The sequence below is a fragment of the Bos mutus genome, chromosome 17 (genome assembly GCF_027580195.1).
Source record: "Bos mutus isolate GX-2022 chromosome 17, NWIPB_WYAK_1.1, whole genome shotgun sequence".
Classification (NCBI taxonomy): domain Eukaryota; kingdom Metazoa; phylum Chordata; class Mammalia; order Artiodactyla; family Bovidae; genus Bos; species Bos mutus.
This window is the reverse complement of record NC_091633.1, coordinates 28,878,484-29,000,379: the sequence shown is the minus strand read 5'-3', so window position 1 is coordinate 29,000,379 and position 121,896 is coordinate 28,878,484. Positions and strand designations below refer to the sequence as shown.

Sequence of the window (121,896 nt, the reverse complement as noted above, 5' to 3'; positions counted from 1 at the left end):
TATTCTTTGACTTGTAAAAGCATCACTTCGATCTCTGCTTTCATACTCATATGGGTTCTCCTAGTGTCTCTGTGTCCAGATTTCTCCTTTCTCTAAGAACACCAGTCATGTTGGATTAGGGGTCTAGTCTATCTGCCCCATGTGACCTCATCACAACGAATTACACACCTACTCTGACCCTATTCCCAAATAGGGACCAGGGACTTCAACATATGGATTTTGGGGGGACACAGTTCACCCCACAGCAATGCCTTCTCGGTGGTTTCCATGCGAGTTTGTGTGGTTTCCATGAGATTTCTCAGGGCAATCTCCCTCAAAGAACCAAGCTCACTTATGGCAGCCAGGACTACTGAAAAATTTCATCGATCCCTGACTGTCATTTCTGCAAAGATCTGAGGTTCGCGTGAAAGTCTGTCAGGAGAGCTAAGCCTAAGAGTTCCCAGGAGTTGCATTCTTCCCTAACAGGCACGATGCTTCCAACGTAGCACATGCACCTCACAAGTGAACTAGCCAGTGTTTCAGTGATTCATCTGGTTTCAGCTCACAGGGCATATGGATGGTCTTCCTTTGTATTAAGTGTGAACGTCCACTTCCGCGAATGTGGTCTGAAGAGTCTGGAACCTTGCTCCAGTCCAGGACTGTTCTTAGTACTGGTTATGGTGACAATGTGGATTTGAGCTGGCAGCCTGACTGGGGAGAAAGTTCTCACCCAGAGGAGTGTTGCAACAACCAAGTCACTCTTGAGACAACTGAACTGGAACCTCCTGTCTGGTACTTGACATGAAACTCCCCATGAGCCTTCCTCACTAGCTGACAAAACAGACAAACACTTACCACTCTGTGGGACATACATCTTGGTCACCATCATTGCTCCCACATCCCATGGACTCTCCCTTCAAGTCCCATTGATCAGCCCACAAGACCCTCACCTACCCTCTTCCAGGAAGCCACACTTTCCATCAGCTTCCCATCCTCACTGCCAAACTGTCAAGACTACAAAGAGTGAGATTTTACTCTACTTGTGAGTTAACAGGTTAAATTGTCACGGTTTCATGAATTCTGGAAGAAGACACACACATTCTCTGGGTCAGGGACAGAAGACTTCGTGGCTCACAGTGATGCCAGCAGACAAAGAGAATCAGAGTGTCTTGTACTGGCTTCCTGCCCCCAACCCCATTTCCACAAGACAATGTGATCTCTGCATACAGTGGTTTCAGTTATAGGACAGAAACCCCCAGCTTAGGAACACAAACGTTTTATAATGGGTAGTAACTGTGCCTGCCTTTTGCTCTGCAGGAAGGCATTATTGCTATTTTCTAAGGGCGCTTGTGCAAACATCCTTGAAAAGATCATGTAGAACGAAGGCAGTCAGTCCTCCTATTTCTCTACAAAATGCAAAAGAGTGATGGAAAAACATCTAGCAGCATGCGACCAGGACAAACTGACCCAGAGCTGGTGCTACTAACCATTACATTGCACTCGGATAAGCTGAGCACAGTTCTAGTCTTAAATTTAAGGTTTTTCTCTTTTAAAAAAAGATTTTATTTGTGATTTGAAAAACTTGAATATGAGTTTTGTCAGAAATAGGAGTTTTACATACCTAAAGAAATATATTTCAGTCATACTAGTAGTATGGGGGTTTCCTCTGTCTGAAACGGCAAGACCCACAAGAAAACAAAATATTCAATGTTGTTTTTGCTTAAGTCAACAGTTCATTTTCTTTTTAAACAGAACTCATTTAACATTTTAAGATTTTTATTTAACACTTGTATTACAATATTTATGTGGCAGCAATATTTAACAAGCTTCTGAGACACAGGATAAATTTCTGATAGATTTTGCAACTCTGCCAGAAGTAGAACTCAAAATAAATGTGTTATTTAAAACAACTGTTAAAGTAATAATAAAAGAAGTGTTGTTAATATTAAGGAGGTTTTCAGTGCAAGGCTCAGTGGCTCTCCTATTTCACATAGAGGAACAATGAAAAGAAATACTTAAACCAGAAAAAAATTACTAGATACTTAGAGCAATGCACAGTTACCAAAAGCTTGAGAAAATACACTGAGAGATATGTTTAATATTTGCTAAAAAGAAAACTTTAGTTGCTCATATGTGAAGCCCCATGAATCATTCCACAGAACCAGGAGTGAAAGAACTTACTCCCTTTGTGCTTCAAAAATCAACTGGTCATATCTAAGCCAAAATTCACAGACTTCTGGTTCTTCATTCTCCTTTCATTCCAAATAGGACTTGCTATTTTCTCCCTTCTAGATAACAAGTTCTTGGTTTGAGGGTCTCTGCTACCCCACTGGGGTGGCCCAGGAGTAGATTCCAAGGAATCCCCAAACCTCTGGAAATTCATGTCAGTCTTGGGGTATAAGAGCATGCCCACATACTTGGGAGGGTGATGGTCTTATCTGTTATCTTTTATCCAGTTCTCAAAGTGATTTGTGACTCAATCAAAGTGGAGGCCCACCAGCCTGTTGTAACAGTTTCCAGAGTAAAATATAAAGACAATTCACTAGGGTAAGTGAAGAAAATACTATAATTTCTACTTATTTTCATGCTCTCTTAAAGATAAGCTTCTTACTATATTGTAATATATCAGATTGAGAACAGCATATTATATTAATCATAAATATTAATAATACATATATGATAACATGTATTTTTATGGATTCATAATATATTGTCAGTTTACTAAAAATTTTATTAATACTAATGGTGTGCAGAATCCAAAAGGTTGGAGAACGCTGCTTGAAATTAGTGATTATCAAGCTGTGTCATAGGATTCTGCAGGGCATCTTTAACTTACATGTGGGAGGAGGTAAAGGAACAGAACATTCTCAAATACTAATATATTTTTATCCACTTCAATTTTCTAAGATACCATTTATTTGAGGAAGCAGGCAGCTCACTGTGATTGAACAACTTCACTGGCCACCAGTGCTGCCAAAGGCACAGAATTTCTTGAGCCTCGTCTCTGTGACTTCCCAAAAGCCCTCAGCTTTACCTTCTTCTTGGGTATGTAATGTGTTGGAGTGTCCAACTTCTACAACAGCATCTTTGTTTTGCTTTGCTTTGTTTTAGTTTCCCCCGAGACTACCTCATTGCTCTTGCTTCAGTACAGATGGGTTTGGCAACATTTCAGACTAAACAAACATCTTAGCTAACAGTTTAAGATTTGGGCATTATGCAAAGTCCTTTTCTGCCAAGTGATTTTCTTCTCAATCTATAAGGTTTAGTTGCAATTTAATGTTTTGACATGAAATACTTGGAAAAACTGAAAGGCAGCAGACCTTTATTGCAAATCTTCTACCAAAATTTCTGAGATTCAGTCCTAGACCTGCAACTTATATGTCATCCCAATTTCTACCCCATCTTCCTGACACTAAATTTATTATGATGAAAAAGAATTTGCATTGATAATAAAAGAAGCCTGGCTTTTAGGATACCATTTTTTTTATCTTTTGGTTAGGTTTTTTTTTAATTCGGAATCTATGCATTTATGAAACCTATTTTTTTTTGCAGGCACTGAATGCAGGAAGAATATAATAGTTTTAGAGGTAAAAGTGTGTGGATTGTGTGAGCTGGTCAAAACAGATGCATGTGTGACAGGTCAAGGGCAAAGCTGCTTCAGGAGAAATATAGGTGGCACTAAAGTGTAGAATGTTCCAAGAGTGCACGTCACCAAGTCAGTGCACATCACCAACACCACAAAAGAAGCATTTAAAGGGAGCCACACTTCGCCTACAATCTGGAACCAAACACGCAAAGAGCAGAAGGAAACTGAAGGCAACCGGACTGCAAAGGGCTAATCACTTCCAGAAGCTCCCCGCCTCTCACACTGGGAGGGATCCTCCCCCTCAGGAGAGAACAGTTTTCCCAGGATTGGAGCCGAATTCCAACAGAGACTGTACACTGCGACACTATAAAGTCTGCTGAATAAAGCAAGCTGTCCCTGCTTTTAGCCTGTGTTTAGACCCAGGGGATTGCACTTCCCTAGCATCTCTGTGGCAGTCTCTGCAGGTTTGGTTTTGCAGATGATAAGTCCTTCTTGACAGGTTTGCAAGGCCTCTGGCCAGATTCCCCCCATCCACCGCCCTCCCCCTTCACGTGTGCTACATCTGTCATCCTTTACTCTGCAAACCCTCCTTTACCTAACTGTCCCCGAGGGAAATGCACCCAGGCCCACAATCAGGCACAGACAAGCTCCTTGTTTCATGGTTCAGGGAAGGGCAGTGCCCTATGATGCCACCCCGACAAATACCCATGAGAGAGTCCTTTCCTCTGAGGAATAATGACTTATCCAGGTAAAACCCATGCACTTATAGCCAGGATAATCCACTAACCCATTCTCTTTGGGACGACTACCTGTCACTTTAGCAGAGATGTGAGCATGTCTTTCCAGCATTACACAGCCTAGACAGCATTCGGGCTTTGCTCTAGTGCTCTCAGGGTGGGATGGGGGCGTGCGTGCCCCCCAGTCACTCCTCCCTTCACTCCCCCTTACCTTGCCCAGCAGCCTGCTGTGTCCACAACTGCTCCTCACCTCACCATAGCTGCCCTGGAAGGTCTGGCCAAGTCACGGATGGGTAATTTGGAGAAAAGGTTAGTAGTAAAAACAAACAAACAAACAAGCTACTGTAGCAACCATTCCTTCTTTCCCACCAAAGGGTGTGAAGGACAAGTGAGAGTGACATGCAATTTCCAGGCCGGGCATCCCAGCTTTGTGTTCATACTTATGGTCCTGCATCATTTTCTTCTGAGATACAGATGGATGCTCATTTAGTCATCTGCGCAGGTAAATTCCATCCTCATCCATGCTGCTCATGGCACGCTTGCACAGACTCACATCTCAGCATCACATGCCTTCCTTTTGCGCTTGAAGTGGTTTGAAAACTGTTGGGGACAGAGGCAGAAGCCAATGGTCTGCTTGTTTTGCTTCTTTCTTTCCTTTATAAGCCCTTTTGAACAAAGGGCTCCATGGACATGAATAATAACTAATAATAACAATGATTAACAATCATAGTCACTCTGACAAATGGACTTTCTGTCCTTTTTCTCCTCCCCCAACCACTGCTCATTCCAGGCACCTGAGGATGCAGAGTGCACCCTGCACCCCAAGCCTCTGTGTCCGTGTGCACACGTGCACTTGCCTGGCAGTCCTTCCCCTTGGCCTGATGAGCTACTTCCTCGAAGACTAAGACCCTTCTGCAGGCACTGAGTCTCCTCCTTTGGGTTCCATGGCATTTTGTGATTATTTTTCTTATGTGCACCTTCCAATTTTCTTTCTTGATAAAAGAGGCCTTACTTGGAATTCCAAAAACAGCATTATATGTCTCTGGCACATAGTAGTCATTCAGTAAAAGATGAACAAATACATGAAATGAGTTTCTTCAGTGCTAGGTTCAAAAACTTTGTGTTTTCTTACGAAGTCCAGATGGAAGTAGAAAGAGAAGGGAAAATGGGAACAGATCTTTGAACTCTGTATTTCACTTTGCAGATATCTCTGGGAGACTTCAAGGGAACTCTATGCTCACTTGAGAACGATATGTGACAAGCAAATTTATTCTGTGTACTGGACACAAAATTATGGGACAAGAAGTCATGGAAACAACAGAACAGAAGAACAGCTCATGGAATTCTCAGGAGGAATAGGCATCTGGGGACTCAAATTGTATTATAGAACAGTTGACTTGGCGGTAAGATTCGGCCCTCAACCCTGTCAGAGACCCTCTGTGTCCACTCTTTATCCATTCTCAACTCCACGCCAGTCTCAAGCCTCTGTCTTGGTCCTTCACTTTCCTTGTGAACTTACCCTCAAGCTCTGTCCCTAGGCACCTTCAGTGATCCGGACTTGAATGTGTCTCTGACAAGTACATCCTCTAGAATTGATAAGGCAGAGATGAGAAAGGGATTCCTCCAAGTTTTTAGCATCCAAGTTGCAGATTTTGAGTGCATTCCATCACAGAAATGTTGTGTGTCCATCTGGCTACGTAGCATCCCACAGTTAAGGAGCCTTTGCACACTGGGCTAGGTAATCCATAACAGGTGACTGAATATTTTCAAGAAAACACATTTTAGTAACTTTTTCTTTGGATAAAATATCAAACTTATGGAAAGATTGCAGGAATAGTACAAGGAATTCCCATGTAGCTTTGACTCAGATTGCTTACATTTCCCTCAGATTGTTTTCAACAGAGTCTGGTCAACAGAACATGCTGGTCATAGCAAATACCATCGTCCAACAACACAAGAGACAACTCTACACTAGACATCACCAGATGGTCAATACTGAAATCAGATTGAGTATATTCTTTGCAGCCAAAGATGGAGAAGCTCTATAACAGTCAGCAAAGACAACAAAGACCTTGGGCTGACTGTGGCTCAGATCATGAGCTCCATATTGCAAAATTCAATCTTAAACTGAAGAAAGTAGGGAAAACCACTAAGACATTCAGGTATGACCTAAATCAAATCCTTTATGATGATACAGTGGAGGTGATGAATAGATTTAAGAGATTAGACCTGGTAGACAGAGTGCCAAAAGAACTGTGGATGGAAGTTCATAACGTTGTAGAGGAGGCAGTGACCAAAATCATCCCAAAGAAAAGGAAATGCAAGTAGACAAAGTGGTTGTCTGAGGATTCTTTACAAAAATAGCTGAGGAAACAAGAGAAGCAAATAGCAAGGGAGAAAGGGAAAGATATACCCAACTGAATGCAGAGTTTCAGAGAATAGCAAGGAGAGATAAGAAGGCCTATCTAAATGAACAATGCAAAGAAATAGAGGAAAACAATAGAGTAGGAAAGACTAGAGATCTCTTCAAGAAAATTAGAGATATCAAGGAAACATTTCATGCAAGGATGGGCACAATAAAAGACAGAAACAGTAAGGACCTAACAGAAGCATAAGAGATTAAGAAGATGAGGCAAAAATACACAGGAAAACTATTAAAAAAAAAAAAAAAGATCATCTTAATGACTCAGATAACCATGATGGTGTGGTCACTCACCCAGTGTCAGACATCGTGGACTGTGAAGTCAAGTGGGACTTAGGAAGTAATAGTATGAACAAAGCTGGTAGAGGTGATGGAATTCCAGCTGAACGATTTCAAATCCTAAAAGATGATGCTGTGAAAATGCTGTGCTCAATATGTCAGTAAATTTGGAAAACTCAGCAGTAGCCACAGGACTGGAAAAGGTCAGTTCTCATTTCCAATCCCAAAGAAAGGCAATGCCAAAGAATGTTCAAAGCTATGATGCTGAAGCTGAAACTGAAGCTCCAATACTTTGGCCACCTGATACAATAAGCCAACTCATTGGAAAAGACCCTAATGCTGGGAAAGTCTGAAGGCGAAAGGAGAAGAGGGCAGCAGAGGATGAGATGATGGGAGAGCATCACTGACTCAATCAACATGAATTTGAGCAAATTCCAGGAGATAGTGGAGGACAGAGGAACGTGGCATGTTGCAGTCCATGGGGCTGTAAAGAGTTGGACATGACTTAGCGACTGAACAACAGATTGTTTATATTTTCCTTCACTGGTTCTGTGTGTGTACATGTGTTTATACACACAGAGAGAGAATATTTTTTGAATTCCAATTAACTTACAACTTTTGGAAAGTAAATTATTAGCAAATTTGTGTCTGCTTAAACAAGTGATAACACATTTTATGCTTTTTAATTTTCCTTAATTTCTAATATTTTCCTTGTAATAAGGGCTCAGTTCCAGAAAGAAAAATATATTTAAGTCTTGATTTTACTTTTAAATTCTTTTATTAACTTCATATGCTTGTAAGATTATAACTATATTTTTCCAAGGCCTGTGGTAGTCCCCAGTAATAGGATTGGCATTTAATGAGCCACATCAGTGCTTCAAGACACAGGATCATTATTGAGTAAATAATAATTATTGTAATATATATAATAATACACAGGGATGCTAAGAGACCTATCAGAAATTACTGGTATTCCTGAGGTCACCATGGACTAGCCTGGGGACCAATGGAGATAATTTTTAAATTTTTAAGCTGAATTACTTCTCAGATCCACAAATAAGAGTTTGCTGTATCTATAGCTCTGCTAATAGTGACCTAAACACTTTTATGTTCCTCTTTCTCTAGCTTTGAAGCTGTATTCATTTAAAAATCAGATCTTATCTCCAACCAAACTCTATGTTATTTAGTTCAGCAGAGATCTTAGACTAACATCACTAAAAATAAAAGTTTATGTTCCAGAAAAATGTTTTGAAAGTTCCAGAATAAAATCACAGCATCATTTTCTTCATCAACATTAACATTCCCTTTAAAAATATCATTGAGTTATTTCACTAGAATAAAATATTCACAGATGTGTACTTAAGACAAAAGCTTGATTCTGAGGACATATATACACACCAAAGTGCTCAACACAAATACTTAAAAGTAAGCTATCAGCAAAAAGAACAAGTCTTATTTCCGACTTCTGAACTTAGATTTTCCTCATGCAACTTTCTGTGGCTCAGCCTGGCAATGGAGGGTGTCTGCTGAAATAGGTCAAAATTACTTCGGTGTGTGTAAGTACTTTGCTTCTGACTTTATGGCTCGCTCCCTGAATGCTGCCTTTACTCCATGTTGCTTCAATTAAAGTAAATCATAATGATATTATTGCATTTTAATATAGGCCATAACCCTCTTTTACCCTGAAGATGACACAAAAATGAATTAATAGAAATGAAATTGCTATTATGAATTAAAATAGCCTTTACCATGTATAGACTTTTACAAATGTCAAAAAAGGAAATACTTATTTTTATGACATATTATGTTGTAGAGAATATTTTTATAAAATCATCTTGATATTTACAGGAGAACTACTTTAGATTCATATTGCATCTAACCCATAATGGCTTATTTTCTTTAAGAAAAGGAAAAAGAAAAAAGTGCAACAGGAAAAAAAAAAAACTCAGTCTATCTTATTATATATGCTAACTGTTAAATGAGGAAATGTAACAAAATGTACAGTTGAAAGGTTCAAAGAGCTTATGGTATCAAGACTATTGTTTCTATTCAACAAGCATTTTTAAGGCAACCAACACTACCACAAGCACTTTGATAACCAGGGCATTCGGCCAGGGCAGGATACGCAGACAGCTCACCAGGTGGTACAGGTCACTACATTACCTGATTTATATACAAGGTGCTGAGTTTTGAGTACAGGTAATAAGTATATTACATCCCCTCAAAGTCACTTTTTGAGGTTTCTTTGTTTTTCACTGAAAAACTGAATATTGAAGTGAATACATTTTTGTCATGTTAAGTGGAAGGAAAAGTAGATGGTGACGTGGCTCCTGAAATGTTAATACTGCTCCTCAGCTCACCACCATGCCAGTGTGCTCTCAGAGGGTCCACTCACGTTCCAAGGAGTCAAACCCCAAAGGCTAACAATCAGGTGTGTGTTTGGTTAATCTATTCCTGATGCTTTGCCTAAAAAATTGGCATTGGCTTCCTCAACATCTTTTTTCTGGAACCATGGCTTTGAAGTTGTTCCTTGTTGATACGCTTCCAGAAAATGACAGATCCCAGGAATGTCACTAGGAAAGTTTGGTGGAAGTTCTTCCCTTGATCGAGGTGTAAACACAAAACCAGGACAGTCCTTGAGTAATCTGGAAAGATTAAAAGGCAGATATTGATCATAAAACAACATTGACATAACTGTCTAGTCAAGAAAAGGCAACACAACTAAGGGAACATTCCTGAGAATGTTGATAAACCCACCATCTTCAGTGTGATTGACAGAAAAATCCTAATGATGTTTACAAACACATTGTTCTTCACAGAAGAACAATGAAGAATCAATTCACAATAACAGAAAGTTCCACCAAATAATGGATTTCACTCATATTAGGAAAAATAACTATAAAATATTTTTGTAAAGATATCATCCATAATCTATACAATAGTGCAATTCATAGTAGTGGAAAAAACCCAAATGATACAAAGTCTAATAATATAAGACAATAATAATATAGAACTGAAGGAGTTGAAAGATATAAGACACTATACCCATTCATTTTGTAAATATTACTGAGAAATAATCATGGGCAAGAACTTTTGAAAGAAAAGTTCTACATAATATATACACACACATATATATGTGAAAGTGAAAGTCACTCAGTCGTGTCCACCTCTTTGTGATCCCATGAACTATACAGTCCATGGAATTTTCTAAGCCAGAATACTGGAGCAGGTAGCTGTTCCCTTCTCCAGGGGACCTTCCCAACCCACGAATCGAACCACGATCTCCTGCACTGCAGGCAGATTCTTTACCAGCTTAGCTACCAGAGAAGCCATATATATATATATACACACAGACAGACAGACACATATAATGTGAGAATGGGGCTTTCTCAGTGACTCAGTGGTAAAGAATCTGCCTGCAATGCAGGAGATGCAGGTTCAGTCCTTGGACTGGGAAGATCCCTTGGAGGAGGGCATGGCAACCCACTCCAGTATTCCTGCCAGGAAAATCCCATGGAGAGAGGAGCCTGGTGGGCCACGGTCCACAGAGTCACAAAGAGTCAGGCACAACCAAAGCAACTGAGTGCACACACAAAATGGGGAAATAACTTTGGGATCTCTTTGGATAAAGTTTTTATGAATTCTAGGTTAGTAGGACTAAAGTGAGGTTTAGTTGTATATATGTATACTGTACTTACTATCTGATATTTGCAATATGTTTTCTTCTTAAATTCTTAAGAATTAAATTTCCTCTTAAATTCAGATGTTCTACCAGCTTTTATTATTTGCTTCATTGGTCCATGAGTATAAACTCATTTTAAATTCTAATCACACTGATTAAGTTACTGGCTCCTCTTCCCATTTGCTTCCCGAGGTCTCTGTCAAATGCAAACTTAATAAGCATCTCTCTGATCTATTATTCAGGCCATGGATGAGAACAAGCTCTAAACCAGCTTCTACAGAAAATTACTCATATTGTCCCTTCCACTCCCCTGCAATGGGACATCTAAATGATGTGATGATATTGTGCTAAAGTTCAGAACTGTGATGTTCTATATGTACTGAGGAAACTGCTATATAGACATAAGGTCTCAAGGATTACAGACCTCAGACAGAATACACAAGAGTGCTCAATTAACTAATTTTATAAGCACATCAATAAATATTTAGTCTGCAAAAGAATAAAACAAGTGAAATGATGTTTTAGTCATGGATTTGTAAATATTTCAAGTACCTATTATTTATAAGGCATCAGATCAGATCAGATCAGTCGCTCAGTCGTGTCCGACTCTTTGCGACCCCATGAATCGCAGCACGCCAGGCCTCCCTGTCCATCACCAACTCCCGGAGTTCACTCAGACTCACGTCCATCAAGTCAGTGATGCCATCCAGCCATCTCATCCTCTGTCGTCCCCTTCTCCTCTTGCCCCCAATCCCTCCCAGCATCAGAGTCCTTTCCAATGAGTCAACTCTTCGCATGAGGTGGCCAAAGTACGGGAGTTTCAGCTTTAGCATCATTCCTTCCAAAGAAATCCCAGGGCTGATCTCCTTCAGAATGGACTGGTTGGATCTCCTTGCAGTCCAAGGGACTCTCAAGAGTCTTCTCCAACACCACAGTTCAAAAGCATCAATTCTTCGGCGCTCAGCCTTCTTCACAGTCCAACTCTCACATCCATACATGACCACAGGAAAAACCATAGCCAAGGCATAGTAGTTGGTAATATATAGTGAAAAATTACAGAATTCCATAGTATTGAAAGTGTAAGCTTCAAAGTGTGGTAGATCTAAGTTTGAATAACAGCAAAGATGTCAGATTTCTAGCCTTTAAAAGGAAACTATAATACACAGGGCTTCCCTCATGGCTCAAATAGTAAAGAATTTGCCTGCAATGCAGGAGACCTGGGTTCGATCCCTGGGTTGAGAAGATCCCCTGGAGATGGAACCCCATCTCTAGCTTCCTTTCTTCCATACTTTGGAGAAGGGCATGGCAACCCACTCCAGTATTCTTGCCTGGATAATTCTATGGACAGAGGAGCCTGGCAGGCTACCATCCATGGGGTCGCAAAGAGTCAAACACGACTGAGCGACTAACACTTTCACTTTCATAATAATACAGGTCTCTTAGGACAGTTATGAAGATTAAATAAATTGTTTAAATAAGATTCATTAATCATCAATTGGATGTCACACAACACCTGCCATATTGGTAACAATAAGTTTGATAATATCAGGCATTGGGAAATAGAAACCTTCAGACACAATGGAACACAGATGGGTTTGGACAGCTGAGTGATGCTGAGTAAAGCTGAAACTGAGTAATGAAGTTCACGATCTGGGAATGTCATTCATAGGTATGTTATCTAGAGACATGTATATAAGTATATTTATCAAATCAGTTTGCATAATAATGAAAAACTGGCTATCCTGAAATTAACCATGGACAGAAGACAGAGTGGCTTACTTATATCCTAGAATACATATTACATCATAGGCACATCTGGCGACATGTTAGATTTATCTCTGACCTGCCTGGGAGAACCAACTGTTAAATACTCAGGAATCTGCAAGCCAATTAAACCATGGATAGGCTGAAACCAGCCACAGTGTAGTGTTTACACTTTAGAAATGGTAAATGCTAGAAGTCAGGGAGTATCTACTTCACTCCCCAAGCTGGTTGACCAGCTTACCACTGCATTTGGAATACTTTAACTAAATGAACTAGATTTATATGAACTGGATTTACATTTTATCAAGAAAAAAATCTCAAAAACAAAATATTGAATGGATTCAAGGCAAGCTGCAAAAGAATATGGACAGGTTGAGTGGGAGTCTATTTTTCTCTGGTTTTATTTTTGTATCTGGTGCATTTAGAAGTGGCTTTAAAGCAAATCATTAGAATGTATTAAGAGCTTTTCTTAAGATCACACAGCTGGTAAGCCCTGTACTGGGGACCCATAAGACATGTCTTCTGACTACAAATCCCATGCTTTTTAAAGAAACTTACAGATAAACACAGTGTCATGGAATTAGAAATGTTCATTAAATCTTTTTTAAAATCCAAATTTATAGGAAAAACAGGTTGGAAATATAAAACCATTTAGATGAAAGCTTGAGGAAAGAAAGATCCGAGATTAGCAGCAACAGTCCCAGGGTGGATGTTCACACACGGAAGGCGGTTTTCTTACTCCCCCGGACTGGACACCATGTCCTCCAAGCGGCTGCATCAACTCTCCTAATTCTGTCATCTGTCCTTTACGCTCCTTGTTCCCTCACAGAATCCAAGTCCTGCTTCTGTGTCACCTCAGGAGTTCCTAGGTCAACCTTCCCACCCACAGGGGTGGCTCCATTATGCTCCATTATGCCCCAGTTTTGTCTTTAATGATCTTGGGATCATCACACACCCTTCTCCTCAATCCACTGATCCAAAACTCAAACGATACCAAACCTAGTCTCTGTGAGTTCTCTGCAGTTCAGTAAAAACAAATAAAAATGCAGAAAATTGTCCCCGAGAATAAAACTCCTCATGACATTTAAAAGAAAGGAATGTATAACTGCTATTACATTGCTACTTTCTAAATTACTGATTAGAATTTGGAAACAGAAGTTTGAAGGTAGTGGATATTTTTGGGTGTGGGGATGTAGTCTGTGTCCTAAATGTACAGGTTTCATAAATATATCAAGGAAGGTAAGCTTCCTAATATTATTTTGTTGAGAAATACCATTCCAGGATTTAACGTTCTATCATTAAAGCTCTGCAAAGAAACAATCACCTTTTATATCTGCATGAATTCTCATAAAATCTACCCTTGTCCTGAACTTAACCATTTCAGGCACAGGGATGAGCTGAGATGACCACGTGAGGGTGTATCCAGGGCAGGTGAGGAATGTGTCCCTGAAGAGATGACATCTGACTTAAGGTCAGATCACAAGAAGGAGGAAAACAGGAGATGACCCAGGAGATAAAGGGAAAGCAGATTCAGGAATCAGTTTAGCAAGTCTGATGAATAAAAACGAGGCTGGGGTTGCAGGAGATCCATGAAATAAGGAGAAAGTGGAAGAAAATGAGGTGGTAAGAGCTGATGTGACTATGACCAGAGACACCACTTGAGTCTGTGGTTACAAGTCTGATTTTATTCTGGTTGCAGTGGAGGCCACCGGAGGGCTTGTAGGGCAGGGATGACAGATCTGCTTATGGTTTAGGAAGAGAACTTGGCTCTCGTGTGGAGGATGAGCCAAGGAGGAGGCACATGAGATACAAGAGTGAGGGTGATGCTGGGCTGGGCTGGTGGCATTGGAGGAGGTGAGAAGGCTATGTGCAGGACACACGTGTGGAGGCTGGGGTGGTGGCACGATGGGGAGAAGGGAGAGATCACTCTGAGGTCCCTGAGGTAGACACTGCTGCTCTTTAAAGAGACTGATGGAGTTTCGCTGGGTGGGAAGTAGATTTTATCCACGTGGGGGTGGGGAATTGGAAATCAGTTGTTCTAACATGATCACATTAGCCATCTAATAGGTCAATTAGTCACCCAAGTAGAAATACAGGACAGAATTATATGAATCTACTGAATCTATATGATCAGTAGAGAATCATGGGTCAGGCTAGAGATAAAAGTGGTAAATCATAACATTTCAGAAACATGAGAACACAGACATGGCTCTGGGCAGGACAATTTTCCAAAGTTTAGTGGTTTTGAGACAGCCTGCGACCTGGGGATCCTTTGCTGCAATGCTTGCACCTGGACAAACTTCCCCTCCAGCAACAAAATACAAAGAAACTGTGGGAGTCAAAATAACTATGTGCATATGCAGCTGCAGCAAATTTTGGACCAAAAAATACAAAAAGACCAAAAACCCAACTGCCACTTCTGAGGAGCAAAAGCAGGGGATTGGAAGCAAAAGTAGGGTACTGCACATGCCCCCTGCACTCAACACCACCAGAGGGATGGGGAATCCACCTAAGCCACCCCTTCAGCCAGACCCCTGGACACACCCTACCCTCACCCCATAAAAGCAACTAGCTTATCCTCCACTCCAGGAGCAAGCAAGGGAAACTTGTTACTTGTTCTCATTCCCTCCTGTTGCAGCTGCTGCTGCTGCTGCTAAGTCGATTCAGTCGTGTCCGACTCTGTGCGACCCCAGAGGTGGCAGCCCACCAGGCTCCCCCGTCCCTGGGATTCTCCAGGCAAGAACACTGGAGTGGGTTGCCATTTCCTTCTCCAATGCACGAAAGTGAAAAGCGAAAGTGAAGTCGCTCAGTCGTGTCCGACTCTTCTCGACCCCATGGACTGCAGCCCACCAGGCTCCTCCGTCCATGGGATTTTCCAGGCAGCAGGGGCCCCAGTAAAGCCTTGCCTAAATTTTCTATCTGGCCTCTAGTCAGTTTCTACTGATTAAGGATTGCAATAACCTGGTGGGGAACGGTTTTGTGGAGACAGCAGCAACCAAGACAAGGAGAAGGCGCAGCCACAAGGGAACCTGGTGAATCTGTTGTCACAAAAGCCTGAAGAAGAAGATATTCAAAACATCCTGAGATGGTGAGGAAGATAAGGAGAGAGAACTGACCCTGAGTTTAGCAAGGGGAGCCATTGGAGTGGCCTGTGAGGGACAAACACTGACCAGAGTGAGCTGAAGAGCAAGGGGAGGCCCTGAGCACAGACGACCTGTGTGCAGAGTTTTTCTGGAAAAGGAGCAGGAACACAAGGAGACAGCAGAGACAGTCTTGGAAACAAAACAAAGATGTTACCTTTAAAGAGGTAAGTAAACAGATATGGCTGTATTTTGATGGGAAGAATCATTTCATTGGAGGAACTGATCATAGACAAGGCTGATATTTTCAAAAGAAAATGTTTGAAAGGACAGCAAATCCGGAGCAGGGCTGTTGGTCCCCAGGACAGGAACCACACACAGTCAAGAGTGCCAGGGAGCCAGGTGCACTGGATCTAAGCATGAAGCTGGAGCGGGTCTTAGCAGGTTTCAACCTTTCTTGGGCAAAACAAAGCAAGGTTTTCAACTTAGAATCAGGGCTGGAAAGGAAAGTTGTTTGGAGTAGAAAGAAGATGCTATGAAACCATCATAGCAGTTCATTTGCTTAGATCTGGAAAATCTTTTTGTTCTTCGAGGATTTCCATTATAATTTGATTTTTCAAAGCAGATAAACTGTATATACAACTGGCACATGAATTAAGGGCATTCTTTTCAGGGACCATGCCCATCAACTTGTGTGGTCTCTGTAACTCTGGTCAGTGTTAGAATACCTCCCAAGCCTGTGAGAAGGAATACATTATTACCCTTTGCTTAAAGGGTAATAATGGGGGAAGATAGGATATACATTGAGGATGACAGCCAGGCTACAGGTATCTCAGGAGGGTCATTCCCATAGACTAACAAGTAGTTTAAAAACAGTTAAAATGAGGATGACTCAATTATGACTTTTCTCTAATATTATCTAAGCAAGAAAATGTTATGAAGAATGAGACAAATCAATGAACAAAAATGACAACTGCATATAAAAGAGTACATTGCAGGCGCTCAGTGGGGTCATACCTGTAAGTGGTTGGGCTGACGTTGATTTTCCGGGGAACACTGCACGATTCAAATTTGTTAGCCAGGGTGACATTGTTTCCAAAAAGGCAGTAACGAGGCATTTTAACTCCAACAACTCCAGCAAAAACTGACCCAGAATGCAGCCCAATGCGCATCTGAAAGCGAAAAGTCAGTCAGTGTTCTGGAAAACACTCCTGCTTGTCAGTGCTGTTTGTGGACCTGTTGAAATTATTATACTCTTCACTCTTCCCACACCTCCTCCTTCCTCCAAACCTCCAGCCAATGTTCCTCTACTCCTCCCTTCCAAGGAAGAACCACTAGCGGGGCATCAGTCACCCCTCTTCACTTCTCATGGATGCACTTGGGTTTATCACACAACATGTATTTCACTCGTCTTTCCTATCTGAATCAAAGCCCCCCACGAACCTACCACAGTCGCCATGGTGACCAGACGAAGTCTCTGCAGGCTACGTGAACATGCTCTGTCCATTGGGTGAGACAGACAGGACTTCTGGAGCCCAGAAGCTGTTTCCCAAAACACGGTCACTTCTCAGGATATAAAGTGTGGGTGTTTAGGTATTTTGCTCGCAAGAACTTTATGCCAGACACTACCTCACTATTCAAATGACCAACCCGGGGAGAAAAAGAATTGTAATATTGAAGCAGAAAATGATGGAGGAAGCAGAAAGCTGGCATTGCTGAGCCTGGATCGCAGCGACTATAAACACTTCAGTCAACATCTGGATCCATGGAAAACAAGAGTTGTGCCATATCTGGGTATAGGAGGCAGTCAGAATACACTGAGGTGAATGTTTAGGAATTCTGAAAGCAATTGATAATTTGGAGAGCAGTTAAGGCAATGTTTTGGAGAAGGCAATGGCACCCCACTCCAGTACTCCTGCCTGGAAAATCCCATGGATAGTGGAGCCTGGAAGGCTGCAGTCCATGGGGTTGCTGAGGGTCGGACACGACTGAGCGACTTCACTTTAAGGCAATGTTTTAAACTGGGATCTTTTAGACTGAAAACTGGCTGATCTTAGAGGAGGCACAGATTTTTAAATCACTGCTACAACGAAGCAAGTGAGAGTAAAGATGTTTAAGATGACAATCAGACACCACGTTTGCTATTTTCAAATTCTATGTTCAGTTGACCATTTAAAACAAGTTCCATCAGATTCCTGTATTGTACACAGAGGCTAAGGACTTAGTCACCTAGATGTAATTTAGAATACAGGAGACCCCACACTTCCCAAGTTTTATGGCTAATTTCAGACCTCTTCTAGAAACTTCTGAGAATCATTTGTTAAACCATGAATTCTGCAACATTTTTAAACAAAAGCACTACATCATGAATCAAGGGATTTGTATTAGAAACCAAAATTCTGCTAATAGCTGGCAGTCTGACTTTTTTAATCAAAGTATACTTGACTTACGATATTATTTTCAGACATACAATTGTTCAATATTTTACAGATCATGCCCTACACAAAGTTATTATAGAATATTAGCTCTTTTTCTTGCACTGTACATTACATCCTATAACTTACTTATTTCATACCTAGTGGTCTGTATCTCTGACCCCCACTCCCTGCCCTCTCCCTCTACCTGCTTCTCACTGGTGACCACTGGCTTGTTCTCTGCGTCTGATTGTCTGACTTTCTCTAAATCTCCATATTTCCCTTGTACTCTTTCCTCACCTAAAAAATTCAGGATTGGATTACTTTTAAAGCCTCTTCTTCATCAGTTTTACTTTAAGCACAAAAACATAGATTTCTATTGCATCCAGCTTTTTCTTCCTTAGGAGAATAGGGTTCTATACATAAACAATTAACAAAGAACAATTTAAACAAACCAAGAAAAGGTGACAAAAGGCTATCTTCTGCTTATAAATACCAGGCATACTTTCATAAGTTTTTATTTTCTTTGGGCATTCTTCTCATTAAACCAGTTTCTCCCTTGTACCTAGTTATTCTAGCTTTTAACAGGACAAGTTCATCATAGTGTTTTAATGTTTCTATTGCATAATTAATATAGAAATGCATCCTCCTTGTAAACATCCAAACAACACAGACAAGGCCAAGGTCCTTTGCTTTCTCCCCTCCCTCCCTCCCCCGGCCCTGAACTGCACTCTTGACTCCAAAGCTATATCAGAGATCTTTGTAAATTTACAAGCACAAAAATGGTCCAAAGTTTGAGGTGCCCATCATGCCCCAAGTGGAAATCTGTTGGGGAGTCTCCCAATCAGGGCCACTTTAGACATAGCCCTTCCACACACTGGCTGCTGGGCTGGGAGGGAGGCTCCCAGAGCATGCACTCTGCACTTCCTGACTCCCGCTGTGCTTCTCGGCCTGGTCAAAGTTTCCATCCTAAGACAGAATTCACCTGCGGTCTTCCAAGCCTCAGTGGGTGGGTGTTGGTAAGGAAATTGGTAGAATAACCAGTAGACAGTTAGTACACATGACACATTGGAGAAAGACATAGAGTTTGAAAACAAAAATATTTCCTATTCTTTCACTGTGATTCCATTTCATGGGGAAGGAGGGTAAGAATGCGTAAAAGCCTGGGTTTTGCACCCAGAAACACACAGCTTCAAATCCAGTAGAGTCTTGATTGCCCTTGTCCATCACTGAATTGTGGATTCCTCTACAATGTGGCTCAATTATATTATACATTAAATATACTACATATATACTAAGTAAAATGATGTTTAAGTCACAACTGCTCCCGTGACACACATTAGTGTTTTTTTCTCACTACTAAAAATAGTCTGCACTTTTGGTAATTCATGAGTAACCCCTAAGGCCATAAGAAATTTCCTAGGTCAGTACAAATAAAAAGGCATGTTTAAACCTGAATTTATAGGTCAGTAAAACTTGCCTGGAGAATCCCAGGGAAGTAGGAGCCTGATGGGCTACTGTCTATGGGGTCGCTCAGAGTCTGACATGACTGAAATGACTTAGCAGCAGCAGCAAAGCTAAATTATTATCACCTGGGTAACCATCTTTGAAATTAGCTATAAATAATTCTTGCAATTGCAAAACTGTAAAAGTACATTTCTACAAATGTCAAAAATCATGGCACTAACCCCCTTCCCCAAACACACACATCTTAATTATAGAATCCATTTAAGTGGAGATCACTGGGTTTATTATTAATCCGTATATTTTATGTATTCACTTTGATGCTATGAGATTCCTCATCAAAAAACAAAACAAAATATAATTATCTTCTAAAAAATTATAGAAATTAACCATCTGAAAAAGTCAGACACTGTGATGCTTTTAAAACACAGTGGAGAATTGTTTCACACTCTTCCTATTGTGACCTGGCATCTATGTCTTCTCCCTTCTGGGCAGGCTTAAGGTTGCTTTGACCAATACAATGGACGTGTCACCGTGTATCTCCTAAGGCCAAGGTGTAAAAGGCCATGCAGCAGATACCAACTTTGTTCAGTGGACACCCACCCCCAGGTAAGAAGTGTGACTATCCCAAGGCTGCCCAGCTGGAGCAGGACATGTAAGCACTGGGCTGACAGTCCCAACTGGGTCCACCCTCTGCCATGCCCAGCCACAACCAGGCAGGTGAGATAGGCGGCATCTTGAAATGGTCCTCTGGTTCAAGTGATGTAATCCCAGCTACTCTGCATGCCCTCAACCACTGAGAATTCCCAGTGGAGGTACCAGATACTGTGAGAAATGACAAGGTACTCGTGCCTCATCCAAATTCCACCGCACAGAATCAATGCATCACAAAAGCTCTGTGTGTCAGAATGGCTGCGATCCAAAAGTCTACAAATAATAAATGCTGGAGAGGGTGTGGAGAAAAGGGAACCCTCTTACACTGTTGGTGGGAATGCAAACTAGTACAGCCACTATGGAGAACAGTGTGGAGATTCCTTAAAAAACTGGAAATAGAACTGCCTTATGATCCAGAAATCCCACTGCTGGGCATACACACTGAGGAAACCAGAAGGGAAAGAGACACGTGTACCCCAATGTTCATCGCAGCACTGTTTATAATAGCCAGGACATGGAAGCAACCTAGATGTCCATCAGCAGATGAATGGATAAGAAAGCTGTGGTACATATACACAATGGAGTATTACTCAGCCATTAAAAAGAATACATTTGAATCAGTTCTAATGAGGTGGATGAAACTGGAGCCTATTATACAGAGTGAAGTAAGCCAGAAGGAAAAACATAAATACAGTATACTAACGCATATATATGGAATTTAGAAAGATGGTAACAATAACCCGATTATGCGACAGCAAAAGAGACACTGATGTATAGAACAGTCTTATGGACTCTGTGGGAGAGGGAGAGGGTGGGAAGATTTGGGAGAATGGCATTGAAACATGTAAAATATCATGTAAGAAATGAGTTGCCAGTCCAGGTTCGATGCACGATACTGGATGCTTGGGGCTAGTGCACTGGAACGACCCAGAGGGATGGTATGGGAGGGAGGAGGGAGGAGGGTTCAGGATGGGGAACACATGTATACCTGTGGCGGATTCATTTTGATATTTGGCAAAACTAATACAATTATGTAAAGTTTAAAAATAAAATAAAATTAGAAAAAAAAAAATAAAATAAAAATGCTTAAAAAAAAAAAAAAAAAGCTCTGTGGTTTTACACCACTAACTTTAGGGAAGCATGTCACACATCAGCATATAACTGGGACGACCATTCTCTTAAGAAATAGTTGTGAAGGCTTACACATACAGCTTCTATTGATAGTAACATTGGAGAGAAAAAGAAAGTGAAAGTTAATGGCTCAGTCATGTCTGACTCTTTGTGACCCCATGGACTGTAGCCTGCCAGGCTCCTCTGTCCATAGCATTCTCCAGGCACAATGCTGGAGTGGGTAGCTGTTCCCTTCTCCAGAGGATCTTCCCAACCGAGGGACTGAACCTGGGTCTCCTGAATTGCAGGCAGGTTCTTTATGGTATAAGCCAGAGCTCTGGCTAAACTTCTTTTTCCTCCTTCTCTCTGTATTTTATATCATGCCAGATAGGATTCCATATTATTTCAAAGGCTCATTTCTGAAGGTCATCAATTGAGGACTGTTCTATAAAAGTTAAGTGGCAGACTCACTTCAAGTAGGACAAATAAAGATATCTGTTCATGTGTTATCTATTAAATCTATGCCAGGCACGTTAATTTTATCATCTGCAATAAGACATTCTTATTCTGGGATCTGGCTTATTTAGAAATTTTGGAATTTTATGTGTCCTGGAAAATATTACTAGATTACCCAGTCCACATTCATTCTAGTTAAATTCCTCCCCTGCAGGGCTCAAAAAACCCAAAACTACATTTTTCAAACTCCCTCGAAGTTTCTAGATGTACTGAGGTTTTGGTGAATCAGACGCCCTTGCATAAGCTCTGGGAATCTGGATTTCTGCCTATAGCTTCCCTTGTGAGCACAGCAGAAGACTGCGTGCTCTGTCTCCCAGGCTTAGCAGGGAGCCCGGTTTCTAGTCATTCAATTTGTGAGTCATGATGCAGGATTTCCACGTTGCTGATGCAATTACAGTGGGTGCAACTCTGCTGTGCAGCCAGTAGTGGAGACAGCTACTTTCTGAGCACAATGGTTTGCTGCCTGGCTGTGGCTGTGTGGTTCTAGAACCAGCTTCCAGATCACAGAGGAAGCCATGGTTCTGAAGCATGGCTTTAGGATCCACTCTCTGAGAGCTCAAGTCATGGATGGCTTCCTTGGTCCTAGTGATCTGTAAGCCACTTACAGATTTTCTGATGCTTCAATGAGCTGGAGATCTACTCTATGCAACTAAACCCTGATGGATGCACCATTCTACTGATAACTAACTGTAGGGAAAAGGCTAATTAGCCAAGCAGGTACTGGTCAGGCTCTCTCACCCCATGGCCCCTCACTCTGGCCCCACGTGTTGTAAATACATGGTTATGTAACAGCTGAGCTAACTTATAGCACTGTGCATGCATGTCACAATGTACCCACTTGGGCACAGGCCACTTCTGTTCTGTAAACATATAGAAGATCCACCTGAAAAGCCCTTGAGGCTGCGTTATGGCCACGGTTATGGCTGTGTCCGCTGGGTCAACCATGAGAAAATACAGCTTGTCTGCTGCTATGGCTGCTGTGCCAGTCAGGAAAGAATAAACATGTCTGCAGTTCCTACAGCTCCTTGACTTTTCTTCCAGCTTCCCCGCTGGCACCTTGCCTACCCACGGTTCAGAGAACAGTGAGATACAGCAAGACTAACTACCCAGCATTTACTCTCGTGACATCTCCTGAACAACACGTGAGCAGGCTCACCTTGATGGGTTCTCCGTGGGGAGACACGACTTCATGAGAGAGTTCCATCATCTTGAGGGCCATCAGCGCGATCTGAACGGCGTGGGTGTCAGTCTCTTTGTGTAAGCCCCCAGCCACACAGTACGCATCGCCAATCGTCTCCACCTATGCACAACAGATTCTCCACATTACAAAAAAAAAAACAACAAAAATCCAGGAAGCATCACAGTGTACATCATACAGCAGAAATTACATCATGAAGCAGAAATCTCAGCTTCATGGGCCAATGGAACATCAGAGTCAATCACAGACTCTTGGAAAAGGTTTTTCTTTCCAGGAAACTCACAAGGTTTCTAAGCTGAAAGGCAGCACCCTGCTGTGAATACAGTGTCAGGAGGGGTGTCTGCTCCCAAACTTGCCACTGATTCCCCCATATCCCTGCACCTCTTTCTTCCCACACCATGTAAAATGGACTTTGTAGAAGCAAATGACTTACTTTGAATCTATTATAATATGTTTGAGATATTGGGTGATAATATCCTCTCAGCATAAAATACAGTGCTTTGAACAAAGTCACTACTGAATCAAGGTCCTATGAATATAGTTAAGGTTAAAACTGACATTGCAACTTTTCAAAGAACTTTTGGTGCTGTCATAGCAATGATAAACTGTCTACATGAATATTAATCATAAAGTACAGAGACTAAGATGTCAAACAGGAGGCAGAGACAATGGTGATTGGAAAGTTATCGGAAATCAATCTCTTCTGTGAATTTCATGTATTGATCAGTTATTATCATTGTCATGATTGCTGTTGTTACGAGTGATTTTCAGTTGTCATGCTGAATATAGAAAACTAACAGTTCATTTAAATCCACAAATTAGCTACCAAATTGTAATAGGTGCATTTTTCTCCTCCAAATTCTTATTGTAACCTAGATCATATCACTGTTCTGATCCAAAGCTGGCAATCTGGAGGGGTGAAGGTGAGAGAGAAGAGAAAGGGGGACAGCATCAGCAATTGCTTATTTCACTCAGAATAAATGCCAGAGCCCTTAAGCTGCCCCCAAAGTTCCTGTCCTGCCTTTCTACTGCCCCTGATCCTGATCCTTCTCCTTATTCTCTTTCTTGCTCACTTTGTCCCAAGCTGCTGGCCTCCTGTTTTCCCTCAAACATTGCAAATGTTTATTATTCCTTTGTCTAGATCAGTATTCCTGCAGGTGACCACTAGGCACGTCCTTGGTTTCCTCAGGCTCTGCTAAAACTCACCTTGCAAGGAAGGTGATTCCGGCCACTTCCGTGAAATCCCTGGCTCCCCTGCACCTGCTCTATTTCCTTCCAGAGAGAGCACACCAACTGGGGTGCTGTGAATTCACACCTTTGTTGTCTGTTTTCCTGGTGGAAAGCGAGCTCCCTGAGTCTGCTGTCTCATCAACTCCTCCACCACTGGGGCCCAGGATATTCACCAGTGAGCGAGCCTGGCATCCGACAGTATCACCTTGGCCACACACACGGAGATGCACTCAGCCTAGGCGCTAACCTGTCACAGGGCTCAAAGAGCTACTCAGTAGGGGGAGAGGCCCCCTCAGCCCTGCTGGAGCCCCTGCGCTGGCAAGCGTGGCATGATGTCCCCAGCGTCACAGGGAATCTATCCTGTCCTCTATCTGTGTGTCCCTCCCTGGCTCCCTCCCTGCTCTGGGGCTCTTATCACAGGGACTGGACTCTGCCCCCCACCACGCTGGCAAACTCTGGAGGACCAGTAAGGATATTCTAAACCACTAGATAAATAATCAAACAAGCAGGAAAATGACCAAAAGAATGAAAGAAAGAAAATGAAACTGAACGGAGTCCTGGTCCAATTCGGGGCTGGGATAAACAAGCCAGCCAGGCACAGGTGAGCGGTGATGGGAACACACTCTGTATCCTAAGTGTATTCTGAGGGGAGGCCCCCTCCCCATTTATTCACAGCATCTCCAGTGTTTCCACACAGCGTTGACGTGAACAGCAGGTGAAGCGAGGACACAGACTCACCGGCTGGGACAGCAGCTGGGTCCCCAGGGGACTCTGCGCCCCATCCTCACCATGAGGAGTAAGGCTCTGAACGCTAGAGAGGAGTGACAACAGTTTTAAACATTTCAGCAGGGAGCACCATGCAGCAGTGGGCGGCTTCTGTGAGCAGCTGGACAGTTTGCAGAGGAGAGCGAGACCTCCTCACAGTTCTGAGAGGAGACCTTCTCAAGACATCAGCTGTCTACAAATAAATACAGTGAATTCCACAAGAGGCCATCCAGCTTAACCTAACTGAAGCCAATTATTTTATCTGTAATTATACATGGACCTCTTTTTTCCCAAGGGAAACACAGCTCTGTCTGGAATTTCCTGTTAGAAATGTTTTAAAGAGAAAGTTTCACCGTGAGCATCTAGACTGGAACCAAGCAGGGCTTACGTTGTCCCATAAATAATTTTTGTTTCCTCTTTAATCATTTATTTTTTTCATGTTAGGTTAAGCTCTGAAATGTCAGTTTTTTATGTGGCAAATTAAAACATGATTCAAGCCACATAAATGAGAAGCACGCTTTATTCTTCAAGCCAATGCTGAGAAATATGTAAGAAACATTAAATCAGTAAGAAAATGTTTTACTTCTAAAGAAACAGTCAGAATCTCTTCATTGGTTCTCTTATTAATAATGCGTGCTAAGTCATTTCAGTCGAGTCCAACTCTGTGCGACCCCATGGACTATAGCCTGCCAGGTTCCTCTGTCTATGGGATTCTCCAGGCAAGAATACTAGAGTGTGTTGCCATTTCCTCCTCCAGAGGATCTTCCCAACCCAGGGATCAAACCCACATCTCTTATGTCTCCTGCATTGGCAAGTAGGTTCTTTACCACTAGTGCCATCTGGGAAGCCCCTTATTAACAATAGTTACATTAAAAATAGTTTATTACGTTTCCGGGACAATCTCTTTACATCCCCAGAGCCTAGAATGATGCCTGGTACCCTGCAGGCACTCAGTCAACCCTGCTGGCTGATGAATAACAGATATTTTTTTTACCGTAATCTTTATCAGAGCTCCGTTCATGAAGATTACAGGACATAAAGCATGTTATTCGTGCATATTAACTCTGTGAATGGATATTATATCCTCTGTTTCAGAAATGGGAAAGGTTGTTTAACTTTCTCTGCTTACAAAGCAAACAAGGCAGAAAACGAGATTTGAAGACAGGCCGTCTCCTGCCCTTGGTCACCAGACAAGCAGGTGATTTGAGTTTCTGTTCCCCTGGCCGTTAAAAGCATCCTGTTACTCTATGCTGAATGAATGTGTTGGAAGACAATTGATGTAATCCCCCTGCTTCTTTACTTTTGCAGATGGAAAGGCTACATCCTCCCTCTTTGAAACATCTCAGGCTTAACGGTCCGTCTTGGTATTTCCCTGGTGGTCCAGTGGCTATAACTCCAAGCTCCCAATCCAGGGGGCCCAGGTTCAATCCCTGATCAGGGAACTAGATCCCACATTCTGCAAATAAGACCCAGAGCAGCCAAAAAAAAAAAAATCAATACTTAAAAAAAAAAAAAAAACAGAAAACAAAACCAAACCAATTCATCTCAGTTTTCACAGTCCAAGTGTCAGGCTCACTGACTTTAAAACGTCACCTTTCTGAGGGTCTGGCAGCCCACTCTCTTGCTGTCACCCTGCATTCTGTGAAAAGACACAGTGGCTGTCCTTTCTGGAATAATCATCTCTGAGCAGATTCAGAGCCAGAAGACACCCATACAACGAAGGCAGGATGTCTGCTCCCAGGACAGGCTCCTGGCCCAATGCCCAACTCTCCCCGTCCAGGGCCTGGCCCCCTACCTTGTAGACATCCAGCTCTCCACACTGCCGGTCAAAGCGGGTGTAGAGTGCGTTGAGCATGGTGATGACCTGCAGCGGGGAGCACTGGGAACAGATGGCCGTGAACCCCACGATGTCCGAGAAGAGCATGGTGACATTGCCGAAGCGCTTGGCCTGCACAGCGTGGCCCTGCCACAGCTGCCGCGCCACCTCGCTGGGGAAGATGGAACACAGCAGGTCCACCGTCTTCCGCTTCTCCTCCTCCAGGGCCTGGTGGGCCTGCTCCAGCGTGGCCTTCAGCTTGCCCAGCCTCTTCTTCAGGCCATCCTGGGCCCTGGCCTGCTCCCCAATCAGCACCACATCCCGCAGCGCGTTGTGGATGGGGATGTCGGAGAGGTACAGCCCTCGGCCCGTGAAGTCTTCCAGTCTGTCCACGCAGGGTGAGCCCAGGAACAGGATGGAGCTGGACTCCACCATGTAGATCATCTGGCCTTTGAGGTCCATCACCTGTGTAAAAGGAGGACCAAGCTTTGTGGCTTATTCACGTTCCCAACAGACAAAAAGTGAGGAAACAGGAACAGTGATAATCCCTTCTTTTTTTTTTTGAATAAGTCACACACCTTGCAGGATCTTAGTCCCCCCACCCCACCTTTGTTTTTAAACTTGAGCTTTTTCTACTTGTTGACAAAAACAATAGGCTCTCTTACGGTTTCAATTTACTATGAGCTCTAAAATGCATGCATACATCTGGAGAATATACTGGAGAATTGTTGCTGTTCAGTTGCTAAGTCATGTCCAACTCTTTGTGACCCCATGAACTGCAGCACACCAGGCTTCCTTGTCCTCTACTGTCTCCTAGAGTTTGCTCAAACTCATGTCTACTGAGTTGGTGATGCCTTCCAACCATCTCATCCTCTGTTGCCCCCTTTTCCTCCTGCCCTCAATCTTTCCCAGTATCACAGATTACACAGAAAATATGATTTTTCAATCAACAATGCCCCAAATTCTTGCTTCAAGGCTTTCTCACTGCGTGCTACACTGATGCTTCTGCTCCAACATTCTCTCAGCAGCAGCCATCAGCAGAAGGGTGCACAGGACCCCTGGGGGAGGGGGCTTCACGTTTTCATTCTGGGTCACAAGCTCACATGTGTGAAGGAGACAGATGTGTACATACGTGTTAACGAAACAGAGCCACAAAAGCAGCCTGGACGTCCTTCAACAGTGAATGGTTAACCAAAGTTCAGGACGACCACACAATGGGATACGACACGGCCTATCCCATCGTGAAAGAGACCGGTGTCTAATGACATGGAAGAATACACACAGATATCATTTACTGATTAAAAAAGAACTGTAAAAAGTGGCTTTTTTGTTTTAAACAAAAATGTACATAATGTTTTTGATTTTGCAATGGACATCTTAAAAGTAGTACCTATTTTTAAACATTTAGTTGTACTGTGTTTATGACAAAAAGTAATAAAGCTGTTTCCATCTGGGAGGACAGATAGTTTGTCTTCTGGGTTAACTTGTCCAGAAGAGAGGTGCGTTGTGAGCCTTTCTATGAGCTCAGTTATACTACTGACTGTGGTTTCCAAACTTCTTTTCTAAATCACGCATGGTTCTCTACTATGAGATGAGAGCAGAACACTTTCTCCCACATTTTCTAACAGTTAATCAAACAAGTTATTGATTTTTTCCATGTCTATTAAATATTGACTTAAGAATCCATTTAGTTGCCTCCTCTAAGAAACAAGTCATTTTTGTTTCTTTGTTGTAGAATTCCTCTTATTATCCAAATTAAGTCAGCTATTTTGTGATGATCGAAGCCATATTTTTACATAAGTATTTTTGTAATTCAGCTATAAAATACTCCATAAATATTTTCCAGGTGACGCTAGTGGTAAAAAACCAACCTGCCAATACAGGAGATGTAAGAGACATGGGTTCCATCCCTGGGCCGGGAAGATCCCGTTGGAGGAGGGCACGGCAACCCACTCCAATACTCTCGCTTGGAGAATCCCATGGAGAGAGGAATCTGGCAGGCTACAGTCTATAGGGTTGCAAAGAGTCGGACACGACTGAAATGACTTAGCACAGCACAGCACACAAAGATTTTAAAAGGTAGACTGCGTTCAAAAAATATTTGTGAAGTAATGCCTTAAGTAAGCAAGCAAATGAATGCACAAAGAATCTTGTTTTAAGCCTTCAAAGTATTTTAGAATTATTTTAAACAGAAATATTTTATTAAAAATTCTGGCGACTTCCCTGGCAGTCCAGTGGTTAAGACTCTGCAAATTTGACCCCTGGTCAGGGAACTAAGATCCCACATTCCCTTCACCCAAAAAGCCAAAAAACAAAAAGTAGAAGCAACACTGTAACAAATTCAATAAAGACTTTAAAAATGGTCCACATTAAAAAATGTTTAAAATATTGTGAAGTGATACGGTATATTTTTACATTTTTCACACCCAGTCTTTAAAAGTGAAATCATTGAATCCATATCACAACAGGACAACTTTTCTTCTTACCCTGGAAGATTTCTTCACGGAGTTGTCCCACCTCCTCACTCGCACCAGGAACTGCATGTTCAGCATGGTCATAATGCCGCTGAACGTCTGGCTGATTTTGGGGGTCAGGATCTCAAAGTACTCATCAAAATGAGGCTTCCCTTGCACGTCTCTCCTGCTCATCAGCCGCCTGATGCCGTGGCCGAGCTGCAGGATGCTCATATCTCTGTCAAGCATGAAGTGGAAAGGGAAGGTCTTGCAGAAGAGCGAGGCGGGGATGACCAGCGAGGACACGGGTTTCCCAGGGGGCGGGTGCGGCCGGGCGCTCCTGATGTGGACGGAGTAGAGCTCGCAGGGCTGGTCCACGAACTCACGGCAGTCCTGGTGGAAGCGAGAAGGCGTCGAGGAAACCTCCACTTCCGTCTCATACAGTATGCGAGCAGCTGCCTTAATGATGCCGGGGAGAATCAGGGAAGTGATCCTCTTGGGGAAGAAATAGTAAACATATAAGACATCGGGATCTTTATCCAGGCATAGGATGGATGCGTCCTCAAACCTGCCCTTCTTTTCTGCTTCTTGACAGTGGCTGCTCTGTTTCAGGAGGGTGCTGAAGCTATTTAAAAAATCTTTCAGGGTTCCTCCAACCACACCTAGGATGTATTCATCTTCTTCATAACATATTTTAAAAAGCTCCTCACCAAGAGATTCTTTGATGATCTCCACTGGAACTCCTGAAAGCATAGAACACATTTTTCTGCCATATCATATGCATCATCTTGGCAGAGCTGTATTTTTACTACTATTTTTAATACCACCGTATCTGACAATTTAGCTTGCTTTATATCTGCTATAAGAGTTCCAACCAAAATTAATCATTTTTGTTAAAATTATCTGCATAAATTCATTTCTAAAATTCAAGTAACTCCAAATATACACCCGAATTGGTTAATTATGAAAGAATGATCAATTGAGTATATGACTTTTTATCACCCTGAAACTTAACTATAAAAGAGCAATTGGAATCACAGGGTTAAGTCTCTTTCAAAAGTTTTCCCACCTTGTTAACATCAGAAACAGTGGCACATGTTGTGAAGGGGTACTAGCTAGCCCCCTTGGAATATAAGCATCAGATATAGAATTAATTTATATCACTGGTGGTGAAATTCAATTTTGTCATTTTTCTTGAGATGATATAAAGTAATATAATAATAGTAGTAAATATTATTATTATTATTTTTGAGCAAAATAGCATTCTTGTTGTTTAATGTTACCTGAATGAAAATGTGTTGGGAATATATCATTTACTTTCCACAACTTTTCCTTCACTAGTCTCCTTTATTCTTTAAACTCTTTGTACCACACTCTTCTCATCTATAACGTAGGGGAAACATGGATGCCCTGTTCACAGCACTGCTGTGGTGTTTGTGGGCCATGTTAGAATTGTGCCTGACCCAGAGAGAGGGTTCAGTGCAAGTCAGTCATCATCAGCAGCAGCAGAAGCAAATTCTTCAAATCTACTTCGAAAAAAACCTCACCAGTTGGTCCACATACTCGAACTTTGAAAAGGACAGTATGACAAAGTCACTCATCTGCTTGATTCTGCCAAACTAAGTATTAATATGTAAGCACTGCTCACATATTTCTCATAATTGCTTCCAACCTTTAAAAACTTACTTATATTACTATGCTGAGTAGAACTTTTCATGCATAAATGAAGGACACTTAGTTACCAAGTTCAAGACCAAAGCATATGAATGTCTATAAATCAGCCTGCCAGGCAGCTTTATCTACTTCTCAGCAAATAAACATTGTAAGAAGAGGAAACGTTTGAGGTCAAACAAAGGTATAAGTATGAAAAAGAGTAATTCTTTACATTAACACAAAACATGATATTTAACATTTCACATTGGATGTTACCAACAAATAAACATGAGTATTTTAAAGAAAATATTAGTTCTCCAGGTAAATATTTTCTAGGAATAGAAAATTTTACTTTACAGGTGAAATAGTTCTATAAGCAAATTATTTTCTAATTTCATATATTTAATTCTATTACCTGCTGCAATTGCTTGGTCCACAATTATTTTTTCAAAGTCTTCTCTTTCCAAAGATTTCCTGAAATTATTTCAATATCTTAAATTATAAACTGACAAATGAATGCTAAAGTTTCAGATTATAACATACAGAAATGCTGACAGAAAATAATTTAAATTACCTTCTTTGTAGAGGCAAATCTTGACTGTCGAGTTTAAAGGATAGGAGCAGTGACATGTACAAACCAAATCAACGTTGGAAAACCCCCAAATATACATGACCTAGACTATTTCATCACTTTTCATAAAGCATATCTACCCTTGAGACTAACTTCATATAAGCTAATAGTACAAAGGTTTGTGCTGGCAGAAAACCCAATGGTACAAATGGCCAAGGATGATAATAAATCAGGATGGGCTTTTCTGATAAAACAACCAAGAAGAAAAATCTACCTACTGATGGATTTCACTTCTAAGTAAGTCCTTATTTATTTTTTAAAGCAAATACACAGTACGTGCTACTTTTAGGTTTTAGGTTCTATATATGTAACTATCAGGCATCATCACATTAAACTTTTATCCTTGATCTAATATAAAATTAGTAACTAAATAAATTTATTCCTTATTAAATTACTGAACTGCTTTAAGTAACACATGTTTTATAATATACTTATATATTAATAATAATCAATATAATTTAATATATATGATTAATGATATATGATAATAGCATACATTTTGACTGATAGGATTTTGTAATTTCAACTGGACAACTTGTTGATTCATGTTTGCTTAATTGTTTTTTTGATGAGTTCTGATAGTGATAACTGATTAAAATCAAATTTACAAAACTACTAAAGCATATTAAAAGATACCCAAGTTATTTTGTGGTTCAGTTTGCTATTAGACAAGCCAAGATCACAAATAGGCATAAGTTGAAAATACTATATCAAACAGATTTCAATAAAGCATGATACATGTAGAGAAACTTCAAAAGAAAAAATTCTTGACAAGGAAAATCATCCCACTGGCTACTTGATCACATAAAGGTATACTGCTTATAACATGGGACAATAGACTGTTCAAAACTGGGAAACAAGTATGTCAAGGCTGTATGTTGTCACCCTGCTTATTTAACTTATGTGTAGAGTACAACATGTGAAATGCTGGGCTGGATGAATCACAAGCTGGAATCAAGACTGCTGGGAGAAATATCAACAACCTCCAATATGCAAATGATACCACTCTATGGCAGAAAGTAAAGAGGAACTAAAGAGCCTCTTGATTAGGGTGAAAGAGGAGAGTGAAAAATCTGGCTTAAAACTCAACATTCAAAAAACTAAGATCATAGCATCTGGTTCCATCACTTCATGGCAAATAGATGGGGGAAAAGTGAAAACAATGGCAAATTTTATTTTCTTGGGCTCCAAAATCACTGCAGACAGTGACTGAAGCCATGAAATTAAAGGATGCTTGCTCCTTGAAAGAAAAGTTATGACAAACCTAGACAACATGCTAAAAAGCAGAGACATCACTCTGCGGACAAAGATCCATCTGGTCAAAGCTATGGTTTTTCCAGTAGTCGTGTTTGGATATGAGAGTTTCACCATAAAGAAGGCTGAGCACCAAAGAATTGATGCATTCAAATTGTGATGCTGGAGAAGATTCTTGAGAGTCCCTTGGACTACAAGGAGATCAAACCAGTCAATCCTAAAGGAAATCAACCTTGGACATTCATTGGAAGGACTGATGCTCAAGCTCCAATACTCTTTGCCACCTGATGCAAAGAGCCAACTCATTGGAATAAGACCCTGATGCCAGGAAAGACTGAGGGCAGGAGGAGAAGGTGGGCAACAAAGGATGAGATGGTTGCATGGCATCACTGACTCAATGGACATGAGTTTGAGCAAAGTCTGGGAGATAGGGAGAGGGAAGTGCTTCAGTCTGAAGCACTGGAGTGCTTCGGTCCATGGGGTCACAGAGAGTTGGACATGACTTAGCAACTGAACAACAACAGTCAGAAATATATTCTTATCTAAATAACTTGGGGATCAGGCTATGATATTACATCTAGTTTGAATTAGATACCCCCAACCCCTTGTTATATACTATATTAGTCAGTCTCCAGATTTGTTCCTTCTTCTCATTTAAGCAACTTCTTTTTTTTTTTTTGAAGAATTAGCCTAAAGCTGCTCAGAGGACTCTTCTGCCAATTCCCAGCAAAGCTTAGCTAAGTCAAACATCACACTGCTGCTGCTGCTGCTGCTGCTGCTGCTAAGTCACTTCAGTCGTGTCTGACTCTGTGCGACCCCATAGACGGCAACCCACCAGGCTCCTCCGTCCCTGGGATTCTCCAGGCAAGAATTCTGGAGTGGGTTGCCATTTCCTCCTCCAGTGCATGAAGGTGAAAAGTGAAAGTGAAGTCGCTCAGTCATGTCCGACTTGTAGCAACCCCATGGACATCATACAGTGCCATTCAAAATAAGTTCCTTAACTTTACCTTCAAAAAATTTAAAAATAAGGTGTATGTCTGCATGTACACCAGCAAATGTAAGTATGTTATACACACAGGCACACATACACCACATACACACACATTCACACATGATGTGATCAAAAGGTCCTAGGAAAAGATAAAAGCAAAAGCTCAAAACCAACCCAAAAGGGTATCATAATGACTGAATAAAACTCATTCACTTAAAAATGGTGGTGGGTGTGCTGTATGACTCAGGGAACTCAAATCAGGGCTCTGTAACAACTTAAAGGGGTGGGAGAGGGAGGAAGATGGGAGGGAGGTTCAAGACGGAGGGGACGTATATATACCTATGGCTGATACATAGTGATGTTTGGCAGAAACCAACACAATTCTGTAAAGCAGTTATCCTTCAATTTAAAGATAAACAAATTTAAAATTTTAAAAATGGTGGTGGGTGGGAAAGTGAAGTTCCCCTCAGCAGTCAGCACAGTGCCCTAAGTAGAAATGGCAGCCAACCTGCCAGAAAGATGGGGAAAAAGGCCCCACATAGCCAAGAACTAAAGAAACAAAGCAGAGAGAAGCCATTTGGCATTATCAGCAGGCAGTCTCATAAGAGAAAAAGTCCCTCTTCTTATTTCAACAGTGGTATAATCATTAGGACACTTTAACAGTATAATAATGCTTTAAGAAGTCAAAGAAGAGGTAAAAAGATTTTTCAAAATTTCAAATAAAATCATTTTTTTAAGTTTTGAGGTGTTTTTTTTTTTTTAAAGAGCTCCATCTCTGGGAACACATCCTAATTGAATATCAGCATCGAGCTTAGGCACATTTCAGGACACCAAGCCCTGGGAATAAATTCTGAGTCAACTGGCTGCCAAGGCCTCAGGCAGACAGACAGAGTAGCACAGCTCCAGGACTTGCTGGCTATCTTATCAGCCGGACTGAGAATTAAGGTCAGAGGCTTCTGGAATGCTGTCCATATCACTCTGCAAACACAGCTTCTGTCAGACACATAGATTCACACTCTCTTTGGATCTGTCTCTGACCCCTTCTTGGCTTGCCTGCTGCCTGAAGCCTGGGACCAGTTAGTCAGCGAGTGAAATTAAGCCCAGAAAACGCACAGAGCAGATGATCCCCTCCTGAGCAGCAGATGGATAAATGTATAAAATATTCCTGACAAAGGTACTGGTTTGCAAAAGTTGCAAATTCAATTCTGAAATTTGAATGCAAGTGTTTATTGTAGTATTTACACAGCAAATAATCCTTCAATTTCTGGGAAACCAAAACAAAGCCAAATCAAGTTTTCCACCAACAGTAAATGTGCCAAGATGTATTTGTAAAATGAACTCTAAAAATCAGGGTTTGTTTGTTTGTTTTTAATTCACCTTATATATGAAACTGCTACAGAAAGCTTTCTTAAAGAAAGTTTCAAAGACAAAGTAGAAGAAAAAGTACAAATGGAATAGGTATTTGAATATCAGTATAATCAGTATAACCAAGCTAGTTAGGAAAAGACCAAAACACCTCCCTAAGGACTGATCCAGCTGCTGCCCCACTCCTGAGTTGCCCACCTCTTACTCCCACATCCTTCCCTGCTGATGTGGGAGCTAAAAATTTAACCTGTGCAATATTGTAAAATAATCAGCCTCCAATTAAAATAAGTTAATTAATTTTAAAAAATTGTGGCTTAGGCTGGGGCAAAGGGACAGGCAGGCTGCACTGGGACCTAGCCCCAGATTCTTGGCACTGTTCTTCAAGCAGGAGTCTGCTCTGATCTATGCCTTAACTTTGTTAAATATTTCAGAAATTACACCCTAGCAGAAAAGAATAGGCCTTTTGGGAGTTTACTAAATGGAGAAGCACAGGGTAACATGGTTAAAATCACGGGCTCTGAAAAACCCAGGCTTGAAACTCCATTCTGTCATTTCCTAAACAGCTATAAAATTCTAGACATTTTATAGAAACCTGAGCTTAGTGACATAAGAACTGTGAAAAATGAACACACTTCCTTTCAGATTAGTGGCAGCTCAAATGCTTAGCCCAGTTCCTACATACCAAAGTGATTCATATATGCGAGACACCACTAAGCGCTGGTTATTAGAAGCTGTGACAGTGATTGTAACAGGAGATTCATGCAACTGAAATGATTCAATTTACCTGTTTTCCTTTATTTTGTGTTTTGCCAATGTTCTCTGAAGGGCAAGGTTCAGACGCTCAAACTGAAAATTGAAAAGAAAAGTTTTAAACACTCCCTTAAATAATCATTTTCTTGAAGACACGTATTTCACAAAAATTTCTTCTGAGAGCTTGTCAGGAAGAAGCAGAAGCATTGCTACTTTAAAGACAAGTGTAGTTGAACTACCCCTGTGGAAAAGAGGACTGATTTTCAACAGCTCTCACATTTGGGAAGAAGCCAACCACTCAGACTGACTTGAATCTGGATGTGAGCTGTGTCCCTGGTGGGTGGCTCCAACAGCCACCGAGCTGGAATCACACAAGAGACTCAGTTTGGTGAAGTCAGGCACCCCTTCCTCCAGGTCAGGAAATCCCTTGGACGTGCAGCCAGGACTTCAGTCTCAACGGGGCTCAAGCCAGGAGACCCTCTTTCCTTCCACAGACCCATAGCAGCCCCCTACCCTATGCTGAGATCCTCCACCCTCCCACAATCTCACATTCTGCTCATGTATCATTCCTGTCTCTTCCTTCTCTAGAAACTCCAAGCATCTGTCTCTTCCCTTTCTTTTATCCCTTAAATCCAATCTGTCACCGAGTTCAGTTGATTACTGACTGAAACAAATCTTGGATTTCCCCAAACTTGTACTCATTTCTTTTCCTTGAACAAACAATCTTCACAAAATACTTAACAGTGTTCTTCTCTTTTACTGATTTCTGAGTATCTCATGAATCTTCCTAGATTGCAAAATACTTGTATGTAAGCCTGCATAGTTTTAAATACTGGTTGATAATTAATATCTCTTAGCAGCTTGCTCTCCCTAACCAGTTAATAAGTGGAAAGTAAATCATTGGTAACTTCTTTACATTCCATAAAAAAAAAAAAGTTCTATGTATCTGCATGTGTATACAGCCACCTTCTGTAGTTTATCCAGAGGACAGTGGAGAATTCTCTGGCTCTGTGCCAAGTTGTGAAATTCCTTTTTCCTTAAGAACTATTTATATCCCTCTTGTAAGACAGTAAAGTCAAGCAAAATCGACCAAGATTCTGTTTTAATGAAATTATGAAAAGAACTTTTGGTTTCTAAAGAGCATATATTAGTAGAATTTAAATGTGAAATTTCTTGAAAGACAATATAAGTGCTGAAAAGAAATAAAATAGAACTTAAATTTACCCATATAACAATTTTTCTGATGGTTTAGATAAGGAGCGAGAGACAGAAGGGCTGGAGGGTGCTGGGCCAGCAGGCAGATTCTGAGCAAGGGCCCAGCACCCTGTGGCAAAGGGTGATTGCCTGGCAGGCAGAGAGCAGGTCTGGGAAAGGAAGGAAGAAGGAAACATTAGACTTGAGACCCTAAAGGAAGCAGAAGCAGACAGCCTAGGCTGCTTAAGAAGGCTTCAATATTTCAAGGGCATTTTTTTGCTGTTTTTTTCTTATTCTTATGTATTGCTTTTTATTTCTGTAGGTTATATTCTTTTAAGTGGAATCCTTAAAATCTATGGATTTCCAGTAGCTCTTTCCAGATCAATTTCATAAGAGTTTGTAGCCATTGTCACTCCATCAGTTATATATAAGACTGCCAGTGTCAGCTTCACCCCATCAAGGGTCTTTGACTTCATAGAGAGTGACTCTGGAATCACGAACACCAGCAAGTCTTTGTGGATGAAAGCCCATGAAACTCTGGGTTGCTGGGAGTTTTGCCCTTCTCTAAAACCTAATCAGACAGAAAGTGTGTGCATGCGTGCATGCTCAGTCACATCTGACTCTTTGTGACCCGACAGACTGTAGCCTGGCAGATTCCTCTATCCATGAGATTTCCCAAGAAAGAATACTGGAGTGGGTTGCCATTTCCTCCTCCAGGGGATCTTCCCCACCCAGGGACAGAAGCTGCGTCTCCCACAACTCTCATGTTGGCAGGCAGATTTTTTACAACTGAGCCATCTGGAAGAGGGGTCATCAGTGACATGATGGTCACTGCCTGCACAGAAGATCTTGGTTGTCCTTCAAGCATTTGCAACCTGACATTTTTTTTTTCTTATTTTCTGTCTTCTCCACTAGAATAGAGACTCCAAAAGGACAGGGAAGATCTGTTTAGCTCACCACCGCATGTTGGGCACCTAGAAAGTACCTGGTCACAGGAGATGCTACCTACATACTGATGGAATGAAGGAAGAAAGGAATGAATGCACATCATCTCCCCTGTCAGCCATTCCAAGTCCTGAAGGCTTAGTCTGTAACATGTGTATCAGTGAAGCAATATAACTCAGTACAGAGATGTTACCATTGCAGCTTGCTCAAAAACACAATTTATATTATTTCAAGTTAAAATAATTTTAATTACATTTGCTTATACATGATTTATGGCTCTGACCAGGAACTTGGGATGGGCAACAAGGAAAGAAAATCCATCCATTTCTGCCCCTGAAGACTTTCTCCTTCCTCACCTCAAGTACTAGTGGAAATATCACCATCCTCTCTCCTCTTGACCTTTTGGTTAAACACTAGGACACGTTTTTACCATTCTCAGTCTGTATTCTTCCTGGTCTTTCATTTCCTTCCCACTGCCACCAGAAACTTCTTTTTCTTGTCCTTTCCTCCTAACATATATGCTGTCATTGTAAGAAAGGACAAATGGTCCCTCTCTCATTGCTGGACTTCCTAGAACAGGTGTCTTCCTGACTTTCTATGCTGAATCAGAACTTAGGACCCACTGTATAGCTTAGGGCCCTCTACTCAATATTCTGTAATAGCCTATAAGAGGAAAGAACCTGAAAAAAGAATGAATATAAGTATATGTATAATTGACTCACTTTTCTGTACACCTGAAACTAGCACAACATTGTAAGTCAACTCTACTCCAATAAAACTTTTTTTAAAAAAGAATTTGCTTTTTTTAAGTAAAAAGTTCTGAAGTCCTAGCCAAGCTGTAGCCGCATACGTTAGTGATATTACAGCTTAACAGGCTTTGGTGTCTGCTTTCATCATACACCATTGCTCCTCTGGAAACTGTTATAAATTCAAGATAAGACAAAACAAAACCCACAAGTTTTTCAGACAAAACATTTATTGGTAAAGGCTGCTGGTGCCTAGAGCTTCCTACCTTGGTGCTAAGGCTTCTCGAACACATCCTGAGCCTACACCCTGAGATGATGTAGATCACAAGAATGTCAGGAGCAGGACTCAACTTCCCTGAGATCTCACGCCTTAGGATACAGAATCAACGACTGCAGGATGGCCCTGGAGGATACCAGTATATTAACACTTCAGGTACAACTGCCATTTCATCCAGTATTGCTGGGAACACTCTGAATGGAATTTCATAGGTCTGGTTTATGGATTAGTGGCTACTTCAGATGATTTTTAACTTTTCTGCATTTTTTCTTTTTGCCTAGAGACTACATTAAGAAAGCTTATTTTTATGTAAGAGCGAAGAAAAGTCATTGAAAGGTTTTGAGTATGGCAGGACCTGGGATGGAATGTTTTCTATAGTTCTTCATGTTCTTCTAGACCAAGGAAATTTTAGCTCATAAGCATAATGGAATACTACTTCTTTTTTTCTTCTTGCAACCCAATATTCCACAACACCTTCAGAGACTTCAGGAGTTCCTTCAAGCCCCCTTCATCTCACAAGGTGTGTGATTTGGGATAATATCCTTCACAGAAGCGTGTGCTGCTGTGTGCTGTGCTGTCGCTTCAGCCCCGTGTCTGACTCTTTGCGACCCTAGGAACTGTAGCCCATCAGGCTCCTCTGTCCACGGGATTCTCCAGGCAAGAACACTGGAGTGGGTTAGCCATGTTCTCCTCCAGGGGATCTTCCCAACCCAGGGACCGAACCCGCATCTCTTATGTCTCCTGCACTGGCAGGTGGGTTCTGTATAACTAGTGCCACCTGAGAAGCCCTCATATAAGCATATGTGACTCAATTTAGTTCAGGGAATGGGTTCTGATTTGCTACAACTGTGGCTAAGATCATGCTGCAGTTATTTTAAAAACACTCTGCTTGAGGAGCTTACAGGATTATCGGGGAGAATTTCCATGAAAAATCAGCTAATAATAAAATAGAAGAGCAACAGATTATGAATGAGGTGCAGAGACCTTTCCATCTCCCCTAGTTATCTTAAAGCAAGTGATCTAACTTTTACGTGTCTTAATTTCTTCAAACAAATGAAAAGTTTGCACTAGATGAGCTATAAGACCTTTGTAACCTACGATTCCATGACTCTGGAATGCCATCTCCCACTCTAAATCTTCTAAGGATAATGAACTATAATACTTGTCCCCCATAAAACATAACTGGAGTTTACATCTTATTATCAAAAACAAGAATGAGGATGCCATCAAATGCTATCTGGAGTCTCTTCTTTGGGGCTACGGATGGGACTGAAACTGAACAGTAAGCTAAGCATTAAATCTGTCCACTTAAAAAAGATCAGTTTTTTAAAAAGCCCTATTTAATCAAAGACACCTAGATGTTTGAATAGCTGATGAAGTAATCTAGTTTGGTTGCTATTCAGCATGAATGTACCCAGCCCTGGGATGTTCACTAAAATGTGAATGAAAATGGCCTCAGTTGTGGGAAAGAGTCCTGGTTCTTCAGGTCAAGGGCAGACCTCTTGCTTCCTGGAAGTCCTCAGCCTGGCTTTCTCTACTACATGACAGCACACTCAAAGCTATGAGCCCGCAAACAAACGACACACATTATCCTAAATAAAGGAAAATAAGAACGCATATATTTGATATTCTGAATGTTTTTAAAAGAGATTCCAATATGTGCATGACTTCCATTGTAGGAATTCAGAATTTATCAAACAAAATAATAAAGCCAACAGGGTAATGATAGGACCTGGGGAAAGCATGGCCGCTCTCCAGGTTCCCAACCTCACCATCTGCTCATCCCTGTGCTCTGCCCTTGGAAATGAGGGTGCCAACCGCTTCCCAGACTGACACCAACCAACTGCCTGGGAAGAGCTGCATCCCTCATCCTAGTCAATGCTGGCTGCTGGTGACTGGAGCGGGAGACTGTAATTAAATATTTCCATCTCAAAGGCCACTAGCCAGTCTACTACTGTGCTTATCTTATATTTGAAATAAGTTCCCTCAACTTCCTGCCAATTCTAATTTATCCATTCTTCAAACTTCAAGTCTCTTCTTTGCCCGTTGAGCCCATATTGCTGACAGCAGTAATTGCTATATCTTTCAAAAGCTGTGTGACTTTAGTCAAGTCACTTAGCCTCTCAGGTCCTTCTTGGGAATTAAACAAGGTTACCTCTGAAGTTCCTTCCAGTCCTAAAAGTCAGCAGCCTGTGGTCCTTCAGTGTTTCTCACAAGGCAAAGGGTTGGTGTGGAGTCAATTAAAAATCATCAATAAATTATGAGAGCCAGAATCTGATTTTTTCAATGCCCAATCTCCTAGGCTAAGTGAATGTGCATAAAACTGTGAACACTGATAGAAGGAGGAAGACACACCATGAAGACTTTCAGTGGCTCTTCTCTTTAGGCCCATGGAGTGAGGAGCTCTCCACATGCCCTGTCTATTCCAAACATATTTTACCTAATTAGGTCTATGGCCTGTCCCCAGCATTCCCTGTTTTCTCTTTTTCCCCCAGTTTTATTGAGAAATAATTGACATACATCACTGTTTAAGTTTACGCATACAGCATGACACCTTGATTTACCTATAGTGTGAAATGATGGCCCCAATAGGCTCAGCTAACATGCATCGTCTCATACAGATGCAGAACAAAGAAAAGAAAGGAAAACAAAAAACTTTCTCTCTGTGATGAGAACCCAGATAACCTTCCTACACACCACACAGGATGGCAGGGTCACCATGAGTTACACCCATGGTACTCATTTATCTTATCTTCCAGCATCTCTGGACCACCTTCCTCTAATCCCCTTCCCCTTCCCCTGCCTCTGGGGACCACATGCATCATCTCTTTTTCTATGAGTTATTGTTGTTTTTCAATATTCCACGTATGAGACCATACAGTGTCTTTCCTGAATCCCTTTAAGGGTGGTGCTCCAGATCTCAAAACAGCATTAGGCTGTGCCGCCCACAGACCTACACCAAGACATGTCCAAAGTGGTGACAGAGGTGTCATGAACAGGCCTGTGACCCTGTCCAACACAGCAGGACAAGGGTGGGTCTTCCCACCTCAGCAAGTTGGCGGGAACAGATGATGCTCTTAGGAATTAGATGAGGGAAACCCAGCAGAGAATAAGTTATTCTCCAAGGAATTTAGCTCTTAAAAAATAGCTAATGAATCCATAAAAAAAAAAAGCTTGCCATCCATAAGTAACTAATGGGTCCTGGTGGGTGGTGAAAGCTGTGGATTATTTCACCTAATGCTTGTGCAAACTCTAGGGACCCGGGATTGTGAGCATGTCTATTTTCAGATAAGGATGCTGAGGCCAAGAGGATGAAACAGCTGCTCAAAGTCATAAAGCTTGTCAGAGTGCAGGATGCTTTGGAAAAGAATGCAAGACTGTAAACATTTTAAGATTAAACACAATTTAAGAAAATGATTGCTTTTTAAAAATGTTTTTAAATGTTTTCAGAAAATTGTCAAATTGTCTACATCTACTATAGCCTTGAAAGTGAGAAAGCGAGTGTTCACATTTTCCTTAGGAAAACACCCTATTACCATTTTCAAAATGTCAGTAAGATCTTGAAAGGGCAGGCACTCACCTCTGGGAAAATCAGTTTGCAAATACTCTCTGCCAAAGTGTGAAGATAGACCCGGCTGCGGCTGGTCTTCCTCCGGGGAAGCCTTCCGGGAGGGTTCTTGTCGGGGACACCTGGACAGACGCCTGGCTGCCCTGGGGTCGATGCTGGCCCACTCCCTGTGGCTTCCCCCAAGGGCTCTCTGGGGACCTGCCCCGGGGCCAGCAGGGAGAAAGGGCAGTCCCCCGTGATCTGCAGGTCCTTCAGCTTTGCGCAGAACATGGTGATTGCTCCTGGGCCTGGTTCTTCTTACCAGGATGGACACACAGAAGCCACTAGCGGACCAGAGATGCTGATGACCAGGGAGTCCAGGGGCTGCAGAAGGTCAGAGGAGAAAGAGGAGTGACTCTGTATTCCTATGGAAAGAGAAAAATACAGGTATGAAAAAGTGAAGACCAAACAGTCCTATGTCATTTGCAAGTTAAAAAAAAAAAATCTGGTGCAAATGTCCATTATAAAATGGATGGAACATTTGGTAAAGATCTTATTTCCTATGTGTGCATTCCAGTATACTAGAAAAATACTTGCTTTTAGTATTTTAATATTTTTCAAATAGAATATAATTTTCTCCAAAATGTCTTTAGCACAAACTACTGATTCCCATTTTTGTAGCCCATTTGGTCTCATTTGATTCCACAAGGGTGAAATATTGTGGTTTTATGACAGAAGCGGGAGAAGGCAATGGCACCCCACTCCAGTGCTGTTGCCCGGAAAATCCCATGGACAGAGAGGCCTGGTAGGCTGCAGTCCATGGGGTCGCTAAGAGTCAGACACGACTGAGTGACTTCACTTTCACTTTCCACTTTCATGCATTGGAGAAGGAAATGGCAACCCACTCCAGTGTTCTTGCCTGGAGAATCCCATGGACAAAGAAGCCTGCTAGGCTGCAGTCCATGGGGTTGCACAGAGTCGGACACGACTGAAGCGACTTGGCAGCATGACAGAAGCTGGGTCTCAAACTATGTCATATCACTGCTCATACTACTAAATTCTCATTAGTCTGTATTTTCTAAAAAATCAGAATAGCATGCATAATGTCTCCTAAACATACCCAAAGAAAAAAATGTATATAATGATGCCCAAGTATATGTTGTTAGATCTGAAATATTGTCTTTTACATGAAAAAAATTAATTGAAATGATTACTGACAAAGAGACTTATCTCTATAAATAGTAAAATATTTTTAAAATATCACCAAAATGAAAAACAAATAATATTTTTTCAAAAGACTCCTGATTCCTAAGAATAGGCCATTGGATTTACAGGAGACTTTGAATCCAAATCCAGATGACACTGGAGTAATCCAAGAAGGCCTCTCTTTCTAGGAGTCCCCAAAGTCAGGAGCATGACCCTTCTGGCCAATTTTCCCCTGTACTTTTGTTTTTGTTGATGTTGTAATGGAGTCTCCACACAATTCACAACCCATGTCTCATTAACTTTTCAGTGGAACCATCTGGTTGTAAATTCAGCTTGTCAACAATACAGTGATGTTGATTAACTGAGTCCACCAGCTATTTCGATACTTGGAAAATCAAAAAATTCAAAAAAGAGGGAAAAAGAATACATGGTCTGGTACAGTGCTAAGAACCCTGTATTTACATTTAAGCTTCACAGCAACCACTTGAAATAGGTATTCTTATCACCAGTGGGTCAGAGGCTCAACGTTTGTGTCATCTTTGATTTGAAATGCTAGAAAGTGCAAGAGCTATGATTCAAACATAGGTCCATCTGATTCCACAGCCAATGGGTTTCCATTAACTCAAACTCATATATTAACAAGTTACACTTGTTTCTAAACAATCAGGCTTAGTTTATACACTGGAATTAATTTATCTTGAAGATATGGTTTATAAGTTTACATTAGAAAGCAAATAAGAACGTAATTATCCTGCTTGCTGGCTGGTGGTACTTGAATCATGAAAAGGATTATACTTCAGTCTTCGGAATTGGAGTTCAATTATTTTGTGTCTTTTCTATGCACCTCAGTGCTCTTAGTATGTTCCTAATGTATATAACATCAGCTTATAATTTTTCACAGATAAATTACTGATAGGCTTAGAACAATGTACAATTCATTTCCCAAACTGGGACAAACAAGGAAGCTGAATTCACATCTGACAGCCCCTGGGGTGTTGCTGGGTTATCAGGTTTGGGGAAGATGATGGATGCTGACAGGCCAGAAGAAACTGCTGGAACTCTCTGCTTCTTTTTATTTTTTAATTTTTATTTTATATTGGAGTATAATTGATTTACAATGTTGTGTTAGTTTCAGGTGTACAGCAAAATAGTTCAGTTTTACATATACATGTATCTTTTTCAGATTCTTTTCCCTTAGTGTGTATCTTTTTTTTTTATTTTTTTAATTGAATCATAGATGCTTTACAGAATTTTGTTGTTTTTTGTCAAATCTCAACATGATTATCAGCCATAGGTATACATTTAATCCAAACTCCTAGTTTATCCCTCCCCCTTTACCATTTGGTAACCATAAGTTTGCTTTCTATGTCTGTGAGTCTGTTTCTGTTTTGTAAATAAGTTCATTTGTATCATTTTCAAAGATTTCACCTACGTGACTCTGTTTCTTAAAGTCAAACCCCAAATCTGTGTTCACACATAATTTATGAATCTTCAGGAAGGTACAAAGGGAGATCCTTTCAGCATTAAGGAGCAGAAACCATATTCTGCCAGCAGAGAAGAGGGCATGGTCTATCTCAGAGGCTGCTGGGTGCCTAGAGGTGATCTGGTGATGGAGGACCGGTTACTGGATTCAGAAAGACCTGCAGATCTACAGCTCTCCACCAAGATCTGTTTAAGATTCAGTTCTACAAGTAGCTGTTTCTTAGTCTTTAATGTTTCTCAACAACACTATTGAGTAGTCATGCTAAGTCACTTCAGTCCTGTCCGAGTCTTTGTGACCCTATGGACTGTAGCCCGCCAGGCTTCTTTGTCTTTGGGATTCTCCAGCCAAGAATACTGGAGTCGATTGCCATTTCCTACTTGAGGGGATCTTCCGGTCCAGGGATCAAACCCACGTCTCATATTACTACTTATCAACTCCTGTCCTCCGGCATGGTGTAGATCAGGGGTCCAACCTCCCCATAAAGGCAGAGTGGGTCACTTCAGCTTGTGGTCAATGCCTCAACTCTGCCACTGCAGCAGATACACAGAGGAGAGAGCATGGACATGGTCCCATGAAAACAGGCTGCACAGACCATAGTACTGACTCGTGTTTGCAAAAAGCTAAGCAACTTAGATGAAGCGTTTTAATACAAATATAATTTTAACCATGGGGTTAGAGTTACTTCCTCATCACCTCTTCCCAGTCCCAAAATAGAGAACCTCTCTGGATTCAGTTTTGCACAACTTGAAAGTAATTAAGAAGAGTCTAGTAGATAATTCTAAATAAATATTTATTAATAAAAATCAAAATACCATTATTTTATGTGAATTTTTAGGAAGAAAAATTTTATTAATTGAATGTCATAGTTTCAGTTACATAAAAATATAATACAATAACTAGAAAAGAGGGCACTTAAAAAAAGGCCATAAAAATAGATTATATGTTGGAGCTGATGCGGGTCTGGAATTTCTTCCTAAAATCAGTTATTTTGGTACATATTATAATTTTAGTATTGGACAGAGGATTCCGACATAATGTAGTTTATGAAAATTCTTCCTTTATGCTTAATCTTCTATTTAAATTGGATTTCAACCCTTGTTCTCAAACCCAATATTTTATCCTCTTCTCTTCAATCTCATTAGAGCAGGACACAACTGACCAGTCAGACTTCCTGGAAATTCTTTTTTCTCCAATATGACACAGTGCTCTAATTTCCAGCCAATGTGCCTAACATTTTTTTTTTAATTAAAGTAAAAACAGCAACAGGAAACAAATTGTGCTTACTTCAAGATCAGTTAAGTGTTTAGTCTCATTAAATCACATATGTATCAACAAACTAATTAGCGTCCCTCGTCTGTGCAGCTGATGAAATTACACTACGAACAGATGCAGCCAATGCCAATACCTTGGAGACTCGTGTTTGTCAGTCATTTGCCAGGTTGCCAGGAAGACAGACTATGCTCTTCAAGGGAACCAGTGATGATTCTTTTGTAAAACACCAGCAGCAACTTCAGAAATGGTTGGGTCAGTTCCTGAATGCAGTACAGAGCTGGGTGTAGATGTGGTAGTGACATGGGAGGGAAAAAAACAAGTGAATTGAAGTGATAAATTTGGTGACAAGGCCTTGGCAGGCAGTGGGAGAGATATTCTCAGAAATTCAAAGAGGTATTTGCCATTCCCCAGGCTGATGATTAAACAGCCTCCAAATTGACTGAATGCTTTCTCCCTTTACTGGTAAGTTATTAATTCCTCTAGAGTGACAATAAAGACCTATTGACCTCATATCAATAACCAGGATGCAAAAACAGTATATATATGTATATGTATAACTGTTCACTGGCTGTACACCTGAAACTAACACAGCATTATAAATCAACTATACTCCAATATAATTTTTTTTAAATAACCAGGATGCATTGCTGTGTAGGTAATGAGATACTCCATCATTAACCTCTAAGGAAAGAATTAAGCACAAACCCTTGTTTTCCACATGTGAAAAACCTGGGGGGTGGGGAGTGCGGGGGGGGAAGCACCTCACACGTACTCTCTCACACAGAAAGCTTGTTTTACAATAGCAGGTCACATGCCAGGCTTAGCACCCAGCCATACCGAAATCTGTGATTCAAGAAATATGTGTTTTAAGATTAAATTCCAAAGTCCAGATATAGAACAGTAGCTGAAAGAGAGACCTTCAAAACAAACCCCCTCGGTAAGGATAAAGTGTGCATGCCCCACCCAAATTGTAACAACCATCTTCATAAACAAATGTCAAGAAGGCAGCTTAACATTCAGAACATCGAACGTTTTCATTCCTCCAAAGCTGAAAAATTGTTCAATAATATTTCAAAAATCAGGCCTTCAAAATGTGTTTCTTTTCACTTGGCAGGAAGCAATATTTACAGAACAGTCCCCTGTGACAGACCAGGGAAGCTGGACAAAGTAGTAGAAAAACTGTGCCTCCCTGACTGGAGGGAAAGGGCAGGGGAGAGCCGGCTTCCTTCATGCCGCCCCTGCTCCCAGCTCCAATGCCAGCTCTGCTGCTTTTTCCAGTCACAGCCCCGTGCAGCACTCAGCCCGTTTACACAAGATTTATTCTTCCACCGACCAGGCTCTGGCTTTGCTTTCACCGTGTCACCCAAACCTCCTTGCTAAATTCAGCCATGAGCTCCTGAAAGTTAAACCTCCAAACACACCTGACCTTCCCCTGGCATTTTGCTTTTCGTAAGCTCCATTCCCACAGATTGTCTGATGCACTGGCTTGCGTCTTGCTTCCTGCTTCATCCCTTCATTTGTTCACGTTCCAGTCTACTCAACAAGCATTTATGAGTGGCCTACTATATGTGGGACATTCTTCCAGGTGCAAGGGCAGAGCCATGGGCAAAAGGCATCATAGTCAGGGGGAGCTTACAATCTAGCAGGAAGACTAGACTATTTTTAATTTTTTACTCCTAATTTATCCCCCCTCCCATCCTTTTTCTCCTGTGGCAGCGATAAGTCTGTTCTCTATGTCTGTGAGTCTGTTTCTGCTTTGCAAATAAGTTCATTTGTATCATATTGTAGGTTCCACATATAAGTGATATCATATGGTAGTTGTCTTTCTCTGACTTACTTCACTTAGTATCATCATATCTAGGTCCATCCACGTTGCTGCAAATGAAATTATCTCATTTCTTTTTATGGCCAAGTAATATGCCATTGTATAAAAGCACCATGTTTCCTTTATCCATTCTTTGGTTGATGGACATTTAGGTTGTTTCCATGTCCTGGCTATTGTAAATAGTGCTGCTGTGAACACTGGGATGCATGATCTTTTTGAATTATGGTTTTCCCCAGATATATGCCCAGAAGTGGGGTTGCTAGATCATATGGTACTTCTATTTTTAGTTTTTAAAGGAAGCATCTCTACACTGTTCATAGTGGCTGTCCATGGTGGTGTCCCAGTTGAAATTCCTAGCAACAGTGTAAGAGGATCCCTTTAGGAAAACTAATTCTGACACTCAGCTCCAAGTGTGACGTGTGCTATCAAAGGGGGTGCACACCGCACTCCGGGAGTGACACCAGGGATCCCAATCCAGTCCCAGGAGGAAGAGACAACCAAGCTGAATGGTGACTGTGAGCCGAGAGAAGCGAGCCCCAGAGAAAACAGCGAGCATGCTTGGAGGCGAGGACAGACCAGGGCACATCCCAGGAAATGAACGGGCCCAGCCCAGCCGAAGCGTGCGGCCAGGGAGAACCTGGGGAAGGTGATGCAGATGAGCCAGTGGCGGTCAGGACATACAGATGGAGGGGGCGTGTAAACCATGCTACCTAAGCCACCAGTCTGTTCTAAAAGCTAGGTGACTAAGAAGTGAAAATATCATTGTATTTTCAAGAGATTATCTGAAATGCAGGATGAGGGACAGGTCAGAGTTGGACAGGCGGCTGATCTAGGTTGGATCAGAGTGGCCCCGCGGATAAAAAGCAGATCAATCCTGAAGCATCTCCGAGAGAGAACCCACAGGCTTCATCTCCTGGTGGGACATGGGGCTGAAGGCAAGGGAGCCCATAGGCTCCCAACTCACCTTATCAATAAGCCATAGCCCAGGGGAGACCAGGATCCAGAAAAGCTCCCTTTAAAGTTGTCCACAGCTCACTTCCCAAGACCAGGTTATTCAGTCATAACCAAGCCCAGATGTGGGGTTTGCAATATTACATGACCATTCATGGGGACTGGGCTGCTCCAATTCTCCTCTGAAGCCTTCTTTAGGGAAGCAGCTCCTCCTTATTCCAAAGCCCAGACATGGGCAAGCCAACAGCAGTTCAGATTCCAGGCCGGCTACTGACCTCCACAGTGCAAGGCAGTTCCAGCTCTCTGCACAAGCGGAAGATGCTTAGTTTAAATTTTTGTTACTAAGAGCCCATGCTTGTCACCCCCCGCAGAACAAGGAAGTTACCTCTAAAGGTCATGGCAACGTCAGTCCTGGGGACCCAAAACACAAGAACTCTCCTTTTCCTGAAAATAACTGCTTTGCCAAAGCTATAGCACGGGACACAAATGCTTAGCACACTACATTAATTCTTTCTTAAAAATAAGGTGGGCGTGATCCATACCTTTCTTAGATTCAGCAGGCAATTCAGTGACAACTTTGAAATAAGAGCAATGTTGATACTCTAGAGCTGGGAGATTTTAACTTTAAGAATTATCACTTTTTGATTCTCAATTTTTATAGCAAACTGTTACAGGATGTTTTATGGCTAATTAAAGAGCAAAACTTTGGGGACTATAAATTCTAAATATCCGCTTTTAAACCTCTCTACCAGGATTATCACTGAAATCTGAGTGCATACAGTTAGTATCTCTTCAAATTAAATATCATACCCTCTTAATGGCAGATCACAAGGAAATCAGATAAATGTTTCAATATTTTGTTCCAGAAATATGTGGAATATTTTCCAGCTCTTCCTAGAATCCACATCATACTTATACTGCTCAAATAGTTCCTTACGATGACTTCATCTTTTTATGAATATATTTATGGAAAATATGGTGATTCTTCTGCAGAGTTACAAGAGATAAGTGATTCCTTTATACCCTATATAAAGCCATTTTGTTTTCATCTACTTGCAGATAAATACTGTGTATTTCTGTGATGTGGTTTGGCTCATATTCACTAATGGGGGATAATGTCAGTGTAAAATAGGGGTCAACTAGACCCCCATTCACACCTGCAAATCCCCGCAGCTCAGCTTGAATATACACCGTGTCTTGATACAGTTTCCTTGTTTAGTTCCCTTTCTCAATAACTCATCAGGCTCTTCACTTTCCTATAATTCCTTCCCATCAAGCTACCTCTTCCCCTTAAACCAGTCCTATAATTACTGTAGTGCGGTATTCATCAGAATTCAGCTTGTCTTTTTAACTAAGCTTGTATGTTTGTTAGGACTGTTATAGCTTTAGCTAGTGCCGTAAGTGTTGATTGGTTTCACTTCAACACATTTTCTTCCCATAAGTCCATTTATTTTTAGTGCATAATTTTGCAGCATACAGAGATTTTTAGGAACACTTGTATCATGTTGTATGAGAAATGCCTGTATTTCAACAGTGTTTGATTGAAATTTACAAGTAAGGTGAAATCCTACTTAATTACTTAGGGAAAAAAACAATAAAGTCACATTCACTAAGACTATAGATTTCATTACTATTCAGGTAGTAAACACTGATGAAACTTTCAAAACGGACCAGGTGCGTGGACCCAAGTCAGATTCCAGGACCAAAGGCTGAGTTAGGTTCTGACACCAAAGGCTGTGTGTTTACTTCTTGACTCTACCCTTTATCAACTCTGATTTTAGTCAAATTCCTAAGCTGCTCCTGCTGCTGCTGAATCACTTCAGTCGTGTCTGACTCTGTGAGGCCCCATAGACGACAGCCCACCAGGATGCTCCGTCTCTGGGATTCTCCAGGCAAGAACACTGGAGTGGGTTGCCATTTCCTTCTCCAATGCATGAAAGTGAAAGTGAAGTTGCTCAGTCATGTCTGACCCTCAGTGACCCCGTGGACCGCAGCCTTCCAGGCTCCTCCATCCATGGGATTTTCCAGGCAAGACTACTGGAGTGGGGTGCCATTACCTTCTCCGAAATTCCTAGGCTAATCCACCCCAACTCTCTCCATATGGAAATAGGTAGACTAATAACTATTTCCTACATGTGCTGTACAGTCAAGCATCCCAATTACTTCTCAGCAATAGGGTGATACTGAATCATTTTCTTAACTTCACCGAGCTTCTATTACCTTGCCCAAAAAATGATGAGGAAACAGGGGTGTATGAATGATTAGGGAAAAGTTATGCAAAAGCATTCCACAGGATAGTCAGGCTCACAGAAGTAACTAAATAAATGATTGACAAATGTATTCTATCTTCTCAAAAAGACAGGTAATATGTTAAACCTATGCCACTTTTAATCATCACTTTTCAAAGCCAAGTAACCTCATTTATAACAGATGCTTGCTGCTGCTGCTGCTGCTGCTGCTGCTAAGTCGCTTCAGTCGTGTCCGACTCTGTGTGACCCCATAGACGGCAACCCACCAGGCTCCCCCGTCCCTGGGATTCTCCAAGCAAGAACACTGGAGTGGGTTGCCATTTCCTCCTCCAATGCATGAAAGTGAAAAGTGAAAGTGAAGTCGCTCAGTTGTGTCCGACTCTTAGCGACCCCATGGACCGCAGCCTACCAGGCTCCTCCAACCATGGGATTTTCCAGGCAAGAGTAGTGGAGTGGGGTGCCATTGCCTTCTCCATAGCAGGTGCTTAGTGTACCACAAATACAGAAAACATTCTCCACTTGAAGAACATTACAGCATACCAAGAAAGTCGTATCTATGTCAATAGTTAGGGTTCTGTTTATTGAATTACAAAATAATGGAGTATACAGCATAACCCAGAACATTAAGATTCTATTTTGGTTTCATCTTATGTAATTCTATTAACTAATAAGTTGCATGCCAAATTTCTTTAATAAAATATTAGAATAAACATTGAAGAACTATGCTAGATTTTAAATCTCTTTTTCCACTCATTAAACCAAACGTTATATCAGTCAAGCAAATCTTATGTCATTGCAGTGCATACTGCTTTCAATAAATCCAAATTATTTCCAATGTGGAACATTTTAAAATTAAAACCAAGCTAAAACAGGAATCCCATGGTATCTGATTTTCTTTTCCTAGAATGCTAGATTGACAAATGGTTCGTGTTTATTATACAAAGAATCTTATCTCCAGCTTTTGCTTTTATAAGTTACCTGTTCTTCTCAAAATTGATTCAGTGGTAACCCTTTTTTCTATTTACCTCTCAAAGTTGGTTTATTTTGTAGAAAGGTTTAGGTGATGAGGAGGGAGAGGTGAGACACTTAGGCAAATGTTTAAGATACTTGTGAAATCAAGATAAGTCACCCAACATCCGACTAAAATAGGTTTGTGAGAAGAGTAAAGTCAATTCTGGTATTGACTGTCACATCTGTGGAGCATCTGATTTAATATTTTGAATGAGGAGGCATCCAAGTGACTTCTCCTTGATGGGAAAGAAGGGTGACCTCATGAGCATGGACTCACTCTACAGTGGAAGAAAGTCAAATTATCTGAGGTCTAACCTATCAGATTTGGAAGGAAGATTCTGGAAGAAGATACAATAGTGAGTCTTGATTCTTCTAGTCCAGCCCTTGGAACTTTTACCAAGATCCTTGAGAAAAAAGGACCACAAACTAATAGAGTTATAAAAACCTAAGACTTGTAAGCTCTGCTGGAGACGGAACCTTCTTCAGCCTAACCAAGAGCAAATTAATCAAGACATATAGGCCTGGCCACATGGAAACCAGCAAAGAGCAAAACAAGGAGACCAGGAAGAAATGCATCACGACGGAGGCGTGGGTGGTGGAAGAGATGCTGGTCCTGGAATAGTGGGAGGGTCAGAGGAAGGTAAATCAGCCCCGAGGAAGACCCGGAAACTCAGGGGGCTGGCAGACCATGACCTGTGGGTCAAATCCAGCCTGCTGCCTGTTTTTGCCCAGCCCTTGTCCTGAGAATGGTCTTCATATGATAAAGTGAAGGAAAACCAAAAGAAAATTTCATGATAAATGAGCACAACATGAAATTCAAATTTCCATGTCCATAAATACAGTCTCACTGGAACACGGCCATGTTGTGCCATAATAAGAAATACATATCTGGTCTCTGCCCACTCTTGCTCTTTTCAGTTTCCTGGCACACAGCTCCCGAAACCCTTGGAATCTCCAGAGTGATGGTCCTTTTTTAATGCTAATGAGGTAGCTGGTGGCCAGGGCCTCTGGGTCGCCTAGGACACAGCATGCAACCTGGGGTTAGAGGGTTATAACTTTGCATCCCACCCAGATCTCTGGTGGGTAGGGGAAGGAGAGGCTGAAGTTTGAGTTAATCACTAATAGCCAATGATTTTTCTTTTTTTGCGCCTTTATTTTTTTGATTAATTTTTATTGGGGTGTAGTTGCTTTACAATGTTGTGTTAGTTTCTGCTGTACAGCAAAGTGAATCAGCCATATGTGTACATACATCCCCCCTTTTTGGATTTGCTTCCCATTTAGGTCACCACAGAGCACTGAGTAGAGTTCCCCCGCTATACAGTAGGTTCCCATTTGTTATCTATTCTATACATAGTAGTGTGTATATGTCAATCTCAATCTCCCAATTCATCCCACCCACCCCTACCCCCTTGGTATCCACACGTGTCTCTCTTTCTGCTTTGCAAAAAGGTTCATTTGCACCATTGTTCTAGATCCCATGTGTAAGTGATATTACATCATATTTGTTTTACTCTGACTTATTTCACTCTGTGTGAGTCTCTAAGTCCATCCACATCTCTGCAAATGATGACCAATGATTTAACCATCATGCCTACATAATGAAGCCTCCATAGAAAAACCCAACTGTGGTGGCAAGCTCCTGGGCTGGGGAACATGTGGAGGTGCTAGGAAGGTGGGGCGTCCAGAGCCCATGAAGTTCAGGTCCTTCCCCACACCTTCCCTGTGTGTCTATTCCATCTGACTATTCTTAAATTGTATTCTTTTATAATAAATGCGTATACAGTAAGCAAGCTATTTTCCTGAATTCTGTAAGCTCATGTGGCTATTATGGAACACAGAGAAGGGAGATGTGCGGACCTTTCATTCACGGTTAGTTGGTCAGAAGCACCAGAGGCATGAATGTGAGATTAGGATCTGAAGCCGGGGCAGTCTTGTGGGACTGTGCCCTCAACCTAAGGGATCCCGACACTAACTCTAGGGATATGGTCTCAGAACTGAATTAAACTGTAGGACACCCAGCTGGTGTCGCAATTTCTGGAGAGAGGAAACACACACATTTGGTGTTGGAAGTGAAGTACCGATAATATAGGGAAAACAGGGGTTTTCATGTTTACAAGTTCATTCATTTATACGTGGCCTAAAGCTGCAGCTTTGGAACAGTGGCAGAACCAAGTAATTGCGAGAGACCCCCAAGGCCACCAAAGCCTATACTATTTACTGTCTGATCCTTTATAGAATCAGTTTGCTGATCTTATAAAACATCATATACATTATGTCCTTGAATCATCACTACCAGCCTATGAGGGGTGTGTATTTATATCTTTTACATAAAAAGAATCTAAAACATAGATTATTTGTCCTTGATCATTGCTAGTGAGTGGCAGAAACAGGAAGTGAACCCAGGCCCATCTGATTATAAACCCAACGTGCTAGGGTGCCTTTGATAAATGGGGGACCTTTTCTATATCACAGGGATTATTCCTCAAATTCCTCCACCAGTACATACAGTCTCCACCAGTACATACCTGCCATTGGGCCTGTGGACTGAAGGAATGAAGCCGGGACATCCCAGAAATGCAGGTGTGAGATGCCCTCTCAGGACCCCGTGAACTCTCATGAGACCCCCCTGTGCAAAATTTTACTTTTATCTCTATGGTTTGGGGAAGCAAGTATTGTCAGAAGACAACTAGAAAGTCTGTGAGTGTCTCTAACACACTCAAGGGGTCTTTATAGTAAAGCAGAGGAATAAATTATGGGAAAGTATATTTTTCTGAGAAATTTTCCTTTAAAATCCCAAGGAAAAGACTAACAAAGGTGAAAAAATAGAGGTGCATTGGAGTAACGCTGACACAGAAGAGAGATTTTGAGTAAGACTCCCTCCCCTCCCCTACCATTCAACCAGGGCTCCGTCCTGGCAACACCGGAGGAGAGTCTCTCTGGTAGGTCCACGGGGCACAGGCCACCAACCGTTTAGAGGCCACTGGGCAGGAAGGGGCCTTCTCAAGTGTTCTGTTCAGCTCTTTCTTATTCTTGAGACAGAAAATAGTCTTTTGTCATTGACACTGACACACAATGCTTGAAGCTTATGCTGGAACCAGGTCAGCCAAAGAAATGCAGCAAATTCCAACTGAAATTCAATTCTTTCTGAATTTTTACATTATGATTGAAGATGTTAGACAGCTCAGCTGTGTCTGACTCTTTGAGACCCCATGGACTATAGTCCACCAGGCTCATCCGTCCATGGGATTCTCCAGGCAAGAATACTGGAGTGGCTTGCCATGCCCTCCTCCAGGAGATCTTCCTGACCCAGGGATCGAACCTGGGTCTCCTGCATTGCAGGCAGATTCTTAACCGTCTGAGCCACATTGGTTCAAAAGAAATCATTACCAGAAATGACACTTGGCTTCTGAGCATGGGTTTGCAGGTATATATCTGGATACCGCAAAGGACATGTTGAAAGAGTGAGTCCTTTCCCATTAAATCTAAAACCACAACAACATTGTTTTAAGGCCTTCACATCTCTAACTGCCTGGAAACAGGGAAAGTTCCAAGAAATCTTCCTGTTCACAGTGAACCCAAACAATGCTTCTCCTTCATTTCAGTATCGTTTACACAAAGACACAGCATTTACATAACACGAGCTCAGAGCCTGAAGAGACATTAGAGATTATTTACTGCAATCCTTCCCACTCACAGATGGCAGAACAGAAATCCAGATTCTTGTGACTTGGCCCAAATCCAAAGCTGCTGAGGGTCAGAGGTTACTCTGAAAGGGAGGCCATTTGACCTGGAGTCCAGAGTTCACTCCCATGCACTCTGATCGCCTCCTCAACTGAAAGGCTGGGAAGCCCCCGCTTTCTGTCGGCCCCCCACCAAAGCTGCAATGGCTTCAAGAACTTCACACTTGGTACTCTGAGCTCAAGTTTCACACCTGAAAGTTACTGTACATGCTACACTTCATCTTCATACCACACCAATATGAACGCACACTATAAAACTGTTTTGGCATCTACAGCTTCTAAAACATTTCCCCAGGCTCTTTTTCATGATTTTCTCATCACCTTTTGCACTTTCTCAAGAAGCTATCTTTAGTCTTTCTTTAATTCTCCAAACATATTTTCTAAATAGCCTGACTTATTCATTACCCTGTCTCTGCCACTTAATTGAAAATTAAGTATGTTTCCAGCCTTAATCTAACAAGCCAGTGCAGGTCACAATTTATCCAGCTGTAGGCTTCTAGTAAGTTATTTTATGCTGAAATTAAAAGACAAGACTATCAGCTTGGAGTCATCTGGTATAAACATGGAAAGGATATAGAGGTATTAAGTCCTTATTATATGGGTCACTCCATCTTTTCCCTTTATTTTCCCTAGGTCCTTCTGTACATGCAACACAAACACAAATATGTAACAACTAGAGAAGAAATTATTTTGAAAGTATTTTTCTATATATTTTCCTGTTCTATTTTATTGTTTTGTATGAGCTGTCCTATTCATTTTTATTATATTTATCAATTATCTTCCTTTTCCATTTTATTATTTAATGTTTACCTTTTGGGAAAGAGAAAAAAATCTCATTGCACATAGAAATGCATGAAGTTCACTAAGGTCATTTGAAAATGACGAGAGATTGGACGTGAAGTCATGAGCAGAAGGGCATGCCGTGAAAGAAGGACAGTGTGGGTGAACGGAGGGGATACAGGAAGTTGTGGGGAGTGCAGGAAAGGATGGTGCCAGAGATAGTCCAAAATTAAAGTTGGCATCAGTGGCAACTGACTAGGTCCGAGGAGCAGGATGACTCAAGTTCTGCCTGGGAGGATGATGTGCCATGAATAGAAACTGGCAGCAGAAGCCAGGTTGAGAGAAGGATGGTCCACTGTGTTTTGTACACATGGATCGTGAACTGTTAAGAGGGACATATGGATAGAGATACATCTAAAAATTCAAGTCTTTAATTAAATAGCATAAAACAGATTAGAGATATGAATCTGTGGTTCTCCACATACAGGAAGTCATTCAAATCGGGACTTTTACTCAAACTGTTCAAAGTTAAAGGGCAACAAAAGAAATAGAAAAGAGCCAAATGGAAGATTCTGGGGAATATTCATACTTAAGGATGTTATGGTTCAGATGGAGAAGCAGAAAAAAGAAAAGTGTGCTGAGAAGGAAAAAGAAGAGGGCACTATTCAAAAGGAGGTGTTTGTTGGGAGTCTGAAGACAGTCACGGTATTGTGTTCAGACAGGCTGCCATAACACAGCACCATATTGGGTAACCGGGTGGCCTGAGCAATATTAATGCATTTTCTTAGGTTCTACAGGTGGGAGACCAATGTCATGGCGTGAGCATGGATGAGTTTTGGTGAAAGCTGTCTTTTTGGTTTGCAGATGCCTACCTTCTCACAGTGCCTTCACAAGAAGGGGAGAGAAAGAGAGACAGAGAGAATGATAATTCTCGGGTGTCTCTTGTTAAAAGGGCACCAACCCCATCACAAGTTACTGTAACAGGGAAGAACACATCTGACTCCATATTGGAACTGTTTCTTTTTCTCTACCCTTTGTGTTCTATTGCTTTTGCTACAAATGAATTACTAAAGGGATGGAAGTGTACAATAGCTGGAATATCTATTCCAATAGCTGGAAGTGTACAAAATGGACTGTCTCTGGGAACAATGCTTCCCATGCCTGAATACCTTTGTTCAGCTCACAAGAAACATTCTGAGGAGGCCCACCTGTGAATGGCTGCAAGAAAGAAAAGTTAACCCATCTTCTCCAGGGTCTGGCTTGAACCACAAAATATTTGCAATAATTTATTAAGAGCCTCTTGATGAAGGTGAAAGAGGAGAGTAAAAAAGCTAGCTTAAAACTCAACATTCAAAAAACTAAGATCATGGCATCTGGTCGCATCACTTCATGGCAAATAGATGGAGAAACAATGGAAACAGTGACAGACTTTATTTTCTTGGGCTCCAAAATCACTGTGGATGGTGACTGCAGCCATGAAATTAAAAGACACTTGTTTCTTGGAAGAAAAGCTATGACAAATTCAGACAGTGTATTAAAAAGCAGAGACATTACTTTGCCAACAAAGGTCCATATAGTCAGATCTATGGTTTTTCTAGTAATCATGTATGGATGTGAGAGTTAGACCACAAAGAAGGCTGAGCACCAAAGAATTGATGCTTTCAAACTGTGGTGTTGGAGAAGACTCTTGAGAGTCCTTTGGATAGCAAGGAGATCAAACCAAACACTCCTAAAGGAAACCAACCCTGAATATTCATTGGAAGCACTGATGCTGAAGCTGAAGCTCCAATACTTTGGCCACAGACTTATTCTATTCTATTCTGTTCTATTAGAATAGACCTTGGATGCTTGGAAAGATTGAAGGCAGGAAAAGAAGGGGACGACAGAGGATGAGATGGTTGGATGGCATCACGGACTCAATGGACACGTTGGAGCAAACTCCAGGAGATGGTGAAGGATAGGGAAACCTGGCATGCTGCAATCCATGAGGTCACAAAGAGTAGGACATGATTGAGCAACTGAACAACAACAACAAAAAATCACCTTTTATACTTTACTGCCTCACCTCCCCTTCTTTGCTTTACAAAAGAAACTAGAATCCAAACCCAGGGAAGATGGTTCTTTGGAACACGAATCCACCATCTTCTTGATCTGGTTGCTTTCTGAATAAAGCCAATATTCCTTGTCCCAACAACTCATCGCTGGATTTATTGACCTGTCATGCGGCAAGCTGTATGAGCTTGTACTTGGTAACACTCCCACCCTATGATCTCACCTAAACCTAATACTAACCAATTAACATCTCTTTATGTCAATAATATTAGTCATGAGACAAAAACCCATTAGAATGTCTAAAATTTAAAAGCAACAATGTCAAGACTTTATGATGATAAGAAATAACTGGAATTTTTCATAAACTGCTGGTGGGAATGAAAAAATGAACAATCACTTTGGAAAGCAGTTTGGTTGTTTCTGGAAATGCTGACACAACCTGTCATACCACCCAGCTATTCCATTTCTAGGTAATTACTCATGAGGAAGGTAAATATATATACAAACACAGGCTTGAACACAGATATTCATGAAGCAGCTTTACTCATAATAGTCAAAAACTGGAAACAATTGAGATGTCTTGAATCACGGGAATGAATGAAAAAGATGCTGAACAGCCATATAGTGAAAATGACTACTATCCAGCAGACACATGTAACAAAGATAAATCTCAAAACCATTATGTGAGTGAATGGGACTGCACACATGAGTCCACATTGAAATATTACTTTGTATAAAATCTAAGTACTGCAAGCAAACCTATACCTACAGACAACTATTTTCTGCAAATAGAGGACAGGGTGCTGATTGGAAAAGGACACAGGAGAAATGACAGAAGTGATTTTTATCTGGATTGTGGTGGTGGTTTCATGCGTGTGTACAGCTATCAAATCTTATCTAATTATTGTCTGTTTTTTGTATTTGAGGTTGTTTGTATTAATATACGTTGTACCTTAGCCAAGTTTAAGGGAAAAAAACTCAGTGGAGGACTACAAGAAATCTAAATGAGCTAAATTCCAAAGTAAATAGACAAGAAGCCCCAGGAGACGTGAGACCTGTGCTATTTTCATCCCAGAAGAAGTGGTGGAAGATGCAAAATCTCCCACACGTCAGAGTCTTTTTATCAGACTTTTAGCAGCTGCAGGAGAGACCAGAACACCAAGAACCCCTCAGCTAAGATGCATATGTGGTATATGACACACACAACCGATACATGACATCAGGAGAGGAAGAAAAAAGTGACCCACAATCAAGAGAAAACAGTCAACAGAAAGAGACCAAGAATTGGCCCAGATGCTGTCATCAAACAGAACTTTAAAACAACCCAGAGGGATGGTATGGGGAGGGAGGAGGGAGGAGGGTTCAGGATGGGGAACACATGTATACCTGTGGTGGATTCATTTTGATATATGGCAAAACCAATACAATATTGTAAAGTTAAAAAATAAAATAAAATTTTTAAATAAATAAATAAAACAACCATGAGAAATATACATTAGAATCCAGTGGTATAGTTGAATAGCAGCCATAAGAGGGGGTTTCCATTAAGAAACAGAATGCAAAGAAAAAGAAACAATTGGAAATGCTAAAAATCACAGCAACAGAAATAAAGAATTCCATTTAACATCAGAGGAAAGGATCAGTGAACATGAAGTCAAATTAATAGAAATAACTCCAACAAAGCCACAAAGAGAACAAAGAGTGATCAAATAGATCTGAAATCTGTAGGACAACACCTAAAGGCCTAACATATATGCATTTAGAGTCCAGAAAATAAAATAGAGGAAATGGAAGTAGAAAAATATTTGAACAAATAATGGCTGGAAACATTCTCTATTTGATGATAGTATCAAACACAGATCCAAGAAGTTCATTAAAACTCATACATGATAAACACAAAGAAAACTACAGCTAGGCATAATGTTATCAGACTTCTGAAATTCAAAGATAAAAAGAAAACTTTTAAAAAAATATCCAGAGGTTAAAGAAAAAGAAACAGAGAGGAAATGATATGATCTGTACTTACTTTTCACCAAAGCAATAAAGACTAGCAGATAGTGCAACAAAGATGTATGGGCTGAAAGAAGAAAAAAACTCTCTTTACCTTAAGTTGTAAATCCAACAAAATATTCTTTAAGAATTAATATGAAAACAATTTCCTAAATATCACAGTCATAACTTTAGACTGGTGAAAATTTAATGATACTTTTATTTTAGTTAAACTATATTTCTATCATTTGTACTAAATGTATTAATTTTTCTTGTCTTATGTGTTTTATTTGGAAGTTCGTAGACCATCAAAACCTAACTCTAAAGCTCATTATGCTACAGAGTCTAATCTGACTATTTTAAAAACACTATTGATTATATGCAAACCATCAGAAACACCTATATGTAAGCGGTTAAGGTGGTAAACATAGTTTTTAGAAGATGCTTGGCTAAAAAGACTGGTTCCACCACTAATTTGATGTATGATATTTAGGCAAATTACTTTTCTGCTCTTGACTTTGCTTCCGCATCTTAAATTAAATGATGAGGGTAGAACAATTCCCAGGGGGTTCAAGAAGGGTAATTTGGTTTTCCCAGTGCTTGGAATATAGTATGTACTTAATGAACGTTGACTATTATTGCCTGAAATTAGGTTTATATCTTTCTAGCCCCTTGATGTTTCTTTGTTCGAGGCTTGGTTACCAAAGCAGTAGTTGTCAGTGTGTGCAAAGTTCTGCACACCCTGGGAGATGTCTCAAGAGTCACTCACAGGACGTGCAAGGTCAGAGCTGCCTTCATGCCAGCGCTCAGACACCCTGTGTCCTTCCCATTCTCATTCTCTCCCAAGGGCACTGTGCAGCTTCCTGGAAGTCACATGACAGCTGCAATGTCATCATTCTACAACTAATGAAATGCTGCCTGTGTAGACTTTTCTAGGGTAGGAGCTTTAGGGTATGAATGTTATAAATGTATGTATTTGGGGGAGGTAAACTCGGTTTGTTCTCAGAACTTCTACTGTGCTCCTTCTCCCTATTGTTGGTTGTACTTGCTCTGATCTCTGTTAACTTCATTATTGTCCAATAAATCATTATTCTGAAATTCCCAAGTTGTTCTTACACCTACCTGTAAACACAAGAAGTAACCACTCTTGTGGGTTTTGTTTTGCAGTGACATTAAATTATAGTAACTTTTCTTAATTTGAAATTTTCAGCTTAACAGTTATTATTTTAAAATTTAATAATATTTATTCTAATTTAAAGAATAATTTATTTATAGTTTTCTTCTATTTAAGGACAGATTTTTGGCTTGAAAGAGGGGAACTGGAAAACTTCCTCAACCCACAACTGCCCCGTGTACATCTACCATGGCAGTTGGACAGCTTCCCAATACTTCAAGTTTTCTTGATGAGATCATGGTGATGTTAATTAATGTGATTATTCTCCTATTCTATAATAAAGTGTAGTTTGTCAACATCTGGAAGATCTGCAAAACAAGGAGACCAGAATTTTCCAGTGACCATGATGTTCCAAACTCATGCAGGAACAAAGGTTCCATTCACAGAAAGATGGATTTTAATGGCTTCAGATCCTATATGGCAAGCAACCTTTATGAAATGATCACTTCTCAAATTTCAAAATTTTTATACCAAAAGAATATCTATAGCTGTATTAAGACACATGAAACCACTCCTCTCTTTTCAATTGTGCTTCAGGGTAAAGCTGGATTTTTTCATACACTTCAACTGGAACAACTTGAATGTGTTAAATATTGAAAATATATTCCTTTTTATTTCAAACAATTATATACTGATTGTGAGTTATTTTACCAAATGCATAGTTACTGCTCACAGATGAAAAACTGTAAGTCTCACTAACTGTGTGGCTATACCACCGCTTTACTCTCATCTTAACACTCACTCTCCATCAACCAAGGATGCATGCTTCTCTCCAATCCTGGACAAGACTATAACTTTCCTCTTAAAGCTCATATTCTGTCCTGGAATTCATCACAAGTGCTTTCTTTGTGTTCAGTTATTCAGTTGTGTCCAACTCTTTGCGGCCCTATGGACTGTAGCCCACCAGGCTCCTCTGTCCATAGGATTTTCCAGGCAAGAATACTGGAGTGGGTTGCCTTTTCCTACTTTAGGGGATCTTCCAGACCCAGGGAACAAACCTGTGTCTCTTGCATCTCCTGCTTTGGCAGGCAGATTCTTTACTACAGAGCCCCCTGGGGAGCCCATGCTTTCTTTAAGACCTTTCTTTATAATTATTCTACCTACGTAAAATCTTTAATCTTTCTGTCTCTCTGAACTCCTGGATTTACCCATCCATCCAACCATTCATTTATTCATACATCCTGCAAGTTATTTATTAAGCACCTATTACTGCATTTTAAAGGACGTGGTTTCAGGAATTAAAAACAAAATCAAACGAAAACAAGCCAACACTAGACGATAAAGGAGAGTCTCGTGTAGGAGTCAGTGTATGGACAGAATAAAAACACACAAATTTAGTGAAGTGTGCTCTATTATGAGGTGTTCTGTGTCATGGGGACACAGAAAAGCCTGTTTTAACCCTGACACAGTACTTTGGTAAGTGCTTCCTCAAATAAATGACTTAAGATAAGCCTTGTTGAGTAAGTAAGAACAACAAAGCATAGGAAACAAGAAAAAGGATTCCAAGGAGCAGAAAAATTTGTGCAGAGGAAAAAGGCAAAACAAGAGAGTCGGGTGACAAACTGCAGCCAAGAGAATATAGCTGTAACACAGTATTCAAGTAGGAGCATGACTGAAACACGGGACCAGAGTTAGACATAAAGTATGCTGTCAGATTATCCACTTGATGCTGTGAGCACCACGGGGTTTCTACACCACTTAAAAGGCTGTGTGACACCGAGCATGCAGCAAAAATTCTTGGTACTCACGCAATGACCAATGCTTTTTTATCAAGGACAGTTACTGCAAAAAAAAAAAAAAAAGCCAAATGCCATTTTACTGTGTGTAAAACAGATTGACACACCCCAGCTCCCAACATCCACCATGCACTGAAACAGAGCCAATATTAAGACAAGAAGAACTAAACAGATTTTACTTGGTTTGATTTAGATAGATAATCAAGGCAGGTGAGCAAAAATGTTCTAGCCACCTCCGGTTAAGACATTCCTTCGTCAGCAAAGAAGAAAACTAATAGGGAAGAAAGATACAGAACAGTTACCCCGTGTCCACTCCAAAGGAATGGATCAATCCAAAAGAGCTGACTGTGGGGCAAGACCAACGGAAGAGAAACTTTTGTAGAGAGTAACCTTAGGACACCTGTGACACCCGGTCTTCTTGTTCCTGGACAAGCCGTCAAGTGAGGTGTAGGGATAATCCAGCCTAAGTAAGATAAACTAGGACAGAGGTGGTGAGAGATAGTGACTTCAGCTAGGATGACCTGCTACCCTCAGACTCTATCCAAAACTATCACATCTTGCTCCACTGGGAAAATTCTTTAGCATAAGATGACACAGTAAGAGCTTAAGAACATTATTATAAACAGTCCCCACAAAAAAGACCCAGAAATAGAGGCTGTGGAATATGAAACTGTTATTCGCTGTGGAGATGAACAAAGAAGAATGTTAATTATCATTAGTGACTGCAAATATTATTAAGACATTGAAAAAAATGAATTTTTAACCCAGAATTTTCATGGGGAGGACTGCCTTTTGCTGATCACACTTGGAAACATACAGTGCTAATCCAGCATAAAAATCTGTTGCTTCAAATCTCGACACATCAAGTCTCAATAATGTTAGTATGTTTATCCAAGTGTCTTCCACATTATATTTGTAATCCTCTAAATTCTTCATCCATGGTGAAGAATTAACCTATGTTAAGCTTTATATTCACAAATACACAACTTAAAAGTTCATATTATACTAATGAAACAGTGAAATTGTGTCCCATATTTACTTAACTTAATCATATGAGCCACATATCATTTAACTAGTTATAATTGAGCATATCTGAAGTTGCAAAATGGTTGAGAATTGAAAATAAGGAGCTGACAATTCCAGTGCATACATATAAAATTAGACTAGTAATGCAACATATCTAATAAAAATACACAGCATTGGAACTCTGCTGGTGGTCCAGGGGTTAAGAATCCACCTTGCAGTCCCCGCCTTGCAGGGGACAGAGGTTTGATCCCTTGTTGGGAAATGAGGAGCCCCTATGCTGTGAAGCAACTAAGCCCATGCGCCACAGTTAGAGAGTCTGTGCGCTGCAACAAAAGATCCGATGCAGCCAAGTAAGTAAACAAATCTTTTTAAAAGACAGAGTATTAAAGTTCTAAGCTTTGTCAACCTCATGGATGGAAACACCTGATGCAAGGTGAGGAGCCACACAATTTCCTTGTTACGTCTAGAGGTGCACCCCAAACTCTGAAGTGTTCAAACTGATGTATGAAAGTCTAATTAAAAGTGGTGCCTAAGCCACACAGCCCTTCCCCAAAACTCAAAAAAACAAAATGGTTTCACATAACCTAATGAAGAAAGGTTCAGTGGCCATCCCAATCTTGTAACCTAACCCCATTTTACTGTAAATCTTTTTACCAATATTCTCCAACACTCACTGCTCCCAGCTGCCCATTTCACATTATACAATTTCAATCGAATGCTCATGATTTCTGGAGCACTTCTATTACATGTCTGTGAACAGAATGGGAACTAACCTGAGATGGTACCTCCTCTCATTGCAGACAATTCAGGAAGCGATTACAGCAGAGGATAAGACAGAGAAACACAAATACCATATGATATTGTTTATACATGAAATCTAAAACTGGTACAAATGAACTTGTTTACAAAACAAAAACAGACCCACACACATAGAAAACAAACTTATGGCTGGCAAAGGGAGGGAGAGAGAAATCAGGAGTTTGGGATGAACATATACACACTATTATATATAAAATAGATAAACAAGGACCTACTGTATAGTACAGGGAACTATACTCAATATTTTGTAATAATGTATAAGGGTGAAGAATCTGAAAAGAATAGATATATATGTATGTATATGTGTAACCAATTCAAATTGCTATATACCTGAAACTAACACAACATGTAAATCAACTATAGTCCAATAAATAAATTATAGCAGACAATAATAATAGGATGAGGGATGAACAGGGAGGTGCAAAGAAACATAACAAGCTCTTGCAGATGTGGAAGAGTAACTAAGGTTCTGGGAAGCAGAGCCCAGATTGAGATGTGAAGGCTGAGGAGGTACCAGCTCCCCTGAAACCCAGAGAGGGGCAGGGAATCTAGAAAGGGATGGGATGTCATCCCGTTTCCTGCAAAGGGGCACTACAGAGCTGCGGGGTGTGAAGAACTGCCCATGCAGTTCTCCGTCCATAAATGGTTTCACACATTCACATTCACAGCCTCACACACCCTCTCTCACTCACACACTCTCACCCTAACATTCTCTCACACCCTCACAGACTTTCACCCTCATATATCCTCACATACACACATACCTTCACACACTCTCGCCCACACATACCCTCACACACTCACACACACTTGCACACCTCTCACACCTACACACCCAGCTGCCTCCTGCACGGCCCCTTCCTTTCGTCTGCCTCTGACACTCTCCACTCTCCCATATATTTATACCCCACAGGTCCTGCAACATCCAGCAACCTTGTCCTGCTGTAAAACCTCCCCTAAGCACCAGACCTTCCCCAGAAAGCCTTCTTCAGCACCTCCCTCCTGTGGGATTACAGCTTCTGAGGTTCTTGAGAACTTATACAACTGCAGCACAAATATCAGTCTCTCAGTTGAGTGCTGCTGTGTAATTCTGAGACTGTTCTGGTGCTGGTATCTTTCACACACGGACTTTAACTTCAGGCAGGCAGGACTGTCATAATCTTTGCATCTTCCTCAGAGACATACATAATCCATAATACACTTCATCATGAGGTACGAAAGAGGGACTAACCTCTGAAAAGTGTGTCCTAAAACATAAAGTAAGCTGAAGCTTTCGAAAAATCATGTGTTTTGAAAAATCACAAATTCAAAAAATGTTCTTTCAATTCTCATTCTTATTGCCAGATACAGAAGTGCTAACCGTGTTCTTTAGCTGTAGGAAGAGCACACTGATTGCTGGCGGCAAAGATATTCAAACGATGCTACCTGACTGACAGGCAGAATTACCGGATGCTGGTATGGTTTCATCTCAGCTCTTCAAGAAAATATCATCATCCTGGCAAAAGCAAGGCAAAAATCAAAGTAACAAATTTAAGGTCCAAGCAAGAGTATGAAGTTAAATATTCCAAAAGAGTTTAAATCCATTAATTTGGAAAAATCTCACCACAAAGTACTGAAAGCGTGTGTGGATGTGATAAGGGAACAGTTAAAATCATCTTTTAAAACATTATGATGAAGGAAGGGTTGATAGAGAGCAAGGAATCTTGCTATGGTCTCAATTCTCAAAATACAGAAGTTAGATTCCACCAACTTTATAGCCAAGAGCACTTGACACTGATTCCAGGCTAGATTCTCAACATTATGGTCTGTACACAACCAAAATGTGAAGCATTGTTACCTACCAGCTAGGGAGACACAAGGAACCCATCATTACAGAGGAGCCTAGGGGTTATTTCCTTCTGTTTTTACAGGTTTACTTGACAGCTAGTCTGCAGAAAGTGGAAATGCACACCAGCAAGGAATCTGATCAAGTCTGTCACAGAATATACCCACTCGGGCCACACAAAGGAATGTAAACTCTGATGAATGAGTTACTTGACCATAACACAACATGAACAGCCTTCTAAAGATGGCTGATTAATTCAGGGACTCGTGAGGGGAGGCATCTGGGGCTAAATGTTCTGCCCGTTCTCCATTCTGTACAGGTATTGGAAGAAGGTATTAATTGTATCCTGATTAAATCTGCTCATGCCTCTAAATGAAGAAGAATAGCTAGCCTGTCTCATTGAATTAAAATCCGAAAATATCCTGACCCTCTGGAACAATAGGCTAACTAAAGGTAAAGATTGTATTTAGTTGCAGTAACTATTTTTTAAAGTCCCACATTTAGTGGCCAAATGTGCAAACTGAGGAAAAGAAGTATACGTGCAGAGGAGAATGCAAAAAGATGCCTAATTAAACACTGTAGTTTGGATGCAAAAAATACAGTGGAAGAGACACCAGATTTGATTTTAGGATGATTTACCATATGGTATTTAGAAGAGATTAATTATGTTAGTCCTCTCGTCTTGCTTCAGCTCTCAGGACCACATTTTCAGAAAAACAAGAATGCACCCAAAGGAGAAATTCCCTGATGATAATAAGATATTCAAACTATGCCAATTAAGGGTGAGTTGAAGAAAATGAACATTACCATAGAGATCTCATGTCCGACTCTTTGTGACCCCATGGACTATACAATCCATGGAATGCTCCAGGCCAGAATACTGTTCCCTTCTCCAGGGGATCTTCCCAACCCAGGGATCAAACCCAGGTCTCCCACATTTCAGGTGGATTCTTTTGCCATCTGAGCCATCAGGGAAGCCCAAGAATACTGGAGTGGGTAGCCTATCCCTTCTCCAGCAGATCTTCCTGGCCCATGAATAGAACCAGGGTCTTCTGCATTGCAGGTGGATTCTCTACCAACTGAGTTCCCAGGGAAGCCATACATGTCTCAAATATTATATATAAAAGCTTTCTGTATAAGTACTCTAAAAGGTAAAAATTTGGATATGAATATTATAAAGGCAAATAGTATAGCTCAATATAAGAAAAGAATTATTATGCTCAGAACAGGTCAAATAAAGGAATGCCTTCCACATTCAAGATAAATCTTGGTAAGGAGCTTGCTAAATCAATCTTAATATTCACCTTGAATTTGGAAATAAGGTCACCTGCTAAGAATGAAAAAACTAAAGATAATTTGGACTGGAAAACTCTGCCACATGTCCCATGGAGAAATTGATAGGAATTATCCAAGAAAGAATAAAATAACCGCCTAGAGCTATTAACCACCCCTGAAGCTGAAGTTGGTGGGAATCAAGAGCTAAGAGGTCTAGCAGCAAGAAAGCAGAGGAATGGAGCACAGCTGACATTTCTTGCCAAAATCATTGCACTGAGTAAAGACAGAAAAACCTGAGAAAATTGGAAATGGCTAAGGAGTAGTCACCGGAGAGGAGGGTGTAAGTGGTTTTGAGTAAAAGGGCTTATCGGAAGGACAAGGGGTTGAGGTCAGAAAAAGAATATGAAATGCTCAGCATCTTCAGCTGGGCAGAAAGGCCCAGGGAGGTGGACTGCAGTCCTGTGGATCCAATGCTTAGAAGTTGAATTAAGTTATAGGCGATTACAGTTGGTCAAAGTGTAGAAAGCAAATCCTCTGTTAGTGTAGATTCTCAAGGAAAGTGGAATGTTCAGGAAGTCAATAAGCACAGGTCATGGGGAGAGGGTAAATGGTGTAAACTTAGAAAGACAAAAGGTAGTTGGGCAGTGGTGAATGAGCAGTTACAAGCAGCTCTGAACCAGCTGCAAGCCCCATGGGAAAAAAGCACAGCAGTGTTCTTTCCTGCAGGCTCCTCACAAGACAGATGCTAATCCAGAGACAGTATTCCCAAACCAAATACCCACAGCACCAACGCATCAAAAAACTTGAATCGATAACTATGAAGAAGAAAAAAATAATTACGAAGATAACACAATTAAGCTTATTAGGCACCCACCATGTGCCAGGCATCTTGAATCCAAGGATGAACAGCCTGAGAGTGATTTGAATTTGGTAGTGATGCAGATACATAAACAGGTATTTTTTTAAATTGGAGTATAGTTTATGTGCAAAGCTGTCTCAGTTTCACGTGTACAGCACAGTGATCAGTTATACACAGACACACACACACACACACACACACATGTAGGTATATTCTTTTTCAGACTCTTTTCCCGTTATAATTTATTACAAAACATTGAGTATAATTCCCTGTGCTATACAGTAGGTCTCCATTGTTTACCTGCTTTATATATATATATATATATATATATATAAAAAGTAGTAGTAGTTTTGTATTTGTTTATATAAAGTAGTTTTTATATCAAGTAGTAGTTTTGTATTTTAATCCTAAACTCCTAATTTATCCTTTCCCTTCTCTGCTTTGGTAACCATAGGTTTGTTTTCTGTGTCTGTGGGCCTATTTCTGGTTTGTAAATCAGTTCCTCTGTATCAGCTTTTTAGATTCCACACATAAGTGACATCATATGATAAATGTCTTTCTCTGTCTGGTTACCTGTCTGAATGGGTATTTTTGATGTAAGGCAACACAGCGAAAAGGCAAATAGAATTATGTCAGACCTGGAAAAAATTCAGAATGAAGAAGCTTTCCTTGGTCTGCCCAGACCCCTTTCCCAGAGTGCTCGCTCCCAAAGCCATTGTCTTCTTTGGGCTTCTTACTAATTCCTACTGTGGTGAGGAGGAGGAGGTGGTGAGTGAATTAACTTGAGTTGCCTTTGATTTTCTGCAAGGGAGGGTTTATTTTAATAATAATAATAACAAAAGATTATTAACAGAAAGAACTCCAGGAAAGCAACTACAAGCAGTTGATAATCACAATTTTGTGGGGGGGTGCCAGGTGAGGGGGTGTGCCCATGGGGGTACATGGCCCAGAGTCCCTCCAGTTTTATAAACTACTGCTGCTGGTGGTGACTGGCCTAAAACCCCTCACTCCTAGCAAATACTTCCGTTCATACTCTATAAGCCTCAAGGCTATGGGAAGTGCAAGCCTATTGGCCTACACTCAGGGGACAGAGAAACAAACTAGGTCAGACACTTCCAAACCGTTTGAGAAAAACAGAAGAAGTATATGTAAGTCAGGAAAGCCAAAAAATTACTCTAGTGTCAAATGAGTCAACTAGTCTATGAGTGGCTAAATTTATTCATCTAAAGACCTAAAAATGGCAAAAAACTCTTCTTGTATCAAGAGGGAGAGACCTAACCAAAACTACTGCCCAGCCACCTAACAAATGCTTACTGAAAACATCTAGAAGGCTAGAGATGAAAAACCAGTGAAATCACTGATATTTTAGAAAGAAAAATATGTTTCCACAAATGTGCAAAAAAGTAATAAATAGTAACATTTAACAAAAGTTGCTTGGGTAAATATTTATAATTAAGTGGTATAAAAATCAATGACATAAAAGTTTTATTTCCTAGCAAATAAAAGGAAGCTAAGCAACTTCCTGGCAAATCTGACATTCATAACGGAAATAACAATTTGAATTCACTTACTTCTTTACTTATTAATCCAATATTGGATTAAATCCAATTTTAATTAATCCAATTCATTCCAATTAATTAATCCAATTTTAATCCGATATTTTTAATCCAATCTTGATTGATTTAAAGTTTTTCAAAATAATGTTTTAACATAAGATCACTTAATAAACCGTAGTTATAAGAGGTATGAGGACCAAGCCTTGTGAAGCTGCATCTCCTTCTATGTTCTCAAGAATGACAAAAAAGTACCTTGAACATGTTATTTTATACCCAAGTACCTTGTAGCAAACCTTTAAGGTGCTTCTTATATTCATACATTATAAAACACTGTACCATGCATAAGTACTTTCCATTACATTTGTGTTGGGTTTCAATGAGAGAAAAATAAAATTCCTTTTTTCTCTGTCATGCACTGAAAAAAAGATCTTACAGCACAAGAAGCAGCAGAAGGTAGCCATCTATTAATTACAAATTTCTATTAAATAAACTTAAGCTACTTCAGTTTCCTAACAGATACATTTTAAAATATACAAGTGTGTCTGTTTTATGTGAGATGCTTAATTACTGTAACAATATTTAATTATTCTAGAATTTTCCTACACAGGTTTTATGCAAAAAGCCTGCTGTTTTAACATGAAAAGAATAGCTTATTTAACTCTGTGGTTTTTATTTTTCTATTGGGTCGAAAATCACTTTAAATTACCTGAGAACCCTGGGTTATCTCCCTCAAAATGCAGCGACTCAAATGTTTTATGTAAAATTTCTAGACCCCGGGAAGCAATCCACAAACCAAGCTGTGTAATAACTGAACAGAGTGCAGACTACACCGGCAACCTCCCCAAATGCCTAATAAAGTTTGCATGGCTTTTTGACAAGTTAAGATTTGCTTTGAAATTTTAGACATTCATATTTTTGTTATATTGTTGCCATTATTGACTTTTACCACTCTTCATAATACAGTACCGGAAATGACAACTCCTGAAGAAACAAAACAAAAACAGCCGTTTTAGGAAAAGCAACAGATTAGTATTACACTATGAACCAAGATAAAAATCTATATCCATCACTTGAAGACTCCAACGCTTACCCATGTGTCATCAGAGGATCAAAGATGTTCCTCCTAAGAGCAGTTCTAGTGAAGAGGTAAACATTTAATAAAATCACCATCACAGAACAGACTCTGATACGTTATAAATGAAGCTCTAATTTAGAACTATGTTTTATGACCTGTTCTTCTTAAAATTCCGAAGGGGTTCAATATGTTGGAAACCAAGATGCACTGCCACAAGTAAGCGACACGTTCAACCTTCTGGTTTACTTCGGAAGATACACACTGTTCACCAAATGTAAAAGGAAGGCACAACCCTGTGAAGTGAGGGAGCAAAAGAAGACGCAGGGAATCCATAGCCTGAAACCACGTGACCACAGTGCAAAGCAGCCTCCGCACAAGTGCCCCCGCGAGGCTGCTCAGCCCATCCAAGACGGGCTCCGGGCACGGAGACGCAGACCCCTGCTCACTGCTCCCCAAATCACAGTGGGAATCACACACCCCAAGCAGCAATTAACACACGCGCCAGCGGGCACCCCAACACAGACACGCGCGCTCACAAACACACGCGAACACACACCCCGACAAACATGCACAGACACACACACGCGCACGCACATTCACTCCTCGGTGGAGCCCCGGCAGCCCCCGTGGAAGTTTGAGGGCGGCCCCGCTAAGCTATACCGGATCGCAGCCTCCCGCCCCGTAGGAGCGCGAACCGCGCACCAGCGCAGCGCGGCCTCACTCTGCGGGCTCCGATCCCCCGGCGCCCGGGCCGTGGGAGAGCAGCTCCCGGCTCCCGGCGTTCTCACGCCAGGGCCCCTGGAGCGCAGCCGCCAGTTCGGCGCGGCCGGGCGCCCACCCACAGCTGGCCTTCCGCCCTCGGCCGCCGCGGGTCCCCGGGGCCCTGAGCTGCCCCGGGCGCCGTCTTCTTTGCGCCCTCGCTCCTCCTTGGCGTGGGAACCCGGCCGGCCCCAGGGCTAGACAGCTGGGAGCTCAGGAAGTCTTCCCAAAGGGGTGGGGGATAGGCCTGGGCCGGGGGCCGCGGAGAGGGCCGCTCTCCTGGCAGCCCTGACCCGCGCGGGCACACGGCGACCACTTACTCGGCTGCGTCCCAGACCTCGGGGCTGCGTTCTGGGATCGCCGGTAGCTCCCGGGCGCACCTAGCAGATCCTCGCTGCCAACGCAGGAGAGTGGGCGGCAGGGGTGGGGGGTGAGGGGGCGGTGGGCGGGAGAGGAGACCCGGCGGCGGCACCTGCGGCTCCCTGCACCGGTTTCCCCACAGCCAGCGCTTACTCGGCTCCTGCTCAACAGGCGGGGCAGGCGCAAAGCGCTGCAGACCCGGTTCCCGCGCTGCGCCCACGCTCAGCCAGCTCCAGCCTGGGTCTCTCCCAGCGTCTCCATCTCTTTCTCTCTCTCTCTCCCCCCGCCCCAAGGATCCCTTACAGCCTCTCCCTGCTGCCTTTGACTTCTTTTTGGAACCCCTCCCTTCCCTGCAACGGAAGACTGAAAAAGAAAGTAGAGGCTGAAACGCACCATGGTGAGGTCACTCGAGGCCTCTGTCCGCTCGCGGCGCGCCCTCCTCGCAGGAGTCGGTCGGTCGCCTTGAGGGGTGGGGTGGGAGGGTTCCCCAAGGCGACTCCCTGCTTTTTGCCCGGAGTCTAGCAGCCAGAGTGGAGAAAAACTGCAGTGAAACCAGATCGTGGAAAATCAGCTCGGTACTGAGTCCCACCCACCACGACGACCCGACTAGGGCCGGGGAACTGAGTCCTCCAGCCGCCCAATAGCTTTCCCAGCAGTTCCTGTGTAGTGACAGACACTAGGGGATGGGGACAAACGAGGAGAAAGGAAAAAGAGGGAGGAACTCAAGGAAAATTTGGCCCACTTAAAAATATATATATTTTATGCTGTGCACTGGGCCGGAAAAACTGTAGTTCTCCGTAGTTAGAAACTCCAGCATTCCTGCTGGAAATTGATGTCTGCGTGGATGGGTTTCGTGCCCTGGTTCTCAGGTTAAAGCCAATCCACTCCTTTGCAAATGCAGTTCTACTGTTGCAGAGTATTTACATCTTTCCAGTAAGGTCCTGATTCTGCTTGGTTTGGTACATTTAGTTCTGTTTGGTGGGTGTGCAGGGTGTGTGTGTGTGTGTGTATTCCAACACAGAAAAATAGGTTCTTACATAAATGTTTTTAGTCACCTTTCTGACTAAAAGAAAAACTCATTATGCTGTTTCATTTTGAATTCATTAATTAATTATGATTATTATGCGATCTTTCTTCAAACCCAGGAACTCTGAGATAGATTGTTTATGGTTATCTCCAGTTCTTATATTAATATTTCTCCCCAAACTTACCCACCTAGTCCGTTCATTTTAGACTCATCTCCCAACCCTGACAACTACGCTGTTCTCATGGCAAACATCAGTCAAACTAAGAAGACATTTAAATTAGAAAAAATGCATTTAACTAAAATTTGTCTTAGTCTTGGGGAAAAGTCCAGACCTGTAAGTTTGTGTTTTTTGGTTCTGCTGTCTCTGGAAACTTCTATTTCTCTACTTGCAACACTTGATAATCTCTTGGGTCAAAATTTTGGTCTTTTGTCCAAGAGTACTTAGAATTTAAGACCTAGGAGGAAACACAAGAAGAAATACCCAGTAACACATAGTTGAAAGGGGAGCTCATGCTATTTTAGGAAATATAAAGTTAATGATTTGAAAACTCAGAGGAAGAAGAGAGATCTTCTGACAGGAGAAATACTTTGCAACAGAACACTATTAGAGATAGGCCCTACAGGGTAGGTCATATTTAAGAAAAGATAAAATAAAGAAAGTTTTGTCTTTTGTGTTTTTCAGGCAGAGGCAAACTTGTGAGTGAAGGCCTGGAGGTGGGAAGATAGGACCCTGATGTTCAAAAAGAGAACAATGAACACACTGGCCAGAACGGCCATCATTTAAGAAGTCTATAAATAATAAATGCTGGAGAGGGTGTAGAGAAAAGGGAATCCTCCTACACTGTTGGTGGGAATATAAATTGGTAGAGCCACTTTGAAGAACAAACTCCATATGGAGTTTCCCTAAAAAACTAAAAATAGAACTACTATATGATCCAGCTATTCCACTCCTGGGCATATATCCAAACAAAACTATAATTCAAAAAGATACGTGCACCCCAGTGTTCATTGCAGCACTGTTTACAATAGCCAAGACAGGGAAACAACCTAGATGTTGTAGATGAGTGGATAAGGAAGGTGTGGTACATATATACAATAGGATATTACTCAGCCATAAAAAAGAATGAAATAATGCCATTTGCAGCAACATGGATGCAACTAGAGATTATCATACTAAGTGAAGTAAGTCAAACAGAGAAAGATAAATACCACATGATACCACGTATATGTGGAATCTAAAATATGACACAAATGAACTTATCTGTGAAACACAAACAGACTCAAGGACATAGAGAACAGACTTGTGATTGCCAAAGGTGGGGGAGAGGGAAAGGATGGACTGGGAGTTGGGGATTAGCAAGCATATACCAACTATTACATGTCAAATGGATAAACAACAAGGTCCAACTCTTTAGCACAGGGAACTATATTCAGTATCCTGTGATAAACCGTCATGGAAAAGAATATGAAAAAACATAATATTATATATATGTGAAAAAAGTCAAAGTGTTAGTTCCTCAGTTGTGTCCAACATTTTGTGACTCTATGGACTGTAGCCGGCTAGGCTCCTCTGTCCGTGGAATTCTCTAGGCAATACCAGAGTGGGTTACCATTCCCTTCTCCAGAGGGTCTTCTCCAGGTCTCCCACATTGCAGGCAGATTCTTTACCATCTGAGCCACTATGTACGTATAAAACTGAATCACTTTGCTGTATAGCAGAAATTAACAACATTGTAAACCAACTTCAATTAAAAATTTTTTTTAAATGAAAAGGAAGTGGTGCCATTTCCAGAGTACATTAAAAAAAAAAAAGAAAAAGAGAGAAAGTATAGGCAAATGAGGTAGAAGAATAAGTTGAGTCCAGATGGTCTCATTTGTCCACCTCTAGTTGTCATACATTGTAGGGTTGTATAAAACCTGTTTTTTGTTGTTGTTGTTTGTTTTCTTCTACTGGCATTACTCTTCTCAACATGCCTTCATCTTGGATTCAGTTCAGTTCAGTTGCTCAGTCGTATCGGACTCTTTGTGATCCCATGGACTGCAGCACGCCAGGCTTCCCTGTCCATCACCAACTCCCAAGCTTGCTCAAACTCCATTGAGTCGGTGATGCCATCCGACCATCTCATCCTCTGTCATATCCTTCTCCTCCTGCCTTCAATCTTTCCCAGCATCAGGGTCTTTTCCAATGAGTCAGTTCTTTGCATCAGGTGGCCAAAGATTGGAGTTTTAGCTTTAGCATCATTCCTTCCAAAGAAATCCCAGGGCTGATCTCCTTCAGAATGGACTGGTTGGCTCTCCTTGCAGTCCAAGGGACTCTCAAGAGTCTTCTCCAACACCACAGTTCAAAAGCATCAATTCTTCAGCACTCAGCTTTCTTTATAGTCCAACTCTCACATCCATACATGAATACTGGAAAAATCATAGCTTTAACTAGACAGACCTTTATTTGCAAAGTAATGCCTCTGCATCTTGGATTATGACTTGCTTAACTCATTCACTTGTGCCTTTACCATCCTCAGACACAAACTCTTTAGGAAGGATTACATTTACCTCAGTCCTTTCTACCAGGACCTGCTCAGTTTCACCAAAGTTAGCTCTCAGCTAGAGAGTGTCCTGTGCAGGCAGTTCTTCAGACATTCTAGATTCAGTTCCAGGCCACCAAAATAAAGCAAATATCACAATAAGGCGAGTCACATGAATTTTTTTCCTAGTGCATATAAAATATGATGCTGTTAAAGTGCTGCACTCAATATGCCAGCAAATTTGAAAAACTCAGCAGTGGCCACAGGACTGGAAAATATCAGTGTTCATTCCAATCCCAAAGAAAAGTAATGCCAAAGAATGTTCAAATTACTGTACAGTTGCACTCATTGCACATGCTAGCAAGATTATGCTCAAAATCCTTCAAGCTAGGCTTCAGCAGTACATGAACCAAGAACTTCTAAATAAATATACAAACTGGATTTAGAAAAGGCAGAGGAACCAGAGATCAAATTACCAATATCTGCTGCATCATAGAAAAAGCAAAATAATTTTTTTTAATCTACTTCTGCTTCATTGACTATGCGAAAGCCTTTGACTATGTAGATCACAATAAACTGGAATATTCTTAAAGAGATGGGACTACCAGACCACCTTCCCTAAATAGCTCAGTTGGTAAAGAATCTGCCTGCAATGCAGGAGACTCTGGCTCGATTCCTAGGTTGGGAAGATCAGCTGGAGAAGGGATAGGCTACCCACTCCAGTATTCTGGCGGGGAGAATGGGATCACAGAGTCAGACACGACTGAGTGACTTTCACTTTCACTTTACCTGCCTCCTGATAAACCTGTATGGGGATTAAGAAGCAACAGTTAGAACCAGACACGGAACAACTGGCTGGTTCCACATTGGGGAAGGAGTATGTCAAGGCTGTATATTGTCACCCTGCTTATTTAACTTATATGCAGAGTACATCATGTGAAATACTGGGTTGGATGAAGCACAAGCTGGAATCAAGTTTGCCCAGAGAAATATCAGCAACCTCAGATATGCAGATGATACCATTTTAATAGCAGAAAGTGAAGAGGAACTAAAGAGCCTCTTGATGAAATTGAAAGAGGAGAGTGAAAAAGCTGGCCTAAAACTCAACATTCAAAAAACGAAAATCATGAATCCAGTTCCATCACTTTATGGCAAATAGATAGGGAAACAATGGAAACGATGGCAGACTTTAGTTTCTTGGTCTCCAAAATCACTGCAAATTGTGACCACAACCATGAAAATTAAAAGACACTTGCTTCTTGGAAGAAAAGCTATGACAAATTTAGACAGTGTATTAAAAAGCAGAGACATCCCTTTGCCAACAAAGTTTCTTATAGTCAAAGCTATGGTTTTTCCAGTAGTCACGTAGGGATGTGAGAGTTGGACCATAAAGAAGGTTGAGCACTGAAGAATTGATGCTTTTGAATTGTGGTGCTGGAGAAGACTCTTGAGAGTCCCTTGGGCTGCAAGGAGATCGAACCAGCCAATCCTAAAGGAAGTGAATCCTGAATGTTCATAGGAAGGACTGAGGCTGAAGCTGAAGCTTCAATACTTTGGCCACCTGATGCAAAGAGCCGACTTAACGGAAAAGATCCTGATGCTGGACAAGACTGAGGGCAAGAGGAGAAGGGGGCATCAAAGGATGAGATGGTTGGATGGTATCACTGACTCAGTGGACATGAGTTTGAGCAAACTCAGGGAGATAGCGAAGAACAGGGAAGCCTGGCATGCTGCAGTTCACAGGGTTACAGAGAGTTGGACACGACTGAGTGACTGAACAACAGTGCATATAAAAGCTAGGTGTACACTACACAGTAGTCTATGAAGTGTGCAATAGCAATATGTCTAAACACAATGTATCTGCCTTGACTAAAAAAAATGCTTTGTTGCTAAAAAATGCCAACCATCTGTCAGTCTTCTTCAAGTCTTAGTAGTAAAATCAAAGATCACTGAAGGACTTCCCTGGCAGCCCAGCAGTTAAGACTTCTTCCGTTGCAGGGGGTAGGGGTTCCATCCTTAGCCAGGGAGCTCTGGGGCCAAAATGCCACATGCTTTAGGGCCAAAAAATCAAAGTATAAATCAGAAGCAATATTGTAACAAATTCAATTAAGATTTTCAAAATGGTTCACATAAAAATATCTTTTAAAAAATCACATATCAAATAAAATAATCAGGAAAATCTTTGAAATTACCAAAATGTGACACAGACATGAAACGAGTAAAAACTGTTGGGGAAATGGCTCAGATGGACTTGCTTGATGCAGAGTTGTCACGAAACTTCAAGCTGTAGAAAAAAATGCAACAAAGGGAAGTGTAATAAAAGGAAGTCTGCTTGTGGTCCCTATTCTCTTTGTGGCCCTATTCTCTGTGGGGTGTGTGAAAAAGCAAAAGGTACAGGAACCACTGAAGGCTGATGAAAGACATTCTCTAATCTGAATGACTGATGTGCCCTGAAAACTTACCAAGAATTCCTTGATGTTAGGGAAGACATCTTTCCAGCCTAAGTGCCCAGAAATGAACATGATTTGCAGTAGGGATTTAGTAAAATTATCCTTAAGTGGATAAATTAACACCTGAATATTTCATCATCTTTGAGATCAGTTCTTTCTTATAGATGATGTGTAGTTTAAAACCTACTTGTTTTCACTTTATTGAGCACAGGAAAGTCGTCATGACAACTTCATCAAAATATTAACAAGGACAAGTATTCGATTTAAAACAACTTGCAGGTAACTTTGTCTCTCAGGCAGAAAAGATCAAAATTTTCTTCTCAAGATGCCTTGTTTCCCCTGTTAGCACAATTGGCAACAGCACACAAGCATTCAACTGTGTATTCTTTTCACACTTGCAAATGACAATGACAGTCAGAGATGCCGTCTAACTCCTTGCTACTCAGAGTGTGGTCTGTGAATCAGCAGCCACACCATGACCTGTGATCTTGTCAGAAATACAGGCTTCAGGGACTTCCCTGGTGATCCAGAGGCTGAGTCCACTCTGTCAATAAAAGGGCCTAGGTTCAATACCTGGCCAGGGAACTAGATCCCATATGCCACAACTAAGAGTGCAGCCAAATAAATAAATGACTAAATAAATATTCAAAAATAGATAAAATAAAACTTGACTAAAAGAAACAAAAAAAAAGAAATATAGTTCTCAGGTCTCATCCCAAACCTGAATCAGAACTTTTATTGAACAAATCCTAGTTAACTCATACACATATTACAGTTTTGGAAGCACTGATCTGCAGTCAGCTCATTAAGTGTGCTTGACCTGGAAATGGGTTTTATGAATCTGTTTAAACCTGGGGATTTTTATAACCAGTGTTTTTCCTTTTTATCTGGGACATTATTACCATTCAGTTCAAATTAACAGTATTGTGACTGAAGAATTCATCTCTTTGGCTTCTTGGTCTAGTTCATAAACCAGAACCACAAGTTCACAAGCCAAGAGGGATTTAGAGAAAAGCAGGTGGGGGTAGGAGGGAGAAATATGAGGTACTAGTGCACATGTACTTTTTAAAAATATTTCAGAAGCAGAACTTCTCTTTATTTTTTAGCAAGCAAAGCACTGGCTGTACCGTTTATCAAGGTAAATTGTCAAACTTCATTATATTTTTTCCTCTCTATTATTCTTTTTTCCTCCTTAAGGTCCTTTACCCTCAATGTGTTTGAAATGCACCTGGTTAGATACCAGGTAACTTGTGATGGTTGGGACCATGTTAGCATCCACGTCACTTTTGCAATGTGAGGTTTTAATTAAAGAAAGTGGAACAGCATGAGGTCAGATTCCCTAAATTTCTGGCCCTGTTATAGACATTCATGAAGCAACATGGGTTTGGGGATACCAAAAGTTAAAAAATGAAAGTGTTAGTCCCTCAGGCGGAGAAGGCAATGGCACCCCACTCCAGTACTCTTGCCTGGAAAATCCCATGGACAGAGGAGACTGGTAGGCTGCAGTCCATAGGGTAGCTGAGGGTCGGGCATGACTGAGTGACTTCACTTTCACTTTTCACTTTCATGCACTGGAGAAGGAAATGGCAACCCACTCCAGTGTTCTTGCCTGGAGAATCCCAGGGATGGGGGAGCCTGGTGGGCTGCCGTCTATGGGGTCGCACAGAGACAAACACAACTGAAGTGACAGCAGTAGCAGCAGCAGCAGTCTCTCAGTTGCCTCTGACTCTTTGTGACCCCATGGTCTGTAGAATTCTGTCCATGGAATTCTCCAGTCTAGGATACTGAAGTGGGTTGCCATCTCCTACTCCAGGGGATCTTCAAGGGTGACAGAAATATAGTTCATTCTACTTTCTCAAAACAATGGTGTTTGTTAACATTAGAGTGGTCTGGTCAGCAGAATAATGCACCCCATACCTGTCACTCTGGCCTTGGCCCCAAAATGCCACCTCCTGATCCCTGAACCCTGTGAATAGATTATGGCATGTGGCAAGGGGGAGTTTTGTTGCTGTTGTTCAGTTGCTAAGTCATATCCAGCTCTTGTGAACCCATAGACTGCAGCCTGCCAGGCTCCCCTGTCCTTCACTAGCTCCCCAATTTGCTCAGATTCATGTCCATTATGGAGGAGATGCTATCTAACCATCTCATCCTCTGCCGCCCCCTTCCCCCCAAGGTTGCACATAGAATTAGGATTGTAACCAACTGACCTTGAGATGGGAAATCATCCCAGATGATCTGTGTGAGCCTAGTATAATCACAAGGGTCCTTACAAATGAAAGATAGAGGCAAATGTGTCAGTGTCCTCATCAGAAAGAGTCAGAGGGAAGCAGTGTGAGAAACTCTTGACCAGAATGACTGGCTTTGTAGATGGAGAGGAGTGAGTAGCCAAGAGATGTGTCCAGCCTCTGAACAAGGATGAGGCTGGAAAACCCTTTCTCCCCAAGAGCCTCCAGAGAAGCAGCAGCCACATACACACTTTGATTCTAGCCCAGTGAGACCCATTTCAGACTTCTGACTTCCAGAAATATTAGGTAATGCATGCCCATTCTTTTAAATAACTAGATTTGTGGCTTTTCATTATAGTAGCAACAGGAAACTAATATGATTTTGGTCCCAGCAGGATTGGGATCCTGCTGTAACAAATCCCCAAAATGTAAAGTAGCTTTGGAGTGGGGCAAGACTGGAAGAATTTTGTGGAGCATGATTTTTTTAAAAGCCTAGGTTGCTTGGAATGTCTTGAGAAGTGGAATATTTCCTGGAATGTCAGTAAACAAAGGATGTCACAGTCCTCAGTGATTGCAGCCACCATAGCTGGTGAGCCCAGAGGAAAGCACAGGACGCAGGCCCCAGACAGCTGAGGTGCCCCAGACGGTTCACTGAATGATTTCAGTGAACCCAGGCTCTTGCATCTTCCCGTACATAGAAAAGCACTAAACCCCTTAACTTAGGATATCTGGTTTTCTTTAATTAGGAATAATCTTTTGATGTTCAGACTATCTGCGCTTTGTTGCCAAACCTCTATATAACCTGGTTCCTCCCCTTGCCTCCTCAGGGAAGTTCTCTCAGGGTTTCTTGAGATGCTGCCTCCCAGGCTCAAGTCCTAAAAATTTCTGTTGAATACAGTATAATTCTGTCTTAGGCTGTGAATATTTTTAAGCTTACAATACTGTTAGTAAACATATGACTGTTAACTCTGCTAGTGAGGAGTCAGAAGCAGGGCAGAGAAAGCCTCCATAATCTGAGAGAATTCCTAGCACATCATGAATAATCTGCTGGCAAAAGTACTGCCAGGGAAGGCACAGATGGAAATGAACCCATTATCAGAAAATGGAGGAAAGGAAATCCTTGTACAGTGGCAGACGTCAGCAGCATTGGCGGCTGCAGGTTATGTGGCACCAATGAATTTGGATATTCACCAAAGGCAATTTCTAAGCAATGTGTTGAAGGAACAGGCTGGTTTCTCTTGCTGCTTATTGGAAAATGTGAAAGGAAAGAGACAACTTAAAGGAAGAACCATAAAGCAGAAAGGAACCAGGACTTGGTGATTTGGGAAATCCTAAGCTTATCTGGATACCACGCCATCCTCTTCTAGGTAAACAGTGATGTCCTCATGCTTTGGCAATCCTGAGAGGTTTTGTTAATTCTCATATTTGAAAAATCTGCTAAATGTATTAACACAACAGATCCCTGTATTTTAATTTTATGTCCCAGAGTATTAATTATATTGACTCTTTTAGCTCTGATATCATTACATAACACTGCTATTCATAAATTGTTTGTGCTCCAAAAGGAGGCCAAAATGTTCTTTTATGAATCTCAACATATTTAATGCTGCTTTTAAAATGCTTCCCTCACAGGAATAACTTACCACTGCACTGACTTCAGGAAACTAAGAGGAAAACATAAGATAGAAACAGTGACAGAAAAAGGTCCTAAGATAAATGGGCTAATGGATACTGCAAAATAAACTTTGGCAAACTAGTTCAAAGGTATTTATTGAGTGTAACTATGTTGGATTGCAAAGAGTCAGACATGACTAAGCAACTAAGCACAGCACATGTTATGTAAAGATATTTGTAAAAAATAAGTAAAAGATATTTCATATGAGCAAAACTTGACAGGTTTAAAAAGAATAGTTCAGTCACACGAAGATATGTTGTCCATAAAGAAAAAAGGAGTCCACAGCTAAGGTAAAGCTTTTATTCTAACTTAGTTAAAAAATACACTTAGGGAAATTCAAGTGGTTAGGACTCTACCCTTTCACGGCCAAGAGACTGGGTTTGATCCCTGGTTGGAGAACTAAGATCCCACATGCTGCATGATGTGGCCACATAAATTTAAAAAAAAAAAAAAAATTTTAACACTTAGTTTTCCATATTGCTCTTTCTTTCCCAGCTTAGTCCCTCACACCACACCCTGCTCTTACAAGTCTTCAAGGTTTTCCAAAATTGATCATGTGAAGACAGACTATTTTCTGAGTCCTTGACCTTAGTCATTTTTAAATAGAAAAAATGAAACTAGCTGCCAACAAAAAGGTTACTTGAGTTACTTATAGTAACCCCAAATAGGAAACAACTCAAATGCCCAGTAACAAATGGGTGGATGAGCAACTTACAGTACATCCATAAAATAAAACACAGCTCAGTAGCAGAAAAGAAACTACTAATCTAGACAGCAACACAGACGAATCACAGAAACAATGCTGAGGAAAAAAGAAGAAAAACAGGCAAAAAAGAGTACATGTGTCATGTTTCCATTTATATGAAATTCTAGGAAAGGTAAAACCAATCTATAGAGACAGAGGGCAGACCCTGGTTGCCTAGACCCAGGGTTGGGAATTGCCAATAAAGGGACAGAAGGTACTTTCTGGCTGATGGAAATGTTCCACATCATGATTGTGGTGGAGATGATGAGGGTGTATGTATTTATCAAAATTCATTGAATTTTGCACTAAAAATGGGTGTTTTATTGTATGTACAGGTGGTGCTAGTAGTAAAGAAACTACCTGCCAAGGCAGGAGATGTAAGAGATGTGGGTTCAGTCGCTGAGTCTGGAAGATTCCCTTGGAGGAGCACACAGCAACCCACTCCAGCATTCTTGCCTGGAGAATCCCATGGACAGAGGAGCATGGGTGGCTACAGTCCATAGGGTCACAAAGAATTGCACGTGACTGAAGTGACTTAGCACGCACACACACTTATTTCAATAAAGCTGGCTTTAAAATGAGAGCTGAAAACAACATCAACAACTTTCAAAGTTATTTAAAGAAGGATGATTGAATTGTTTTCTGGGGTTGTAAATGTTAATCGTCAGGAAAGAATCATAGTAGATTGCACTGTAGGATGTAATTATATATTAGACACTGTTCCAAGCACTCTATGTGTTAGGTCATTCTTTTCCTCCAGGAATCCTTTGAGGTGAGTACTGTTATTATATCTGCTTTACATACGAGAAAATTGAAGTATAGGGAAATTAACCAGTTTCCCCCAAATCCACAAGTAGCAAGTGGTAAAAGCAGGGCTCAGACTCAGGTGGCTTAGTTCTAAAACCAGAGTGTGAATCCCTCTGGCCATCTTGCAAAGAGCTTGCTAATTGTGCAAGACAAAGAAGCCCAGCTCAGGCTGATGAAATCTGATTCTCTGGGTACTTGCAGGTCCCAGGAACCTACATTTTAACAAGCACCTATAGATCATTCTGCTGTTGAGGGTCACAATCAGAAACACGGAATATTTCATGGTAGTAAAGATGTCTTAGTGAAGAAGTCCCTGGGTGGGTACACATTCCCAACACTGTTATGCAATAGGATTTTCAACATTGACACTTCAAACTGTTTATTATACTCCCTTAATTTCCTTGTTTGAAGCTAGTTTAAGCTGCATGTGAGCAGTGGAGACATCTTTAATAAGCTTTATGTCCTAATGGAACAGTTAACTAAATTGGTGTAATAATGAGTTTCCATTTATTTATACACTTATAGAATGAAAGAGAGGAGAAACTGATTCAGACATAAAGGGAAGAAAGAAAGGAAGGAAGGGAAGGAGGAGGAAGGAGAGAAAGGAAGATTCCTGAAACAAGTAGACAAAGCATTAGAAGTATATTAATAAAACTGCTTACAAAAGAAAATATTAAGGCAATCACACTCAGGTAATCTTATCCCAATTATTCAAATGTTACCAAAACTTGACTTGTCCCAGCTTCCTTTCATGGCAAGGCATATTAGAAAATAAGCCTTTGACAAAAAGCTGAAAATTCCTTAGCATCTGCCATGTCTGGTCAGTGGTCTTTGAAAAAAAAAACCCAGAACTCTTACAGGTGAAGCATCTTCCTTACCAGGCTGAGCATCTCCCAATTTCAGGGGGTCCTGCAAAGCTAAATTGAAATAGAGTTTTAAAAAATCACAGCCTTAAAAGAATGACATTTTTAGAGGAATGCATTTAATCCAAATGAGAAGAGGTTTTTATGTAAATATGAATACAGGAGAATCTTTGAACCCTTCAGTTTTTTAAAATTTATTTATTTTTAATTGAAGAATAATTGCTTTAGAATATTGTATTGGTTTCTGCCAAACATCAACATGAATCAGCCATAGATATACATATGTCCCCTCCCTCTTACATCTCCCTCCTGCTTCCCTCTCCATCCCACCCCTCTAGGTTGTCACAGAGCCCTGGTTTGAGATCCCTGGGTCATACAGCAAATTCCCATTGGCTGTCTATTTCACATATGGTAATGTATATGTTTCCATGCTACTCTCTCCATTCATCACACCCTCTCCTCCCCACCTCACCTCACATCCGTAAGTCTGTTCTCTAAGTCTGCATCTCCATTTGAGCCCTTAAGTTTTAAGGGGAACATTCCAAACCAATATGACATACTTACCTACAGGAAAGAGAGCCATCTATGTAGAAAAACACATTTTCAACGTTGCTTTTTTTGGTAAAAGGAATGAAAAGAATATTCTAGTCAGTAACATTCCCTGTCTCCTTTCAAATATTGTAACAGATAAAACTTTCTCTGCTTTCAAAGTATGGAGATTCCTTTAAAAACTAGGACTAAAACTACCATATGACCCAGCAATCCCACTCCTAGGCATATACCCTGAGGAAAACAAAATTGAAAAAAACACATGTACTCTACCATTTATTACAACCCACTCCAGTGTTCTTGCCTGGAGAATCCCGGGGACGGGGGAGCCTGGTGGACTGCTGTCTATGGGGTTGCACAGAGTTGGACATGACTGAAGCGACTTAGCAGCAGCAGCAGCAGCAACAGCAGCAGCAGTAGCAGGACATGGAAGCAACCTAGAAGTCCATCAACAGATGAGTGGATAAAGAAGCTGTGGTACACATACACAGTGGAGCATTACTCAGCCATAAAAAGGACCACATTTGAGTCAGTTCTAATGAGGTGAATGAACCTAGAGCCTATTATACAGAGTGAAGTAAGTCAGAAAGAGAAAAATAGCATACACTAACACATACATATGGTATCTAGAAAGATGGTGTGATGAACCTATTTGCAGAGCAGCAATGGACACACAGACATAGAGAACAGACATGGATACAGGTTAGGGGAAGAAAGGAGAAGGGAGGGCAAATGGAGAGAATAACATGAAAACATATACACTACCATATGTAAAATAGATAGCCAGTGGGAATTTACGGTATGACTCAGGGAACTCTAACCGGGACTCTCTGACAACCTAGAGGGGTGGGATGGGGAGGAAGGTGGGAGAGAGGTTAAAGAGGGAGTGGACATATGTATACCTATGGCTGATTCAAGCTGATGTTTGGCAGAAACCAACACAACACTGTAAAGCAATTATCCTTTAATTAAAAATAAATTTAATTTAAAAATTTAAAAAACTTTTTCTGCTTCCTATATTTTATTTTATAATTTAAAACCATAAAATATGGCATGACAAAAATAATATGCCTCTCCCTGAGCAGTCTCATGGGAGTATACCTTGATCATTATTCCAACACAGGAGCCTCACCCTGAGGATGTATTGAATCCGTGAGCTGATGAGTTTATGCCAGAAGTATCTAAGGAATGGATAGCACTGTTGCTTCTGGTTTTCACTTTACTTGCAAAGACAAGACGTTTCCTTTGAGTCTCGCTCATAAATGTTTGCTTCTTCTTCTGGGAAACACGAAAGACATAGATCTGAAAGCTACAAAAGGCATCCAAGGAGAAATAAGATGCTCTTAAGGGATCATCTCGCTGGATGGGGCCCAAAGGCATATCTTGAGCCCTGGTTCAAAACAAGAAAATGATCTGAATTTCAGAGTAAAGAGAACTCTGTTTTGACATAAAGAAAAGGCGGATTATGCAGAGGCAGACTTGTTGAAATCTCACTTTATGAAAATGACAGTTATGGCTGCTGCTCCTATATTTATAAAATACAGTGTTTAAACAGTTGACAATATTACCTACAAGAAGTAGTGTCTTACCAGATTCTTCTTCCTTTTCAGAGGATCTATTTTGGTCTGATTATAGAAATAATGCAAGCAATTAAAAGGGCCTCCCCTTTCCAACACGGGGGCAGACATGCAGAGAAGCCCTCCCTGGTAGAGAACCGCTGATGACTCTGGGTAAAATTAAAAATGGGATTTTAGGGTTTAAGCAGGCTGGATGTTTAGAAAGGGTAACAAACTGAAGCAAGGAACAGAGAGGGGAAAAAAGGGCCTCACTGGTAGCAAGCACAGTAGTAGCAGGAGTTCCTGGGAGTTCATCACCTGACGCTGTGGGCGAGGGCCTCGGAGCTCGGACATGGGGACAAGAGAGAATAAGCGCAGATAGGAAGTGATACCACAATAGAGGTCTTGCACGGTGGGGGTGCATTTTCTCCTCAGTGTTGGCTTAGAACCTAGAGAAGAAAACTCTCCTGAGTTTTCCTGATCTGAAGCCTGCATGTCCATGGTTTCAGCTCAGAAATTCATACATATTCAGTGGCTTGAAACTCCGCAGGTGGAACCTTGAATTTAAAAGTGATCCTGTGTTGGGAAGACTGCAGGAGCCTGGCAGAAGCAAATACAAATTCTCTCTGGAATAAAAAGTGTTCCCTCAGAATCACCCATTCATTAAAATATTTTGGTAGAAAAACAATCACACAGCAGGCACTGTTCTAGAAACTGGACACTTAACAATCTGTAAAACAAAGACCTTTGTTGTCATGGTGTTTCCACTATGAAGGACAATTAAAAATATGAACAAAAAATGTAGGTCATCAGATGGTGGTGTGTGGTGTGAGAAAAACAAAGCAGAGAAAGACGATGGACACAGAGTGGAGAGGTGGGAGGGAAGAGAAGTCACTGTCTGACCAATGCCATCGTTTTAATATCTCAGGTATAAAATATATGTTTTATTATGAACACTATGTCAGATTGTTTCTTTTCAGGAAAACGGAAATCACCTGATGCATTTTAGACAGAGCTGTATGAAGACTTTGGCAAGGAGTGTGGGGATCAGAGGAAGGTGTTGGTGATGCCAGCTGCCTGCACGTGGGGGACATAAGTCCCTCTGTGTCTGCTGCTGCCCAGGGGACCAGAGACGCTCCTTCTCTCTGCTGGCTAAACCTCCAGTGAACTCAGAATCCAATCTCAAGGCTGTTGGAAAGGATTCTGAGATGCATAGTTTCCAAGTTCCCTGCTTGTGGTGCTAAAGAGACAGTAGCAAAGGGCAGGACTGATGACAAAACATCTGGCCTAACAACATAGCTTGAAAACATTATTGCAAACACCACACCAGTATGCTTTTGGCCTTTTCCCACATACAATCTATTTTATAGGATATTGACTTTGCTCATCTAAGTTGTAAATAAATCCACCAGTTCTGAGTTTGGCCATAGAGAGATGGTATTAGAAAAAGAGCAGGTTGCAGAAGAACACTGTGGGAAGGTGAGTGAGAGGAAAGGTAGCTCTGGGGAGTCCCCTTTTGGGCTGATTGGTAGACTGAGAAAGCTCAAGACGTTGAGAGTGATAGACACATTAGTTCATCAATTACATGAGTTCAATCAATTACATTTCATATTTATTAATTAAGTTCACACATTTAAACATATAGTCTACCATTTCATGAGACAATTGCCATTTAAAGGTAATGCTTCAATCAATTAGTTAATTATTTCACTTGATTCAATAATATTTTAGTTGCCTAGTAACCTAACCGCTGTGAATTTTAAGAGGTGTTATCTAATTATAGTCCCTCCTGGAGTTCACAGTCTATGGGCTGAAAGGACATTGAAAAATAATTGCAAAATAGATATACAGAATATAATAGAAATACCTGGACGGTGTGTAGGAACCCACAGAGGGTCATGAGTCATTTCAGAGAGTTGATGAGCTTAATTTGGGATTTCCAGGTTGTCTAGTAATTTTCTGTGGAAGTTAAATTACAATTCCAATTTTATGGACTAGGAAATTGCAGCTCAGAGAGGTTGGGTAACCGAGTAGATTCGTGCGGCACCCAGCACAGTGCCTGACACAGAACAGGGCTCCCAGATGTTTGCTGAGCAGATGGATGGGTGAGAGGTGGCTTGGTGTCGAGAGAAATGAAGATGAAGATATCACTGCATTCCCTGGTGTTTTCTAAGGTATATATTCTCAAATTTCAGAAAATAAAGAGCTTAGTGCTTGATTCAGATTCCTTTTTTGACTCATGGTGTACTTTAAAAGTAAAAGAAGTAAATTTCTTATTGTAACAACAACCTACCAAACAATACTGACAGTGAACACACACACACACTCACACACACAGACACACACACACACACAGAGAAACTGCTTAAGGGTCACACATAATTGTTAGATAACTATAACAAAGGGAATCAAGAAGGCAAGAAAAAAAGCTTATAAGAAAGTTCACAACTATATTCATACTCTTTAATAATGGTTTTATATTATCTTTACTAATTCAACAAACGCTATAAAGCATACCCAAGTACTTTGCATCTGCTCTTGTTGTGTGTTTGTAATCTAAATTAAGATCAAAAGATATAAGAATCTTCTGAGACTGATGGCTTTTGCATAACAATTTTAGCCTAGAAGCCATGTCCAGGCACTTTTAATAAGTTAATTATCAAGTCAAGTTAATTATTTTCATCATAGTGGAGCAGCAGGAACCTTGTTATATTTACTTATGTGCTTTCTCTCCTTCTTTCTCTCTTTCTTTCTGCACATTATGATTGTAATCTTTGGGGAGTTAAAATGAGTAAATTAAAGTAACTAGAAATGTGGTGTACTAGAACATTGTTGCTAGATGGGAAAACAGAATCATAATGGTAAAGTTGCTGTGTCTCAATTTTCCTTTCTTCATGCAAGGTGAGACTGGTGCATAGATTGGGATAATTTTAAGGATGTTAGGAATTGTCAGCTAAAATATGGAAATAATTTACAATGAAAAATAATTTAACATATTTGATATAAACTTAAGTGTGGGAAAGTAGTAAAATAAGGCAGGCATCATTAGTAGATGAAAAATCTCGGCTGCATTAAGTTACTCAAAAACTGAGACTTGGTGACTGATCTTAGGCTGACAGAATGATTTATTGTCTAAACTGCATCATTTATGAGAATGGAGAGTGTGCTAATAATAATGATGTTGGGAGAGCAAGCATGGAACAAGAATTCCTCCTGGCAAATTGTCTCTGACTGTTTCCTTCTCCATCAGGACCGCTCCTCCTGCACCCTCCACCCTCCTGCGCACACACATGTGTTCTCAGTAAAAAGAACTTTACTGAACACTGAGCCTCCGCTCACCTCACCCATAGGCTCTTCAGCACTGTCGGTTGCTGCATATCTTTTCTCAATATGTTTTCCCTCAAGTTTTATCGTGAGGGGCCTCTATTCCTCTTTACAAGATCAGAGTCATGATGTACGGTAGGAACAGTATATATTCTCTGGAGAATGGACTTTTGTGTGTTTGGAGCCATAATTGTGGGTCAGTGAAAGGAGAGAGAGACATTGAGAGGATACTAGACTTTTCCCTAATATTAAGGAAGGGAAGTTATCAATACCAGTCATTTCTATAGATATCAGGGAAGCGATAACAAAGAACGTGAGCAACTAACACGGCCGTGTGGTTGAGTAAGTGGAACAGCAGACGCAGTCCTGGTGAATCACATGCAGCAGATTACCTGTTACCATATGATCAGAGTTTCTAGTTTACATATTTTACTTGATTGTAATTTTTCCTTTTGTCGCATCAGTAGTATTTGTTGTTGTTTGGTCTCTAAATTGTATCCAACTCTTTTGTGGCCCCATGGACTGTAGCCTGACAGGCTTCTCTGTCCATAGGATTTCCCAGGCAAGAATACTGGAATACTGGAGTGGGTTACCATTTCCTCCTCCAGGGGATCTTCCTGACTCTGGGATCGAGCCCATGTCTCATGTATTGGCAGGCGGGATTCTTTACCTCTGAGCCACCAGGGACGCTTCAGTAGAAAGACTGCTCTAATTTGGAATGCTGCAGGCTATTACCTTTCTCAGAAGCTCATTAGCTTCCAGTAAATAATGTGTGCTTGAAGTGACTTTTCAAAAAACTCTTAATTTTCCTTGTGAGCCCTTATTTACACCTATTTTATGGTTATCAGCTTGACATGCAGCAGTCACACATGCAGCAGTTATAATCGGTTTGCAGATTATAAGCTTTCTAATATCTTCTGTCTAAGCTTCCCTTCCATATGGGGTGCGAGTGAGCCTAGCTCATCTCTTTCACTCTTGCAGTTATAACCTGAGATCATATTAACATCGTAGAGAGGATAAAATTCAGAAAAGAATCTTCTTTTTCACTTCTTCCATATGTGCTAGAAATATGCTTCCATAAACTTAAGGATGGGGTCATCTATTAAGTAGAAATTAAAATTCTAAATTCAAATACTTAATTTTGTATAACTTAACCCTGATTAAAGTTAGGTTGAGAAAAGAGGGTCAAACCCCAGAAACAGACACTTTCAGCACTTGTGCTAGTTCTCTGAGCACAAGTAAAGAAAGCACTGGGTAAAGATCGCCTTTTGTGTAGGCTAAAAATATTTCTATATCTGTGTGCACAAAACAAGTTTAATTTATACTTATTCCATATTTTATGTCAATAACCTATTTTATTTTAATCCTGTTTCCTAAAAGAGGCAAAGAACATTCCTATAATGTGAATTTTTTTTCAGTATTTTCAAGGGCTTTGAGCTACACCACTTAAGTCCTTTATGCTATCTTCACTCTCTCATTTTTTTTTTTTTCTGCCATTCTGATTGAATGAGTTCCATCGCCCTGTCTTCCAGTTCACTGGCCCTTCCTTCTGTTTTATCTGGTTTGCTGTTGAGCCCTCTACTGTGTTTTCCAGTTCAGATATTATATTCTCCAGCTCTGGGACTTCAAGTTGGTATTTTCCTTTATTTTCTACCTCTTTGTTGAAGTTCTCACTTTGTTCACCCATTGTTCTCCTGAACTTGATGAGAATCTTTGTAACATTTATATTGTACTCCTTTATTTTTCATTTGAGACATAATTGACATGTAGCAGTGTATTCATTTCAGGTGTACAACATAATGCTTTTGTTTTTTTTTTCAAACTTTAAACTTTTTCTTTTGTATTGGGGTATATTCAATTAACAATGTTATGGTAGTTTCAGATGAACGGTGAAGAAACTCAGTCATACATTTTCATGTATCCATTTTCCCACAAGCCCCCCTCCCATCCAAGCTGGCACATAACATTGAGTAGAGTTCCATGTGCTATACAATAGGTCCTTCTTGATTTTCCATTTTGAATATACCAGTGTGTACATGACTTCCCCAAACTCCCTACCTATCCATTCCCCTCAGGCAACCATAAGTTCGCTTTCTAAGTCTGTGAGTCTCTTTCTGTTTTGTAAGTAAGATCATTTGTATCATTTCTTTTTAGATTCCACGTATAAGAGACCTCATACAATATGTCTCCTTCTCTAGCTGACTTATTTCACTCAGTACGACACTCTCTAGGTCCATCCGTGTTGCTGCAAATTGTATTATTTCATTCTTTTTAATGACTGAGTAATATTCTATTGTATATATGTACAACATCTTTATCCAGTCCTCTGTCCATGGATACTTAGGTTACTTCCATGTCTTGGCTGCTGTAAACAGTGCTGCAATGAATACTGGGATGCATGTAAGCTTTCAGATCATGTTTTTCTCTGGATATATGCCCAGGAGTGAAATTGCAGGGTCATATGGTGGCTCTATTCTTAGTTCTTTAAGGAACCTCCATATTGTTCTCCATAGTGGCTGTATCAATTTATACAACATAATATTTGTATAATAACAAGTAAAAGATGTCCACATTTTTCTTGTGATGAGAACTTTTAAATCTTACTCTCCTGGCACCTTTCAAATACAAAAGGCAGAATTACTAACTATAGTAACTCTGCAACGCATTGTGACATTTATTTTGCAAATACTAGACGTTTGTACCCTTTCAACAATTTATCAGGTAAATCACTTACGTCCACTTCAGTAGTGTCTTTTTCTGAGGTTTTATCTGTTCTTTCATTTGAAATATATTCCTCTGTTTCTTCATTTTCCTTCACTCTCTGTGTTGAATGTAATTTTTTTTAAAAAGTTTACTTCTTCACTTATAGTTATAAACCATGTTTGTCATAAGAAGTAAATATACTCACCTGTTTATTCTCTTAATACTCTTTTATAGAGTGAAACTTTATTTTTAAATACTTTTATTTTTAAAAACAGTCTTATATTTATAGAAAAATTCAAATTAGAACACAGAGTTTCTATATACCCCACATTCAGTTTCTCCTATGATTTTACATCTTACATTAATATCATACATTTGATATAATTAATAAGCCAATTATGGAATCAGTGACAGGCTTTATTTTCTTAGGCTCTAAAATCAATGTGGACAGTGACTGCAGCCATGAAATTTAAAAAGATGCTCCTTGGAAGAAAAACTATGACAAACCTAGACAGCATATTGAAAAGCAGAGACATCACTTTGCCGACAAAGATTCATCCAGTCAAAGCTATGGTTTTTCCAGTAGTCATGTATGGATGTGAGAGTTGGACCATAAAAAAGGCTGAACGCTGAAAAATTGACGCTTTCAAACTGTGGTGCTAGAAAAGATTCTTGAGACTCCTTTGGACAGCAAAGAGATCAAAGAAGTCAAAAACCCCAAAGGAAGTCAAGCCTGAATATTCATTGGAAGGACTGATGTTGAAGCTCCAATACTTTGGCCACCTGATGCAAAGAGCCAATTCACCGGAAAAGACCCTGATGCTGGGAAAGATTGAAGGCAGGAGGATAAAAGGATGACAGAAGATGAGATGGTTGGATGGCATCACCAACTCAATGAACATGAGTTTGAGCAAACTTTGGGAGATAGTGAAGGACAGGGAAGGCTGGCATGTCCACAGGGTCGCAAAGAGTGGGACATGACTGAACAACAACAATGCTAAGTGAATATTGATAAATTATTATGTAATCCATAGTGTATTCATATTCCCTTAGTTTTTATAAGATATCTTATTTTTTCCCCCAAAATCCTATCATTCAGCCTCTTCCTTTCCATGCTACACACTTTAGTCTGTAGTTTTCCTTTTTTGTAACGTCTACTTGGTTTTAATATTAGGTTAATATTGGCTCCATAGGATGAATTAGGAGATGTTCCTTCTGCTCCTATTTTCTGAGAAAGTTATATAGAATATTATCATTTATTCCTTAAATGTTTGGTACAAATCACCAGTGAAACCATCAGGGTCTGGTGATTTATTTTCTGGAAAGTTATTCATTTTTTAATTTGATTTCTTTGATACCTATATGTCTATTCAGCTCATCTATTTTTCCTTGTGTGAATTTTGGTAATTCATGTCTTTCAAGGAATTTCATCTAAGTTATCAAATTTATGGGCATAGAGCTGTCCATAACATTCTTTTATCACTCTTTAATGTCCATGAAAGCAATAATGACAGCCCTTCTCTCATTTCTGAAATGTGTAATGTCTGTCTTCTCTATTTTTTATTTATTAGACTGACTGAGAGATTTATCAATTATATTTTCAAATGACCAGCTTTTGATCTGATTTTCTCTACTTTCCCTCCTTTCAAGGTCATCGCAATATACATTACTTTTTGATGTTCATTTTCTTATTCTTGTCAAAATCCACCCTAGATGCTTGATAGTGTTCCTTGTGCTGAAGTCAGCTTGCTCTTAGATTAACTCAGCTGCTACAGTTTTCTTTTGATTGGTGTTACCATGGTATTTCTTTCCTCATTGCTTTGTTTTTAGCATCAGTTTTTCATATTTAAAGTGGGTTTCTCATAGATGATGTATAATTGAGTCTTTTTTAACCCACTATACAATCTGTGTGTCTTATTATATCTATACAATTTATACTTAAGGTGTTTATTGATATAGTCGGATTAATAGCCACCAAATTTGTTTTCCATTCATTGCATGCATTCATTGTTTCTTTCCTTCTCCTGTTTTCTGTCTTCTCTGGCTTAATGAACATTTTTACATGACTTCATTTTATCTCTTATCTTAGTGTATCAGTTATACTTGTCTTTATAAAACTGAGTGCTGTCCTAAAGGGTTTTTGTTTGTTTGTTTCACTACTTTTTAACTAATCTGTTATCCTTCAAATAATACTACATTGATTCATATGTGGTGTAGGTAACCTATAACAAAATATTTCCAATTCTCCTTCCCATCCCTATGACATTATGTCATTCATGACACTTACATTAAACATAATTTATAAACACTCAATATATCCTACTATTGTTCCTTTACAAAGCAGTGGTATTTTAAATAAATTAAAATAAGAAAAAGAAAAATACCTTAATTCTTTCTCTAGCACTTCCTTTATTTAAGTAGTAAGTTTCTGACCTTAGAATTTTCTTTCTTTCTGAAAAATTTGTTTTCACATTTTTTACTGGGCAGGTCTGTTTGCAGTGGATATCTTCAGTTTTTGTTTGTCCTTTTTCCTTCACTTACAAAAGTTAATTTTGCTGGATTCTAGCTTAGAGGATTTTTTTTTTCTTTTAACATGTTATCTTACTCCTGTTTCTTCTTGCAGTTTCTCATGAGAAGTGCAATGTGATTCTTACCCTTATTCTTTTTCAGACAGCATTCCCTCCCTTCCTCCAATGTCTTTAAAGATTTTTTTCTTTTTCTTTGTATTTTTGCGGCTTGAGTAGTATGTATCTGCTGCTGCTGCTGCTGCTAAGTCACTTCAGTCGTGTCCGATTCTGTGCAACCCCATAGACGGCAGCCCACCAGGCTCCCCCGTCTCTGGGATTCTCCAGGCAAGAACACTGGAGTGGGTTGCCATTTCCTTCTCCAATGCATGAAAGTGAAAAGTCGAAGTGAAGCCGCTCAGTCGTGTCTGACTCTTAGCGACCCCATGGACTGCAGCCTACCAGGCTCCTCCGTCCATGGGATTTTCCAGGCAAGAGTACTGGAGTGGGGTGCCATTGCCCTAAGTGGAGCTTTTTTGGAATTTCTTCTGCTTGATGTTCTCCAAACTTTCTGTATCAGTGCTTTAGTGTCTGTCATTAATTTTAGGAAGTTCTCCACCATTATTACGTATATATTTCTTCTGCTTTGCTCTCTCTTTTTCTCCTTATGGTATTTCAATTATACATATATTTTACATTCTTAAATTTCCCCATAGTTCTTAAGTGTTCTATTCTATTTTGTTGTTGTTGTTCTTTCTTTGTCTTTGCATTTTGGCTTTAAAGATCCCCCTGATGTATCTTCATATTTCCTGATTCTTTCCTTGACTGAGTCATATTCTACTGAAAAAAAAAAAAAAATCAGTCAAAAGCATTCATTTCTGTTGTACTTTTTTTGACTTCTACAATTTCTTTTTTAAAAAATCTTTATTGGAGCATGGTTGATTTGCAATGGTGTGCTATATACAGTATACTAGTATGTGCTAGTATACTTTTAGGTGTATAGCAAAGTGAATCAATTATAGGTATACATATATCAACTCTTTTTCTAATTCTTTTCCCATATAGGTCATTACAGAGCATTGAGTTGAGTTCCCTGCACTATACGGCAGGTCCTTATTAGTTACCTATTTTATATATAGTAGCGTGTATATGTCAGGGGTTCCCAGGTGGTTCATTGGTAAGGAATTCACCTGCCTATGTGGGAAACACAGGAGACATGGTTTAGATCCCTGGGTCAGGAAGATCCCTAGGAGGAGGAGATGGCAACCCACTCCAGTATTCTTGCTTGAAAAATCCCATGGACAAAGGAGCCTGGAGGGCTACAGTCCATGGGGTCACCAGAGCCAGACATGACTGAGCATGCATACATGTGTATACGTCAACCCCAGTCTCCCAGTTTATCCCTCCCCCTGCTTACCACTGCTTACCCTTGGTAACCACAGATGTTTTCTACATCCTTGACTCTATTTCTGTTTTGTAGATAAGTTAATTTGTATCCCCTTTTGACTGTGTCTTAGAGTTCCCATCTCTCTGCTTACATTACCCATCTGTTCTTACACATTGTCCTCTCTTCATTAGAGACCTAAACTTACTCATTTTACTTACTTTAAATTCCTTGCCTGATGATTCCAACATCTGTGTCATATCTGAATCTGCTTCTGATGCTTCATTTGTTTCTTCAGATCATGTCTTTTCATGCCTTTGGCATGCCTTGTAATTTTCTGGAGAAAGATGGACATTTTGTATTGACTAGTAGAAATGGAAGGAAATAGGCCTTTAATCTGAGAAGTTTTGTTATGAGAAGCACTGGGATTTTCTTGATGTTTACTTGAGCTGTAGGTGCAAGAGGCTTCAAATTCCTTCAGTGTTCTTGTTTTTATCTCTTGATTCTGGGCTTCAGTGAGAGTCTGCATTTTGCAGCAAATTTCAGCTATACAAGAGCCCTGTTGGTTTCGTGGTAACATGGAGAGCAGGAGTGCTCTATGATCTCAGGTCCAGGAAGATCCCACATGCTGTGGAACAACCAAGCCCATGTGCTATGACTACTGAGGCTGCGCAACACAACTACTGAAGCCTGTGCGTCTATAGCCCATGCCCTGCAGCAAGAGAAGCCACTGCAATGAGAAGCCCATGCCCTGCAGCTAGAGAGTAGTTTCTGCTTGCCACAACTAGAGAAAGCTCATGTGCAGCAACAAAGACCCAGCACAGCCAAAATTAATTAATTAGTTACTTAAAAAAGAAAATAGACATATTTTTTAAAAATGCATGTCTCCATAATATACTGCTGCTGCTAAGTCGCTTCAGTCGTGTCCGACTCTGTGCGACCCCATAGACAGCAGCCCACCAGGCTCCCCCGTCCTTGGGATTCTCCAGGCAAGAACACTGGAGTGGGTTGCCATTTCCTTCTCCAATGCATGAAAGTGAAAAACGAAAGGGAAGTCGCTCAGTCATGTCCAACTCTTTGCGACCCCATGGACTGCAGCCTACCAGGCTCCCCCGTCCCTGGGATTTTCCAGGCAAGAGTACTGGAGTGGGGTGCCGTTGCCTTCTCCGATAATATACTACTGCTGTCTTATTTGAAAAAATAAACATGTCAAAAGTTGCATAATTTCAGTTACTTGTAGCATCCTCTGTACTCTCAGAAATTCTGGTTTAGACTACAAGTTACATGGGAAGACTCAGGCAGCTACAGTTTGACTTGGACAAGTGTTTGAACTCAAGGCTGCCATTTCACCTGTAGAGACTATTATCATTACAAGATTCAAATATTTGATAAACATAAAATCATGTTCTTACATTACCAGCAAATTGTATTTCTTATCAATAATTAAATTATGCTTCTCTGTCTTGTGTACAAACTGCAAATATTCCCATCAAGTTGATGAGAATGTGGTTTGACCTCTGTTTCTCTAGATGAAGCAAATCTATTTCTGTGATGAGGAATTTTCTTGGATTTATATTAAATTCCTTTTATTCCTAGGTGGGAATAGATGTTAACAATAATAATTTTCTTAGAAGTTGTGGAAAAGGAAACATCTGACTTCCTCTGTTTATAACAGAAATTTCCTATGCCCCACATTAAAAGGGCCAGCAGTTCAGAGCACTTTTCTTTCTCAGAAGAAACTTTTTATAACTGTCAAGTTAGATATATCAAAAGAATAGCAAAGATGAAAAGTGGACACTAAGGGTTTTTCCCTTAAGTCTTACTCTTAAAAAAGCTAAGATTATTTTTCTTTGGATGCTTGAGATTATAGAAGAGAAGGTGCAATGGAAAATGAATAAAACATCTGGTTGAGAATTTCATGCTGAGGTTCAGATATGGGGGATATCACAGAAGTAAACACAAGAGGGTAGGGGAGTGTTCTCAAAGACGACCTTTTCAGATGGATTTAATAATACTTTTTATTTATTAAATAGAGTCTAGCTACATATTAACAAAATACCGTGGGGAGCAAAACAGTTTAAGATTTTGCCCACAGCCCTATAGTTAGAAACAAGCCAAGTGCTATAAAAGGAAAGTACAAAGAAATATGAGAACCTGATCTTTGCAGGTGCAGATGAGAGATGGAGATGTGGTCAGAGGGAGTGAAGCTTGAGTTGAGATATGGAGGGTGCATGGGAACTGGATGGAGTGTCAGGGAAGGAAGGGGGTTTCCTACAGAAGGAACAATATATGCGAGATCCCTGAGGACAGGAAACAGCAAGTCTGAAGGACTGAAAGCAGATGAGTGTAGCTGATGTGGAGACTGAAAGGAGTAAAGAAGAGATTAGAATGAAGTAAAGAATAGATTAAAAAGACCAAGTAGAGAAATGGTGGCCTTGGCAATGCACAAGAACAAATTCCTCTGTCTCTGACCTGTGGTCCAGGGAGAGATCAGAGGCCACATTCTATTGTCTGTGTATCCGTTCGGGACCCCTGCTACACTGGACTCTCCTGTACATCCATTCTCCCCAAGAGGCATCTCCAGCTCTGGGATGCAGGTAAAGTTGGCTCTGTTGTGAGCAAGCTCCAGCCTCAGCGCCTTGCAGACCCTTCCATGAAAATTTTTTCTTACCCTTGAGATTAGAGAAGCCAAGAGTGGTGTTGGCACTGTCCTGGATCCTACCCCCTCCCCTTGCCTGCTTTCACTTCCTCTCATGTGTGAGGTCTTCTCTTCCCATGTGCAAACGCTGAATACAATTTGAGTTTTGTCTGTTTTGTTCATATGAATTTTTAGGACTTAGATACTTTATTGTAGTATTTTGTGTACACCTGTCTACTCCTTAGGCTTCCCTGGTGGCTCAGAAGATAAAAGAATCTGCCTGCAAAGCAGGAGACCCAGGTTCAATCCCCAGGTTGGGGAGATTCCCTGGAGAAGGGAATGGCTACCCACTTCAGTATTCTTGCCTGGACAATCCCATGGACAGAAGAGCCTGGGGGGCTACAGTTCATGGGATCAGAAAGAGTAGGACACAACTGAGTGGCTTAGCATGCACGTACTCCTTGACTACAAGTTCTTTGAGGTCTGAGCTCCCTTGACTGGTATGCAATTGAGGGTCCAATTCATTCTTCAGTGTAAAGATGGTTTTCTTTGTCTGCCCCACACAGAGAATGATGTGCCCCAAGCCACTCATTGTCATGAGTCTAGTAGGAAGGAGGTTCAGACCAGAGAGGGTGCCAGCTCACAGGGCCTTAAGATGCTCACTCTGATGTCATTCCTCACCTTCTACTCAAGAAACACTGCAACGCTATAGGGAGAAAGTTGACTCTAGGATCTACTATCATTTATTTTTCAAGCAAATCACACATTCTTGATTGCTCTGCTGAAAACTAAAATTTTGAAAACACTTTAAAACTGATCTTGACTTGCAAACTATTATGTATAGAATGTATAAACAACAAGGAACTATTGTATACCACAGGGAACTCTATTCAATACCCTGTAATAAACCATAATGGAAAAGAATGTGAGAAAGAAGGTATACATATATGTATAACTGAATCACCTTGCTATACAGTAGAAATCAGCACAGCATTGTAAATCAACTATACATCAATAAAATAATTTATTTTCAAGATTTTTTAAAAACTTGATCCTGACAAATCATGGCTTAGAAGTTCTCTGAATAAAACTGAGTAAATCTTAACAAACTGAGAGACAATCTTGACATAAAGTCAAGAGTCATATCATGGTTATACTGTCTCATTTTCTGTCATCAAAACTACTGATCAAAGCACTGATATCAAGCCTTTTTTTACAGGTGCTCAGAACCGCTAAATGTTGTCAAGTTGCAAGACCCCCAGACTCTCAGTCACATGTGCCCTTCAAATGTACATTTTACCTCAAAGTCACAGAGTCTCTGTGACCTCGTGGGAGTACTATGTGACATGTCAATACCAAGTTACTGATCACTGCTTTGCCAATATTGGATTCCAGATGGTTCTAAGTTCATTCAGTAGATTCGTTTTCTATTATTTTTGATAACAATATTCTTTTTTGAAATTTTATTTATTTATTTCTGGCTGTACTACACAGGCTTTTCTCTAGTTGTGGTGAGCAGGGGTTACTCCCTAGTTTCAGTGCAGGCTTCCCCTTGCAGGGCCTTCTCTTGGGTTCTAGGGCACATGGACTCAGTAGTTGCAGCTTCTGGGCTCTAGAGCACAGGCTCAGTAGTTTTGGTGCATAGGCTTATCTGATCTGTGGCATGAGGGATCTTTCCAGATCAGGGACTGAACCTGTGTCTCCTGCAGTGGCAGACAGATTCTTTACCACTGAGCCACCAGGGAAGCCCCTGATGAAAATATTCTTGAGAGGAACTCAAATTGTCAACTGTGGTCTACTCATCTATATCTGTGAATATATTAAAACTTTTACATTTTAAATAGCTCTTGGTTTAAATGGACTGACATTTCACTAGTTCTAATATTATCTAATAAAATCTTAACAACATGTCATATAATTAACTTAGAAAACCTCAAATCATTGATTTCTGGTTCAAAGAGCAGGAACATTCATTCCCGCCCCCATCAATATGCTTCAGTCATGGAAATTAGACCCCTTAGGCTCTCTGGTAGTTATCAAGGCCACACAATCACAGCATAAGTCATTTTAATTCTCATTTGAGACATGTGGTTATTCAGGAGAGACTGACAATGCTGTGATGTAACCCATGAATTATGAGCCTTTCTGAAGCAATAGAGTACTTTCTATGGTACTATAAGATTATCCAATGTAAGTAGTATGACTAGTGATTTGTGCAGTCTAAGTATATTTTAATAAGTATACAGTCACAATTACACCCCAGCAAAAATACACAATAAAAATATATAATAAAAACCAGCAAATACACAATAAAAATCAACAAATAGCCATTTATGTTAGGTTTTTTTAATTTAAAGAACCTTTTATAATTAGCCATCAAAGACTTATTAAGTTGATTCAAAGTGAGTTTTAAGTGTGGGCTGTCTACAAAGAGACATACTATGTGCTGATACCAGACACACTTCTGAAGCCACTATTTTTGGATATGTTTTTACCCAAACTGTATTTTTAAGATCTCTTTGTTGTGCTATAGACAATGATATACTATGGCATTTTCCTTAGCACTTGGAAATTGATTTCATGCCGTCAGGTAAGAACTGTGCACTACAGTCAAGTTGCCAAAGGCTCCCCACCAGGGGTACAGGGTAAAACTCACCAACTAGTTTGTTACAAGTCTCATAACTGTACCAAACCAGACATTTACTATTAGATGAATGACTAAGATGAATCTGTTGAAGATTTGACTTGAAAAGAGGACAGATAGAAAATGTGGTCCAACAGATGGAATGTATAAAACAGGAACAGCTGCTTACCGTCAACTTGTTTTCTTGAACAAATCTCCTTTCCTAGTCATTAAAACACTTTTTTTAAGGCCACGCACAAAGTTTGAAGTAGCTATTTTGTCAACACACATCTGCATGATATCAAGAGCTACATGGTGCAATTTTACAATGCGGTTAGGGGACTTTCATTTGGAAGAGTCCAGTGGAATGTGAAAAAGGAAAATGCCTCTCAATAAGAGGCATAGGATGTGCTCTGGAAGAATAATGATAACTTTCCACATTAGCGCACAATAAATGTCCATTTTATTACTGCTTCACAAACAGTAATGAGGAGATTAGCTGAGATTTGAGAAAATAGACTGTAGTCATGGAAGTGATAAAACAAAGGTTTGCATAAGATTTAAAATCAACTTTTTCCTTCCTAAATTCACAGTTTATTTGAAGTGAGTGTAGGAATGATTGCTAAATAGTCATTAGTGATTAACAGTTAGCAAATACTTCATTATTTGGGATGGTAGCAAAGAGTGACAGAGACAGTAATAGTAGGAGAGTCATAATTTATTATTCCATAAGTAGTGTTAATACCTGTAAAAAAAAAATAGGTGGTTGCCTATAGCTTTAGTGCTTATAGCATAGGTTAAGTTCTATGGAAGATTTTTTATATTCAAAGATAAAATTTACATACAAGATACATCTACTGTAGATAAAGTAGGATGAAATACATTTGACTATTGGTATTTATCACCTGTGAAGACTGCTGGCCTCAGGGTGGCAAACAGGTAAGTAACTGGACGTGGCTTCCCAGAGCATCGTGTTGAGAAAAATTCTAAGGACTGACTGAGAACATATAAAATGATAGTGATGTTTGGGGTGAGTGTGGTGATTAATGGTCTACATACCTAACATTTATTACCCCTCCAGCTTGTATATTATAGCTTACAAATTAACTCAAGGACCAAATAAATTCTATTGTGTATATGCACCAAGCATGTTTTTAACATTTAAAGCTTAAAGAAACTTAATTAAATGTGTAGTGAAGTTCTTTTTCTCTCTAAATTGTGATAGTTCTTGTGGTATATGATGAATTTTATCATATTTTCACATTTGGAACACTTTTCGGTTGTGAAAATAAAAAAACTATAGTAAGCTGAAGCACAAGTTCCCACTCTTGACAGTCTTTAAAATAACACTTGACCTACAACCAAAAGTCCAAAATTTCCCATAACCTGCTTGGATAGATTTAAATGGGAGTTTACAAGAACAAAACACAAGCAATGACAATGAAGGTTACTCTAATCTAAATAAATAAAAAGCATTGGAAAGGCGGTCATAATTACTGTTTGAAAATGTCAGTTATAGAAAACACATTCACTGGACCGTTGGCAGTGGAAACACTCTAATTCACATCTCTAGAGAAATCTTCTAGAATTAATCTTCGTTTAAGTATGTGGATATTCAAAGGTTTTGGTTAATACTGAGAGCTCCATAAAAAAAGATCACTAAAAATTTGGTGACATAATTGGAAAACTTAAATGTTTTGCTACCATTTAAATGTATCTTCCTGAAGGGGAAAATACAAATATTAGGGTTGGGGTCAAGGCTACAGGCTAAATCATGTGTAAATAATGACAGACACCTCAAAAATGAGCAATGTGAAACAATAGCAATCTCAGTCCAACAAGATTTCTTAAAAGTGCTATTTTCCATAAATTTCTATTTGAAAGGAGCCGACCCTTATCTGATAGTTGGTTTTCAAGAGAAGAATGAGTCATGTCAAAAATGTTGTCAGTTTTGCTTTTATGAGATTTGGCAAAGGACTTTCTATTTCCTTCATATTTTATGAGATCTCAAAATAGATCTTGGAATTTCCCCTCCTCGGGTGAATGGTATAACGCCAACTTGTGTTTAAAAGGCACTTCAAGTTTCAAGGAACTTTCACCTGTACTATATAGCTTTTCCAGCCCTGACAAGCTCCTTCAGGAGGGAGCTGAGGTGTTAACACCCTTGTTTCAGGATGAGAAAGTTTAGACACTGCTGATTAAGGTATTTCCCAAGTCCGTCCTCAAGAACATCAACCCTGAATGCACATTAGAAGGACTGATGCTGAAGCTGAAGCTCCAATACTTTGGCCACCTGATGCAAAGAGCCGACTCATTGGAAAATATCCTGATGTTGGAAAAGATTGAGGTCAAGAGGACAAGGGGGCTACAGAGGATGAGATAGTTGGATGGCATCACTAACTCAATCGACATGAGTTTGAGCAAACTCTGGGACTTAGTGAAGGACAGGGAAGCCTGATGTGCTGCAGTTCATGGGGTCTCAAAGAGTCAGACACAACTTATCAACTGAACAACACAGACACATGGTTGCTATGAGCAAAGCTGAAAATTGGAACCCAAGTTGCCTCATTTGTGGTTTAATTGTCCTTCTGATCATGCTATGTTGAGAACAGTGGGAAAACCTGTCCCAAACTTTTCTTTGGGAATGAGAGCACTTCCTCTAAGACAGAGAAATAGAAGTCTGAAAAGTGTGTGTTTAATAAAGGGCTAGAAAATCTCAGCTGGAAAGGTGTTTTTGTTATGCTGCCTTCTTCCATCCTTTCCCCTCTTCTTTCACACAGCATCTGGGTGACGCCAGCCATTCAGCTCGGTTCATGCCTATATCCTGATGAACTCTGTACACCTCTAGCTCAGATTTCCCCTCTTCCATAACCTTAGACCTAAATATGTCCTGACTCACTGATACCTTTGCTGGAATGGCTTCCAAGAGCCAGAATCAAAAGTCCCCAAATGCGATTTACCATCTTGTTCCCTAGCCTGACCCTGCTCTGTGTTTCTATGTTGGGCTTGAGACCCCTCTTCTGGGAATTGAACAAAACTTGGCTGTCTCCTTGCATGTTCTGGTGTTAATCCCTCATATACAAGAGTTCTCCAACCACTGCTGATTCCATTTTCCAAACACCCCTTAAATTCTATTATCTTTTTCCTACTGCCTTTATTCAGGTTTTGTAAATTTTCACCTGGCTTAATGTCCACACTTCCATCAATCTGACTTCTCTCCAATCCAGTTTCCATAGTCCAAGCAGCCAGCAAAGGCTCCCAGAGCATTTGTGATGAAATCCTCTCTCTAAGGCAGCCTATGGAGCTTGTCTGTCCCAGCTCTTGCCTTGTCACTTTCCATTTCACCATCTAAGATCAAGGAGCATGACAACCATTGAACTCTGAGACTGCACCACTTCAATGACCGGTCTGTCCCTTTGTTTACAACATTGATGGATGGTCTCAGTCTTCTGCTACCAAGTCCAGTTCATAGTGCAGCTTCCTGCCGTGCCCTTTGGGAGTTGAACACCCTGACCTTGTGGACTTGGCCACATGATTTGCTTTGCCCAGTGAAATGTAAGCAGAAGTGGCACATCTCACTTGGGGATAATAGCTCTGTGCTTCAACAGGATGTCTGCCTTCTGCCATAAGACAAGTGATGGCCCAGATGAAGAAGGACCTGTCAACTCATGTCTTAGAGAAAGAAGGTAGAGAGCAGAGCAGAGCTGATATCAAATGGGATACTTGCCCTTCCCAAATCAGTAGAAATTGACTAGAGGCCAGACAAGAAATTTAGGCAAGGATTTATTGGGGGCCCTGCTGCATTTGGGAGAGCAAGAACAAGTAAAAGGTCCCCTTTCTCATTCCCCAAGAGTGGGCAAACTGGTCCTTACATGGGGTGAGGGGAGGGGTGTGTCCAGGGTTCAAGTGGGAGGGATGGCTTAGAGCAGACAGCTTGTATAGTATCCTGCTTTTGCTCCCAATCTCCTCCTTTTGCTCCAGGATCTTCAGAAGCAGCTGTTGGATTTTTTTGGTCTTTTTTGTATCTTGCTGTCCATAATTTGCCCCAACTGCCCATGACAGTTATTTTTAGTCCCTTATAGTTTCTTTGTATTTTGTTGCTTGAGGAGCTGTTTGTCCAGGTGCAAGCACTGCAGCAAAGGGTCCCAGGTCCCAGCCTGTCTCAGAGTTGCAGCCAACCCATGAGGGAGACATAAACCACTGAGACCTGCAGATCTCTTTTGTTCTGTCAGCATGATTTAGCCTGCTTTCAATGATGCATGTTTCTGCAGGAGTCTTCCTCTCGCTTCAGCTAAGTCATTGTCTCATCTGAAGTGTCATTCTCTTCAAAACTGATTTCTCACTCCTCGACTAGTGCACCTTTTGTGTTTCTATAGCACTTCCCGTAATAGTAACATTCACTGCATTGCGATGATTTGGTCATTGTCTGTATCCCCTCCTGGATGGGAGGCTCTGTGAGCCCAGGCCCCTTTCTTTTTTTTAACCACTTTATTTCTATTTCTTAGGACCTAGAGCATAAATTTTACACAATAGCTGCTGCTGTTGCTAAGTCGCTTCAGTCGTGTCCGACTCTGTGCGACCCCATAAACGGTAGCCCACCAGGCTCCCCCGTCCCTGGGATTCTCCAGGCAAGAACACTGGAGTGGGTTGCCATTTCCTTCTCCAATAGCTAGGTTGTATGAATGAATGAGAAATAAATAAATGGAGGAAAGTAGTCAAGAGTAAACTTGATCTGTGGATCTATTTCTGTTTTGTACATAAGTTCATTTGTATCATTATGATTGCCAAAGGGTAAAAGGGGGAGGGAAAAATTGGGACCTTGGCATTAACATATACAAACTACTAAATATAAAACAGAGAAGCAACAAAGACCTACTGTGTAACACAGGGAACTCTACTCAATAGTATGTAATAACCAACAAGGGAAAAGAATCTGGAAAAAATAGATACATATGTATGTATAGCCGAGTCACTTTGCTGTATACCTAAAACTAACACTACAGTGTAAACCAACTATAGTTCAATTTAAAATTAAAAAAATAAAACCAACAGAAAAGAATAAACCTGTTCTCACATGCAAATCTTTTTTTTTAATTTAAATTTATTTATTTTAATTGGAGGCTAATTACTTTACAATATTGTATTGGTTCTGCCACACATCAGTATGAATCTGTGGAAGGTTTTCAGCTTCAGAGTTGCCTGAGCACAGTGGTACTTGGGGATTTTTGCTGCAGTGACAGATGGAAAGCTAAGAGGAAAACCTGTCTCCTTTGACCTCCAACCTATACTAGCCTCACTTTCTGTCCTCACACATTTACAAAGAACAGAGCTGGGAGGAGCGTTTTATTAGTAGATTATAGCCTCAACTACATCTTTGTCCCGTGAATCCCCTGAATGTGTTCGTTGTCATTGTGGTCATACCCAGTGACCACTCCACAGCCTGAAAGGGCAAGTTCATCCTCCTCCACCAATGTGAGGTGGGAGTGGGGGTGTCACCAAGTTTCAGGCAAACCTGCAGGAGCTTCACAGAGGCTTAGCAAGTCACAGTCTTTCTTAACTCGTCTGCTGTACATGCTTTCTTCTTTAGTCTGTGTGGTTTTTAGCAAAGATGCTAAGCAAGATAATTTAAGTCTGGCATTGTGGTAATTTTAGTTTTACATTAAAATCATGGCACAGTTTGAGGTCCAGGTTTGTTTAATATGTTGCTGACTCTTTAGAAGCAACATATAGACATAATAGATTCTCAATAAATATTTATTTTCAATCTATACCCTCTTCTAATTGTTACTTACATTTTTCCTTCATTATCAAATGTCTTGAAAACATTAACAGAATAATTTACATATACTCACACTCATTATGTAATATCTCATTCCTATTTTAGCCCATTGCTTTTTTATCTTTAATCTTTCATCCTCCTGTCAAACTAGCATTCACACACAGACACAAAGAGACAGAGAAATACATGCACACACACACACATATACACACACACAGAGAGACAGAGCCAGGTCAAAGTTTTAGCCAGAGGACATGATCAGCCTTTGACAAAATTCTCATGAGAGAAAATTTCTAGAATTTTTCTCTGCTTCATACATTGGGCTAACCAAGAAGTTCATTTGGGTTTCCCCACAACATCTTACAGAAAAACCGGAACGAATTTTTTGACCAACCCAATATGTTTTTCTCCTGTCTGCCTAAGTCCTTTGTTTTTTAAATTACAGTATAGTTGATTTACTATGTTGTGTCCATTTCTGCTGTACAGTACAGTGATTCAGCTATATAAATAAACTTCTTAATATTCTTTTCCATTATGATCTATCATAGGATATGAGTATAGTTCCTTATGCTATGCACTAGGACCTTGTTGTTTATCCACTGTCTGTGCGATATGAAATAGTTTACCACTGCCAGCCCCGAACTCCCACTCCACTCCTCACTGAGCCCCTCCCCCTTGGCAACCACAAGTCTGTTCTCTGTGTCTGCAAGTCTGTTTCTGTTTCACAGATAAGTTCACTTGTGTCATATTTCAGACTCCACATATAAGTGATATCATATGGCATTTACCTTTCTCTGTCTGACTTACTTCACTTAGTATGATAATCTCCAGTTGCGTCCATGTTGCTGCAAGTGGCCTTATTTTCTTCTTTTTCATGGCTGAGTAATATCCCATTGTACACATGCAGCACATCTTCATTCATTTATCTGCCAATGGGCACTTAGGTTGTTTCCATGTCTTGGATGGATGCCCCAGCCCTTTAGATGGTTTAGATTTGTTTGGTGGTCTGGTTGGCTTTGACTCAGACTTCCTAAGATGCTGTCCTGGGTTACCCTTCTCCCTCCACCACACCTAGTAGCCATGGACGAGAGATGCCCTATCTTATCCTTGACCAAGCCTCTCAGGTTCTGCAGCTGACCCTGGCTTAGCATCACAGGTCCTGATTTCTTAGGATGGGGACACTGGGGAATTGCATGCTCTCTGGCACCCCCCTAGTAACCTGAGCACCTCTCGAGGCCTGCTGAGGTCTCTACTTGACTCCAGGGCTCTCTCTTAATCTAGCTTGAGGATTGCAACCTAGAAAACAGGGATTTCTGAAGAAAAGTCATACAGTGTCAGGACTGGAAAGATCTCATGCCACACAGACTAATACTCCCATCTCAAGTTACTGAAAACCAACAGTGTTTAATGGTTTACTGGAGCTAACTAGTACAAGGAGAACCGGTTCTCCCAATTTTTATTGAGTGGTCTTTTATTTACGTAGCTTATCTTTCCTTTTCTTCCCTTGCTTTCCTCCTTCCTTCCTTTCCTTCTCCCTTCCTTCCTTCCTTCTTTCTCTCCCTCTCTACTTCCTTCCTCCTCTCTTTTCTTCCCTCTTTCCTTACTTCCCTCCCTCTTTCTTTCCCTTTTTTCTATTAACAGTGACTATTTCTCAAATAGTTTCTTAACCTCATTGGACTTACTATTGTTGACATTTTAAGTGAAACTTAGCAGGGGACCTGTTGCAAAGCCCAGGCTTTCTGCACGCGAGGTCACTAATGGATAGTAAATTAAATAAACTGATATCTCAGTTGGACAAGTTGGAAGAGAACATAGGAACCAGGAGTGTACTGAGAATTAAAAATAACTAACAGTTTTCAGCCTGCTAAAAGGCTAGCTGTACAGATGTCCTTGGGATAATGAGGCATTAAGGTTTCTTTGGAAAGAGGAGAGGGAAGAATATACATTTAAGCTTAAACATATTGAATTTGGGATGACAGTAATTCATCCAAGTGGAAATATCTGTCAGGCAGTGGAGATTTTTTAAAAAGAGATGAGAAGAAGAAGAACCATTAAGGTTGATAAAAGATGTAGGCTGGGAGAATTTTGCTTTTATGTGAAGAGACGAGACTGACATCTTCCTGGAGAAGCTTGGAGGCTGAGCTATGCAAGGTGTCTGCCGTGTAGGCACAACAGCTCCAGCCACAAGGACATGTTCTCGTCAGCTTCCCACGGCCCACGAGGCCCCCACTGGCTGGAAACTATTTTTCTTAGGAAAAGACTAATTAATAATCTGAGTTTTAACTTGTTAGTTCTTTATTTACTTTTCTGTGGTACTTAATATTTTGGTGTGTTTCTGCAACTTCTAAGGTGGATTATGAGTAACATATAGAACGATTTGTCTGTTTTTTATCTTATCTTCTTATTTCTTTTTGTCCTTTGATCCCCTTCACCTTTTTCTCCTACCCCACCCCAGCCTCTGGCCACCACCAATCTGTTCCCTGGATCTAGGACCTTGGGTTTGGTGTTGATTTTGTTTTGTTTGTTTTTAAATTCCACATGTAAGACAGATCTTATGATACTGGTGCTTGTGTCTCTCTGTCTGCTGACTTATTTCACTTAACATAAGGCCCTCAATGTTGTCACCAATAGCAAGATTTCATTTTTATATCTGAATAATATTCCATTGTATGTATATATGTGTATGTATAAATTTAGCACACCTTCTTTATCCATTTCTCCATTGATGGACACTTAGGTTGCTTCCATGTCTTAGACTTTGGAGACAGTGCTTCAGTGAACGTGGGGATGCATGTATCTTTTTGAGTTAGTATTTTCCTTTTCTTCAGATAAACACCCAGAATTGGAATTGCTGAATCACATGGCAGTTCCATTTGCTATTGTTTGAGGAACCTTCATACTGTTTTCCATAGTGGCTCCCCCAATTTACATTTCCACCAACAGTGTACGAGAGTTACATTTTCTCTCCATCCTAGCCAACACTTTTTATTTTTGTCTTTTTGATAATAACCATTCCAACACGTGTGAAGTGATATTTCACTGTAGTTTTGACTTGCGTTTTCCGGATGATTAATGATGTAGAGCATCTTTTCATGTACCTGCTGGCCATCTCTCTGTTGGCCTTTGGAAAAAGGTCTATTCAGATCTCCTGCCCATTTTAAGATCAAATTGTTTGTTGCTATTGAGTTGTATGGGTTCTTTATGTCTTTTGGCTATTAGGCCCTAATCAGATATATGGTTTGCAAACATTTTCTGCCATGAAGTTGGTTGCCTTTTCATTCTGTTGCTTCCTCTGCAACCCCACTTGTTTATTTTTGCTCTTGTTTCTTTTGATTTTGATGTCAGATTCAAAAAATTATTGTAAGGTTTATGTCAAGGAGCTTTCCTCCTATGTTTTCTTCTAGGAGTTTCATGATTTGGGGGCTTATAATCAGGTCTTTAATCCATTTTGAGTTAATTCTTGTGTATTGTATAAGATAGTGGCTTGAGTTTCATTTTTTTACATGTGGTTGTCCAGTTTTCCCAAAAAAAGTTATTGAAGAAACTGTCCTTTCTCCATTGTATATTCTTCTTTATCATAAATTAATTGACCACTTATGAGTGGGTTTATTTCCAAGGTCTCTTTCTGTTCTATTGATCTATGTGTCTTTTTTTAATGCCAATAACATACTATGTTAATTACTAAATATTTGTTAATTACAAAATTTGTTACTTTAGTAATTTGTTAAGTAATTAGTAATTTGTTAAGTAATTTAGTAATTTGTTTAGTAAACTTGTTAACTAATTTGCTAATTACTAAATATTTGGATATTTGGTTTCATCCTAGTTTTATAATTATTTGTTCTATTTCTATGAAAAATGCTCTTGGAATTTTGATAACAATTATATTGAGTCTGTAGATTGCTTTTGTTAGTATGGACATTTTAACAATATTAATTCTTTCAACCCATGAACAGAAAATTTCTTTCCATTTATTTGTGTGTCCTTCAATATCCTTCATTAATGTCTTATAGTTTTCAATATAAATGTCTTTCACTTCCTGCTTAAATTTATTCCTAGGTATTTTGCTTTGCTTTTGTGGATGTAATTGTAAAGAGGAATGTTTTCCTTTTTTTCTTTTTGTTGTTCAGTTTCTCAGTTGTTTCCAACTCTTTACGACCCTATGAACTGTAACACACCAGGCTTCCCTCTACTTCACCAACTCCCAGAGCTTGCTCAAATTCATACCCATTGAGTCAGTGATGCCATCCAACCATCTTATCCTCTGTCATCCCCTTCTTCTCCTGCCTTCAATTTTTCCCAGCTTCAGGGTCTTTTCCAGTGAGTCAGCTCTTTGCATCAATACTTTGGTGGCCAAAGTATTGGAGCTTCAGCTTCAGCATCAGTCCTTCCAATGAATATTCAGGGTTGATTTCCTTTAGGATTGACTGATTTGATCTCCTTGCTGTCCAAGGGACTCTCAAGAGTCTTCTCCAACACCACAGTTCAAAGGCATCAATTCTTCAGTGCTCAGCCTTATTTATGGTCCAACTCTCACATCCATACATGACTACTGGAAAAACCACAGCTTAACAGTGGCTCATCATATATGAAGGTTGGACTGTATGCCACATGCCTGCAAGCCCAGCCTTGAGACCAAAGAGTCTGGAGTCAGTGACAGAGACATCAATGATTTAATGGATGGGGAATCTTTCATGTCTGAAGCAAGGCCCTGGAGCAACACCCCGCAGTGTGCTGCAGACATTGGGCAGGACAGAAAATGGCCGCAGTCTTTGCTACTGGGGGAGAAGCAAGTACCCAGTTACAGGGGAAATTGACATCAGGTTGGCTGAGGGGTTTCCAGGGAAACAGCAGAGCGAAATGCCCCTCACAGTCCCTCATGCTAAGGACCAACAGCGGGGGATGTTTCTCACTGATCCACTATCATACTGGATCAATAACTAGCTGGGGACCAGGGGCTGGGGGAAAGCACATAGACAGTTATTGATTGGGGCTCCACGATTTAAAGGGAAGGTCAGTCATATGAGTGGGTGGATGTTGTGCATGGACTGGTCTGGCAGGAGATGCACAGAAATCAAGAGAGCAGTCCTCTTGGGTGGGCTGGCCATCCAATGACTTTACGATGTGGAGGTACTGCTCTCTACACCTGCTTTATTGGGAGTTTTTCTCATCAATGTATGCTCAATTTTGTTCAATGCTTTTTCTGCATCTCTTGTAATGATCATGATTTTTTTCTCTGTTTTGTTAACTTGGTGCATCACATGACTGCTTTGCAGATCCATCCACCACTGCATCTCTGGGATGAATTCCACTTGATCATGGCACACCACCTCTCTATCCTACTAGATACAGATGGCCAGCACCAGTTTCTGTTGCCACAAAGCCCCTTGTCTGACACACAGGGTGACTTCATATTATTTCTGGGAGCCTAGCACTGGGGGTGGCAAGGATGGAGGAAAGGTATGTTTAAAGATGAAGAGTCTTTGATGATCTTGTAGGGGTCAGATTCAATGGTCTGTGGAAGGTTAGTTGTTTCATTGTAGAGGTCAAGGAATGAGTAGCTAGTGAATTAAAGAGGGAAACTAATACAATATTGTAAAGTTTAAAAATAAAATAAAATTTAAAAAATAAAAATAAAATTATCTTCAAACCAAAAAAAAAAAAAAGGAAGAAATCACTGGGGAAATGACAGTCCTTGGTGGCTTCACAAATTCCTCAGTAGCAGAGTCTGTCTCCTGCGTATATTGTCAAGGTTAGCTCTTGTCAATGTATGGACTCCGAGATCCAAATGTGAGGATCCTATTTTAAGAACTAAGGTGTGAGCTAATCACTCTATTACCTGAGCATGGGGTGAGTTATTTCATACTCTGTGGAAAAGTCATTTATCACAGCCAGAGTCAGAATAAAGCATTTATAAGAAATTTGGAAAAAAAAATACAGACAAGTTTAAGACATTTTCAAGCATTATGGTCTTCAAATGTGGTTATGGAGAGGGTGTGCATATGTGAGTGGTGGGGTTCAAACATCACTGTGAGAAAACCAGACACAGCAGAGCTGGGTTAGATCAACAAACACGTAACAAAGTGTTGGTGGAGTGGGTGACTGGGGTGGAAAAGGGAAGCATTACAGCCACTGAAACAAATAGAATAAGTTACAAACATTAAGTTATAATGTAATGGGTTTTTACTACTATCTTCCTATCATCTTCCTCATTTGTACCAACACCACAACTGAGATATTAATAAATTATATTTCATCAGGAAAAAAAAAATTTCCACCATTAACTTACTGTTGAAATTACCCAAACATCAATGAGAGCAGGATAATTATTGTTTAGGAGGGTAATTTTCATCAGTTCTTTTTAAATGGTGAAACACATTTGACATCTAAAAACTCCCTACCTTGCGTGAGGGAAATATTCCCACCTAGTGTATGAAAAGTATTATTTAATGTACTGATTAGATCTCTTGACATATTTTAGCAGAGCTCATTTATATTTCCATCAGAAATCATATTTTGGTCACATATAGCATTGAAGGCAATATGGTTAAATATAGAATAGCTTTAATTTTTTTCCATTGCTGTTACCATAGATAAATGAGCCATATCAAGTGGGAGATGGTAAGCAAATTTCACAGTTCTAAACAAATTTATAAAACATTGCTTTTAGCATTTCCATAAAAAGACTTGTTTGCTTTTATGTTTCAAATATATTTTGAATTAATTTGAAGTAATGAAACTCTAAAGTCCAAGGAATATGAAAAAGAAAGCAATCAAATTGTAGAATCTAAAATAAGGCAAACCCTAAAAGGGGACATTAATTTTTTCAGTTAATTTCTTAACAAATAGGTCAACATACATGGACATGTACACAGAGTGGACTCCATGGCTTTATGGAGCCCCTAGTCTGTCTGATGGGCTCACCATTCTATCCCTGCTGCTGCTACTGCTAAGTCACTTCAGTCGTGTCCGACTCTGTGCTACCCCATAGACGGCAGCGCACCAAGCTCCCCCGTCCCTGGGATTCTCCAGGCAAGAACACTGGAGTGGGTTGCCATTTCCTTCTCCAATGGATGAAAGTGAAAAGTGAAAGTGAAGTCGCTCAGTCGTGTCCGACTCTTAGCGACCCCATGGACTGTAGCCTACCAGGCTCCTCCGCCATGGGATTTTCCAGGCAAGAGTACTGGAGTGGGGTGCCATTGCCTTCTCCGATTCTATCCCTAGTACATGTCAACTACTCAACAAATACTGATGAGCAAGGTAATAAATGAATGGATGATGGCATCTTAGAAAATAGCTTCATTATATGACTTATATGTAACTAGTTTCTATAGTTTCAACTAACTACAAGAAAATTCCAGGGATGGAATCAGTAGTAATCTCTTTATCTCTACAATATTGTGAACTTTGTTTACTAAACCAATTAACATTAAAAAGTCTCTGCATCTAGCATGGAATGCTCACCTTTTAGTAGGATGCTTTTGGCATTAAATTAGTATATATATAAATACTCTCATGGAATACAGTCACAGAAAACTAACCAATCTGATCACATGGACCACAGCCTTGTCTGACTCAGTGAAACTGCGAGCCATGCTGTGTAGGGCCACCTGAGACAATGGGTCGTGGTGGAGAGGTCTGACAAAACGTGGTCCACTGGAGAAGGGAATGGCAGCCACTTCAGGATTCTTGCCTTGAGAACCCCATGAACAGTATGAAAAGGCAAAAAGATAGGACACTGAAAGATGAACTCCCCAGGTCGATAGGTCCCCAATATGCTACTGGAGATCAGTGGAGAATAAAGAGATGGAGCCAAAGCAAAAACAACACCCAGTTGTGGATGTGACTGGTGATGGAAGTAAAGTCTGATGTTGTAAAGAGCAATATTGCATACGAACCATGAATCAAGACAAATTGGAAGTGGTCAAACGGGAGGTGTCAAGAGTGAATATCGACATTTTAAGAATCAGCAAACTAAAATGGACTGGAATGAGTGAATTTAACTCAGATGACTATTATATCTACTACTGTGGGCAAGAAGCCCTTAGAAGAAATGGAGTGGCCATCATAGTCAACAAAAGAGTCTGAAATGCAGTACTGGAAGACAATCTCAAAAACAACAGAATGATCTCTGTACGTTTCCAAGGCAAACCATTCAATATCACAGTAATCCAACTCTATGCCCCAACCAGTAATGTTGAAAAAGCTGAAGATGAATGGTTTTATGAAGACCTACAAGACCCTCTAGAACTAATACCCAAAATAGATGTCTTTTTCACTGAAAAGAAGAAGAAAGCCTTCTTCAGTGATCAATTCAAAGAAATAGAGGAAAACAGTAGAATGAGAAAGATTAGAGATATCTTCAAAAAAAATTAGAGATACTAAGGGAATACTTCATGCAAAGATGGACACAATAAAGGACAGAAATGGTATGGACCTAACAGAAGCAAAAGCTATTAAGAAGAGGTGGCAAGAATACACAGAACTATACAAAAAAGATCTTCATGACCCAGATAACCATGATGGTGTGATCACCTATAGCCAGACATCCTGGAATGTGAAGTCAAGTGGGCCTTAGGAAGTATCACTATGAACAAAGCTAGTGGAGGTTATGGAATTCCAGTTGAGCTATTTCAAATCCTAAAAGAAGATGCAGTTAAAATGTTTCACGCAATATGCCAGAAGATTTGGAAAACTCAGCAGTGGCCACAGGACTGGAAAAGGTCAGTTTACATTACAATCCCAAAGAAAGGCAATGCCATAGAATGCTCAAACTACTGCGCAATTGCACTCCTCTCACACACTAGCAAAGTAATGCTCAAAATCCTTCAAGCCAGGCTTCAATAGTATGTGAACTATGAACTTCAGATGTTCAAGCTGGATTTAGAAAAGCCAGAGGAATCAGAGATCAAATTGCCAACATCTGTTGGATCATTGAAAAAGCAAAAGAATACAAGAAAAACATCTACTTCTCTATTGACTATGCCAAAGCTTTTGACTGTGTGGATCACAACAAACTGTGGAATATTCTGAAAGAGATGGGAATACCAGACCACCTGATCTGCCTCCTGAGAAATCTGTATGCTGGTCAAGAAGCAACTGTTAGAAGTGGACATGGAACAACAGACTGGTTCCAAATAGGGAAAGGAGTATGTCAAGGCTGTATATTGTCACCCTGCTTATTTAATTTATATGTGGAGTACATCATGAGAATCGCTGGGCTGAATGAAGCACAAGCTGGAATCAAGATTGCCAGGAGAAATATCAATAACCTCAGATATGCAGATGACACCACCCTTATGGCAGAAAGAGAAGAAGAACTAAAGAGCCTCTTGATGAAAGTGAAAGAAGAGAGTGAAAAAGTTGGCTTAAAGTTCGACATTCAGAAAACTAAGATCATGTCATCTGGTCCTATCACTTCATGGGAAATACATGGGGAAACAATGGAAATAGTGAGAGATTTTATTCTGGGGGGCTCCAAAATCACTGCAGATGGTGATTGCAGCTATGAAATTAAAAGACGCTTGCTCCTTGGAAGAAAAGCTGTGACCAACCTAGACAGCATATTAAAAAGCAGAGACATTACTTTGCCAACAAAGGTCCATCTAGTCAAAACTATGGTTTTTCCAGTAGTCATGTATGGATGTGAGAGTTGGACTATAAAGAAAGCACCGAAGAATTGATGCTTTTGAACTGTGCTGTTGGAGAAGACTCTTGAGAGTCCCTTGGACTGCAAGGAGATCCAACCAGTCCATCCTAAAGGAAATCATTCCTGAATATTCATTGGAAGGACTGATGCTGAAGCTGAAACTCCAATACTTTGGCCACGGATGTGAAGAACTAACTCCTTGGAAAAGACCCTGATGCTGGGAAAGATAGAAGGCAGGGGGAGAAGGGGACGACAGGATGAGATGGTTGGATGGCATCACCAACATAATGGATATGAGTTTGAGTAGGCTCCAGGAGTTGGTGATGGACAGGGAAACCTGGCATGCTGTAGTCCATGGGGTTGCAAAAATAAAGAAACAACTGAGTGACTGAACTGAACTGATACTATCATGGGCTTCCCTAGTAGCTCAGCTGCTAAAGAATCTGCCTGATATGCAGGAGATCCTAGTTCAATTCCTGGGTCGGGAAGAACCCCTGAAGAAGGGATAGACTACCCATTCCAGTATTCTTGGGCTTCCCTGGTGGCTCAGGTGCTAAAGAACCCTCCTGTAATGTGGGAGAACTGGGTTTCATCCCTGGGTTGGGAAGATCCCCTGGAGGAGGGCATGACAGCCCACTCCAGTACTCTTGCCTGGAGAATCCCCATGGACAGAGGAGCCTGGTGGGCTACTGTCCACGGGGTCACAAAGAGTCAGACACTACTGAACAGCTAAGCACAGCACAGCAGTGAATACGATCACACACATAATTGTAAATATATTTGAAACTAAAAAAATTACTTAAGGGTCTTGTATGTGATTTTGAAGAATTTTGAGATTGAACACAGTTTTTTTAAATTAATTAATTTATTTTAATTTGAGGCTAATTACTTTACAATATTGTAATGTTTTTTGCCATACATTGACATGAATCAGGCATGGGTATACATGTGTCCCCCTATCCTGAACCCCTCTCTCACTTCCCTCCCCATCCATCCCTCTGGGTTGTCCCAGTGCACCAGCTTTGAGTGGTCTGTTTCATGCATGGACACATTTTTTTTTACATCCTTCAAGAGCTTTTATTTTCTGAGAACTGAATATTTTTAAAAGTGTGCTATTATTTGACCAAATTAAGTCAAGGAAATAAAATGGGGAGAAAAAGGAAAAACTGCCATTTTGTATGATTCTAAGCTAGTGATTAGCTATGATTTAATACTCTTTCAGAAATATAGAGGATTTCCCTATTGGTCTAATTATTAAGAACCTGCCTGTCAATGCAGGGAACATGGGTTCAATCACTGGTCTGGGAAGACTCCCCATGCCTTGGGGCAACTGAGGCTGTGTACCACATCTACAGAGCCCACATGTCTAAAGTCTGTGCTCTGCAATAAAAGAAGCCACTGCAACGAGAAGCCCTCATACCACAACTAGAGAGTAGGCCCCGCTCACCGCAACTAGAGAAAGCACTCGCACAGCAGTGAAAACCTAGCACAGACAAAAATACATAAATAAGTAGGCATTTTCAAAATATGGTTTCAGTTCAGTTCAGTCGCTCAGTCGTGTCCGACTCTTTGCGACCCCATGAACCGCAGCACGCCAGGCCTCCCTGTCCATCACCAACTCCCAGAGTCCACCCAAACCCATGACCATTGAGTCGGTGATGCCATCCAACCATCTCATCCTCTGTCATCCCCTTCTCCTCCTGTCCTCAATCTTTCCCAGCATCAGGGTCTTTTCCAGTGAGTCAGCTCTTTGCATGAGGTGGCCAAAGTATTGGAGTTTCAGCTTCAACATCAGTCCTTCCAATGAATACCCAGGACTGATCTTTAGGATGGACTGGTTGGATCTCTTTGCAGTCCAAGGGACTCTCAAGAGTCTTCTCCAACACCACAGTTCAAAAGCATCAATTCTTCTGCACTCAGCTTCTTTATAGTCCAACTCTCACATCCATACATGACCACAGGAAAAACCATAGCCTTGACTAGACGGAGCTTTGTTGGCAAAGTAACGTCTCTGCTTTTTAATATGCTATCTAGATTGGTCATAACTTTCCTTCCAAGGAATAAGTGTCTTTTAATTTTATGGCTGCAATCATCATCTGCAGTGATTTTTGGAGCCCAGAAAAATAAAGTCAGCCACTGTTTCCACTGTTTCCCTATCTATTTGCCATGAAGTGATAGGACTGGATGCCATGATCTTCGTTTTCTGAATGTTGAGCTTTAAGCCAACTTTTTCACTCTCCTCTTTCACTTTCATCAAGAGGCTCTTTAGTTCTTCTTCACTTTCTGCCATAAGGGTGGTGTCATCTGCATATCTGAGGTTATGGATATTTCTCCTGGCAATCTTGATTCCAGCCTGTGCTTCCTCCAGCCCAGCGTTTCTTTATCATGATGAAATTTCCACAAAACCACATGCCCAGAAATGAGTGATATTATCTCTAGTCCAGAAGGAAAGTATCAGAATGCCAGAAAGATTAATTGATCTCATATCATATTTGCAGAGCAAATTAATGAATTGGGGGTAAATACCTAGGACTCCTACTAAATGAATGTTCTTTATATGCACCTTATTTTCTCCTTTTATGCTGTGTAGCCTCCTAGTACCTTCCAGCAATGGGAGTGAAGACTCTCCTATGTTTGATATGAGCACAACTGTAGCAGCATTATTAAGTGACTACTGTATACAGGTCATGATATTACATATAGAAAGACATTTAAATATTTCCCCTGGTTTCCTCCAACAGCAATAGAGAGTGGATACTTTTGTTACTAGTAACAGGATTGTCTATTTTTCAGACACACTGTGACTCTTCAGCATATGGGAGTCACATAAAAATAAAATGATCCCAAATAATCACTTGTGAGTGTGTTATTTTATAATTATTGGAAGCTATAGGATTGAGCAATAAAATATTTTAATTCCAAATCAGAGGAGTCCTTTAACAGATTTCATGGGTTACACTTTTCCTACATCATAACATCTTCAATATCTTTCCAATTCTCTCCTCTTTAGATATTTATTCCTCCTACAGTATGTAGGATGAGGCAAGGCTTATCCAACATATCTTCTATGGCCTGGTTTTCATTTTTATGTACTATATTAAACAAAAAATACCACTTACATTCATTGCATTCAAGAATATTCATGACTGAAATAAGGGCCAGGTTTTGCTCTTATGGTCCTATCTAAATGGGAAAAATTAATTTTCTATAGGAAAGAAGAGGAACAACGGTTGTAGAAAATATCTAATGCCCTAGAGGAGATCCTAACTTCAATTAACAATAAAAAGCAAGGAAAGAAGGATAAGTCTTTAAGTACTGGTCCCCATGTCTACTCAACCTTGAGTAACAA

The 121,896-nt window shown here is 40.5% G+C and overlaps 1 protein-coding gene across 9 annotated transcripts; it reads right to left on the bottom strand.

Moving 5' to 3' along the window:
- Positions 1–1,573: 1,573 nt before the first annotated feature.
- On the bottom strand, positions 1,574–74,174 carry GUCY1A1 (guanylate cyclase 1 soluble subunit alpha 1). Of its 9 annotated transcripts, none has more exons than XM_070386414.1 (10): positions 73,918–74,174; positions 61,098–61,148; positions 42,536–42,927; positions 35,828–35,889; positions 31,218–31,276; positions 29,183–29,892; positions 26,676–27,161; positions 22,844–22,987; positions 16,547–16,701; positions 1,574–9,648 (listed from the first exon to the last, which is right to left on the bottom strand). In XM_070386414.1, exons 3-10 carry the CDS (start codon positions 42,791–42,793, stop codon positions 9,447–9,449), a joined length of 2,076 nt encoding a protein of 691 aa, XP_070242515.1. In that variant the 5' UTR covers positions 42,794–42,927; positions 61,098–61,148; positions 73,918–74,174; the 3' UTR covers positions 1,574–9,446. The 9 variants fall into 9 exon arrangements, with proteins under 9 accessions (XP_070242515.1, XP_070242510.1, XP_070242511.1 ...); XM_070386409.1 differs by lacking the exon at positions 61,098–61,148 and adding an exon at positions 46,597–46,740; XM_070386410.1 differs by lacking the exons at positions 61,098–61,148; positions 73,918–74,174 and adding exons at positions 46,597–46,740; positions 73,678–73,839.
- Between the last annotated feature and the right edge of the window lie 47,722 nt (positions 74,175–121,896).

Excerpts from the sequence above, each read along its gene's own strand:
- GUCY1A1 (XM_070386414.1), bottom strand. The coding sequence starts at position 42,793 with ATGTTCTGCGCAAAGCTGAAGGACCTGCAGATCACGGGGGACTGCCCT. Across the intron at positions 35,890-42,535 it reads GCAAACTGATTTTCCCAGAG|TTTGAGCGTCTGAACCTTGC; the intron begins GTGAGTGCCTGC and ends TTCAATTTTCAG. Across the intron at positions 31,277-35,827 it reads CACAAAATAAAGGAAAACAG|GAAATCTTTGGAAAGAGAAG; the intron begins GTAAATTGAATC and ends AAATAATTTCAG.